Here is a 142,240-nt window from a genome sequence, read left to right on the forward strand (position 1 = left end):
GTGTCTCAGTTTACCTGCATTCCAGTTTACCTGTGTCTCAGTTTACCTGTGTCTCAGTTTACCTGCGTTTCAGTTTACCTGTGTCTCAGTATACCTGTGTTTCAGTATACCTGTGTCTCAGTATACCTGTGTCTCAGTTTGCCTGTGTCTCAGTTTACCTGTGTCTCAGTTTACCTGCGTTTCAGTTTACCTGTGTCTCAGTTTACCTGTGTCTCAGTATACCTGTGTTTCAGTATACCTGTGTCTCAGTATACCTGTGTCTCAGTTTACCTGTGTCTCAGTTTACCTGTGTCTCGGTTTACCTGTGATTCAGTATACTTGTGTCTCAGTTTACCTGTGTCTCAGTTTACCTGTGTTTCAGTATACCTGTGTCTCCTTTTACCTGTGTCTCAGTTTACCTGTGTCTCAGTATGCTTGTGTCTCAGTTTACCTGTGTCTCAGTATACCTGTGTCTCAGTATGCCTGCATCTCAGTATACCTGTGTCTCAGTTTACCTACGTTTCAGTATACCTGTGTCTCAGTTTGCCTGTGTCTCAGTTTACCTGCATACCAGTTTACCTGTGTCTCAGTTTACCTGTGTCTCAGTTTACCTGTGTTTCAGTTTACCTGTGTCTCAGTATACCTGTGTTTCAGTATACCTGTGTCTCAGTATACCTGTGTCTCAGTTTGCCTGTGTCTCAGTTTACCTGTGTCTCAGTTTACCTGCGTTTCAGTTTACCTGTGTCTCAGTTTACCTGTGTCTCAGTATACCTGTGTTTCAGTATACCTGTGTCTCAGTATACCTGTGTCTCAGTTTACCTGTGTCTCAGTTTACCTGTGTCTCAGTTTACCTGTGTCTCGGTTTACCTGTGATTCAGTATACTTGTGTCTCAGTTTACCTGTGTCTCAGTTTACCTGTGTCTCAGTTTACCTGTGTTTCAGTATACCTGTGTCTCCTTTTACCTGTGTCTCAGTTTACCTGTGTCTCAGTATGCTTGTGTCTCAGTTTACCTGTGTCTCAGTATACCTGTGTCTCAGTATGCCTGCATCTCAGTATACCTGTGTCTCAGTTTACCTACGTTTCAGTTTGCCTGTGTCTCAGTTTACCTGTGTCTCAGTTTACCTGTGTCTCAGTTTACCTGTGTTTCAGTATACCTGTGTCTCAGTTTACCTGTGTCTCAGTTTACCTGAGTCTCAGTATGCTTGTGTCTCAGTTTACCTGTATCTCAGTATACCTGTGTTTCAGTATGCCTGCATCTCTGTATACCTGTGTCTCAGTTTACCTGCGTTTCAGTTTGCCTGTGTCTCAGTTTACCTGCGTTTCCAGTTTACCTGTGTCTCAGTTTACCTGTGTCTCAGTTTACCTGCGTTTCAGTTTACCTGTGTCTCAGTATACCTGTGTTTCAGTATACCTGTGTCTCAGTATACCTGTGTCTCAGTTTGCCTGTGTCTCAGTTTACCTGTGTCTCAGTTTACCTGCGTTTCAGTTTACCTGTGTCTCAGTTTACCTGTGTCTCAGTATACCTGTGTCTCAGTTTGCCTGTGTCTCAGTTTACCTGCATTCCAGTTTACCTGTGTCTCAGTTTACCTGTGTCTCAGTTTACCTGCGTTTCAGTTTACCTGTGTCTCAGTATACCTGTGTTTCAGTATACCTGTGTCTCAGTATACCTGTGTCTCAGTTTGCCTGTGTCTCAGTTTACCTGTGTCTCAGTTTACCTGCGTTTCAGTTTACCTGTGTCTCAGTTTACCTGTGTCTCAGTATACCTGTGTTTCAGTATACCTGTGTCTCAGTATACCTGTGTCTCAGTTTACCTGTGTCTCAGTTTACCTGTGTCTCAGTTTACCTGTGTCTCGGTTTACCTGTGATTCAGTATACTTGTGTCTCAGTTTACCTGTGTCTCAGTTTACCTGTGTCTCAGTTTACCTGTGTTTCAGTATACCTGTGTCTCCTTTTACCTGTGTCTCAGTTTACCTGTGTCTCAGTATGCTTGTGTCTCAGTTTACCTGTGTCTCAGTATACCTGTGTCTCAGTATGCCTGCATCTCAGTATACCTGTGTCTCAGTTTACCTACGTTTCAGTATACCTGTGTCTCAGTTTGCCTGTGTCTCAGTTTACCTGCATTCCAGTTTACATGTGTCTCAGTTTACCTGTGTCTCAGTTTACCTGCGTTTCAGTTTACCTGTGTCTCAGTATACCTGTGTTTCAGTATACCTGTGTCTCAGTATACCTGTGTCTCAGTTTGCCTGTGTCTCAGTTTACCTGTGTCTCAGTTTACCTGTGTCTCAGTTTACCTGCGTTTCAGTTTACCTGTGTCTCAGTTTACCTGTGTCTCAGTATACCTGTGTCTCAGTTTACCTGTGTCTCAGTTTACCTGTGTCTCAGTTTACCTGCATACCAGTTTACCTGTGTCTCAGTTTACCTGTGTCTCAGTTTACCTGTGTTTCAGTTTACCTGTGTCTCAGTATACCTGTGTTTCAGTATACCTGTGTCTCAGTATACCTGTGTCTCAGTTTGCCTGTGTCTCAGTTTACCTGTGTCTCAGTTTACCTGCGTTTCAGTTTACCTGTGTCTCAGTTTACCTGTGTCTCAGTATACCTGTGTTTCAGTATACCTGTGTCTCAGTATACCTGTGTCTCAGTTTACCTGTGTCTCAGTTTACCTGTGTCTCAGTTTACCTGTGTCTCGGTTTACCTGTGATTCAGTATACTTGTGTCTCAGTTTACCTGTGTCTCAGTTTACCTGTGTCTCAGTTTACCTGTGTTTCAGTATACCTGTGTCTCCTTTTACCTGTGTCTCAGTTTACCTGTGTCTCAGTATGCTTGTGTCTCAGTTTACCTGTGTCTCAGTATACCTGTGTCTCAGTATGCCTGCATCTCAGTATACCTGTGTCTCAGTTTACCTACGTTTCAGTTTGCCTGTGTCTCAGTTTACCTGTGTCTCAGTTTACCTGTGTCTCAGTTTACCTGTGTTTCAGTATACCTGTGTCTCAGTTTACCTGTGTCTCAGTTTACCTGAGTCTCAGTATGCTTGTGTCTCAGTTTACCTGTATCTCAGTATACCTGTGTTTCAGTATGCCTGCATCTCTGTATACCTGTGTCTCAGTTTACCTGCGTTTCAGTTTGCCTGTGTCTCAGTTTACCTGCGTTTCAGTTTACCTGTGTCTCAGTTTACCTGTGTCTCAGTTTACCTGCGTTTCAGTTTACCTGTGTCTCAGTATACCTGTGTTTCAGTATACCTGTGTCTCAGTATACCTGTGTCTCAGTTTGCCTGTGTCTCAGTTTACCTGTGTCTCAGTTTACCTGCGTTTCAGTTTACCTGTGTCTCAGTTTACCTGTGTCTCAGTATACCTGTGTCTCAGTTTGCCTGTGTCTCAGTTTACCTGCATTCCAGTTTACCTGTGTCTCAGTTTACCTGTGTCTCAGTTTACCTGCGTTTCAGTTTACCTGTGTCTCAGTATACCTGTGTTTCAGTATACCTGTGTCTCAGTATACCTGTGTCTCAGTTTGCCTGTGTCTCAGTTTACCTGTGTCTCAGTTTACCTGCGTTTCAGTTTACCTGTGTCTCAGTTTACCTGTGTCTCAGTATACCTGTGTTTCAGTATACCTGTGTCTCAGTATACCTGTGTCTCAGTTTACCTGTGTCTCAGTTTACCTGTGTCTCAGTTTACCTGTGTCTCGGTTTACCTGTGATTCAGTATACTTGTGTCTCAGTTTACCTGTGTCTCAGTTTACCTGTGTCTCAGTTTACCTGTGTTTCAGTATACCTGTGTCTCCTTTTACCTGTGTCTCAGTTTACCTGTGTCTCAGTATGCTTGTGTCTCAGTTTACCTGTGTCTCAGTATACCTGTGTCTCAGTATGCCTGCATCTCAGTATACCTGTGTCTCAGTTTACCTACGTTTCAGTATACCTGTGTCTCAGTTTGCCTGTGTCTCAGTTTACCTGCATTCCAGTTTACATGTGTCTCAGTTTACCTGTGTCTCAGTTTACCTGCGTTTCAGTTTACCTGTGTCTCAGTATACCTGTGTTTCAGTATACCTGTGTCTCAGTATACCTGTGTCTCAGTTTGCCTGTGTCTCAGTTTACCTGTGTCTCAGTTTACCTGCGTTTCAGTTTACCTGTGTCTCAGTTTACCTGTGTCTCAGTATACCTGTGTCTCAGTTTACCTGTGTCTCAGTTTACCTGTGTTTCAGTATACCTGTGTCTCCTTTTACCTGTGTCTCAGTTTACCTGTGTCTCAGTATGCTTGTGTCTCAGTTTACCTGTGTCTCAGTATACCTGTGTCTCAGTATGCCTGCATCTCAGTATACCTGTGTCTCAGTTTACCTACGTTTCAGTTTGCCTGTGTCTCAGTTTACCTGTGTCTCAGTTTACCTGTGTTTCAGTATACCTGTGTCTCAGTTTACCTGTGTCTCAGTTTACCTGAGTCTCAGTATGCTTGTGTCTCAGTTTACCTGTATCTCAGTATACCTGTGTTTCAGTATGCCTGCATCTCTGTATACCTGTGTCTCAGTTTACCTGCGTTTCAGTTTGCCTGTGTCTCAGTTTACCTGCGTTTCAGTTTACCTGTGTCTCAGTTTACCTGTGTCTCAGTTTACCTGCGTTTCAGTTTACCTGTGTCTCAGTATACCTGTGTTTCAGTATACCTGTGTCTCAGTATACCTGTGTCTCAGTTTGCCTGTGTCTCAGTTTACCTGTGTGTCTCAGTTTACCTGCGTTTCAGTTTACCTGTGTCTCAGTTTACCTGTGTCTCAGTATACCTGTGTCTCAGTTTGCCTGTGTCTCAGTTTACCTGCATTCCAGTTTACCTGTGTCTCAGTTTACCTGTGTCTCAGTTTACCTGCGTTTCAGTTTACCTGTGTCTCAGTATACCTGTGTTTCAGTATACCTGTGTCTCAGTATACCTGTGTCTCAGTTTGCCTGTGTCTCAGTTTACCTGTGTCTCAGTTTACCTGCGTTTCAGTTAACCTGTGTCTCAGTTTACCTGTGTCTCAGTATACCTGTGTTTCAGTATACCTGTGTCTCAGTATACCTGTGTCTCAGTTTACCTGTGTCTCAGTTTACCTGTGTCTCAGTTTACCTGTGTCTCGGTTTACCTGTGATTCAGTATACTTGTGTCTCAGTTTACCTGTGTCTCAGTTTACCTGTGTCTCAGTTTACCTGTGTTTCAGTATACCTGTGTCTCCTTTTACCTGTGTCTCAGTTTACCTGTGTCTCAGTATGCTTGTGTCTCAGTTTACCTGTGTCTCAGTATACCTGTGTCTCAGTATGCCTGCATCTCAGTATACCTGTGTCTCAGTTTACCTACGTTTCAGTATACCTGTGTCTCAGTTTGCCTGTGTCTCAGTTTACCTGCATTCCAGTTTACCTGTGTCTCAGTTTACCTGTGTCTCAGTTTACCTGCGTTTCAGTTTACCTGTGTCTCAGTATACCTGTGTTTCAGTATACCTGTGTCTCAGTATACCTGTGTCTCAGTTTGCCTGTGTCTCAGTTTACCTGTGTCTCAGTTTACATGCGTTTCAGTTTACCTGTGTCTCAGTTTACCTGTGTCTCAGTATACCTGTGTTTCAGTATACCTGTGTCTCAGTATACCTGTGTCTCAGTTTACCTGTGTCTCAGTTTACCTGTGTCTCAGTTTACCTGTGTCTCGGTTTACCTGTGATTCAGTATACTTGTGTCTCAGTTTACCTGTGTCTCAGTTTACCTGTGTCTCAGTTTACCTGTGTTTCAGTATACCTGTGTCTCCTTTTACCTGTGTCTCAGTTTACCTGTGTCTCAGTATGCTTGTGTCTCAGTTTACCTGTGTCTCAGTATACCTGTGTCTCAGTATGCCTGCATCTCAGTATACCTGTGTCTCAGTTTACCTACGTTTCAGTTTGCCTGTGTCTCAGTTTACCTGTGTCTCAGTTTACCTGTGTCTCAGTTTACCTGTGTTTCAGTATACCTGTGTCTCAGTTTACCTGTGTCTCAGTTTACCTGAGTCTCAGTATGCTTGTGTCTCAGTTTACCTGTATCTCAGTATACCTGTGTTTCAGTATGCCTGCATCTCTGTATACCTGTGTCTCAGTTTACCTGCGTTTCAGTTTGCCTGTGTCTCAGTTTACCTGCGTTTCAGTTTACCTGTGTCTCAGTTTACCTGTGTCTCAGTTTACCTGTGTCTCAGTATGCTTGTGTCTCAGTTTACCTATGTCTCAGTATGCCTGTGTCTCAGTTTACCTGTGTCTCAGTTTACCTGTGTCTCAGTATGTCTTTGTCTCAGTTTGCCTGTGTCTCAGTTTGCCTGTGTCTCAGTATGCCTGTGTCTCAGTTTGCCTGCATCTCAGTTTGCCTGCGTCTCAGTATGCCTGTGTCTCAGTTTGCCTGCGTCTCAGTATGCCTGTGTCTCAGTTTACCTGTGTCTCAGTTTACCTGTGTCTCAGTTTACCTGTGTTTCAGTATACCTGTGTCTCCTTTTACCTGTGTCTCAGTTTACCTGTGTCTCAGTATGCTTGTGTCTCAGTTTACCTGTGTCTCAGTATGCCTGCATCTCAGTATACCTGTGTCTCAGTTTGCCTGCATCTCAGTTTGCCTGCATCTCAGTTTGCCTGAGTCTCAGTTTGCCTGCATCTCAGTTTGCCTGTGTCTCAGTATGCCTGTGTCTCAGTTTGCCTGTGTCTCAGTTTGCCTGTGTCTCAGTTTGCCTGCATCTCAGTTTGCCTGCGTCTCAGTATGCCTGTGTCTCAGTTTGCCTGTGTCTCAGTTTGCCTGCGTCTCAGTTTGCCTGTGTCTCAGTTTGCCTGTGTCTCAGTATGCCTGTGTCTCAGTTTGCCTGTGTCTCAGTATGCCTGTGTCTCAGTTTGCCTGTGTCTCAGTTTGCCTGTGTCTCAGTTTGCCTGTGTCCTAGTATGCCTGTGTCTCAGTTTGCCTGTCTCAGTTTGCCTGTGTCTCAGTATGCCTGTGTCTCAGTTTGCCTGTGTCTCAGTATGCCTGTGTCTCAGTTTGCCTGTGTCTCAGTTTGCCTGTGTCTCAGTTTGCCTGTGTCTCAGTTTGCCTGTGTCCTAGTATGCCTGTGTCTCAGTTTGCCTGTCTCAGTTTGCCTGTGTCTCAGTATGCCTGTGTCTCAGTATGCCTGTGTCTCAGTTTGCCGGCGTCTCAGTTTGCCTGTGTCTCAGTATGCTTGTGTCTCAGTATGCCCGCGTCTCAGTTTGCCTGTGTCTCAGTATGCCCGCGTCTCAGTTTGCCTGTGTCTCAGTATGCCCGCGTCTCAGTATGCCCGTGTCTCAGTATGCCCGCGTCTCAGTTTGCCTGTGTCTCAGTATGCCTGTGTCTCAGTATGCCTGTGTCTCAGTTTGCCTGTGTCTCAGTATGCCTGTGTCTCAGTTTGCCTGCGTCTCAGTTTGCCTGTGTCTCAGTTTGCCTGTGTCTCAGTATGCCTGTGTCTCAGTTTGCCTGTGTCTCAGTATGCCTGCATCTCAGTTTGCCTGTGTCTCAGTATGCCTGCATCTCAGTTTGCCTGTGTCTCAGTATGCCCGCGTGTCAGTATGTCTGTGTCTCAGTATGCCCGCGTCTCAGTATGCCCGCGTCTCAGTTTGCCCGTGTCTCAGTTTGCCCGTGTCTCAGTTTGCCTGTGTCTCAGTATGCCTGTGTCTCAGTTTGCCCGCGTCTCAGTTTGCCCGTGTCTCAGTTTGCCTGTGTCTCAGTATGCCTGTGTCTCAGTATGCCCGCGTCTCAGTATGCCCGCGTCTCAGTTTGCCTGTGTCTCAGTTTGCCTGTGTCTCAGTTTGCCTGTGTCTCAGTATGCCTGTGTCTCAGTATGCCCGCGTCTCAGTATGCCCGCGTCTCAGTTTGCATGTGTCTCAGTTTGCCCGCGTCTCAGTTTGCCTGTGTCTCAGTATGCCTGTGTCTCAGTATGCCCGCGTCTCAGTATGCCCGCGTCTCAGTTTGCATGTGTCTCAGTTTGCCTGCATCTCAGTTTGCATGTGTCTCAGTTTGCATGTGTCTCAGTATGCCCGCGTCTCAGTTTGCATGTGTCTCAGTTTGCCTGTGTCTCAGTTTGCCTGTGTCTCAGTATACCTGTGTCTCAGTTTGCCCGCGTCTCAGTTTGCCTGTGTCTCAGTATGCCTGTGTCTCAGTATGCCCGCGTCTCAGTTTGCCTGTGTCTCAGTTTGCCTGTGTCTCAGTATGCCTGTGTCTCAGTATGCCCGCATCTCAGTATGCCCGCGTCTCAGTATGCCCGCGTCTCAGTTTGCCCGCGTCTCAGTTTGCCTGTGTCTCATTATGCCTGTGTCTCAGTATGCCTGTGTCTCAGTATGCCCGCGTCTCAGTTTGCCCGCGTCTCAGTTTGCCTGTGTCTCAGTATGCCTGTGTCTCAGTATGCCTGTGTCTCAGTATGCCCGCGTCTCAGTTTGCCTGTGTCTCAGTATGCCTGTGTCTCAGTATGCCCGTGTCTCAGTATGCCCGCGTCTCAGTTTGCCTGTGTCTCCTGCATGTATTTTTATCTTGTGCTTGGCTTCAGGTGAAGCCTGTTTTCAGGGGCGTAACACCAGCGCTTTGAAAAGTTTGTTATTATACTTTCCTGTGGATATATTGTCTCACATGCCTACCTCCAAAAGCACCAACCACACGGACAACCAGTAAAGTAGGTTCAAATATCATTTTATTCAATATTCTGGCTTGTAGTGGTCATGAGAGGAAACTTTCCTGATTTAAACACTCATTTCTTCCCAACGTAGAATTCAATGCAATTCAAGTCAGGTTTCCAGGCAAGGATGGAAGTAAATGTAAGTAATTACAACTTCCTAACAAATCATGCAAAAGAAACGACAGTTAAGAGGAATATGTTAGTTAATGTAGAGATACGATTATACATATTTTTGGGTCATATGAAAATGGCTATTTAACCGGCTAGCTGACTAGCTAACATTAGCCAGCTATTTATCTTGCTATATGGCTGCCTGACCCCATTATGATTTGTAATTTGTGATGTTTAATGTTTTAGGGACTCCTGATCAAACCAGCAAATCCTGCTGTCATCATGTAAAACTTAGTGGGTGTAAATTTGTCAGGGCATGGAATCTACGAGGTGTCGAAAGCATTCCACAGGGATACTGGTCCATGTTGACTCCAATGCTTCCCACAGTTGTGTCAAGTTGGCTGGGTGTCCTTTGGGTGGTGGGCCATTCTTGTTACACACAGGAAACGGTTGAGCGTGAAAATCCCAGCAGCGTTGCAGTTCCTGACAGACTCAAACTGTTGTGCCTGGCACCTACTACTATACCTTTTCAAAGGCACTTAACTCTTTTGTCTTGCCCTTTCACCCTCTGAATGGCGCACACACACACAGTCCATGTCTCAATTGTCTCAAGGCTTAAAAATCCTTCTTTAACCTGTCCCCTCCCCTTCATCTACACTGATTGAAGTTGATTTAACAGGTGACATCAACAAGGGACGATAGCTTTCACCTGGATTCTTCTGGTCAGTTAATGTCATGGAAACAGGGGTCTATGTCATGCAATGTTTTGTACGCTCAGTAGCCTAGTGGTTAGAGCGTTGGACTAGTAACCGAAAGGTTGCAAGTTCAAATCCCCGAGCTGACAAGGTACAAATCTGTCGTTCAGTTAACCCACTGTTCCTAGGCCGTCATTGAAAATAAGAATTTGTTCTTAACTTACTTGCCTAGTAAAATAAAGGTAAAACAAATGTAAAAAAATATATGCATCTTCTGACAAGATACAAACATCTCATCTAGCCTGAACAAGTCCTCTTGGCTGAATGAATGACTGTATGATTGGTGGCTGTAACTCTCTTTGTGGAGTAAGGTTTGTTGCAGAGGAAGGTGTGAGACTGGATCCTCTCAAGGAATCTTTCTCCCTGTTGAGTTTTTCCACTGTGCTTCTTCTTCTGATCCTGGCTTCTGGTGATTCTGATCAACACCATCCATGGTGCTGATTATGTGTTACTAGTGCTATTTGGTTGGTTGTTCATCTTTACCATTCTTCACATGATAGTCACCACATGGGCTGCCACTTGTGTCAAATATAAGGCACAAGTGGCAGCCCAACCATGCAAGAATTTCAAAGATTTTACTGAGTTACAGTTCAGTTAAGAATCAGAAAGCCAGTCAGTATCTGGTGTGACCACTATTTGTCTCATGCAGTGCGACACATCTCCTTCACATAGAGTTCATCAGGCTGTTGATTGTGGCCTGTGGAATGTTGTCCCACTCCTCTTCAATGGCTGTGCGATGTTGCTGGATACTGCCGGGAACTGGAACACGCTGTCGTACACGTCAATTCAGAGTATCCCAAACGTGCTCAATGGGTGACATGCCTGGTGAGTATGCAGGCCATGGAAGAACTGGGACATTTTCAGCTTCCAGGAATTGTGTACAGATCCTTGTGACATGGGGCAGTGCATTATCATGCTGAAACATGAGGTGATGGAGGCGGATGACTGGTACGACAATGGGCCTCAGGATCTCGTCACGGTATCTCTGTGTATTCAAATTGCCATCGATAAAATGCAATTGTGTTCGTTGTCTGTCTTATGCCTTCCCATACCATAACCCCACCGCCACCATGGGGAGCTCTGTTGACATCAACGTTGACATCAGCAAATCGCTCGCCCACACTACGTCATACACGTGGTCTGCGGTTGTCAGGCCAGTTGGACGCACTGCCAAATTCTCTAAAATGACATTTGAGGCAGCTTATGGAAGAGAAATGAACATTCAATTCTCTGGCAAAGGCTCTGGTGGACAATCCTCCAGTCAACGGCTCTGGTGGACAATCCTCCAGTCAGCAGCTCTGGTGGACAATCCTCCAGTCAGCAGCTCTGGTGGACAATCCTCCAGTCAGCAGCTCTGGTGGACAATCCTCCAGTCAGCAGCTCTGGTGGACAATCCTCCAGTCAGCAGCTCTGGTGGACAATCCTCCAGTCAGCAGCTCTGGTGGACAATCCTCCAGTCAGCAGCTCTGGTGGACAATCCTCCAGTCAGCAGCTCTGGTGGACAATCCTCCAGTCAGCAGCTCTGGTGGACAATCCTCCAGTCAGCAGCTCTGGTGGACAATCCTCCAGTCAGCAGCTCTGGTGGACAATCCTCCAGTCAGCATGCCAATTGCACAATCTCTCAGAACTTGAGGCATCTGTGGCATTGTGTTGTGTGACAAAACTGCACATTTTTAGAGTGGTCTTTCATTGTAATGATCATGCTGTTTAATCAGATTCTTGATATGCCACACCTGTCAGGTGGATGGATTATCTTGGCGAAGGATAATGAGTGAAATAAGCTTTTTGTGTATGGAACATTTCAGGGATCTTTTATTTCAGCTCATGAAACATGGGACCAACAATTTACATGTTGCTTTTATATTTTTGTTCAGTGTTATTAGTGAAAATATATCTACGGAAAACCATAGCCTTTATAGCTGTAGTATGTTAGCTTGTCTTCAACCATGAAACATGCAGAGAACTCCACCTAGTGGAGGTCGTGCATCCTCACCACTGCCCAGGAGACAGATACAGTATATAATGCCATACATTGTCAGTCAGTCTAGTTGCACACAGGGGCGCAACTTTAGTTTTAGAAGTGTGGGGGACATAATTATTATTATTTTTAAAAATGTATACAGGCAGATGAACACTCCAAATAGACAACCCGACCGCTCGGAGGGGTCCGCATGGTCCTAAAGCACACCGTTGCCTTGTTTTGTATCACATTCCAATGATAAAACTAGGGGGGGCAAAAATGCTATTTCAGAATGTGGGGGGGGGGGACATGTCCCCTCTCCCGTCCCCAGTGAAAGTTGCAACCCTGGTTAAACACATAGATGAATTTACTCCTCACCCTGTTACAGTCATGTTTAGTCATTTATTGAGGCACTTACACAAGAAATCATACAATACTGTTCACGTGTCACATTCTGGTCTCTGTAAACACATTAAAGGTAGAGGGTCAAATACATTCTGTTAGTTAACTCACTGCACTGTCCATTAGGAAAGACACTATGGAAAAACATCACTTATCCCCTAAAGATAAAGACAAAGGCTACCCAACAGGGGTCTGTATGAATCAGTGATTTAGGCAAGTCAGTAAACCTTGTGTCCAAGTCACTTGATAGTGTTAAACGTTGCTGTTCAAACATTTTAAAGTTTATTTTCATTACAGTGTGGCACATTTGTAAGGCTATTAAATAGACAATACAGTTATCTAAAATGTATGTTGAATTATGCAGAAGAGAGAGATTGTCTGACAACAAAGTTACAACTGGTCAAGTTCAAGTCTGAGTCAACGCTGGTCAAGTTCAAGTCTGAGTCAACGCTGGTCAAGTTCAAGTCTGAGTCAACGCTGGTCAAGTCCAAGTCTGAGTCACCACTGGTCGAGTCCAAGTCTGAGTCACCACTGGTCGAGTCCAAGTCTGAGTCAACACTGGTCGAGTCCAAGTCTGAGTCAACACTGGTCGAGTCCAAGTCACCACTGGTCGAGTCCGAGTCTGAGTCACCACTGGTCAAGTCCGAGTCTGAGTCACCACTGGTCAAGTCCGAGTCTGAGTCACCACTGGTCGAGTCCAAGTCGAGTCACGAGCCATGAAAATCGTGACCTGTGTCCGAGTCAAGTCCGAGTCACCAATGGTCGAGTCCGAGTCAAGTCCGAGTCCAAGTCCCAAGTCACCACTGGTCGAGTCAAGTCCGAGTCCTGGACTAGAGTACTACAAAGCTACATAAAACAGCAGAGAAGCCTCACGCAAAACTCTACAGAGCAGCAGCATGGTGGAGACACACTGTAGACCTAACGTCAGAAAACTAAACAGAGTTTAACTCACTAGAATATATATATATAAATACGTACATTGCTGAGAGTTGATAGTGTTGTGCAAACTCCCAGTAGACTCATATAATCAAGAGCTGGGTTGATGTCAGTGGGCAACGTTCAGCTAGCTTTGACTATCTTCTGCTACTTCTGAATGTCCAGAGCATTGATGTATGAATTGAATGACCGTCACCTGGTAGGTGCGAGAGAGCGATCAGTTTGGTTAAATTAAGGATTACGGTAAGGATTCAGCTGTGTCCGTGTGTGTCCATCTCTGTGTGTGTTGTGCATTCGTGCGTGAATGTGTGTGTGTTTGTTACCCAGCCCCCTCATGAGGTGTCACACTCTCCCAGGGACAGATGATCTCCTTCACCTGCCCTCCTCCTCCCCTTCTCGACGCCCCCCCACTCTCCTCCTCATCCTCGGAGTCGATGGGGTAGATGCGACACTCTGGAGGGATGTCCACCTTGATCTGGAAAAAACTGAAGGAACGAGGAAAGAGGAATGAGGAGGGAATGAAGGGATGAGGATGCATAAAAGGTGTGTGAGCTTACTCTCTGTGACTCACTTGGCAATGCGTCTGGGCGGGGCTTGGCTGGGCTGCTCCGTGCTGATAGGCTGAACGCGGCTGCTGGTCCCGGCGGGGGCAGGACATTTGGGTGACAGGCTGGCGAATACCGTGGAGGAAGTACAGCCCCGCCTCAACAGACGGCCCAATGAGAGAGCCATACGGGAACGAGAAGAGACAGCTGTCCCCCAGCACTCAGGGCCCGCCTCTCCCCCCTCCAGCCCACCTCCTCTTCCTTCCTCCCACCTGCGTTCTGAGGCGGGGGTGCTGTCTATGTTTACGCTGATGGGTGAAGGGCAGGTGGGGGTGTGGGGGAGACGGAAGGGGAAAGGGGGTGAGGCAGGGGAGGAGGAGGGGGGGCCGGAGTAGACCGCGAGGTGGGGGACGGGTGCTGTAAAGCGACACAGCTGTAGGGGTTAAAGGTCAGAGGTCAGATATAGGGTCAGGGGTGGGAAAGATCACTGAGAGGTCATACTAATACATCGCACACAGGGATGGAGTGGTAAAAATAATGAGTAAACGCTGAACACTGGTAAACTGTAGATGAAGGGTAGCATGGATTGGTCTGGCCCTGTGACAGGAATGTTATCTGTGAGTTCTGTTATGGCATTATGGACAGTGATGGGCACAGTGACTGGATGACACAGTGAAGATGACATGACAGACAGATATGGCTGGTAATTGATGCTTTATTGTATAGATGGTGCAGACATGTAGGTTACAGTAATGACATACAACATATGTGCCATTCCACAAATAGACTGCCTTTAGGGGACTGGCTTTTCTTCTTCTTCATTTTATTCCACCAAATTTGAACATTCTATCATTAATAGCACACGTTCCAACTTCTCAATAAACGTGTTACATCTCAAGAGGTCAAATTAAGAAAGCATGGCTATAAAAGTGACTATTGACAGGGTTGACTGTAACAGGGTTGACTGTAACAGGGTTGACGATTTCATCTTAAATCAGCCATAACTCCCATTGTTACAGGGGGAATGGACGCTTGCTGTGTGCAACCGGGAGGAACAATCACAAAAAATAGAATATTTTTTAAACATTTCTAGCCTATCTACAATATATATATACAAAAGTATGTGGACACCCCTTCAAATTAGTGGATTTGGCTAATTCAGCCACACCTGTTGCCGAGAGGTGTATAAAATCGAGCATGCCATGCAATCTCCATAGACAAAGATTGGCCTTACTGAAGAGCTCAGTGACTTTCAACGTGGCACCGTCATAGGATGCCACCTTTCCAATAAGCCAGTTCATCAAATTTCTGCCCAACTAGAGCTGCCCTGGTCAACTGTAAGTGCTGTTATTGTGAACTGGGAAATGTCTAGGAGCAACAAGGGCTCAGCCGCGAAGTGGTAGGCCACACAAGCTCACAGAATGGGACCGCCGTGTATTGAAGCGCGTAACAATCGTCTGTCCTCGGTTGCAACACTCACTACTGAGTTCTAAACTGCCTCTGGAAGCAACGTCAGCACAAGAACTGTTCTTCAGGAGCTTCATGAAATGGGATTCCATGGTCAAACAGCCGCACACAAGCCTAAGACCACCATTCACAATGCCAAACTCCAGCTGGAGTGGTGTAAAGGTTGCCGCCATTGGACTCTGGAGCAGTGAAAACACGCTCTCTAGAGTGATGAATCACGCTTCACCATCTGGCAGTCCGACGGACTAATCTGGGTTTGGCAGATGCCAGAAGAATGCTTCCTGCTCGAATGCATAGTGCCAACTGTAAAGTTTGGTGGATGAGGAATAATGGTTAAGGCCCCTTAGTTCCAGTGAAGGGAAATCTTAACAATTACTGACTTCATTGTCCCAATGGAGACATTTTTGTTGCAGTGTCATGTACACGTTTAAAGTGGCGTTTAAATACAAAACAAAATTGACAATACAACTTTCATAACAGTTACATACCAATAAAACATATTTAAGACTATATATATAAAGACTAGCCTGCTGGCCTTACTGAGTCGATAGGAACATTAGCCCAAGCTATTTAGGAGGGATATCACACCTGGCACAAATGATTGTCTAGTTCTGTTTTTCCTGCTGAGGGGTGCCCTATACCTGCGCCCAGAGGGGAGTAGTTCAAAGTCCAGGTACAGGGGGTGGCTTGGGTCTAATTAAAAACATCAAAGAACGCCACCCAAACGCAAACCACACCAAACGTCACACACACTGCAGGATGCAACAGAGCTGCGTCCCCTGTCATCATAACACCACAGCATATAATGACATTCTAGAGAATTCTGTGGTTCCAACTTTGTGGCAACAGTTTGGGGCCCTTTCCTCTTTCAACATGACAATGCCCCCGTGCACAGAGCCGAGGTCCATACAGAAATGGTTTGTCGAGATCGGCGTGGAAGAACTTGACTGGCCTGCACCGAGCCCTGACTTCAACCCACAGCAATGTTCCAACATCTAGTGGAAAGCCTTCCCAGAAGAGTGGAGGCTGTTATAGCAGCAACGGGGGAACCAACTCCATATTAATGGCCATGACTTTGGAATGAGATGTTCAACGAGGTGTCCACATACTTTTTGTCATGTAGTGTATCTATGGGTAACAGGGTTGATGTTCTCAGTTTTCCACCACAAAACACCAGAAAATGGCCAGAAGAAGTAGAGCCATCTCAACTGCTATTAAATGTTCAATGTTTCTTCAAAAAGGGAATAGTGTTAACATATTAACACAAGAGTTGAGTTCACGTTACAGGGTTAACCCTGAGGGACAAATTAAGAGTTTATTTCCAAAATGCTATATATTTTATTTTATTGTACCTTTATTGTTTGAAGAACTTATGAATGAGATTAGTGGAAAAACACACCATCTAATCATGGCATGGGGTTGTTCAATGACAGACATGTCTTTTTTTTAAATCATCTGTCACTTGATGGTTTCATTTCAGAGACAAATAATCATGTTTTTTGCTAAACGCTATATATCCGCCTCACTCTCAGAGAATTCAGTAGTACTGCTAGGTTTAACACAGTAATAATATATATCCGCCTCACTCTCAGAGAAATCAGTAGTACTGCTAGGTTTTACACAGTAATAATATATATCCGCCTCACTCTCAGAGAAATCAGTAGTACTGCTAGGTTTAACACAGTAATAATATATATCTGCCTCACTCTCAGAGAAATCAGTAGTACTGCTAGGTTTTACACAGTAATAATATATATCTGCCTCACTCTCAGAGAAATCAGTAGTACTGCTAGGTTTAACACAGTAATAATATATATCTGCCTCACTCTCAGAGAAATCAGTAGTACTGCTAGGTTTTACACAGTAATAATATATATCTGCCTCACTCTCAGAGAAATCAGTAGTACTGCTAGGTTTAACACAGTAATAATATATATCTGCCTCACTCTCAGAGAAATCAGTAGTACTGCTAGGTTTAACACAGTAATAATATATATCTGCCTCACTCTCAGAGAAATCAGTAGTACTGCTAGGTTTAACACAGTAATAATATATATCTGCCTCACTCTCAGAGAAATCAGTAGTACTGCTAGGTTTTACACAGTAATAATATATATCTGCCTCACTCTCAGAGAAATCAGTAGTACTGCTAGGTTTTACACAGTAATAATATATATCTGCCTCACTCTCAGAGAAATCAGTAGTACTGCTAGGTTTTACACAGTAATAATATATAGCAGATGCTCTTATTTAGAGCAATTGACAGTTACTCAATTTATCTTAAGATATCTAGGTGAGACAACCACCTATCACAGTCAAATACAGAATACGAACATTTCATTCCAGCTAAATAATGGATTTATACCGTATGGCAAAACTTCTTTAAAAAAATATATATACTAATTAAACAACTTAGAACAGTAATATTGTACACACAGGAGGGCTCCCATAAGCAACCATTTCTGATTAAACAAAAACGCAAATTTGGAAAAATTGGTGGGTATAGCATTTTGGAAATAAACCCTTTAAATGTAAATTAAATTAATCACATTAAATAAGATCTTTCCCTAAGCAACAAAAGAACTCGGACTGATGGTGAAAACTTTGGGAAGATCTTGGGGTTAAAATCTTCCTAGAAGTTGGACAAACATGACTTGCGACATGCCAAAATGGGAATTTTCAGTTAAAACACAATTTATTTGAATGAGAAAGCACTGCTATTGGCATTGTTTACCGGGGTTTATGTACACACAATGTCTGAGGGACATAAGTGGCACTCTATTGGTGGAACAACGCAGATATGTCCCTATTGGTGGAACAACGCAGATATGTCCCTATTGGTGGAACAACGCAGATATGTCCCTATAGGTGGAACATGAAGCTGAATGACATTGAAAGAGAGGTGAGAGACGCAGGTACCGGTGAGACGCAGGTGAACATACCATCAAGACTAAAACACTATCATCTGTGACATTTACTATAATTTTCTACAATAATGTGAACAGAAAACACTTACTAACTTTACATGTAACGGTCTGTGGACAGTCAGACTACGGTTCTTCTAGTATACAGTTCATAGAAATTCAAAATTGCACATTTTAATTTCAAATCTTCACAAATCGTCAGCGCTGCTGTCCTCCAAACTATTTTTAAAGATAGCAACAACATTGATTAATTTTCATTGGGTGTGTAGCCTATGTGTGTGTAGTTGTGCTTCTAGAAGTGTGTGTATTTATGTCAATGCATGTTAGTATGTCTGTGGTCTATTTTTTGGGTGGGGGCACCTCCTTGCCCTTGTTGCTGAGTTTACTCATGACCTGTGTGATGTCCACAGGGCCACTGGTGGCCATCCTGGCTCTCTCCTCCTTCTCCTGCTGGCGGACGATGATGGGACTGATGCTGGGACGACGCTTCCTCGCATTGGCCTCCAACTGGGACACACTGGAGAAGGGAGGTGGCGGAGAAAGAGTTATTACTGTCCTTACAATTACAAAGTCTTTCCATCTCTGCATTGAGGGAGATGGGCACGACAGTCCAGACAATATGTCAACTGTACTGACACACGGCACTGACCTGAACCTGTGTTGATCAGGACCGATGGCCCTCTTCTGAGTGTCCTTAAACACTGGAGACTTCAGGTACCGCCCATAAGAGTCCTACAAAAACACACTTAGATACCTCCTGTATGTGTATTGACAGTTTTACTCCAAAATAAGTTAGTCAGGAATGTTACATCATGGCGGCCATTTTGTGTTTGATTTCTCCAGTTACAGCAGGCAGAGGGCCAGTAGTATTAATGCGGTGAAACTGACCTTCTTCATCAGCATGAAGATGTGTGTCTGAGCTGCATCCAATACGTATCTGTGAGGGTGTTTCAACCCTTTAACTGTCACCTCCATGGTCTTCCCGTCAATGTTGATCCACCGGGGGGCGCCACGCGTCAAGAAAGTCCTGACCAGAGACATGGTGAGTGAGAGTGTGTGAGTGAGTGTGTGAGTGAGTGAGTGAGACTGTATGTATGTCTTACTTGTAGACCTGCTGGGCCTTCTCGTTCATGGTAGCAGCCGTTCCCCACTTCAGATCCTCACATGCCTCCCAGAATGCCAGGTTCTCACCTGTCAATCAATCAGTCAACCAATCAAACTTGATAGAACAACCCCTAATAGAACAAGTAGATGCACCTTCAGAAGAGCCAGATGGCTGGGTGTCAAAGGGACTGGTACGTGACTGCCTAGAATTCAATATTAGGTGTTTATATAATATTTTTTTAATCGGGTTAGTCTCGTTGAGATGAAAATCTATTTTTTAAAAGAGAGACCTGGACCAACATATAATACCATTGTTGTAATGTTTTCCCAATGTGGTCATAACGTTGTATCGACATACCGCTGAACTCCTTCTTGAGGAAGAGTCTGAAGTCATCTCTGCCTCGAGGGTCAGAGAGCAGCTCCCCGAAACTGAACGTCCACCTCTCCACACGCATCTTAGTAGGAACATCCACACTGACAGACATACACACACACACACACACATACACATGAATGTCCACGTATTAATAAGTTAAACTGATACATTCTATAACAACAGGTAGGACAGAAATAGTAAGTTGAACAGTCGGGGATCAGACTCACTTGGCCATGTTGAGCAACCAGTAGGTGACATCATCGGTGACCCAGGGGTTGCTAGGGAGACAGGGGGCTAGGAAAGGGTCGTGCTTATTACAGGTGATAGAGTATTTCACCAGACTGGAGAAGAGAGAGAACACGCACACACAAACAACTACAACCATGTTGGAGAGAATGGAGAATGATGCTTTTTAGCACCTTGTCATACAAATGTTTTCATCATTTGTTACGACACAGTGCCTAGTATGTGAGTTCAGCTTTTAACCGTGGGTGTGTCAAACGTGATGAAATGTAAACTAGACGTACGCTCCGATAGAGACAGACGACTTGACCCTCGGCCTCATGATGGACTGCTGGGTAAAAATCATCTACAGGAAATAGGAAAAAGGAAGTGGTCATCAACACAGACAAAAGGAAGGAGGAACTGGTCATATGTAAATGGGCTAATTATGTTAGGATATAAAATGTGGTTACTAACAATTCTTCTGAAGAAGTCTGAAGTTTCTTTCTGGAAAATAAAACAATGATTTGGTTATATCAAAGCAAATCAAAATCAAATCAAAATCAAATCAAATGTATTTGTCACATACACATGGTTAGCAGATGTTAATGCGAGTGTAGCGAAATGCTTGTGCTTCTAGTTCCGACAATGCAGTAATAACCAACGAGTAATCTAACTAACAATTCCAAATCTACTACCTTATACACACAAGTGTAAAGGGATAAAGAATATGTACATAAAGATATATGAATGAGTGATGGTACAGAGCGGCATAGGCAAGATACAGTAGATGGTATTGAGTGCAGTATATACATATGAGATGAGTATGTAAACAAAGTGGCATAGTTTAAAGTGGCTAGTGATACATGTATTACATAAAGATGCAGTAGATGATATAGAGTACAGTATATACGTATACATATGAGATGAATAATGTAGGGTATGTAAACATTATATTAAGTAGCATTGTTTAAAGTGACTAGTGATATATTTGACATCAATTCCCATTAATTCCCATTATTAAAGTGGCTGGAGTTGAGTCAGTGTGTTGGCAGCAGCCACTCAATGTTAGTGGTGGCTGTTTAACAGTCTGATGGCCTTGAGATAGAAGCTGTTTTTCGGTCCCAGCTTTGATGCACCTGTACTGTAGCAGAATGGCCAGCTACGGTCAACTTTGTTCCGTTAGACATAAAGTAATAATGTGGTATTTACTGTATCACTACACTTAATGGTTTGTGTGTGTGTGTGCGTGTGAGTATGTGTGTGCAGACGGAAGTACTCTTCAAAGTTGAAACCGTAAAAGAGAAGAGAACCTGCAGAGAGAAAAGAGAAGGGGGATATCCTGTCAATTCAATCAAATAGAAATCAAATGAAGGGTGCAATATGCAATATCTTCAGTTGAAGTATGAGATTAGATTTGGCTAACAGAGTCTACAGGTGTGATTGCTTGACAGAGAGTCCAGATGTAATGTGGGGGGCAAGTAGAAAGGTGTGTACCTGTATCTAATGTCAGATTACCACAGTTGAAATCCTCTTATCAAATATAAGCAGCTTGAATAGAGCCGTGCTAGGTCACAATGACAAACCTGTAGTTACAATACACCCTCAGCATAAGCAGGCTAATCTACACACACACACACACACGACTGACCTGTTACCTCCTCTGCGTTGGGGTCTACCATGCGTTCTAGTCCGTAGTCCATTGCACTGACGGTCCCTGGCTACAGACAGACAGACAGACAGACAGACAACAAAGAAAGTGTCATGTGCACGGTATGATAATATGATTTGAGAGCATGGTGTGTTGTTCTGATGATTGGTATAAGACTGAGAAATTAGCTAGGCCCCCTACCCCTCTGCCCCTAATGAGAAAATCCAGCATGCATCATTCTCTACCCATGATTCCTCATTAGCAGCCTGTCTGTCTAGACAGAGGTAAAGGCCAAAACTCCTACCTGCAGAGACACACATCATCTCACCCAAAGATATATTCACCTGTCAGCAGAATAGTGTCTGATAATAGATCTGATCATATTTACTGTCTGATAAATTCAGTTTGAAGACAGGATTAACCATTTACTGCAGTGGGCTAAATCAGGGCCACACAGAGTGTTTCTTGGTAGTCTTAAACAAATCTACTTTGAGACAAAAGTATACACCTCACACACATGGTTATGGGTTTAAAGAAAGAAGACACCTGTGCCATGTCAGATAGAGTTGAAATGTATTACATTTTGAGTTTGCATCCCAATACTACACTATATATACACATAACAGAAGACTGAAACATAACAAAACCGTTAGAAACATAGAAACACTGGATTTGTTTCTTTTGAAATAATGTTAATTAATTATGAAATTATGAAAACTATTAACATTCCACCCATGAAGACACTAGGTCATTTGACTGCAGGAAAAGATTCCCATACAACAGTTTACTGGGTCTCTCATTGGCATCAGAGTATGATATAGGTACAGTGACACATTTTTTTTTAACATGACTTAAAAAACGTAAGCCTATGCATCATTAACCAATTAAAAACAGTTCTGTAGCGATGAGGTTTGTACAGTAAGCTATAGGCCCAATACATTAATACTGCATATTGGCTACGCTTGAATTGCCCTTCCATTGTTCTTCTCAGACCATTTTGAAATTATATTTCAAACTTTTAGGTATATGAAAGGAGAAAGGGGATACCTAGTAATTTGCACAACTGAATGCATTCAACCAATAGATCATTTGTTGCATTACTTGTGAGGCAAAGCTGACTGAACATAATAATTAGCTGCATCTGATGGTCAGTCTGAGGGGAGGGAGCAGTGGTGAGGCTGCCTCTCACCCGACTCCCCGTCCCACCTCTCTCCCTCCCTCTGCTGAGAACGGGGGACACAGTCTTCCAGCTGATAGTGAAACTTAAGTCGCACTGCATTATTTCTGCACCAATTCATGTTGTTACTCCTATGACCAGAGAAAGGTCAATCTTCCCTCAATATAAAAAGAAAAGACACAAGCCGCTAATAATGACAATGCAAGCTTATCGGAACACTTTGCTACACTCATTCATCACAGTGCTGGTTGTAGCGTGAGTGGAAGTAGGGAGAACGCACATTTTATGGCTTAAAAGTGTTTAACAAAGTGTTGACAGTGCTCAATAATAACTTACTGTGAAATTTCAAAACTTTTAAAAGCATGATTAGAGAGAGACTGAATGAATACGGCAAAAAGCTGCTGTTTTTATGAATAAGTTCCTGTTTAAGTTCTTATTCATTCAGTCTCACATGATCAACTTTGCTGTGCATTCAAAGTTTATTTTTACAGTCTATGAGGCGAGGAAACTGTGCAGACACGGTGATCTGAGCTATCTCACTGGTCAGCGATAGGTCTATAAGTGCACTTGATTTATTCTCGGGGCCTGCAGGTAGGCAGAGTTCTACCTTCAGACACATGCGTTAGGGCTGCAGAATCAAATGCACCTATCGCCAACAGTACTAGCGCTGCTGAATCAAGTGGGCTGCTGAATCAAGCACACCTATTGCCAATCAAAATAAATGCAAGGCTTTATCGTTGGGTTTTTTACAGAAATGTTTGGTGATCGACAAGGAATGCCTTGGAGTGTGTGTGTGTGTCTCACCGGAGGTCTGTGTACAACCCAGTAGGCTCTCTCCTGGCAGTCAAATACCGCACGATCAGGCTTCTTCCTCTCCTTCCCCGCCCTACACACACACACACACACAGCTGTGCGTTAGAGGCCTGATAAACAATCTATGTTCCCATGTAAACAGTCTGTGGATGAATGGATGTTAGTGTAGTCTGTTTCTGCCAGACTAACCTGTACTGTTCTTTAGCCTGCATCACAATGAAGTCCCATTTATGGTTCATCCACTTGTGAAGGCTGTTATACTGCTCCTGAAGAGAAAACACAGATGTGTGTTACCACTTAGACAGATGTGGGCCTGTGTGTGTGTGTGTGTGTATGTCTCTCACCTGTTCATGCATCTCTAGAACTCCTTTCTTGCGGATGTTTCTCTTGGCCAGGTAGATTGCTGAAAAATAAACATGATTTTATTAGTTGCTTTTTTTATAACTTAAACTTATTCATGTGTTGCACGTTGCGCCACAATGTTGTTTTGAAGGTTCCTTTTAGGACTGAGCATTCTACTCGATGCATTGTCATTGAGCGCTGATAAAGATTTATTCCAAAGTGCAGTACTTTGGCTTGAAAACACTATGGCATTTCTAAAGAAGGCGAATAATTTTGATGTCGCCAGATTGACTTTAGTTGCAGTATAACGTTAGCTAGCTAGCTAAGATTGAGGAGAGACTTCCAGATTTTAGCTAGCTAACGTTAGCAATGCTAGACATTTTTTATTAACTTTGCTAAAGTAAATTCGACAACATGATGATTGTTTCCTACTAAATATGTGCCTACTTTACCAACGTCATCGTATTCCCAAGCCCCTATAGTGTCATTTGGACTAAACAGTCATTAGCCCTGGTTTAGAGTCATTAGCTTCCGTTCTACTTTTGAGCATCAATATGGCTGCTCCATCTGTAGAACATTGATTAAAAATGGCAATGACGCGACCGGGTGATGAAGGTGCAACACACGAATATGTCCACAATGTAAGTGACCTAACAATAAAGAAAGCTTTAAAGCTGCAATATGTAACTTTTTGGCGGATCTGACCAAATTCACATAGGAAAAAAAAGTATAAGAAGCGGTTCTATGTTCTATGTGTGCTACTTCTATGCTTCAAATTTAGTTTTTTGCATATTTTATTTTGAGTTTTGTACACCAGCTTCAAACAGCTGAAAATACAATATTTTTTGTTATGGGAAATATATTTCACCGCGGTTTAGATGGTACAAAATGATTCTCTACACTATACTTACTGGTTTTGTCACATAAACTGAAATTAGGCAAAGTATTAGAATTTTGTCAACCAGGAAATTGCGGCGAGGTTTCTGCAAAGTGCACCTTTAACTATGTTTGTCTCGTTGTGTGTATCTCACCATAGTCTGTGTCCTCTACAGGCCACTGCTGGGCCGGCCAAAAGTATGGTGTCTAAGAGAAGACAAAAAGCACAGAGGTTTGGCATAGAGTTAGGCGTATGGGGTTGGTTAAGGTTTATATAAGGTGTTGTCGTGGCTACCTGAAAGCGGTAGAGGGCTGTGTCTGGTTTGATGACTAGTCGTTTATGATCCTGGAGGGGATAGATATACCCAAACGCCACCAACATGGTGCCCAGAGCCCACGCTTCTACACAGACAGAGAGAGAGAGAGAGGGGGGGAGAAGGAGCGAGAGACAGAGAGAGAGAGGGGTGGAGAGGGAGAATATGAGAGAGAACCGTAATTCAAGAACGTTCCGTGCATGTCTGAGAAGAAAGCTCTCTTACCTTCTGCCTCTATAGTGTAACGGTTGGCTAGCCATGTCACGACATCCTCACCTGGAAAAGGTTGCGACAAACATCACAACTACTATAGAGATATGACATCACATGTATGACATCAGATGGACACTTTCATTGATGGTACTCTGTAATATAAAGAGGGTGTGGAAAGTAGAGGAGAGAGAGCGAGAGCGAGAGAGAGAGAAAGGGAGAGGAGGATATTAGAGCGACAGAGAGATAGACACAGAAATAGAGAGAGAGAGAGAGAGAGAAAAAAGGGAGAGTAGAAAGAGAGACTCTGCCCACAGGACATTACATGTGGAGTCTGTAAATGCCAGAGGCCTCCCTCTGAGAGAAACTACTGCTGAGACAGTCAATATACTGAGAGGGGAGGATGAGACGGGAGGGGGGAGCTTCTATTTTGCAAACCAAATTTCCCTAAAGAATTTTGGGTGTTCTATTCTATTCCAGTCTGTTCTGTTCTATTATTTACCAATAATAGAATACCAGAAATGGACCAGGCTGAAGTGGCGTCATTAAAACTCAAGAGTATAGGTTCTTCATCAATCTCTCTCTCTCTCTCTTCTTTCTTCTCTCGCCCTCCTTCACACTATTCTCTCAACTTCATCATCTCTCTCTCTTTCACTCTCTCATTGTCTCTCCCTCCATCATCTCTCTCTCTCCATGCTTCTCTCTCTCCCTCCATCATCTCTTTTGCCTTCATTCTCTCCCTCCTACACTCTCTCCCTCCCTCTGTTTCCACTCTCTCTCCCTCTCAGTAAGAGGTTGTCATGGAGATAGAATATTGAGCTCAAGACATGGAAAAAAATAGGAGTTACCTAACCTATGGCAACCACTATCAATCCACTGAGTGTGTTTTCTGTGTGCTTCTTTGTGTGTGTGTGTGTGTGTGTGTGTGTGTGCGTGTGTGTTTACCTGTGATAGCGTGCGGTATAGTAGTGATAACCAGTTTCTGGGGTTGTGACTTGACTCCAGTCTTTGGATCCTGCATCTCCAGCATCACAGCCTCCACCTGGAAGACAACAAGAACACAGGTTGTAAAGACAACAGATCACTAACGGCATACACCACTACAGAGGCAGGTCACCAAGACAACGGGTTGTCAAAATAATAGGTTACCATGACAGTAAGACAGACAGTCAACAGGTTACTATGACGAGACAGGTCAGAGCCATATAATTACATAATTCTATTACTTTTAAGTAGTACTATTACTATTAAATAATAGGACGTCTGTGCTTTGTAGTTATGAGACAGGTTATTGGGAGGACTGTGAGGACGGAGACAGGGAACACAAACAAGCATATACACGCTATGTGCAGGAAGGACTCTGTTCCTCTTAATGTTTGGAAAACCAGTGTGTTTCAGCAAGTAGGGTTCTGTCTGTCTGCCTGCCTGCCTGTTTTGAACCCGGCTACCAGTGTGTCTCAGTCAGTCTTGCAGTGTAGAGCTATATCCCAGTCTGTTTTAAACCAGCCTGCTCTGGCCTGTCTCTGACTGATATGAAGGGGCTTTCTGACAGACCAGTGTCTGTCTGAGGCTTTGATGTCATGTGACAGTAACACCATCCAGTTAGGTTCAGCCAACCACAGCGGACTCTCAGCACCCCCTGGACACCAACTGTCTCTGGGCCAAACAGAGCTTGTAAATAGGCTAAACATCATAGTCTTGAGTTACACAGAGAACCCCGTTTTAGTACCCTGTTGGTAACAAAAGCAGGTACAACAAGCACAGTCCCAGCTGGAAAAGCACTAGGATCTGTCCTCTCCATACTGCTACTGTCTGGATTAGCTGGTTGATGGTGGTGCTGTTAATACTAATCAGACTAATGCTGACCACGCTCACTGACCGCATCAAGCAATACAATGCTAAAGAGAACAGCGTGTCAATCAAAGTCAAAATAAAGATACCAGTACGTGAAAGGCTGTTCACCAAAGTAATTTGTTTTAACACATTGAGAATAGGTGCTCTCGTTTGACTGCGTAGCTTTCGAGATCTTGCAGTCTTCTTAGCACCTGCGAAACAACTAAACATGACTGTCATAATTCCCAGACTTTCCTGTGAATTATGTTTTCTGATAACTGAGTTTTCAAATTGGCCATTGTAAGAGAAAATGGCATGTTAGGAAAACACATGTAGATGTATTATTATCATATAGGTGCATTGGGTTGACAGACATTGATCGAATAATCCCAGAAAAACAGAACTGCCCACCAACGTCTATTTAAAAAAAATTACATTTAGTGAAATTGTCGACTGACGTAAATTGAACGTGAAATCAACAAAAAACGTCCCCATGCCATTGGATTTAGGTTAAAAGTTGGATGAAAATAATGCGCAATTCCACTACGTGTGAGACTTTTTTGCGAATCCAATTAGTTTTCAACGTTGATGAACGTTATGACATGTTGGGGGTTGAAATTAAGTGGAAACAACGTTGATTCAACCAGTCTTTTCCCAGTGTATGAAGTACGAACAGACGATTTTATTTTAAGAACTAAATATAGCAAGATAGCCTAGATGTCTGCGGTGTGTAGCATAACCGTATCATAATTTCTGATAAAGCTAACCTACCTTTTTGAGACATGCCATCCTCGGTCGGAACCTCTGTCCATGATCCCGTACATTTCTGATGGTCATGTTGTTTGCTTTCCTCCTCTCTTATTCACTATGATAACGCCAATACTGAATTAATTTAGCCTAATATTTCTCCAGCCAAAGCGAAGACGCTGGATGCGAGTGAATAAGCAAGCAGTTTATCAATACAATGACCAGCAGCAAGCATCCATAGGGATGGAGAGGGATTGCGTATCAGCCAATCAGGGCACTGTTCTATATTACCGCCAGTGATTTTACCTGCCTGTCACTGCCTGGGTTTCCACTAGCTTCTATAGCTACCAAGTCAGATTCCACAGCCACGAAGTCAGATTCCACAGCCACAAAGTCAAAATTGGCCACAATGGCAGAATTTGTTGTAATTTGTTAACAGTGTGGTCAAGGTTATGTTTAAAATGCAATTTTAAGAAGATAAATTGTAGAAATGTGCGAGGTTTAGGACTTTGTGGCTATAAAAGCTAGTGATGACCCAAATACTGCGTTATAACAGTTACCGGTCACGCTCTGCGTTTACGTAACAGTGACCGCCAGGTGATGACATTGAGTTATAAATCTTAGTCTACATGCTTCATGATTAAAATATGATTGTAATTTGGCAGTGTTGAATTGTTCTGTTAAATGTTAAATTAAGCATTTAATGTGATGTGAATAATAAGGTATTTCAATGCTATAATTTTAGGCACAGCTATTTTCTTTCATTTGGTCAACTTTGGTAAAACATTTGGTTTAATTGAGGATTTAAAAACGTTTTATCAGGGCAAAACTGCATGTTTTATTGAAAATACAAAATCACATGGTTGAGTGATGATATAAGGTATTCATTTAGCATAGCAAGAAAGGCATTATATACAACATGTGTTTACTGTATACATTTACATTTACATTTAAGTCATTTAGCAGACGCTCTTATCCAGAGCGACTTACAAATTGGTGCTTTCACCTTATGACATCCAGTGGAACAGCCACTTTACAATAGATGGGCTTGGCCCTCTATGTGTGTTTATTTGTATCTCCATTAGCTTTTTCAGAAGCAGCAGCTACTCTTCCTGGGGTCCACAAAAAAACATGACAAGATAAAAACACTCATACACTGATAGTCACACAAATAATGTGCCTAGCGAAAGAGGTGTGTCACATGTAGTACACAGAACTGGAATAATTATATTTCTACAGTGTAGTCGCGTTTCCGCGCGCCTCACATGAACGAGCAAACTCTCTCCCGTGTATCGATGAAGCTGGTTGAAACATGGCGGACTTCCTGCCGACCCGAACCGTGCTAAACCAGTGCTTCCCAGTTTGCCTGCTTTCCAGCACCGAGGTTGAACAGCTGAGGAAATCTAAGGAGATTGACAAAAGTCTTTCCCGAGACAAAACCTACGCGGAACGACTAGTAAAGATACTTTTACTGGGCGCGGGCGAGAGCGGCAAATCCACTTTCCTCAAACAGATGAGGATCATCCACGGGCAGGACTTCGACCAGCAAGATCGTGAAGAGTTCCGGGCAACAATTTACAGCAATGTTATCAAAGGTAATTAGGGAGAACGTCTACGGGACTAAAAAGCTACGATTTAACATTCTGAACTCTTCTTTCGAGTCCTAGTGAAAGTTGAGTGTTAAAAAAAACCTTTTGGGCGAAGTTTACATTCTGTGTATGCGTAGAGCTGCTCGATGAAATTAGCAGGTAAATTAGTTAGCTAGGGATTTAACGTTAGCTTCAGAACTACAATTAAACATTCAGTTTAGTGGATGAACGCCAGTGTTGTTTATGACTAACGTTGTCGGCTAGTATGAGAGTGTCTCAGTTTTTAATGTAAAAGGGCCATTTTAATGTTATGACTAGTTAAATCCGATGCACACAGTGATGCAAAAAGGTCATTAAGGGTGCCTCTTTTAAAAAGTGTTAAGCTACTTCCTGCTGTCAACTCTTCAGTGGCGAAGCTGCATAAAGATGTCTGAATTCAGATGACATCATTGTTTTACCACTGTACTCCACTATGTGTCGGTATTCACGTCATAAGAAGAAATTCCCCTCGACCACGCCCACAAATTGGGGAAAACAGACTGTATTCCACATTGACCCCCATTGTAAAACATAAATAAAAAGCCTACTTAGTCATCCATATTTAATTCTACAGAAATAACAAAATATGCCGAAAAGCTGTCAAATTCCCAACCTACGTTTCGGAATGCTCCCACATAGGGAAATACAGCCTGCCAGAAGAGCCATGTGGCTTTGACACTATTTTTAAGTCCCTCCAGGATTTCGTGTTTTAAAAAAACATGTATTTATGTGGCCAAAAATGGTTGATTTTTGCAGCAGCATTTCTGAAATTCTGCCATACATTTTGCAATGTTTTTTTTCACGTTAATTTAATATAAAGTCATTTGTGCTCAGTTTTAAGAGGATTTTAAGCAGAATACATAACACAAAAACAATTAGAAACTTTTGAAGTGCTCAATTTTGTTTATTTTCCTGAACAGCAATTTTTCTGAACAAAAAATGTGTGGAAACTATCTCAGATTTCCAACATATAGACATTTAAAAAAATGCATGCCCCCTTAATCTGTAAATAGTATAAAAGATTAAACTAGGACAAAATAAACGCCTGGGGTCCAATCTGCAATTAAGACATTATCTCAAGTTCATCTTCCATGAAAACAATTGGAGACAAATTTCTCTTTTCGGGTGTTTCTTTTTTTGAATAAACGCAGCTCTTTTTCTGAACATAAGAGGTGGGGGGTGACCGAGGGCCTAGCTCATCTAGGCCTATATCTCAATGTAATCCTCCATTTCATCCTCTCTATCCTCCTCCATATCAATTGCTCCACTGCGGAGTCGTTGGTTGTGGTACAGTACGTTTTACAGAGATTTTAAAACGGAAAAGCTGACAAATTTCTCTGTGCTTTGAGCAGCGCTCTCCATGGACAGACTGGGGAAAGCAGAGTGCCGACCACCCTACTAAAGCCAAGGTCAGCGGAGTAAAAGTTTGAGTAATACGCCACTCACCTTGATTCTTTCAGCGCTTGTCACAGTTTTCCCTGCTACCACTTCAGGCATGGTGATCTGCCGCTGCTGTGCAAACTCTTCTGACATTCTCATGTGCTTTGCTGATTCCAAGTGACTGTTGATAGTCGACTTTCTCTTGTGTTCCAGCATAATGTTGCACGGAGTGCAAAACAATTTCTCCCCACTTTCATGTAAAACATTTGGAAATTGTTTTGCACGGTCTTTAGCTGTTATTTTTGTTGGCAAATGAGATTGACTTCTGTTCATTTGTGCTGCCTGTCAGCCATCTTTGCAAGTGAATACGTTGACAGGCCAGGGGGAAAAACTTTGTTGACGTGGTTGGATTGGGCCATTTTCCAGAGTAACGGTGCAGTAGTTGGTCAAAATTACTAACCCGCTTTTGATTAATGCGCTGAAAGTATGGGGATTCGTCAAAATTGCGAGGTCTCGCGTAATAATATGCACTGTTTTGTTGATTTTTGCATTGAATTATGCTATCGCGGAATCTTTTCTCCGTAATTAATATTACCTGATGGAACTAGTCATGCAAATGTAATTGACTAGAGAGTCGGGGCACCACAAAATAATATTTATAGAGCTGTTATCTTCCGAATAAACTCTTAAAGACCTAGTAATATTTTACATCAATAGCAATCAATATTAATCGTCACCTTAATTCAGTCTCATCTGAAAGTTGTACATTCTTGCTTATCTGCACGTCATAAAGGAAACTGTCCCTAGCGGGCGGAACAGATATGACAACTTGTTACACAAAAGAAAAGAGTCTGGGTTTGAGTGAAAGAGCGGGAAGACTGAGGGACAAAGGGAGAAGCTGTGCTATGGTAAATACAGTATCTTATGCATTCTAAATTACCTTTCATTTGGAAAAGGAAAATGCAATAAATATTTACTCTGAGCTGCGCTTCGGTAGGTTGGTGGTAGATGGAAGGCCGTGTTGCCAAACCGAGTCCTTTGTCCTTTGGTGGTAGATTTGTCCTCTGGTGGTCAATTGGATACGTTGTTGTAACGTCGTTGTGTGGTAGACGGGATACTCTGTCTGTTCTTTCCTAGCCCGCGTTTGCAGCTGCTGTTGCTAACTCAACGGCTAGGAGGTATCACTTCTGTAGTGAATGAGAGTTCAAAGTTCATACCATTCGCAACCAAAGCTCACGCTGAGGTTGGCTTAGTTCTGTAGTTGACATGTTAGTCCTTTTAACGCAGAAGCTGCAGACCTCACGTACTTGGAACAGGAGGTTACATTTTCGTCAAGGCTTTATATAGTGGAGCGAGAAGGGTGTGTCTGAAAAGTTTAATAACCCATGTCTCTTCACAGGGGCAGGCTACTGATTGAGCAGAGCCCTAACCCTATGAAAACCTAAATCATTCATTTGGAAGCTAAAATTACATTTCATCTCTTCACCAATAATTTTATATTCAAACATTTTAAATTGAACAACAATTCCATGTGACTCCGATAACTACAATGTGCAGACTTTCCACTGTAGAGTTTGTCATCCTGTCATTGATGAGAATGTCCCAGATGACAACCAAACTGACATCATATTCATTAAGTTCCACCGCATATGTTAAATTGGTCGGATTACCAGAATATAGTTAATTTCCCCCGGCCTTCTGATGTTCCCAGAATCTCTATGTTAACCAAGGGGGTTTCAAATGTCACATCAGTAGGGTAGAGAGAGGAAACAGTGGGGAAGAGGTATTAATGACTGTCATAAACCTACCCCCCCCCAGGCCAACATCATGACAGGGGCATACTTTGGATTTATGGAACGTATACATCAAACTGTATGTGTAGATGGCTTGACAGAAATGGTAGCAGAGAGTAAATGTAGGCAGATGGCGAACAAACCGCCGCTGTACCAAACCAAATGCTAGGCTGGAAAAGAGGTGAAATAATAGTGGGCGAGTTAAGATCAATACAACAGATGATTGGGTCAGCAACATTAACATGATATTCTGATAGAACTGTTAGCGGGCATAATAAGTGTGTTTCTGACGGCCAATACAGAACGGCTTGGAATGCTGCTCGTCCAATGAGGATCCAAACAATACGTTTTTTTTTTTTTTAAACAAAATTAATCATGTAACCAAATATTTAGGAAGAGGTCAATTCAAGGAGTCTGTGAAGGAAGAAACCACATGGGAAAGTTGGTACGCAAGTTACGTCCAAATAACTATTTTTCACAAAGTCAAAAGCATAATGATTTCTATAAACACAAATTCATTTATCTAAACCAAAGTAGATCGTTTTTTAAAGATTTGTTTTATTCATCAGTTGGGGGTCTCTATAAGCTACAATGACATTCCAAACCTAGCATGAATGTCTATCTTTGTAGCTGTGTGGGTTGATATGGTCAAACTGTTTGCCTTGGGGTAAGTTGTGCCACTGGCATTTCAACAGGTGTAGACTAGCAGTGAAATGCTTACTTACAGGTCCTTTTACAACAATGTAGAGAGAAAATAAATAGAAATAGTGACACAAGGAATAAATAGAGTGAATAACTACTAAAAAAACAACAACAGGGATTAACAGTACCAAGTCGATGGGCAGCGTTACGAGGGAAGTGAGGAAGCTATGTACATACAGGCAGGGTTAAAGTGACTCGGCAACAGGATAGATAATAGACCGTAGCAGAAGCGTATGTTGTGTGTGTCGTCAGTATGCGTGTGTGTTGGTGTACGTGTGCGAGTCCTGTGTGTGTGTGTGTGTGTGTGTGTGTGGATAGTCAATGCAGGAGAGTTGGTGCAAAAAAAGTGTGTTGTGGTGGCAAGGTATGTACTGTGTGTGTGGGTAGAGGTCAGTGTGTACATAGTCAGTGCAATAGTTTTTCTTTTCTTTTTTATGTATACATAGTATGTTTGCACTTTAATGCATATGTACATTTTTATTGTTACAGAGCATCGTTATGCCCTGTGTATACAAACGTAAAACAAGCAGGGGTCTATATCCCCCTTGAGGTTCTTGAAAGAGCAGCCAAGGAAGTGAGAGAAGGGAAGAAGTCCATTGGAGCAGCAGCAAGGGATGAACAAATAGACTGAATGACACTGAAGAGGTACAGAAAACAAACATGTACCTGTTGGAAAGAGAGGCTGTGATGAGTAGCAGAGGAACACCGGGTCTTATCTGATGACATGGAGTCTGAGCTGTATAAAGAGAGGCTGTGATGAGTAGCAGAGGAACACCAGGTCTTATCTGATGACATGGAGTCTGATCTGCATAAAGAGAGGCTGTGATGAGTAGCAGAGGAACGCCAGGTCTTATCTGATGACATGGAGTCTGATCTGCATAAAGAGAGGCTGTGATGAGTAGCAGAGGAACACCGGGTCTTATCTGATGACATGGAGTCTGAGCTGTATAAAGAGAGGCTGTGATGAGTAGCAGAGGAACACCAGGTCTTATCTGATAACATGGAGTCTGATCTGTATAAAGAGAGGCTGTGATGAGTAGCAGAGGAACACCAGGTCTTATCTGATGACATGGAGTCTGATCTGCATAAAGAGAGGCTGTGATGAGTAGCAGAGGAACGCCAGGTCTTATCAGATAAGATCTGATGACATGGAGTCTGATCTGTATAAAGAGAGGCTGTGATGAGTAGCAGAGGAACACCGGGTCTTATCTGATGACATGGAGTCTGAGCTGTATAAAGAGAGGCTGTGATGAGTAGCAGAGGAACACCAGCTCTTATCTGATAACATGGAGTCTGATCTGTATAAAGAGAGGCTGTGATGAGTAGCAGAGGAACACCAGGTCTTATCTGATGACATGGAGTCTGAGATTTATAAAGAGAGGCTGTGATGAGTAGCAGAGGAACACCAGGTCTTATCTGATGACATGGAGTCTGCGCTTGATAGAGGCGATGACAGAGTAGCAGAGGAAAACCAGGTTTTCAATCAAATTTTATTTGTCACGTGCCGAAAACAGGTGTAGTAGACTTTACAGTGAAATGCTTATACAAGCCCTTAACCAACAATGCTTTAAGAATTTTTAAGAAAATAAATAAATAAATGTAACAAATAATTAAACAGCAGTAGTGAAATAAGCGAGGCTCTATACAGGGGGTACCGGTACAGAGTCAATGTGCGGGGGCACCTGTTAGTTGAGGTAATATGTACATGTAGGTAGAGTCAAAGTGACTATGCATAGATGATAAACAGAGAGAGGCAGCAGTGTAAAAGAGGGGTCTGGGTAGCCCTTTGATTAGCTGTTCAGGGGTCTTATGGCTTGGAGGTAGAAGCTGTTAAGACTTTTGGACCTAGACTTGGTGCTCCGGTACCGCTTGCCGTGCGGTAGCAGAGAGAACAGTCTATGACTATGTTGACTGAAGTCTTTGACCATTTTTAGGGCCTTCCTCTGACACTGCATGGTGTAGAGGTCCTAGATGGCAGGAAGCTTGGCCCTAGTGAAGTACTGGGCCGTACGCACTACCCTCTGTAGTGCTTTGCAGTTGGAGGCCGAGCAGTTGTCATACCAGGCAGTGATGCAACCAGCTCTCGATGGTGCGGCTGTAGAACCTTTTGAGGATCTGAGGACCCATGCCAAATCTCTTCAGTCTCCTGAGGGGGAATAGGCTTTGTCATGTCCTCTTCACGACTGTCTTAGTGTGTTTGGACCATGATAGTTTGTTGGTGACGTGGACATCAAGGAACTTGAAGCTTTCAACCTGTTCCACTACAGCCCCGTCGATGAGAATGGGGGCGTGCTTGGTCTTCCTTTTCCTGTAGTCCACAATCATCTCATTTGTCTTGATCACGTTAAGGGAGAGGTTGTGGTCCTGGCACCACACGGCCAGGTCTCTGACCTCCCTATAGGCTGTCTCATCGTGGTTGGTGATCAGCTCTACCACTGTTGTCATCAGCAAACTCGATGATGGTGTTGGAGTCATGCCTGGCCATGCAGTCATGAGTGAACAGGGAGTAAAGGAGGGGACTGAGCATGCACCCCTGAGAGACCCCATGTTGAGGATTAGCGTGGCGGATGTGTTGTTCCCTACCCTTACCACCTGGGGGCAGCCCATCAGGAAGTTCAGGATCCAGTTGCAGAGGCATGGTGTTTAGTCCCAGGGTCCTTAGCTTAGTGATGAGCTTTCAGGGCACTATAGTGTTGAACGTTCAAATCAAATCAAATCTTGAGCTGTAGTCAGTGAATAGCATTCTCACATAGGTGTTCCTTTTGTCCAGGTGGGAAAGGGCAGTATGGATTGCAATAGAGTGCATCATCTGGGGATCTGTTGGGGTGGTATGCAAATTAGAGTGGGTCTAGGGTTTCTGGGATAATGGTGTTGATGTGAGCCATGACCAGCCTTTCAAAGCACTTCATGGCTACAGACGTGAGTCGGTAGTCATTTAGGCAGGTTACCTTAAGTGTTCTTGGGCACAGGGACTATGGTGGTCTGCTTGAAACATTAGTATTACAGACTCAGACAGGGAGAGGTTGAAAATGTCAGTGAAGACACTTGCCAGTTGGTCAGCGCATGCTCGGAATACAGCACATATACGTCCTGGTAATCCGTCTGGCCCTGCGGCCTTTTGAATGTTGACCTGTTTAAAGGTCTTACTCACATCGACTTCTGAGAGCGTGGTCACAGTCGTCCGGAACAGCTGGTGCTCTCATGCATGGTTCAGTGTTACTTGCCTCAAAGCGAGCATAGAAGTAATTTAGCTCATCTGGTAGGTTTGTGTCACTGGGCAGCTCGTAGCTGTGTTTCCCTTTGTAGTCTGTAATAGTTTCAAGCCCTGCCACATCCGACGAGCTTCAGAGCTGGTGTAGTATGATTCTATCTTAGTCCTGTATTGATGCTTTGCCTGTTTGATGGATCGTCGGAGGGTACAGCGGGATTTCTTATAAGCTTCCGGGTTAGAGCCCCGCTCCTTGAAAGCGGCAGCTCTACCCTTTAGCTCATTGTGGATGTTGCCTGTAAATCCATGGCTTCTGGTTGGGGTATGTACTTAATCACTGTGAGGACAACGTCATCGATGCACTTATTGATGAAGCCAGTGACTGATGTGGTGTACTCCTCAATGCCATCGGAAGAATCCCAGAACTTATTCCAGTCTGTGCTAGCAAAGCAGTCCTGTAACTTATCTGATAACATGGAGTCTGAACTTGATAAACATATCAAGAATTTTGCGGACCAGTTTAGTAGCCTCAAATGCAGAGAACTTGCCTTCGAATTGGCACGTAGAAACATCACTGTCCCAGACAGCTGATCAGGACTTATTCCACATTTTGTTGAGTTACAACCTGAATTTTCTCACTGATCTACACACAATGATGACAAAGTGAAATGACAAAGTGAAAACATGTTTTTTGGAAATGTTTGCAAATGTATTGAAATTTAATTACAGAAATATCTCATTTACATAAGTATTTACACCCCTGTGTCTGGGTAAGTCTCTAAGAGCTTTCCACACTTGGATTGTGCAACATTTGCCAATTTTTTATTTATTTTTTAATTCAAGCAAAAACCTAGCCATGAAGTCCGAGAACTCCGAGACAAAACTGTGTCGAGGCACAGATCTGGGGAAGGCTACCAAAAAATGTCTGCAGCATTGAAGGTCCCCAAGAACACAGTGCCTCCATCATTCCTAAATGGAATAAGTTTGGAACCACCAAGACTCTTCCTAGAGCTGGCTGCCTGGCCAAACTGAGCAATCGAGGGAGAAGGGCCTTGGTAAGGGAGGTGACCAAGAATACGGTCTGAATGCTAAGCATCACGTCTGGAAGAAACCTTAACCATCCCTATGTTGAAGCATGGTGGTGGCAGTATCATGCTGTGGGGTTGTTTTTCAGTGGCAGGGACTGGGAGACTAGTCAGGATCGAGGGGAAAGATGAACAGAGCGAAGTTCAGAGAGATCCTTGATAAATTTGCAAACATTTCTAAAGACCTAAAGTTTTTTGTTATTGTGTGTAGACTGAAGGGGGGGGGAATCTTTTTTATCCATTGTAGAAAAAGGCTGTAACATAACAAAATATTATCGACCCCCGTCAGAGAGTTTCTGTGTATGGTCGTTGTTGTTAACTATCAACTTTATCTGTCCTCTTCAGGTGTGCGTGTGTTGGTGGACGCACGGGAGAAGCTTCACATCCCTTGGGGTTCCCCTGACAACCAGGTGCACGGAGACAATGTGATGTCATTCGACACACGGTCTGTGATGATGGCGAACGGCCAGGTGGAGACGAGCGTGTTTCTCAAGTACCTGCCCTCCATCCAGGTCCTGTGGGCCGACAGCGGAATACAACAGGCCTACGACAGACGCAGGGAGTTCCAACTGGTTAGTACACACCCAATGTACACGCCCCCCAGGGTTTCCATTATCCCTCAATTGCCGGCTTATTCATTGCTGGAAATACCAGTCAATGGAAATATATTTGACTGTCATGCTTCTCAGGCTACAGGTTAATTTGCATTATTTAGTGGAATTAAATTGGCCTGTGTGTGTTTTCGTTAGTCATCATGTATCTTATTTATCCAACACAACTATCACAGCATACAGAGCCTATTTTGAGCGAGATTTTTCCAGCAGCTCCTCAGCTGATTGCCTTTGGTTCCGCAATAAATGTGTTTTACTCCATTCTAAATGCAATTGCGTGTTAAATCGTTTTGGTGCATGATGGGGGGGGGGGGGAGTTACTATGTTATTCTCAACTGGTAATTGAAGCGCGCCTCCCATTCACCATTCCAGTGCGGGCAATTGTCTATCAGCGTGTCCCATCACTTTACAAATGGAAGCTGGAGGCGTGTCTTACCTTTGCTTCAAAGTAGGCTATAGGCTAAATTCGATAATGGAAATGTGGAGCCATTTCTTTTTTAAAGACTTCATAGGCCACTCTGCATTAAAGAGCAAGATTAGGGGGTAAGGCCCTGTGATAGAGTAGCGTCCTGTACAGATGGTGTGCTTGTACATCAAGCTGCCTCACGCTACAGAAACAGAAGATAGGCGCAGGAGCCTATGAGGAATACATTTGTAATGTAGTGAAGCTGTCTCTAGAGCCTCTTTCATGATCATGTGAAATTTCAATTGCCATGGAAATGCTGGGATGTGTTATTTTTTTTCATGAACATGTTTAATTGAATCATTATGCAACTATGATGGTGATAAGATATGGATTACAATTATCATCCAGAATATTAAGGCTATACTCACTTCATGTATACTCACGATACACACACACTCAACCATGCAAATTGTCTGGGTTATTATTTATTTAGACATCACACATTATAGTCTTACTAATTATCCAGACCTTCTATAGAGTGGCAAGAAAAAGTATGTGAACCCTTTGGAAATACCTGGTTTCTGCATAAATTGGTCATAAAATGTGATCTGATCTTCATCTAGGTCACAACAATAGACAAACATGGTCTGCTTAAACTAATAACACACAAACAATTATATGTTTTCATGTCTTTATTGCACACATTGTGTAAACATTCACAGTGCAGGGTGGGGAAAGTATGTGAACCCTTGGATTTAATAACTGTTGACCCTCCTTTGGCAGCAATAACCTCAACCAAACGTTTTCTGTAGTTGCGGATCAGACCAGCTCAAAGGTCAGGAGGAATTTGGTGGACAGATAGCCTAACATTCTCCTGCAAGATGTCTTGATTAACTTGGGAATTCATTTTTCTGTCTGATAGCAAGCAGTCCAGGCCCTGAGGCAGCAAAGCAGCCCCAAACCATGATGCTCCCTAGAGAGAGATGCTGTAGAACATCCAGGTGCACTTTTGCAGCAATGTTGTTGTTTTTGGACAGCAGTGGTTTCTTCCATGGTGTCCTCCCATGAACACCATTCTTGTTTAGTGTTTTACGTATCGTAGACTCGTCAACAGAGATGTTAGCATGTTCCAGAGATTTCTGTCATCTTTAGCTGACACTCTAGGATTCTTCTTAACCTCATTGAGCATTCTGAGCTGTTATCTTGCAGTCATCTTTGCAGGACGGCCACTCCTAGGGAGAGTAGCAACAGTGCTGAACTTTCTCCATTTATAGACCATTTGTCTTACCAGGGACTGATGAACATCAAGGCTTTTCAAGATACTTTTGTAACCCTTTCCAGCTTTATGCAAGTCAACAATTCTTAATCCTAGGTTTTCTGACATCTATTTTTGTTCGAGGCATGGTACACATCAGGCAATGCTTCTTGTGAATAGCAAACTCAAATTCTGTGAGTTTTTTTTTAATAGGGCAAGGCATATATAGGGCATCTCCAATCATGTCTCATTGATTGTACTCCAGGTTAGCTGACTCCTGACTCCAATTAGCTTTTGGAGAAGTCATTAGCCTAGGTGTTAACATACTTTCCCCAACCTACACTGAATGTTTAAATGATTTGGACAAGACAAATACAATCATTTGTGTGTTACTAGTTTAAGCACTCTGTTTGTCTATTGTTGTGACTTAGATGAATATCAGATCAAATTTGATGACTAATTTATGCAGAAATCCAGGTAATTCCAAAGGGTTCACATACTTTTCCTTGCCACTGTACTCTCACTAAATCACATCCAATCTCACACACATCAACCTACTCAAATCTACTACACAAATACATCTTGACTCAATTGTCTAACATCTGTGGCATTGGAAAACAGGCAAGGGAATAAAATAAATATTGCTAAAACCTGTTTCTTGAATTCAAAACATCAGACATTTTGTAGCAGTCTGTAAATGTACCACAGGAGAACCAAGAAATAAAGAGCGACACCACGGCTGTCGTTTTGGCTTTAATGTCGATCTGCAATATTATTATGAAAAGACAGGACAGGAACACATCGGTCTCCAATGCACCATCTGACAAGTTGTTCTTTCTCTCTGTGTTTTCTCAGACTCACACAATCACACTCATAAATAAAGCCATAATGTATAAAATAATAACCCGTCCTTAATACAAAGAATGTATCATCTTAATTCTTAGACAATAGAACCACCATACCTGCAATAGTATTGTGAAAAGACAGGACAGGAACACATCAGTCTCCAATGCACCATGTGACAAGTTGTTCTATACCGGAGCATGAAGAAAGGTAAAACACACATCCTGTCTCACATCCCCAATACATTGCTAGGTGCTTTCAGTGTTGACAGTATTGAAATACAACAACTCATGTACAAAAACACTGTAATTACAAACAAGCAACAATGTGAAATCGCCTTTATCCCATTCAGACCTTAGAGGGCTAAAACTACATCTCCCATAATTTTTTTTATTTTACCTTTATTTAACCAGGCAAGTCAGTTAAAAACAAATTCTTATTTTCAATGACGGCCTAGGAACAGTGGGTTAACTGCCTGTTCAGGGGCAGAACGACAGATTTGTACCTTGTCAGCTCGGGGGTTTGAACTTGCAACCTTCCGGTTACGAGTCCAACGCTCTAACCACTAGGCTACCCTGCCGCCCCCCATAATGCAACGCTAGCATCAGTCGGCAGCTCAGCTAGCTAGCAACAGCAATACTTTTTAGCACTCTGTAAACTATATCAATAACAAAAATAAAACCCTGAAAGTTACATGTTTCAATAGTCTCTCACTCCCTTGTAACAATATCTACAGCATTAACCTTGGTGTTTTATTTCTTTCACATTATGGAATTCTACAAAGGAGTAATCTGCAACACATACCTTTCTGTGTTTTCTCTGAGCTACAGGTAGTACCAGGGTGTTAGTAGGTGGCGTAAGCACCCAGATGAAATAAAATACATTCAATGAAATAAAACCCGAAGATGTTAATATCATTCAGCTACTGTAGCTGCCTACTTAAATTTCCAATATTCCTGTCTATGTGGAAATTCTGTAAGAGTTATGTGAAGGCCAATTAGAGGATCCGATCACATTCTGTCTCCTATCAATACTTTAACCTTTGATGCAAGAGAGAAAGAGAAAAAGTAATCAAGACAACTAGCTTGATTAAGTCTCCATGTATATCTCACTAGGTCAGGGTTTTTTGGTCTCCAAATATCCATAATGTTTTAATGTGTCCATAATATTAGTGATTTCCTTAAGAGCACGGTGATGATAGTATGTAGAGTGATTACCTTTACGGTCCATTGAGGTACTTAACACCATGATGATTTGATCGTTTGCCTGTAAGTTCAATACATTGGTATGAATATTTTCGAAGTAGTATGGATCATCCTGATTTGGCCAATATTATAGATTAATGAGCCGAATCAGTTTTTTTTAAATCCCCTTTCATATTCAAAAGGATCCACTTTCCTAGCGAATCATTCCTGACTATTTGCACATTAGGATCAACATTTTTGTTAATATCACACCTTTCGGGTTCCTTTGTCCATGACAGAAAATTATTTCACCATCCCATTCCTTTTCCTACGCAATTTCATCTTAAGGATGTAGAGTGAGTTAGTTTCCTGTAAACAGTATATGTTATATTCCTTTTCTTTTAGCCATGTAAAGACGGATCTTTTCTTATCTGCTAAGCCGTTACAATTATAACTGGATATCCTTATTTCACCCCTTACCATAACTAGATACTAAATGGGTCTAAATATACCATAATTAGTGCTTGTAAAGTTACTGCCATAAGAGGCACTATGACAGTCAAAAATAGAGATTTCAAATTGCAGGAGAGTTAAAATGGCTATTTCATCAAACTTCAAATGATTAGAATAGTACACAACGCAGAACAGAACAACCAGGTTAAGGGTCAGTGGCCCAAGCCCACGAACAGGAATATTCCAAGTTCAGACAGAAGGGGGGAGTGAGATCGCTATGATCGCCAGGAACTTTACTTTTGTCGTCTATTTTTAATTGTTGTGCTACGAGTGCTGCCTGTTGATGTTCTTGGTGCACCTATCCCTTTAGTGGGATAATTGTCATCAACTTCTGCTGAATTGCAGAGCGACAAATTCAAATTAAATTACTAAAAATATTGAATTTTCATGAAATCACAAGTGCAAGGTTGTTTTTACAATATATAATCGATAATATGTCAACCGGAATGTAGCTTCTTCCATAGGCGAGAGAAAGAAAATGGTTGTTGCGCATGAAAATCTGCTGGCACCCAGCCATCCACTGACGCGATGGGTTCTTTCTCGCTCATTTTTCAAAATAAAAGCCTGAAACTATGTCTAAAGACTGTTCACAGCTTGAGGAAGCCATAGGAAAAGGAATCTGGTTGATATCCCTTTAAATGGAGTGAAGGCAGCCTATGGAAAATGGAGCTTTCAAAATAGAAGCCACTTCCTGGTTTGATTTTCCACAGGTTTTCGCCTGCAATATCAGTTCTGTCATACTCACAGACAATACTTTGACAGTTTTGGAAACTTTTGTGTTTTCTATCCTAATCTGCCAATTATATGCATATTCTAGATTCTGGGCATGAGAAATAGGCAGTTTCATTTTGGGTACGTTTTTCATCCAACAATCTAAATACTGCCCCCTAGTCTCAAGAGATTTGAACCTCTCTGGCATAGGTAGGACGGTAGCGTCCCACCTCACCAACAGCCAGTGAAATTGCATGGTGCCAAATTCAAAACAACAAATCCCATAATTAATTAGAATTCCTCAAACATACAAGTGTTTTACACCATTTTAAAAATAAACTTCTTGAAATCCAGCCACAGTGTCTGATTTCAAATAGGCTTAATGGCGAAAGCTCACCAAACGATTGTTAGGTCGGCACCTAGTCACAGAAAAACATACAGCCAAGGAGAGGACTCACAAATCAGAAATAGCGATTAAATTAATAACTAACCTTTGATCTTCATCAGATGGCACTCACAGGACTTCATGTTACACAATAAATGTGTGTTTTGCTCGATAAAGTTAATCTTTATGTCCAAAAACGTCATTTGAAATTGGTGTGTTATGATCAGAAATGCATTGTCTCAAACAAACATCCGGTGAAAGTGCAGAGAGCCACATTAAATTACAGAAATACTCATCATAAACATTGATAAAAGATACAAGTGTTATGCATGGAAATATAGATAAACTTCTCCTTAATGCAACCGCTGTGTCAGATTTCAAAAATACTTTACGGCGAAAGCACAGCTTGCGATGATGTTAGGTCAGCGCTAGTCACAGAGAACCATCCAGCCATTTTCCAAAGAAGGAGAGGTGTCAGAAATAGCGTTATAAATATTCACTTACCTTTGATGATCTTGATCGGAATGCTGTTCGATAAAGTCCATAATTTATGTCCCAATACCTCCTTTTTGTTCACGCGTTTAGCCCAGTAATCCAAATGCATAATGCGCGATCACTTGTTCAGACGAAATGTCAAAAAAGTTATATAACAGTTCATAGAAACATGTCAAACGATGTATAGAATCAATCTTTAGGATGTTATTATCACAAATCTGCAATAATGTTCCAACTGGAGAATTCCTTTGTCTTTAGAAATGCAATGGAATGCAGCTACCTCTCACGCGTGTGATCAGCTCATGCATGGCACTCTGCCAGACCTCTGGCTCAAACAGCTCTCATTCTCTCCTCCTTCACAGTAGAAGCCTGAAACAAGGTTCTAAAGACTGTTGACATCTAGTGGAAGCCTTAGGAAGTGCAATATGACCCCATAGACACTGTGTATTCGATAGGCAATGACTTGATAAACTACAAACCTCAGATTTCCCACTTCCTGGTTGGATTTTTTCTCTGGTTTTTGCCTGCCACATGAGTTGTGTTATACTCAGACATCATTCAAACAGTTTTAGAAACTTCAGTGTTTTCTATCCAAATCTTCAAATTATATTCATATTCTAGCTTTTGGGCCTGAGTAGCAGACAGTTTACTCTGGGCACCTTATTCATCCAAGCTACTCAATACTGCCCCTCAGTCCCAAAGAAGTTAATCAGTCTACTTCAGGACAATTTATTCTTAACTAAGACATCATTTATAACCTGAATTTTTCCAGTACAATATAGGTTCAGCAAATCCCCTTATTGTTTGGGCTACATTCAATGTACTTTCAGAGGTCACTCAATATTTATCAATAAGAAATGCAGTTTCTGCCTGAAGAGACAAGGCTAACAAGGGAAATACATGAACTAATAGTACAGGTAGATAGCAATAAAAACGGTACTACAGAGAGACAAAATAAGTTGGAGGGAAAAAAACTGGAGGAACTTATTCAAGAACGATCGAATGTAATCTATTACAAAAATAAAGCAAACTGGATGGAATATGCACCAAATTCTTCCTGAATCTCCAACACAGGAATGCTACCGAAAATAATTTGCAGAAACTCTTTCCTAAAGACCGTCATCTATGATACTCCAAATGTGACTCATCACCTGGATTCAGTCTTATGTAGCACAAGTTTTTAAAAAAAAATTTAAACAAAGTGTAAATTCACATGTCACATAACGTTACCTAACAAGCCAGCCAGCTAACGTTAGCTAAACAATGAACAGTGCAAACAATGCTACAGTGCTGGGAGCTAACCACCCACGTTCAATGTTAACTAACCAACATTGGGCTTTAACTATAACAGCAAACGGCTCTGGGAAACAAATAATATCAGCTAGAAAGCCAGCCAACTAACATTAGCCAGCTAGCTAACAGTACACTTTAGCTTGAAATGAAACCACTTTCTGTCAAAATTAGAAAACGTGTAATATCTGAAAATGTAACGTTAGTCTAGCATTAGCTAGCTATCTTACCTGTATACATCGTCATGAATGGACGCGTCTCCCTGTCAGGAATGCCATGCCACGGTTTCTCTTAGTTTGAAGATGTAATCCGGAGACAGGTGTTCCCTCCATCTCTTTAGCTATCATACTTTAATTCCACTGATTTCAAAACTTGATCCTCCAGAAAGTGGGGAGTCACACTTATGCAGCTCCATTACACAGTAAAAACAAAAATGAAAAACCGTGTTCGACAGGATTACCAACACAGAATGACGACATTCTATGGCAAACCAATCCAAACTCCTCTCTCGGCATGTCCAGCCCACTCATTATCTCAGCCAATCATGGCTAGTGGGAAGGTTAATTTTTTTTCTGTGGTTTAACCAACAGGGCTTGTAATTTTAACAATTGTATTCGTATTTACAGATGGCATACGAGTTTAAGGCACATGAAAATAAACATATTCAAGAAGGCATTTCTGCCCAAAAAAACGCATGTTGATAAAATATTTTTTTATGTTCAAACACTCTCCTGTGAAATCGTGACTTGCGACATATGCCTAGTTTCCTGAATCGTGTCACAAATGATTTTTTTTACCTCTTGAACCTATGGGGGCGCTATTTCATTATTGGATAAAAAAACGTGCCCGTTTTAAGCGCAATATTTTGTCACAAAAAGATGCTCGACTATGCATATAATTGACAGCTTTGGAAAGAAAACACTCTGACGTTTCCAAAACTGCAAAGATATTATCTGTGAGTGCCACAGAACTGATGCTACCGGGGAAACCAAGATGAAACTTCAAACAGGAAATGAGCAGAATTTTTTAGGCTCTGTTTTCCAATGTCTCCTTATATGGCTGTGAATGTGCCCTGAATGAGCCTACGCTTTCTGTCCAAGGTGTCTGCAGCATTGTGACGTATTTGTAGGCATATCATTGGAAGATTGGCCATAAGAGACTACATTTACCAGGTGTCCGCCCGGTGTCCTTTGTTGGTGCGTAATCTTCAGCTGCAGGCATTTTCCCATGGGATTCAGAGGAGAAAGCACACTTCCACGAACGATATATCATCGAAGAGATATGTGAAAAACACCTTGTGGATTGATTCTAAACAACGTTTGCCATGTTTCAGTCGATATTATGGAGTTAATTTGGGAAAAAGTTTGGCGTTTTGATGACTGAATTTTCGGGGTTTTTTGGTAGCCAAACGTGATGTACCAAACGGAGTGATTTCTCCTATACAAAGAATATTTTTGGACAAACTGAACATTTGCTATCTAACTGAGAGTCTCCTCATTGAAAACATCCGATGTTCTTCAAAGGTAAATGATTTTATTTGAATGCTTTTCTTGTTTTTGTGAAAATGTTGCCTGCTGAATGCTAACGCTAAATGCTACGCTAGCTATCAATACTGTTACACAAATGCTTGTTTTGCTATGGTTGAGAAGCATATTTTGAAAATCTGAGATGACAGTGTTGTTCACAAAAGGCTAAGCTTGAGAGCTAGCAGATTTATTTCATTTCATTTGCGATTTTCATGAATAGTTAACGTTGCGTTATGGTAATGGACTTGAGGCTGTAGTCACGATCCCGGATCCGGGATGGCTCGACGCAAAAAGTTAAGAGGAAGCTAAATATTTTAAGCAGATGTTATCTTTTCTGTCTTCTCACACACTGAATGACAATTACTGCAAGGAATTCTTTCCAAATAATAAAAAAATAGGAACATTTAACAAATGTACAAAAAGATCAGTTCAAAGGCCAAATTACAGAGGAATAACTTTGAGGCTATTAAATACTTTCAGTCTGGAAAAACCCCAGGGCTTAATGGCATACTGGAAGAGGTTTATAAAGCCCTTTTCTTTTATACACTCAAAGCTCCATTTATTAACTTGTTTTAACTACTCCTATTGAAATGGTAGTCTGTCAGGTACTCCGCAGGAAGGTCTGATTTCACTATTATTAAAACGAGTCCTTTTGCACTTCAATGTTGTGTAGAAAAAATACTAGCGAAATCATAGCACTCAGAATAAAACATTTTTAACAGGTATTGTTCATCCTGATCAGACAGTTTTTTTTTGATATGATAACTACTAGAAATAATAGAACATGAAACATTTAAGAAGCTAGGCCTGATATTTATAGCAGCTTTTTTAAAGGACTATGATAAAGACTGGATTTTATTTATAAATGCCTGGATTTTCTTTTTTTCTGTGAGTGTCTTATAAAATGGGTAAAAGTAATGTATAGCAACCCCAGGTGTAAAATAGTAAATAGCAGTGTCTTCTCAGAGTTTTGAGGTAAACAAGGGTGTCCGCTGTCACCATATCTATTCGTAATGGGAATCTAAATGCAAGCTATTATTATCAGATCACTCAACAAAATTAAAGGATTAGAAATCCAAGGCTTAAAAACAAAGGTCTCCATGTATGCCGATGACTCAAGTTCTTTATTAAGTCCGCAAACTAGATCCCTGCAGTATCTCTTTGAAGAACTTTTCTGGACTTTCTGGACTAAAACCTAATTATGGTAAGTGTACAAGATTACGTATTGGATCTTTAAAAAATACAACTTTCATTACCCTGTAGTGTACCTAGAAAATGGTCTGATGGTGAAGTAAACATACTTGGTATTCACATCACAAAATATATAAATGAGCTTGGCCATTCCGATTAATCGGTCAGCCTCTACTCTCTAGGGTAGGCCAACATCCAGTGAGATTGCAGAGCGCCAAATTCAAATACAGAAATACTCATTATAAAAATTCAGAAAAGATACAAGGTACATAGGTTTAAAGATTAACTTCTTGTGAATCCAACCACAGTGTCAGATTTCAAAAATGCTTTACGGTGAAAGCTTACCTTACGATTATTTGAGAACATCGCCCAGCAGACAAATCATTACAAACAGTAACCAGCCAAGTAGAAGAGTTACACAAGTCAGAAATAGAGATAAAATGAATCACTTATCTTTGATCTTCATATGGTTGCACTCAGAAGACATTCATTTAATCAATAAATGTTCCTTTTGTTCGATAGTCTCTCTTGTTATCCAAAAACCTCAGTTGTTTGCGTTTTCTTCAGTAATCCACAGGCTCAAACGCAGTCACAACAGGCAGACAAAAAATCCAAATTGTATCCGTAAAGAAACATGTCAAACGATGTTTATATTCAATCCTCAGGTTGTTTTTAGCCTAAATAATCAATAATATTTCAACCCGGACAATAACGTCGTCAATATAAAAGGTAAATAAGAAAGGCACTCTCGGTCGTGTGCATGAAAAAGCTCTGTGACACGGCAGGGTCCACTCATTCAGACTGCTCTTACTCCCTCATTTTTCAGAATACAAGCCTGAAACCATTTCTAAAGACTGTTGACATCTAGTGTAAGGCATAGGAACTGCAATTTGAGTCCTAAGTCAATTGATACTGTAATGGCATTGAATAGAAATCTACACACACAAAATATCTTACTTCCTGAATGGATTTTTCTCCGTTTTTCGCCTGCCAAATCAGTTCTGTTATACTCAGACACTATTTTAACAGTTTTGGAAACTTTAGTGTTTTCTATCCAAATCTACCAATTATATGCATATCCTATCTTCTGGGCCTGAGTAGAAGGCAGTTTAATTTGGGCATGCTTTTCATCCAAAATTCCAAATGCTGCCTACCCTAGAGAAGTTAAGAGACATTAATGTAGCTAAATGACTGGGATTAGTGGAACATTTACTACTGGTGACCTATATGCAGGGTTCACACAAGGTGCTTGAGGTGTTTAAAGTAATTGAATTTTGCACTCCGACACTCAAGTACTGGAATGCCTTAAATCAGACATTTTCTCAAGTTGGTAACTAAAAAGTACTTTCATTTAAATGAGGAGAACAGAAAATTATCTTTATATGAAAAATATTAGAAAAATGTATCCTTGCAAATTAATTTCCAGGCAGACTAGAGTTTTATTTCCTCATGTGTTTTGCGCTCTGGTTGACCCCCCCCCCCCACACACACACACACACACACTTCCACTCAGCCAGGCAGGTACAGAACTGACTGATTAGGCACCTCCAAACATCACATTGATAGCTAAAATGCCAGGCAAATGTAGACTCAATCTGGCTAGCAGGATATTGATGTTTATAAATGGGGTTTGCCAGACTCAACCAGGAATGTAGTGTCATTCTGAGCATCGTGGCCCTAATGGGTTATGCACCCAATGCATAGGAGTCTGGAAAATTTCTCAAATGGCTGGTAAATTCAAATCTTCAGATCACTTTGTCCGGATCAACATTTTCCTAACGGAAACCCTGACGAGCGGGCGCGCGCACACAGATTCAGACTGGCAGAGCTGATCTGAAGTAAAAGTGAAACTGAGTCAAGACTAGACTTCCTACTGCTTCCTCCCTTGTCTCTCAATCTCTTTCTGTGTGTGTGTGTGTGTGTGTGTGTGTGTGTGTGTGTGTGTGTGTGTGTGTGTGTGTGTGTGTCGCATGCTAAAGAATGCGCATCAGTCTGTTTCCTGTGCAGACCCCAGCTCTCTTGTCTTGACATCTGGGTTTTCCAAATACACTAGGGCTGGGAATTGCCAGGGACCTCAATACAATATTATCACAATACTTGGGTGCTGATTCAATTATTCTGTGCCCAATAGAAATGAATAGTAAGTAATGTATTGTCATTTTGGAATCACTTATTCTAAATAACAATAGAATGTTTCTAAACACTTCTACATTGTTGATGCTACCATCATTGTGCATAGTCCTGAATGAATTGTGAGTAATGAGTGATATTGTACCCCCAAGACATGCTAACCTTTCACCATTACAATAACAAGGGAAGATAGATTTTTTTTTGAGAGGAATGATATTTGTCTTATCTTTCTCACTCATCATTATTCAAAATAAATTAAGCATTAGGCTATCTATAATCATGGTAGCATCCACATTAATGTGGAAAGGTTTAGAAACATTCTATTGTTAGTTACAATAAAAGTGACAATAAATTATTTACCATTTCATTTCTATTGGGCACAACATAATGAGAAACGCAACAAATGCATCCAACAGGTTTGTTGTAATCATTGTATGCTATGACCTTGAGACCAAATACTTACATTCAGACTTTTTTAATACACATTTGAATTTGTCCCAATACTTTTGGTTCCCTAAATTGGAGGGGACTGTGTACAAAAAGTGCTGTAATTTCCAAACAGTTCACTGATTTATGGATGAAAAATACCCTCAAATGAAAGCTGACAGTCTGCACTTTAACCTTTATAGTCATTATATCATTTCAAATCTAAAGTGCTGGAGTACAGAGCCAAAACGACATTTCTTCCTGTCACAATACTTTTGGAGCTCACAGTATTTTTCTGATTCTTGACCACCTTTCTTCTCTGGCCTCCATTGATTTAGTCACCCTAATCTTTGTCATCCTACAAGGGTAAAAACTCCAATAAGTTTCTAAATGATTATGATATGTAAACATACGGTTTGGACCATTTGGTGATGTTAGAGGAGTATCTACACAATTAACACATTCTTTTTTGATTGGACACCTTAATAATAGGCCTAATTAATATCACAATGCTCAGTCTACTGTATCGATATTTACCCCCATCACTAACTGTTTGTTGGTGAGATTGAGTGTGATCTGGGCTGGAATGTTGATCTGCTTACAGACAGAACACACTCAGTCCACCCAGCATCTGCTGCCCCGCCTGCATTCAACACCAAATACTGGCACAGAAGTTTGGAAGATGGCGCCGGAGGGTAGCACTGCCGTCTTATCGGCTCTTAACCAACCATGCAATTTATATATATATATATATATATATAAAACTTGTTTTGTACATAATGTTGCTGCTACTGTCTCTTATGACCGAAAAGAGCTTCTGGGTAGCAGATCTGGGATTACTCACCTCAAATTGGATGAGGAGTTCATCAATGAGTCGGACGCAGGGAATATACTGAGGACACCCGACCAGGCCCAGATCCTGCGATTCGCTGGAAAAGGAAGCGTACGTTTCACGGAAAGAGATCAAGGATGCCTTGTGAGGATCAAAACGTGAAAGCACGTATATCCTACGAACATTAAAAACTGTAATATCTTATGGTTCACTGAGTCGTGGCTGAATGACAACATTAAGAACATAGCTGGCGGGTTAAACACTCTTTATCGGCAGGACAGAACAGCAGCCTCTGGTAAGACATGGGGCAGGGGTATGTGCATATTTGTAAACAATAGCTGGTGCACGATATCTAAGGAAGTCTCAAGGTTTTGCTGCCTGAGGTAGAGTATCTCAAGATAAACTCTAGGTAGATAGTGTGGTCTACATCTTATCTGTATTTTTCACAGCAGTATACATACCACTACAGGCAGAGGCTGGCATTAAAACCTCACTCAATGAGCTGTATTCTGCCATAAGCAAACAGGAAAACGTTCATCCAGAGGCGGCGCACCTAGTGGCCGGGGACTTTAATGCAGGGAAACTTAACTCAGTTTTTACCTAATTTCTACCAGCATGTTAAATGTGCAACCAGATGGAGAAAAAAACTCTAGACCACCTTTACTACACACAACGAGAGATGCGTACAAAGCTCTCCCTTGCCCTCCATTTGGCAAATTTGACCATAACTCTATCCTCCTGATTCCTGCTTACAAGCTAAAATTAAAGCAGGAATTAACAGTGATTCGGTCTATAAAAACGTGGTCAGATGAAGCAGGTGCTCAACAACAGGACTGAACATACATACGTACCCCAACCAGAAGCCATGGATTACAGGTAACTTTCGCACTGAGTTAAAGGGTAGAGCTGCCACTTTCAAGGAGCAGGACTCTAACCCAGAAGCTTATAAGAAATCCCGCTATGCCCTCCGATGAACCATCAAACAGGCAAAGCATCAATACAGGACTAAGATCGAATCCTACTACACCAGCTCTGAAGCTCGTCGGATGTGGCAGGGCTTGCAAACTATTAGACTACAAAGGGAAGCACAGCCGAGAGCTGCACAGTGACACGAGACTACCAGACGAGCGAAATAACTTCTATGTTCGCTTCAAGGCAAGTAACACTGAAACATGCATGAGAGCATCATCTGTTCCGGACGACTGTGTGATCACGCTCTCCACAGCCGATGTGAGTAAGACCATTAAACAGGTCAACATTCACAAGGCCGCTGGGCCAGACGGATTGGCAGGATGTGTACACCGAGTATGCGCTGACCAACTGGCAAGTGTCTTCACTGACATTTTCAACCTCCTCCTGTCTGAGTCTGTAATACCAACATGTTTCAAGTAGACCACTGTCGTCCAGGTAACCTTCCTAAATGACTACAGACTCGTAGCACTCACGTCTGTAGCCATGAAATGCTGGTCATGGTTCACATCAACACCATTATCGCAGAAACTCTAGACCCACTCCAATTTGCATACCGCCCCAACAGATCCACAGATGATGCAATCGCTATTGCACTCCACACTGCCCTTTCCCTCACCTGAACAAAAATGAACACCTACAATTGGAAGTCGGAAATGTATGTACACCTTAGCCGAATACATTTAAACTCAGTTTTTCACAATTCCTGACATTTAATCCTAGTTCAAATTCCCTGTCTTTCTCCACACATAGTGTTGTGTGTTCCTTCCAAACAACTCAACTGTATTTTGCCAGCAGCGCTGTAGAACATCCAGGTGCACTTTTGCAAACTTCAGATGTGCTGCAATGTTGTTTTTTTGGACAGCAGTGGTTTCTTCCATGTTGTCCTCCCATGAACACCATTCTTGTTTAGTGTTTTACGTATCGTAGACTCGTCAACAGAGATGTTAGCATGTTCCAGAGAATTCTGTAAGTCTTTAGCTAACACTCTAGGATTTTTCTTAACCTCATTGAGCATTCTGCGCTGTTATCTTGCAGTCGTCTTTGAAAACAATTTGTGTGTTATTAGTTTACGCACACTGTTTGTCTATTGTTGTGTCTTAGTTGAAGATCAGATCAAATTGTATGACCAATTTATGCAGAAATCCAGGTAATTCTAAAGGGTTCACATACTTTTCCTTGCCACTGTGTACACATTTACACACACACACACACACACACACAGGAAGATCCATAAATGCTCTACACACACACACACCCACTCACACACTCACGTGCAACAGTTTTAGGCTGATAGATTAGTATGATTATCCAGGAAGCTAAAACAAATGTCTCTTCTCTGTCTCTTAGGGTGAGTCTGTGAAGTATTTCTTGGACAATGTGGAGATGCTGGGGGAGCAGGTGTGTTTCCTCTTTATCCCTCTTTCACTCTACATCCCCCTCTCCTGTCCTCCACTTATCATTCTTTCCCTCTCCTCCAGAGCTACATCCCTTCCCAGCAGGACATCCTGCTAGCCCGCAAGCCCACTAAAGGCATCCATGAGTACGACTTTGAGATCAAGAGTGTTCCCTTCAAGATGGTGGACGTGGGAGGACAGCGCTCAGAGAGACGACGGTGGTTTGAGTGTTTTGACTCTGTCACCTCCATACTGTTCCTAGTGTCTTCTTCAGAGTATGACCAGGTACACACACAGTGGACACACACTCACCACTAGGGCTGGGCGATTAAATCAATATCAATAATTATCGAGGTAATTACCTCTCTCGATAACGATATTTATTCTATAATGACGATATAGAATAATTTCCCCTCTGACGCAGCAGGAACGTGCAGAGAAGTGACAATATGCACGTGGAGAGGTCCACTAAAATCCATGTAGCACCTCGAGTGATGGAGTAGCCACTATTAACCAGGGAAAATGAGTGATGGAGTAGCCACTATTAACCAGGAAAAATGAGTGATGGAGTAGCCACTATTAACCAGGAAAAATGAGTAATGTAGGTGAAAACAGTGATAGCCACGGAGAAGGAGCAGCTTCCAACTAAGAAATTATTGATAAAAAGGGTTCGACTGTTTCAGTAATTTGGAAGTGGTTTGGCTTTTTGAAGTCCGACAAAGAGCAGAACAATGTTCGGAGCAAATTGTGCCGTAGACGGGTGGCTACGAAGTCTGGTAATACGACATTTTTTTTTTTTTTTACCCCTTTTTCTCCCCAATTTCATGGTATCCAATTGTTGTAGTAGCTACTATCTTGTCTCATCGCTACAACTCCCGTACGGGCTCGGGAGAGACAAAGGTTGAAAGTCATGCGTCCTCCGATACACAACCCAACCAGCCGTACTGCTTCTTAACACAGCGCACATCCAACCCGGAAGCCAGCCGCACCAATGTGCCGGAGGAAACACTGTGTACCTGGCAACCTTGGTTAGCGCTCACTGCGCCCGGCCCGCCACAGGAGTCGCTGGTGCGCGATGAGACAAGGACATCCCTACCGACCAAGCCCTCCCTAACCCGGATGACGCTAGGCCAATTGTGCGTCGCCCCACGGACCTCCCGGTCGCGGCCGGTTACGACAGAGCCTGGGCGCGAACCCAGGGACTCTGATGGCACAGCTGGCGCTGCAGTACAGCGCCCTTAACCACTGCGCCACCCGGGAGGCCACCTTTTTCAACATCTGAAGCGAAATCACTCTTTGAAACATGCAGGAATTTTGAGTTTGCTGCACACGGAGTTGATAAACGCCCCTAAACACCAGCCAATCTAGGGATGTTGCCCGAAGCAGTCAATACTGACAGCGCTTTTTTTTTAACCTTTATTTAACTAGGCAAGTCAGTTAAGAACAACTTCTTATTTACAATGACAGGCTATCGGGGAACAGTGGGTTATAACTGCCTTATTCAGGGTAGAACGACAGATTTTTACCTTGTCAGCTCGGGGATTCGTTCTAGCAACCTTTCGGTTACTAGTCCAACGCTCTAACCACGGTTTGTTAAGGCATTCTTGAGTTTGAAGCAGATATGCACCTTTTAAACATAATTTGATTAATATCGTGATAATTATCGTTATCGGATGAAAAAATATATATCTCGTGATAATTTATTTGCCATATCGCCCAGCCCTACTCACCACACACTCCCTTTGTTTCTCTCACTCACACACTCCCTAATGTATTTATTTTTTCAAGGTCTTGATGGAGGACCGACAGACCAACCGTCTGAGAGAGTCATTGAACATCTTTGAAACGATAGTCAACAACCGAGTCTTCCTCGCTGTCTCCATCATCCTCTTCCTCAACAAGACTGACCTCCTGGAGGAGAAGGTCCGTAACATCACAATCACACCAAACACTCTAGGAAGCAGGGTTCACACAAGAAACTAGACTCTATTTGCTTTTCAGAGATAAATGTGTTGTTATTGAGGCCACACCAACCTTCAGATTCTACTAGGGCTGACCCCAATTAGTCAACTGGTTCATTGTTTGGTCGATAGGCTGTTGGTTGACTAAGATTTTCACTTATTCACGCTTGGCATTCTCTCAACCAGCTTCATGAGGTAGTCACCTGGAATGCATTTCAATTAACAGGTGTACCTTGTTAATTTGTGGAATTTCTTTCCTCAATGTGTTTGAGCCAATCAGTTGATATTGATTAAAGTGTACATACAAATGGCTTATAGTACAGGTTGTTCGCAAATTATATTATACATATGTTATATTTTGCTTTTCAATAAAACCTGACATGTTGGAATAAGAACATTGTTCTACTTTATTTTATTAGAACTTTACAGGCTAAATTCTATTCTGTTAAAATGAATTACAATCTAAATGTGATTTTGAGCACCATGGGTAAATGTCCAGTAAATGTAAATCTTGCCGGTTACGTTGTCCTGTGCCACATTTACCTAACGAAAACCCCACCTTACACATTGAATAAGGGACTGGCACTGACCTGTGTATACTTGCATTCTCATATTTCTTCAACTTATATCGTACTTCTTGCGTGTTTTTATTCTATTTTCTATTATCTATCTACATTATTATCAACCCTGCATTGTGGGAAAGAGCTCTCAGTAAAGAATTTCACTGTAATGTTTTACATCTGATGTATCCTGTGCACGTGGCGAATAAACTTTGTGTTGATCTGTTCCTGGCAGGTCTCGAACATTTCGCTGAAGAAATACTTTCCAGAGTACACGGGGCCGGACCACAGCCTGCCGGACGTCCAGAAGTTCCTAGTGGACTGTTTCCGGGGGAAGAGAAGAGATGCGACACAGAAGCCCCTCTACCACCACTTCACCACAGCCATCAACACAGAGAACATCCGCCTGGTGTTCCGAGATGTCAAGGATACCATCCTCCACGAAAACCTCAAACAGCTTATGCTCCAGTGACCTATGACCACTAGAGAGGACCTGAGAGGAACCAGCCTCCGAGAGAACCCCAGAGAGGACCTCTTCTCCCGCCTAAAAGAAGACCTGATTGAGGACTGCTCTCACCTTCAAAAGAGGACCGGATTGAGGACCCCAGTGCCTTGGGGAGGACCTTGATGTTCCACTTTTGTTGTTTCAATGGTTTTATTTGGTTTTTACTGCACTGTGTTGAGTGGATGGTCTATAGACTGCTCTGAGGTCAGTTTGACCTTTTAGGAGCCAGGGACATGATTGAACGCTGGATAATAAGCACTGTCCTTGGACCAGTTTTGAAGCCTGCCATGCTGTCATAGCCCCTCTCCTGTCCACTGATCTGAGACCTGTGAGACTGACAGAAACCACAATGCGTTAATACAACAACGTCTTAATAACCCTTAATCACTGTGTGTGTGTGTGTGTGTGTGTGTGTGCGTGCGCACCCTGCGCTATCTGTGTATACCTGTTTTGGCATTAGCTATCATGTAATCAATCATGTCTTTATAGTCAATACATTTTAACGTGTGTATACAGTTTACAAATTTCTACCTTTCTATTCCCAGGTAGTTCACATGTAATTCTGCTGTAAGGACACAACACACATACTTGGACAGTTATCTAGTATTGTTATCTCAGGGTTGGATGGAGGTACCGCTACAAAGGATGGCCTTATTGTGTTATTATTGTAATAAACAGTCTGTCCATAGGGCTGTAGTCTGTCTATACCCTCAAATTCAAATCTGGACCTCCACTGCTTTTAAATTTGTATTCTTCCCCCTCTAATCAGGGACTGATTTTAGACCTGCGACACCACATGGGTGCAATTAATGATCAGGTAGAACAGAACCAGCAGCACTCCGTACCTCGTAGGGTCAGAGTTGAAAACTCCTGGTCTATAGTGTATATCCCAGGTTGAAGCTTTCGATTCTTTTTGTTAAATGTCTTCCTGTGAGAACCTGTTCTGGGACGTATTCACTAAGCATGAAGCGGAAGAAAAAGGGCTGAAACAGGGATGTACTATCTGAACTTGTCCAATAAGAAACACTTGTTTTCTTTTTCCATTGCACAATGTTTTGAAACATTTTTCTACAGTGTGCCCTAACGGACCAGAAAAGCAGAGGGGGCATGTCTCAGACCCTGGGCTACAGTACATTAATTTGGGGCGCAAGGTTCCAGAACTTTCAGGCAGATTCGTATGCGTGTTCATTTCTGTCTGAACTTTCTATAATGTTTTTGCCCCCACGGAACGTGGCCCAGGTTACCACGACAAGTTAAAGGTACCGCCTCCTCCTTCCCTTCCCATTGGTGGCCTTGTAAAGGGACTTGTGTTATTAGTCAGTGAGGTTGTCTGTCTAATGGATGTGATCATGTTTATAGTTGTACAGACTGACTCAAATGTATCTTTTAGTTTCAAATATGACAGATTAGTTTGTTTGTTTTCATGTCCATACTGTAACCTGTTGTTGATGACAATAGTGTGTGTATAGGTATGCCAACACTGTAAGATACGCCACCTCATAGGGCTGAGAGACAGCTAGAGACTGACTCCAGATTAGCGTTTTGAACGTTTCTCTCCTACCACGTCACACTGCCTTTTATATGACTGTATAAAGATCGACTGTCCTAGTTTCTCTAGTTCCGGAGATTACGTGTCTGTCTTTCCACTGTGCCTCGCTCTGGCCTTGTACAGACTGACGCCTGGGCCTAGTTTCTCTAGTTCCGGAGATTACGTGTCTGTCTTTCCACTGTGCCTCGCTCTGGCCTTGTACAGACTGACGCCTGGGCCTAGTTTCTCTAGTTCCGGAGATTACGTGTCTGTCTTTCCACTGTACCTCGCTCTGGCCTTGTACAGACTGACGCCTGGGCCCAGTTTCTCTAGTTCCGGAGATTACGTGTCTGTCTTTCCACTGTGCCTCGCTCTGGCCTTGTACAGACTGACGCCTGGGCCCAGTTTCTCTAGTTCCGGAGATTACGTGTCTGTCTTTCCACTGTGCCTCGCTCTGGCCTTGTACAGACTGACGCCTGGGCCCAGTTTCACAAAACCTTTTAGAAGACATTTCTTAAGTGCCATTTTTTCCCCCTTAACTTTATACGTATTAAAATGTGCTGTTCCTCAATAAGGTTATTGCAAATGTCCTTAAGTTTCTTCCTAAGAAAATAGTTCAAAATAAATTTGATTCTTGAAAAGGAAGTTATTGGATTTCTTCTTGTAATTCCAAGATGGCTATAGTAAACACTTGTCTTAAACTCATGGAAGTGAGAAAATAAGCTAATGAAAGCAATTGAACATGTTTATTGACTCTACTGAAACTTTCAGTTGGATTTGTTTTAAATCCAATAAAACATTTTAGACCAGTAATCTCGGTAAGAAATATGCTAACATGATTGCCCTTGCTAGATAGCTCTGTTGCCTAGCGACAATCATTTTAGGAAGATATTTAAGAAGTCCATTTGAGTTCTTATGAGCTTATTTATTTTTCAAAAAGCTTAAGTTTTTGCATAACTTTTGTAAAACTGTGCCCTGATGCCTTAGTTGTAATCTAAAACTGTTTACTTCCATGTTTAAATGATTCAACAACAAAATCACTGTTTCACGGTTGGCCTTGTCAATGAACATATGTTTCTTTCTCTTAACAATCTGCATTTTTTTTATATGCCACTAATTTTTACAATAAAACACTTTTTCTAATAAATTGTGAATTGTCACTTCATTCAGCCCATAGACTATAAAGCAGCAGTTTGAGTCTGGACCAGAGACCACCCCAGTGTGCACATGTTTTTATTATCCCGCTCAACACAAGCACACATGATTCAACTACCCAAGGGCCTGACAATTACAGATAGTTCACAATCATTTCAGAAACCCTGGTATAAAGTGCTCCATCGGAGTACAAGGCAAAGTGCTTGGACCATAGCCTAAGGCTGGATTCCAAACACTTAAAAGACACACACTATCCCCTCAAATTAAGTGTACATTTCTGATGACGTCTGACGAGTACACACTTGCAGGGCAAGGGGCGAGGGAGGAAGGAATGATTTTTAAATGGACCGTCCTTGTCCGGAAATTCGTCACTCGATGATTGTGTTTTCAGTCACCGGTAGCTTGTGGGTGCTTTATATGCGCTACAGTCAATTATGATTGCATGTCTACTTGTATTAACTATTTAACTATTAATATACGCATACTATATGATAGCTAGAAAAATAATTAGCTAACTAATGTTAGCCTGCCTAGCTACTTCTGAAGGAAAATGTTTTATTTCTACAATTTCCAAAAGCTAACCAAACAAAAACATTACTTTTATGAGATGTTTGTGCATTAGTAGCACAATTTCTAACTTATTTACATTTGTTTTTACTTACACTTGTATGTTGACTCCATTTTGACGTTGAGGTTTTAAGTTTTGGCTGACTTTAAAAAATATATATTTATTTAACCGTTACCTAGGAAAGTCAGTTAAGAACAACTATGTATTTACAATGACGGCCTACCAAAAAGCAAAAGGCCTCCTGCGGGGGCTGGGTTTAAAAATAAAATAAAAATATACACTGCTCAAAAAAATAAAGGGAACACTAAAATAACACATCCTAGATCTATCTGAATGAAGGAAATGTTCTTATTAAATACTTTTTTCTTTACATAGTTGAATGTGCTGACAACAAAATCACACAAATGATCAATGGAAATCAAATGTATCAACACACGGAGGTCTGGATTTGGAGTCACACTCAAAATTAAAGTGGAAAACCACACTACAGGCTGATCCAACTTTGATGTAATGTCCTTAAAACAAGTCAAAATGAGGCTCAGTAGTGTGTGTGGCCTCCACGTGCCTGTATGACCTCCCTACAACGCCTGGGCATGCTCCTGATGAGGTGGCGGATGGTCTCCTGAGGGATCTCCTCCCAGACCTGGACTAAAGCATCCGCCAACCCCTGGGCAGTCTGTGGTACAACGTGGCGTTGGTGGATGGACCGAGACATGATGTCCCAGATGTGCTCAATTGGATTCAGGTCTGGGGAACGGGCGGGCCAGTCCATAGCATCAATGCCTTCCTCTTGCAGGAACTGCTGACACACTCCAGCCACATGAGGTCTAGCATTGTCTTGCATTAGGAGGAACCCAGGGCCAACCGCACCAGCATATGGTCTCACAAGGGGTCTGAGGATCTCATCTCGGTACCTAATGGCAGTCAGGCTACCTCTGGCGAGCACATGGAGGGCTGTGCGGCCCCCCAATGAAATGCCACCCCACACCATGATTGACCCACCGCCAAACCGGTCATGCTGGAGGATGTTGCAGGCAGCAGAACATTCTCCACGGCGTCTCCAGACTCTGTCACATGTGCTCAGTGTGAACCTGCTTTCATCTGTGAAGAGCACAGGGCGCCAGTGGCGAATTTGCCAATCTTGGTGTTCTCTGGTAAAATGCCAAACGTCCTGCACGGTGTTTGGCTGTAAGCACAACTCCCACCTGTGGACGTCGGGCCCTCATACCACCCTCATGGAGTCTGTTTCTGACCGTTTGAGCAGACACATGCACATTTGTGGCCTGCTGGAGGTCATTTTGCAGGGTTCTGGCAGTTCTCCTCCTGCTCCTCCTTGCACAAAGGCGGAGGTAGCGGTCCTGCTGCTGGGTTGTTGCCCTCCTACGGCCTCCTCCACGTCTCCTGATGTACTGGCCTGTCTCCTGGTAGCGCCTCCATGCTCTGGACACTACGCTGACAGACACAGCAAACCTTCTTGCCACAGCTCGCATTGATATGCCATCCTGGATCAGCTGCACTACCTGAGCCACTTGTGTGGGTTGTAGACTCCGTCTCATGCTACCACTAGAGTGAAAGCACCGCCAGCATTCAAAAGTGACCAAAACATCAGCCAGGAGGCATAGGAACTGAGAAGTGGTCTGTGGTCACCACCTGCAGAACCACTCCTTTATTGGGGGTGTCTTGCTAATTGCCTATAATTTCCACCTGTTATCTATTCCATTTGCACAACGGCATGTGAAATGTATTGTCAATCAGTGTTGCTTCCTAAGTGGAGTTTGATTTCAGAGAAGTGTGATTGACTTGGAGTTACATGGTGTTGTTTAAGTGTTCCCTTTATTTTTTTGAGCAGTGTATATTAATATAGGACAAAACACACATCACGACAAGAGAGACAACACAACGTTACATAAAGAGTGACCTAAGCAAGGCAGCAACACAACATGGTACAAACATTATTGGGCACAAACAAAAGGCAAGAAGATCAAGACATCATCACAAAGCAGCCACCTCTGTCAGTAAGAGTGTTCATGATTGAGTCTTTGAGATAAAACTGTCCAGTCTTAGCGGATGTATAATCATCGTGAATTGAATTATGAGGTGTTTCAGGCCCGACGTGAACACAATTGTATTTATGTTTATTTCACCAGGTAGGCTAGCTGAGAACAAGTTCTCAATTACAACTGCGACCTGGCCAAGATGACGCAAAGCAGTTCGACACATACAACAAACAAACAATAACACAGAGTTACACATGGAATTTTTATTTTTTTATTTTACCTTTATTTAACCAGGCAAGTCAGTTAAGAACACATTCTTATTTTCAATGACGGCCTGGGAACAGTGGGTTAACTGCCTGTTCAGGGGCAGAACGACAGCTCGGGGGTTTGAACTCGCAACCTTCCGGTTACTAGTCCAACGCTCTAACCACTAGGCTACCCTGCCGCCCGAATAAAGAAACATAGAGTCAATAATACAGTAGAAAAGTCTATATACAGTGTGTGCAATTGAGGTAAGATAAGGGAGGAAAGGCAATAAATAGGCCATGGTGGCGAATTACAATTTAGAAATGAAACACTGGAATGGTGGATGTGCAGAAGATGAATGTGCAAGTAGAGACACGGGTGCAAAGGAGCAAGATAAATACAGTATGGGGATGAGGTAGTTGGATGGGCTATTTACAGAAGGGCTATGTACAGGTGCAGTGATCTGTGAGCGGCTCTGACAGCTGATGCTTAAAGCTAGTGAGGGAGATATGAGTCTCCAGCTTCAGTGATTTTTGCAGTTCGTTCCAGTCATTGGCAGCAGAGAACTGGAAGGAAAGGCAGCCAAAGGAAGAATTGGCATTGGGGGTGACCAGTGAGATATACCTACTGGAGTGCGTGTTACAGGTGGGTGCTGCTATGGTGACCAGTGAGCTGAGGTAAGGTGGGGCTTTGACCAGCCCCAATGCTGCACCAATGACCAGCTCCGAAACCAGATTGCAAAGCGGAGAAGGTACGGTGGGATTCGAAACGGTCCGTAATCTGTTTGTTAACTTGGCTTTCGAAGACCTTAGATAGGAGTGTAGGATAGATATAGATCTATAGCAGTTTGGGCCTAGAGTGTCTCCCCCTTTGAAGAAGGGGATGACCTCGGCAGCTTTCCAATCTATGGGAATACAGACGATACAAAAGAGAGGTAGAACATGCTCGTAGTAGGGGTTGCAACAATTTCGGCAGATCATTTTAGAAAGAGAGGGTCCAGATTGTCTAGCCCGGCTGATTTGTAGGGGTCCAGATTTTGCAGCTCTTTCAGAACATCAGCTATCTGGATTTGGGTGAAGGACAAATGGGGGAGGCTTGGGCGAGTTGCTGTGAGGGGTGCAGGGCTGTTGATCGGGGTAGGGGTAGCCAGGTGGAAAGCATGGCCAGCTGTAGAAAAATGCTTATTGAAATTCTCAATTATAGTGGATTTATCAGTGGTGACAGTGTTTCCAAGCCTCAGTGCAGTGGGCAGCTGGGAGGAGGTGCTCTTATTCTCCATGGACTTTACAGTGTCTCAGAACTTTTTTGAGTTTGTGCTACAGGATGAAAATTTCTGCTTGAAAAAGCCAGCCTTAGGTTTCCTAACTGCCTGTGTATATTGGTTCCGAACTTCCTTTTTGCGGTTAAATTCCCATGTAGCGAATAAAAAATACAAATTGAATGGGTTTCCATCGCATTTTCAACTGGGGTTTTCTCACCAAAAAATTGTGCGTTATATACGTACACTGGTATTGACACCCACCCGTTGGCTTGCCAACAGTTTGCAGTTACAGGTATAATGACAATATTATAATAGCCAGAAGAGTAAGATCATTTGTATTTGGCAAAAGGCAGCCAAGCATCGACTCTCATGTCACCAGAATAAGAAGATCCTCGGTATTTATTGGAAAGCAGTTTCAAACTCATCAACTTGCACTTTCACTGCCCTGTAAAATTCATCATAATTTATTTAATATGTAGCCGAATAAACTGTATTCTTTCACGAGTTGTTGTGGGAGCACCATACAATGACATCACGTGACTCCAAATTTACTTCGATATGATAGTTATATTAATATTTGCGCATAAAAGCGTTCCCACCGATATTTCTACAATTCTCGCATAATTCATTTTACCGACACAAAAAGATCCCACCTTGTCTAACGTTTTTTCTTTTTCCCGATATATTGAACGTTTACCGACAAAATCTTCTGTTTCCATCAGGCCTGTTATGACATGTTTTATCCTACGTACTTTACTCGCATTAAACAGGTAATCCTTGGTTCCAGTCTCTCTGTTCAGGCTGGAGCTGTAGCAAAGATGTTTATAAGTAACCCAAGATAGACTACAGCCTCTCGTTTTCAATGGGAACAATGAGTCAGAGTTGGCAGAACAAGCAAGGACGTGGGCAGAGCCAAGCGTTCTAGCGTTATTTGCATATTTTCGTTAGGGAACGCCTACTCTGTATTTCGCGTGTGCAATATTTATTTTATTTTTAACCTTTATTTAACTAGGCAAGTCAGTTAAGAACAAATTATTATTTACAATGACGGTCTACCCCGGCCAAACCCTAAACCAGACAGCGCTGGGCCAATTGTTTACTCCATGTGTAACTCTGTGTTGTCTGTTCACACTGCTATGCTTTATCTTGGCCAGGTCGCAGTTGCAAATGAGAACTTGTTCTCAACTAGCCTACCTGGTTAAATAAAGGTGAAATAAAAATTAAAAATTAAAAAATTGTTCGTCGCACTATGGGACTCCCAATCACGGCCGGTTGTGATACATCCTGGAATCGAACCAGTGATGCCTCTAGCACTGAGATGCAGTGCCTTAGACCGTTGCCCACTCGGGAGCCCCTAACTCAATCCTTCCTTGCACTCATTCTAAACAACGCAATTTTTGGAAGCTTTGCCAAAGTGTAAAGTCTACAAAAATGTGATGCTAGTGTTTCGAACAGAAAACTGTATTGAGATCAAATGTTTCATAGATGAGAACATTTGCACAATATCCCTCAAAATCCATATAGTTTTTTCTTCTCCAGGCCAAATCAAACGAAACGCGAACGGGCATTGCTTCTCATACACGCGAGAAAAGTGGACTTGCTTTCTAATTTCAAGCGCCTGTTTTCTGTCATTCACTACCGTGCATAATAATTCCAGCGAGTACACGCTCTTTCTCGTTTCATTTGATTTGGCCTTCCCACTTCCGTCCACTGGGCTTCCGCTTACCACCATATTTGGTAGGGAGTGTAAACGCCAAGCGGATGTTTCACATTTATACATCCGGTGAAATTTCTGTCTCATTGTTCTATCTGTGGGTGTAGCTTCCACTAGGGGTCAGCAAAGATCTATTTTTCAACTACCACGCACACTTTCTCTAGACTACGAGATACATTGTTTCGTTTTTACCGTTACAAATCTAACCAATTGCTGTATCGGTAACGAGTGCAATAACAGTTCGTTTAGAGAAAGTACTATCAGACATTTCTAAAGCTTTATTTGTGCTGAAAATATTTTCGATGTGGAATTATCTAGTTAATTTCCTCAGGCGTTTACTTGTGCTACCCAAGGGGTCTTTTCCAAAAGTATTTAGCTGACAAAAATGTTATGGTTGAAACAACGTGTGCACCAAATGTTCCACGCGTACAGTAAAATGACACAAGTTTACATTTCGTCAAGAAGAAGATGATAAGCATTAGAAGATGTTGAAGTGCCGCTGGTTTCGTTCTAGCAACCAACAAACGGCAAGTAAAATTGATTCTACCACTCAAGACTCGTGTCATGCGGATTATGTAAACCAACATGGCATTTCCCATTGTCAGGAGCACGACTCTGGCTATGCAGACTATAAAAGCCTAATAATGGTCATCAAACTCATTAACCCATTTGATTGCGAGAAAAGTAATGCATGTATTACATATTAATGTATAGATTATGTAGAGTTTTTCTCTTAAGATATTAAAGCTAGAAAGTTATTGGTTGAAAATAATGTAATCCTTTGTGTCAAACTCTGTCAGACCATAATAACAACATAATATTTACATCATCTATAATCCTGTCTCTTTTCCAGCAGTGATGTCGTCCTCCAGTGAAACGTGCCCGTTCTGTGGGAAAAACTTCAAGAGACTGAACAGCCACCTTCCCAGATGCAAGATGGCTCCGGTCACCACAACCACACAAAGGTCACAGATCCCCCCTGGCCCAGCTGACCTCATCACAGACAAGAACAGCAAGAAGACATCTTTATCATCGTCTTCTTCATCACCATCAACAACTTCTACTAAGAGTAAGAAGGCATCATCTTCGTCTCCATCACCAGCGTTATCACCATTGGCAACTACCACCAAGAGTAAGAAATCATCATCATCATCATCATCGACAACTACTAAAAACAATAAGAAGACACCATCACCTTCCTCCTCCTCATCGTCATCAACAACAACGTCAAAGAAACGGCAGAAGCTCCTTGATGAGACTTTCATTCTCTCCAAGGACAGTCTGGCAAAAGATCCAGCCAATATCCACACAAAACTCAAAGCGATAGCCAAACTCAAAGCAGTCCCTGCCACAGCCCCAGTGAGCACTAAAGCAAAAGCTGCCTCTAAGAAGAAGGTTTCACTGAGGGAGCAGATTGAACTATCTGCTCAGACAGCCAGAGCTGCTGCCACACTATCCCAGGAGCCTTTACCAGGGGCACAGAGTGAAGCAAGACCCTTCTGGAAGGAGGAGGTGGGGAGCAGTAGGGAGGAGGTGGGAGGAGAAGAGAAGCTGCAGGGGTCAGGCAGTGGTCAGCCCAGACCCAGCATCCAGGACCACACCACCGTCAAACCTGACCGTCTGTACAGCAAGACAATCGCACTGGACCATAACCCAACCATAACCTCTGACCTCAATAAAGACGGTCTACGCAGCAAGACAAGCAACAGGGGACAACTCATGGTCAACCACGTTTCAACAGTACTGGACCGTGTTCAGACCACAACCGCTGATTGTAACAAAGACTATCTGTATAACAAGACCAGAAGACTGCTCACGGTTGAACTCGGTCAAACCTCCGTGAGGACAGAGTCAGCAACAGCCAATCAGAGTGTGACAAGGGAAAAAGCGCCATTCGACACCAGGAAGTATGGCACTGAGCAGAGGATCATGGGTCTGTAGTGTTTCTCTGGTCCTACTGTATTATGGCTGCCTAATCCATTGACATCTCTACTGGCTGTAGATGAGACCAGCACTGATTGACTGGCATGTTGTGTTGTAGGTAAACTGTCTCTAGGGGAGGTGAGGCTGAAGGAACTACCTTGCTGGATCGCTACCAGAGCTCCCCGCAACCCCAGAAATGGAGTACAGGCCCTGATCAGCGGTAGAAGACACCCTACACCAGAGATCATCAACTAGATTCAGCTATAGGACGATTGTTTTTCATTGAGCGGATGGTCAGGGGGCCGGAACATAGTTACAAATCATTTGTAGACTACAAATTGACCGCAAGAAGTCCAAACAGATATTTGACAAAAACATAATTTTAATCCTAGCTTACATTTGTTTACGATCACATACACTGAGTATACAAAACATTAAGAAGTTACCGGCTACTAAGTTGCTTTGAAAGTAGTGGAAACAACTTTTAATGTACACTGAGTGTACAAAGCATTAGGAACACCTGCTCTTTCCATGACATAGACTGACCAGATGAATCCAGGTGATATTGATGTTACTTATTACATCCACTTCAATCAGTGTAGATGAACGGGAGGAGACGGGTTAAAGATGGATGTTTAAGCCTTGAGACAATTGAGACATGGATTGTGTATGTGTGCCATTGAGGGTGAATGGGCAAGGCAAGATTTAAGCGCCTTTGAACGGCGTATGGTAGTAGGTTTTATCTTTTTAAATGTTTTTTTTTTCATCAGAAAACTTGGGGTTGCCAAATAAAACGCCAGTAGGGGAACCCAGCCCGACAAACATACACACACATACACATTCACACACAGTGAATCTATTTGGTTATCCCATGATATCTCTTTTAGGTCCATCTACCATCTCTTTCTTTCTCTAGGATGGCAGTGGTACTACAGGAGGTATATAGATGTGAGGAAAGGTGGAGTGGGAGGAGTGGCCATGCTGCTAGCAGGATACTGTGTGCTGGGCTACACCTGGCACTACCCACACATCAGTAAGTGTGTGTGTGTGACTTCAATCTTTCTTCAAAAAAATTGACTGACTTTCTTTATCTTTATATGTTTACTGACTTGTGTGTTTTCCCTCATTAGAGCATGACCGCTGGAGGAAGTACCACTGAGCCCTGCTGAGTGGTAGGGGTCAAACTAAGGGGAAACCTCTTCACTCTGGGAGCGCGCCCCTAGTGGTGTGGTGGAGAAACATTTTCCAACAGGAGACATATTTGACGAGCTGCAGCTATGGCGAAAACGCTTTGGCTTTATACACATATTCTTCTGTGTGAAAGGAGATGAAATGTATACAGAAGCAACAATGAGGTGCCCAGGGAAATAGTCTCATTTCAGTTTGAAGTTTAATTTCTTGTAAACCTTGTGGACAACTCTTTAAGTATTTATGTTGCATTTGCTGTTGTTTTGTTAACTGTTTATGAAAGGGAAGGATATCTCAATGTTACAGCACGTCTGCTTCTAGGACAAGTTAAAAATGAATTGTGTTCTCTCTAAACTAGTGAGAACAGCATCAAAAGCTAATTCAGCACTCCTAAAGGACTCCCAGCCAATCCAGCAAGTGTCACTGTTGGACTGTTTTTGTTTAAACTGACAATGTACTGTGTGTAGCATGCCCTCCCTATCAATGCCTCAAATGATTGAATGTAGTCATGACCAGCCATGAGACAAACTGGCCCAAGTATAGTAATACTATAATAACAAGTATTACAGTGTGTGTGCTTGCAGTATTTAACTGACTGTGAAGGTTTTACCAATACTACATGTTTGAGAAAGGTTAAGTTTCAAATGAATCAGGCTATGCCCATTTATGATTGTATTCAAAATGAATGTATTGTTGACTTTTCTCTTTCTGTTGTAGTGAACACAAACTAAAAATGAACAACACAGTATTTGTAACAATTTCTTTTGGAACACTTCATAGCCAACAGAATACAAAATGTTTTTACATTCTTTTTCTTTACAAAAAAGTATAAATATTGTTTCATTTTTATATATAGATATATATAAAAACTATACAAAGCATGTAGAGTGAGACCAAAGTAAACAGTGAAAATGGGGGTAATGAAGTAAAAATGTGTCACTCCTTGCCAGAAAGAGCCTAGTCTATCAACCTTAGGCACTCCTGTGTGAAACAACTGTTTCCCATTAAGTGCACTACTTTTGCTCCACGCCACATAAGCTTGTCAAAAGTAGTGCACTATCACAGGCATAGGGTGTCATTTGAGACATGGGGGTGGTCAGGACCAGGGCTGAAATACAGAGGGTTGACAAGACAACATGTAAAACAGACAGCTGTGTTCTCTCTCTAAAGCCTTCAGTCTGTTCATTCAGTCAATTTATGAGCATAGACACTCCCCTCTCCTGTTGATTGGGGTATAATTGTTGGGCGGGACAGGAGGATTGAGTGAAGTGATGGATAGAATAGAGGAGAGGAAAGTTAAGCAGGCGAAGTAATGAGTGACATTCGTCCAGCGTACGTACGCAGAGACATACAACCCATAACCTTCCAGGGTCATTAAATCTCACCATAGTTACAGTGGTTGCGTGTTAACTTCGCTGGTACACACATCCCTAACAACACAAATCGTGATTTATAAAAAATTGAAACCAAAAAAAGAAACACGGCGAAACATTTCTCCCTCAATCTGAGGAGTTAGTTCCCCCCAGCACCAATACACTCTAATGAGAGTGAATGTGTGTGAGTGCAGAGGGGCGTCACATACCTTTAAGGTACAAAAGAAAAATGCCAAATAAGAAAATGACAACTGACAGAAAACCAAAAGCTGCTTGTTTAGTCGTTATATAGACACAAGAGTGTGAGTGAGTCTCTCTGGCTTGACTTTACTGTGAAGACTGATGTAGAAAACACAAAAATAGCTATATTTGTTGTAGTTTTCCAATCCATCAATTACTACTGTATTTTATGTGTAGGTGTGTAATGTCAGGTGCAAAAAGGACATTTCTTACAAGGCTTTTTCATGTAAACATTTCAAGGACAACGTAGAATTTCTCAGGCACAGAATCATCATCTTCCTCCTCCCTGAACTTCAACATTGTGGGACGTAGCCTAACATTGAGTTTCAGGAATTTAGGAATGTTTGTATAGAGGTCAATGAGAAAGGGTGTCGAATTTGGCCAACAAAAAATGTAATTGCTAATTTGCTTCGTGAGGCTTATTTGATCAAATAGAAGTTTTGCAATGGTTAGGTTGTTACAAATGCACTGATATAAGTGGACACACGTGGCAGTAATATCTGAGTTGTACCTGTTGTCATAGAGATACTGTATATAGAGAACTCTTTGTGGATATAACTCGTTTTAAAGGATGGGAGGATGAGAGATGGAGGAATGGAAGGATAGAGTGATGGGCACGTCTGCCTGTCAGTCTCTAACATTCTAGAATGCTGTTGACGGCTGCCTCTAGAACCGAGTCTGTGTCGGGCGGGGTGGGAGGGAGTGGTAGGGGGACCTGGGGGTGAGAGGGCAGGTGAGACAGGTGCTGAGTCTGTTCCGTCCCTGTCGACACTGCCGCTGTGGCCGTAGCAGCCACGTTTCCAAGGTGATAGTTGCTGTTGTTGTTGCTACAAGCAGCTTTGTTTCCATAGTTGCTATGTTGAGTTCTCTTCAGGTCAATGATACTCTTATAAGAGTCTTTTCCTCCTCCCCCACTACCTCCCCCCGGGTCTCCATAGCCTGACTGGGGGTCTGTCCTGTGAGGGGAGTCTGTGTTCAACCCCCCCACTGACTGTCTATGGCCATGGTTGGACGAGGGGGAGGAGAGAGGGTCCAAGGGGAGGCAGGGGGGAGAGAGGAGAGACGGCTTCACCGCACAACAGAAATCTTCCAAGAAGCCATCTATGGAGGGAGGGAGAAAGAGAGAAAGAGACATGATGAAAAATAATGGTCCACCGCTTTTGAATGATCCACATTCCTGCCATTTCCCTCCTCCTCACCTGGGTCAACCAGTATCATACGTTTGTCCTGTGTCAGGTTCTGCCGTTCCTCTTGGTTAAAGGTCCTGTCAATCATCACCATCTCTGAGGAGGGACTGGAGCGCTGCAGGAAGAGAGGGACTTAGCAACATCCTTACAATTTTGAAGATAAACAAGTATTTGTGTGTATGTGCATATGTCCGTGTGTGTGTGTTCTCACCTCAGCCTCCACCATCAGCAGTCGTCTGTATTTGTTGATCATAACCTGGGTCCTCTTCAACACCTGAGTCGCCATCGTCTCAAACTCATCATCCACTGGTACAGACAGAACACAGTGTCACACACACACACACACGGTGTCTCACACACACACACACGGTGTAGGGGAGGTTTCTGACCTTGAGAAAACTCTTCCTTGTTGGGCGGAGCACCGTGGAACATGTGGTAGGGGAGGAGTCTGTGCAGTGCGTCGTCCAATGAGGTGAAGCGGGTGATGTCAGGTGACAGAACCCCTGAACGATCCATCGTCAACTGATGTAGCATCCTGCAGACATACACATTGTACACTTGTCGCATACAATCAGTATAAATGCATATGTGGATATACTCACATCTATAACGCTGGAGGCTGCTGAGGGGAGGACGGCTCATAGTAATGGCTGGAATGGAGTGAATGGAATGGCATCAAACGTATGGTTTTCATGTGTTTGATATCATTCCATTCTAGCCATTACATCAAACCGTCCTCCCCTCAGCAGCCTCCACTGATTTATACGCACAAACACACACTACTTACATTGCTCCTCTGGTGAGCTGCTGAGGGGCCTGCCTCTTCTGAGCGCTGACCTACAAGAGACACGTCATTTTCATCATCACGCACACAAACACAGACTAACACACAAACACACACGTGTGCAACATGTAGACTACCTGTGTGTTTAGCAGGGAGTCTTGGCTCACGGAGGTCATTGTTTTCACAGCTAGGAGACAAAAAAGGAAACAGAAATCAGGAGAGGGGTTTCTTTATGTCTGTAACTACACACAGAGACATAAACTCATATACAAACACAAACCTTTGTTTCCAAGGAGGTTGACAAGCTGTGTCTGAGCCTGTGACAGGAAGTGGAGAAGAAAACAACAAAATATTTATAGAAACGAATACAAAGAGGGTAATAATTGAGAGGGAGAGAAAGAGAGAGAGAGTGAGCGAGGGGTAGAGAGTTGTAGTTAATACCTGTGAGTATTCCTCATCCTGTGTGGCAGTACCAGAGAGAGACATGGGGGAGAGGGAGCTGCTGTTCTGAGTCACTGCGAGGCGCTGCACTGGGCTGCACGACACCTGACCCCGAACCCCTGCGGTCGCTGTGCCAACCAGCGTCAGACACCCCTGATTTGATGCCGCCTGGATGGAGGCAGGGCTAGTACCAGGAAAAGTCTGCCATTTTTGGGTCATGGCTCCTCCTACTCCCACCTGACTGCCTCCCACTTGGATCAGCTGACCACCCGCCGTCGCCGTGAAGTTCTGCCCGGTGACAAGCTGCACTGTGTTCTGATTGGCTACCATGGTTGATTGGGATGGGTCTGAGGAGCCATTGTGGTGGACCAGGTACTGCCCTGGGGCCAGATTGGCCTGGACTTGTTGTCCCTGGTTCTGCTGCCCCAGCGGAGAATGGACCAGGATGGAGCCGTTAGCTGTGTAGTGTCCCTGGGCCGCAGTGTTAACCATGGTGGTGGTTGTGGTCTGGAGTCCCAGGCTGTAGACTGTCTGAGCCCCAGCTTGAAGGGGTTTGGGCTGGATAGGTCTGACCAGGGCCTGGGTGCCCCCTGGTCCTCTCTGGATGATGATGTTCTGCAGGGGGATGTTTTTAAAGGGCAAGCCCACCTGGTTCACCTGGCCCACTTGGGAGGAGGCGGCAAACACCTGCCCCCCTGCTGCTACTCCCCCCATCACCCCCCCGATCTCCCCACCCTGCCGGAGGAGGATCTGTTGGACCCCTCCACCTCCGAAGGACCCCAACACCTGGATGTGCCCCCCTGCCTGGCCGTTGGGCAGCTGGGACACCTGGGATACGCCCTGGAGAAACTGACCACTGGGAAACGCTGCTGTCGCCGTGGTGACCCCGCCGCTGTACCCCCCCGAGACCAGCTGGGCGGGGAATGGGGAGGAGGCCGGAGGGGGAGGTGGTTGGGAGTCTAGCATGGCCTCCTGTTCCAGAGTCTGTTCAGTGATGTCTGCCTCCATGAGAGACTTCTGCAGGATGTCAAAGTGCTGGTCCTCTCCTCCTCCAAGATCCATTCCTCCTGGAGAGGCTCCTCCCCCCAACTCATCCTCGATGAACGATAGGCTGCTGGAAAGCTGGAGGCCAGCCCCCGCTGTATCCTCAAACTCGCCATCTTTGAGGCCGGAGTTAGAGCCAGCCTGAGAGAGAGAAAAAAATAACACTTTATAACTAGAATTGATACTCAAGGTACTCAAAGTGCTTTACATAGTAGTGGGAAGTTCACATTATCCACCATCAGTGTCTAGCACCCACCTGGGTGATGCACGCCGACCATTTTTGTGCCAGAACACTCAGCACACACCAGCTATCAGGTGGAGAGGTGAGGAGTGATATATGCAAATTAGGAGGATGATTAGATGGCCACGATGGAATGGGGCCAGGTTGGGAATTTATCCATAACACCAGGGTTAACACCCCTAATCTTATGATAAGTGCCATGGGATTTTTATGACCACAGAAAGTCAGGACACCTGTTTAATGTCCCATCAGAAAGACTGCACGATAGGCGGGGCAAAGTCCCCTTCACTGCCCTGGGATCTCCCTAGACCAGAGGGAACAGTATTGGCCCTCCAACACCACTCCAGCAGCATCTGGTCTTCCATCCAGGGACCGACCAGGACTGATGCTGCTTAGCTTTAGAGGCAAGCCAGCAGCGGGATGCAGGGTGGTATGCTGCTGGCAACTATGCAGGTTCCGTCAGTATATAAACCCACTGGCAGCAGGTAAGTAAAGGTTTACTAAGACTCACAGTGTTACTAGTGAAGAAGGTTCCAGCAGAGCCGTACGCTGCGTTCGTCACATCATCCTCCTCAATCTGAAGGAGAAAACACACAGTCACTTCACCTGTATCACAAAGCAGCCTGCTAACTTTATTAAATATTATGTTAGTTTAAATAGGCATGGATGAACTAGTAGACCAGAGGGGGGGAAACACTCACAGACTTGTTGGTGGAGCCGTGGAGGTAGTCATTCAATGCCTGCACATCTCTGAAGGAGAGGGAGGGAGCTCGAGTCAGACAATCAGATTTTTTAAAAAAATGCAATTTAGTTAACATTTGTAGCCCCTGGACAACAAACTTATCTGTTCCACCTGCCATTATGAATGCCTTAGTGTTAGATATGTTATAGACTATGTTTGTGATTTAATTGTCAGACAGATTTACCCTATAATATCCAGAAGACGGCGATCGTCCTCATCATCCATGACACCTGGGAGAGGTGAAAGCAGAGAGGGACGAAGTGAGTGGAGGTTTGGATGAGTGAAGGATGATGTGAGAAAAATTATGTGTAATGGAATGAAGGATAAGTGGAAAATATTATATTAAGGCTTTTAACTGTATACATTCTGTAACTATGCTAAAAATGCTCAAATGCAATATGAGCTTTTATTCAAACCCCTGTCACTACTCTGGATAGAGGCAACAATTCCTATGAATGCTTATGAGCACTAAAGAGCAATGCAGAAACATTGAGAGTGGGCCAATAAAGAGGAAGTGGTGTGTGGTGACAGTTGGTGATGACGCAATAAAACACTCACAGCTTTCTGACAGCGGGCATGGAATCATTAATTAACCACCCTTTATTTTCTGTGCTGGAGTAGAAGGGAGCAGGGTGAGAGACAGATGGGAGAGAGCGAGGTTAAGAGAACAGTACGTACAGTATTGCCCCTATCCCTCCACCTAGTATCCAGATTCCCTGAGAGTAATAATATAGGATATTTTAGCAGACGCTCTTATCCAAAGCGATTTACAGTCGTGTGCAAACCCATTATTCTGGCGTTGCAAGCACCATGCTCTCTACAGCAGACCGCGAGTGACGCTCCCGAACCCTACCGTTCTCCTGCATATTGGTCGTCTCTCCTGTCACCTCCCATAGAATGAAGATGGCCATCGGTGTAAATAACTCCACCCTGTTCAATTTCAAGGTTGTCTGGGAGTTGAACGTTTAGAAAACATTTTATAGCCAACATTCCACAGAACTAACTCCTATGATGTTGACCTTCGTCTCGTGGCGGAAGGGGCCATAGAACAGTGAATAGCAATAGTATCATACTATTCTCAAGGGCAAACCTGTTATTTGGTTAATTCATAGAGCCGCAATGGCAGAGTTAAACAAGGTGGGGCTTTGAAAAATGGATTGCCAGTGTAGGGGGCCTAATATACTGCAATGTGTCCCAATTATAGACTTATTTTTTAAACGTATTTGTATCATTCATTCGATGTCATGTCGAATTACAAATCTGATACATTGTGTCCAGTCAGTGATGTAGCCTCGTACTCCCGTCAGTCTGGAAAAATGTAGCAAGTCTGAAACAAAATGGCGACTCCGCCACCATCTTTATTTGAGAAAGAAAAGCCTGATGACGAGCCTCAAAACAATGCGACAGTCTCAGCTACAATTGAGTAGTTCAATGTAAAGGGAATTACACGACTATGGTTAATCAGATTTAACAGGCCGTTTTGAAATGACGAAACTAGTTGCATTTTCTATAGTTGGGCTGCTAGTTTGTATGTTTGTCCTTAACAAAACATGTGGCATACGCAGATAAGCGTGGCACTTTATTATATGCAGTTTTCCACCCCCCAAAAAAGGAAACAAAACAATAAATTTTACTTCACAAATTAAACCGATATAGGCGCTCTTGGATGGTCCCTTCAAGTATTGTTAGTTAACGAAAGATTAGTTTAAAATAATCTGATGGCGTCGTAGTATGTCGGCTACGCGTCTAGCTAACCGTAGCTAGCTTTATAATGTCCCTCTGCCCATTTCATTGGCATTATTTTATGCCATAGCGGCGAGCTAGCACCACTAAACATTGCATTTATATGTGTCAAATAACGTTTAACTGTCCGAATTCACACGCAGTGTAAAAAAAAAACTGTCAGTTGGCTTGGGAATATCAAAGATTTGACTAGATAAATTTGGCCGAATGTGGGAAAACGAGCAGCTAGCTTGAACTCAGTCAGCTAGCTGGCCAATAAATGCAAAAAATAAACACACAATATAGCATTTCCTCTCCCCCCTACAACTCGCCCAGTGGTCGGAGTAGGCGTATAAGAAGAGATAGCTAAACCAGCTCATCCGAAGAATAGTCGAAACATTTTTGCTCCAATTGAATTTCGACATGGCAATAACACCCTCCCAAATCTTAGCATTGTGCTGAGTCGAACCGCTAGCTAACGACAGTCGTGGCACGACGCTCAATCTTCGGCGTCGTTAACAAAGCCAGTTAATGTATAGCTTGCTATTTTTTTTATGTCCCCAAAAAAATAGACAATCGACAGACAATGAATCGTATTGGAGCACAACAACAAAAAAAGCCTGTCCTTCCAGCCTCTAGCTGACGTGCTCCTTCTCTGTTGGGGTAAAAGCTACCACTTGTCTTCTACAGTATTTAGCTCATCTGCCAGCATGCAAAACGTCACATTTCTCTCGATTTGCTGAACAGACGTATTTCAAATCGTGGAATTTACTAGAGCGTGGAGATTTCCATCAAGCAGCTCTTGGGGCTACTTATTTGACCGAGGATTTTTTTTTTTAACTGGTAAACATCGGCCTGTTCTTGGTTAGCTCCGTTGTCGCCTATTTAGAAACGTCGGATAGAATTCGTTGACACGGTTAAACGGACTAAACAGCGTCGAGACATAAATATTTATTTCGATTAGCATAACATAAAGACGACTGAAAGAAGGCAAACCCTTACTCCTGTCTCACTCTTCTTGAAACCCAATATCTCCATTTGGCAACTTTTAATTTGCTCCCCCCTCCTCCTCCCTCCCTCCTTCCTTTCCCACTCATATATTTTTCTCACTGTCCCTGTTCTGTCTCAGATATATTTCTCTCCACTCTCACTCTATTCCCCCCCAGAAGGAAGGGAGGAAGGAGGTTGTGTGTGTTTTTTCCTTGAAATTTTATCACAAAATTATAATACACTCAAAGGGAAACTCACCGTCATGAAAAAGCAGTGCCTTGTCAACGGGGTTTCCTCGCCATCACAGCACGGGTAGTCGGGGTAGTGCCGCTCCAGCAGAAGGCAGCAACATCAGAGCATTCTACAGATAGCGTTGCAATATTCCATAGTACTCACATAGGACAACCAAATAGTTACTAAACTATAAATACTGAAAAGCTATGTTCTACCATTCATTATTATTTTATTTTTTTACTTAACAGATACTTAAATTCTCCCATATGAATAGGAAATTGTTTTACTGTACACTTGGCTATTATGAACGGTAGGGGGCCACTAATAGATGCCACACCTTGATGTGGCTGCTTAAGTAATTGAGGAGGAATGACTACAAAGAGATCATCAAAACGAGGGCGTTATATTCCACTCATATACCCTCCAAGGGCATATAGGAGGGCGGTAAACAGCTTTAATAAGTAATCTTATTCATAGTGCTGCTCTGTACACCATGTTTCAATAACAGATTGGGGTCAACTATGTATACCGCAATTCAATCTATTGTGGTGTGAATTCATGTAGGCCTATTTTATTCCATATAATATAGACCCATTTCATAGTTTTGCAAACAGTTACAGCTGTCTCCTTTGGACGAGTGAAGTTATTCCTTCCTGCAGAATAATACAATGTTACTGCATATGAAAGTGAGGTGTGTGTGACATTGAGGAATAAATACACTCTTCTACTGTGAAGGTGGCCCCTGATATACTCTTTAACTATACTGAGATTCATTTTATATTTGCCTCGATTTAAAACCCAGGAATCCTTCCATTTGTTTTCGCAGTAGGGCACGATAGAACATGGGAAACATTATATATGGATATTTGTTATGGGTTGCAGAAACAATCGTGTATGAACCTGTGGTTTGGCTGACACCAGCTCTCGTGGGCACTGTGGACTTTAGGTGAGAGTGGGGAAAACGTAAGAAACGCCGTTCCATAACCCACCAATTAAGTGACAGTATAGCCACACGAGGGGAGGGATTTATCCAATGAGAATGCCGTTTGTTACCAAGCGACATTATCGCTTCCGCATGTGCCGATACAACAACATAAACGAGAATATGGATGTGGAGAGTGGTATTTGTCAGGGAAACGGGGACTCTGGGCCTAGTGAGTTAGGCGTGAAGATCCCAGAGGGGATGCTGAAACGGGAACAGGATAGGCTCGAGGACGTGGAGAGAAAGAAAGAGGTGAAAAATAGTCAGTCTGTCACGGAGGAGAAGAGCGGGTTCTTCACCGCGACGTTCGGCAGCGAAAGGGCGGCTATCGAGAAGTTACTGGCTGGTTGCTCGGGGGCTACTGACCGTGTCCTGGCCACCAAAACCTTGGAGGAGGTGACTACTAAAACACAACAGCTCCAGAAGTTTCTAAACGACAGCATTGTGTTTTTACCGCAGTACGAGCTGAGACAGGCACAGGTGGCGCTCCAGAAACTACAGAACTCTCTGACCGAGAAGAGAGATGAGATTCTCCCCAAGAAGAAGTTCGCCTTTAGGTCGCGTGCAGCAAATACACCCAAAGTAGATCCACCTGTCGCGGACCCAGCGTCACCTGTAACACCTAAGGATTCTGGCCGAATTAAAGTGGATGGAGCCATAAGCCCCCCAGAACAGTGTGGCTTCTCCCACTTTGAATCCCAGGTAAAAGTCCCTAACATAACACGATTCATTAAATAATTTATTATGAGAATGCTTGTCTCTAGTCAACTGTGCTGTAGATTCTACTCTTTGAAGGTATGTAGTTTAAATGTCTGATGACCACTGTTTGTCTTTGGCAGGTGCTGACCAAGACAGCGGAGGAGATCAAACAACAGGATGTTCTCCTGACCCACCTGACCAATTGCAAGGTCAGACTCCTGGGATCCCCAAGCACCGTCCACATCAAACACGTCCAGAACTGTGAGATCTTCTCTGGGCCGGTCTCCAGCTCTGTATTCGTCGACCACTGCACCGGCAGCACCCTCTCCTTCCCCTGCCAGCAGCTACGGACTCACCACACTACTGACACACAGGTCTATCTGCATGTCACCAGCCGCGCCATCATAGAAGACTGTCAAAGGGTGTGCTTCGCCCCCTTTGCCTGGTCCTACCCGGGTCTGGACCTGGACTTTAAGGTGTCTGGTCTGGACCGGGAGAGGAACAACTGGAACCAGGTGGATGATTTTAACTGGCTGGCCATAGGGACCCAATCACCTAACTGGTGTGTCATCCCAGAAGCTGAGAGAAGAACTGAATGGGACTCCTAGAGACATAAATAAAGAGCCTGTCAATCAAACAAATGAAGTATTTTCTTATTTTCTAGAATTTATGTCATTGACTTCAACAATCATTCAGTCCTGATGGTGACAAAGCCTTATGCGACTAATGCTGATGGGTTGTTTCATAATGTCCTGACGGGGTTTTATATATGTATATGTGTGTTTACGCATTGCTGCTTTCTCACTACCCTACTCTTGAGCAGTACAATTAGAATGTTAACCACAGGTAATGTCACTAACACAGCTTGTTACACATTCATTTATTCAGAAAGGACCACCTTAGTCTGTTAAAAAAAAATATATATATATATATAATAGCCACACCTTAATGTTTACAACATGTATTTCTTTCACTGTTCTCTCATCTGTGGAAGTGGTCTTGGTGAGTGTTAGTGAAGATGTAAATAAAGGGTTTGGTTGACAAACCAATAAATCTGTCAGTTTGTCTTTAATGGTACATGAAACAGTTTGGGGTGGTTTTCCTGGATGCATATTAAGCCTAGTTCTGGACTAAAAAGCAAGTTCAATAGGGAATCTCCATTGAATGTGTTGTCTAGTCTAGGACCGGGCCTAATCTGTGTATAGGAAACTGTCTCTAACTGTTTCTTCCCTTTTCCACATCCTGTCCCCACTTTTCCCAGAGAAATCTGACATGTAGTAGAGGTTATAATCATACTGTGACAGTGCTGATCTCTGCCCTCAGCTACTCTAACACCAGTATGCTCCTCTGGTTTCTCTCATAAGTTCTGCCAACTTCTGAAGATGTCATATCAGGTCTGCTGGCCTGTTGTGTGTAACTGTGCAGCTCACATGTGCACCTGCCATCATGTAGTTGATTGAATGCACTGACACTCACATAACCACACACATCTCCCTTCTCTTATATAGTTTACACATCACAATCCTAGCTTTGCTGTGCAATGAAGAGGCCCCCTTTAGAAGTTAGTTGTTGGTCCACCAAACTGCCAGAAGCATTACACAGTTCATTCGGTCCAGACACAAACACCTTCATAGTTAAATCTGCCTGCTTCCTTAATACAGCGGGGTATATTACAATGCAGGATCGATGAGTTAGCCAGCGAACTTGCCTTATCATTCTGAAATAACTTAATTTTTTTTTTAAATATAAGCTAGAAATGGGCATGGTTTAATTGTCTTAACAGCCCAGAAAACATCTCAGTTTAGCTTTCTTAATGAACCAGAAAATCAATAGTTCTTTCTGGTTGTTGATCAAATTGATCTGATCCTGCTTTGTGGTAGACCCCTCTGATGAGAGACTGCCAGGTTGTTTATGTTGGCTGCTGAATGTAGGTGTAGCTAAGTGGGTCATGGGGAGACTGTTGTAGGAGCTACTCTAAGGATTTCTTCCAGAGCCTGTCTGTCTGTGAGGGGCTTACAGGTTTTTTTGGTTGTTTTTATTGAATCGTCTCACTGACTCTACACTGCAAACATCCTGCCTCGTCTGAACCAAGGGACCCATGTCAACATCGCAGCACGTCTTAGTTCCACCTACCGGCTCTCTGTTAACCACTAACCATTAACTGTCCTCGTTTCCGGCCCCCGGTGCGTTCGATCGGGGCGACCGTGGACCATGTGAGCATTCAAACCAATTATGTATCCTGGCAGCAGTTTACGGCCTGGCTCATCTTCTGGAGAGGGATTTCTGTAAATGGGATCAGACTGCTTACAGGGAATTATCATGACGCACCTCCCCTCTGGCTGGAATCTGGAGGATCTTCCTCAATCCTCCTCCAGCCAGTGAAAGGGACATCACAATTAGCCTCACCTGTTGATTTTGACATTTTTGGAGGGAAAGTTTGGAACAGAGGCAAGGGGGAAAAGTGTGACCCTGTGTTCTGTCATCCGTCTGGGTGAGTTTTCTATTTAGGGTCCTGCCATTATGGGAGAGGAAAGGGCCCTGAAGTAATAACAGAACTCCTCTTTCCTTACCTCTCCTCTTCTCTCTGGGATGGATTACAGATCTTTGGCTGAGCTGACACTCCTGCCCTGCTGAAACTCTGCTGCCTGGGACATCCAAAAGAAGGACCAGACCTTCAGACATTAGAGCTATATCTCATCTCAGTAGTGTATTTTCATTTTAGGAATCTCCCTAAATTGCCACCATGGCACTAATGAAGGTCAAGTTTGACCTGAAGAAGCGGGTGAAACTGGCCCAGTTCGTATGGCTGATGTACTGGTTCTCAGTGATGGCAGGCGTGCTGGTCTTCAGCATGGGGCTGTTCTTTAAGATCGAGCTGCGTAAGCGCTCAGAGATGATGGACAACAGCGAGAGCCATTTCGTTCCTAACCTACTAATCGGCGTGGGGCTGCTGGCCTGTGGGATCAATGCCATGGGAGGCAAGATCTGCTATGACTCCCTGGATCCCAGCAAGTTCTCCAGGTGGAAGCCTATGCTCAAACCCTTCCTCGTCTCCTGTGTGGTTTTCAATTGTCTCCTGGTGCTGACGGCTCTGCTCTGCTTCCTTATGAGGATCCCTCTCCAGTTCACGCTGGCCGAGGGCCTGAAGAACGCCCTGAAGTTCTACAAGGACACAGACACGCCGGGACGCTGCTACATGAAGAGAACCCTGGACCAGATGCAGATGGAGTTCCGTTGCTGCGGCAACAACAACTTCAGGGACTGGTTCGAGATCCAGTGGGTCAGCAATCGCTACCTGGACTTCAGTGCCAAGGAAGTAAAAGAGTGAGTCGTGATATTAGCAACAGATCTAGGATCAGTTCTAAAGATCCATAACCATTAGGAGGTTATAATGCAAAACTGACCTTAGATCAGTGTTAAACATAGTGATGTACATTTTATTTTAAATAAGATGACTCTATAATAGGCCCACACCAACAAATGGTATGAATGGAGATTGTAGAGTTAGTTTATGGGGGAGGGGTGGTGTCCACTGTTGTTCAGTATGAAGGGATTGCAGGTGCGAGGAGGGGGGGGCTAAGTAATATCAAAGGGCCACTTTTTGTTATAAGGTTAAGGAGGGATTACAGGGTTAGAGGTGGTGATGGTGGTGTGTGCATGTGGGTTTGTTTAAAGGATTACTGAACAGTGTCTGGCTTACGGGAGGTGGGGGAAGGAGATTCAGTCTGTGAGAGTTGAAGGGGAATGATTCCGGGGTCTGTTTTGCAGTGTGTCTGGTGTAAGGTGTGTATGGATTCAGGTGTTTCAAGTTTTGGTTTTCAGTGTAAGTGATATCAAGTGTGTAGTTGTGGTTGTCTAAAGGTGAAGTAAGTGGTATAAGGCGTACATGCACCCGTGTGTGTGTGTGTGTTGTGTGTGTGTTGTGTGTGTGTGTGTGTGTGTGTGTGTGTGTGTGTGTGTGTGTGTGTGTGTGTGTGTGTGTGTGTGTGTGTGTGTGTGTGTGTGTGTGTGTGTGTGTATGTGTTGTGAGCCTGTGAGTTCTTTGTGGCTCCAACCCTACTTTAATACAACTCATTCAGAAAATCGGACCTGTCTAGAGTGTCAGCGTTATCAAGCATTTTCAGTATTCCCAACAGAGTGTTATTCTATGTCCTTGTTGTTGGGAATGACTGGAAATTATTCATATCCCTGTCACTCTCTCATCTCTGATCCCATCAGACTACTCTTTGCATGACTCTAATTTAGAACTGCCCTACAACTGTCAATCACAGTTGAAACCCTACCGCCAGACCACCCAAAGGCCAAATGCACACTCCCTGCTACAAAATCAGAGAGATTACTGCTGTCACGGTCAGTCCAGTCAGTCTCACCTTATGGGGATCATCCACATCTACTCAGACGATCAACAAACTGCTTGATTGGTTACCTGTCAACTATAACTATGTTGACAAGCCACAACTAGGTTAACTAGCTACTACTGTATATCCAGCCATCGATTAGTTAGTATGCAGACTAATTCCATTTAGGCAATTCATCATCATTCGAAGTAATGGCTCAACCATCAATTTATGAATTGAATTTCAATACATCCTCTGAAATGCCTTCTCAGTGTAGTGGAGGAAAGTCATTCTGAGAGAGATCCTTTGTAAGTGGTGTGCATCATTATCCTCCATAATCCTTTGTTGTAATTTCTGAGTCCGTGGCAGATAGATGTCTTACCAATGAGGATGTGTGTTCAATGAGAGTTGCTGAATGTTTTTCTCATCTTCAGTGTGCTCATCTGTTTGTGTTGGAGACCGAGATGTAGTGAAAGTATCATAGTTCCTTCCCATTGTAAGCAGAGTTCATTCTTCATTCTCCTTTGGCTCATGCACCTTTTTTTGGAAAGCAAGTGACAGTATTCGTTTGCACTGTTTCTTCCCAAATCCAATGTGAGGAGAGCAGAGTGTTCACAATAGAGAGGGGCAAACGGGGTTAATCCCATTCAAACAGCATGTGACTGATAGAGCTTCGTGATCCTCTCTTTACCAGGTACAATGTGAACAGATTTCAGTTCTGTCAGAAACAATGCAAGCACTGCAAACCCTTTTTCATGGAAAGAGCACGTAAAAGCAGTGTTAGGTTGTGTCAGGGTTGTGTCAGGGTTGTGTTAGGTTGTGTCAGGGTTGTGTCAGGGTTGTGTCAGGGTTGTGTCAGGGTTGTGTTAGGTTGTGTCAGGGTTGTGTCAGGGTTGTGTTAGGTTGTGTCAGGGTTGTGTCAGGGTTGTGTTAGGTTGTGTCAGGGTTGTGTCAGGGTTGTGTTAGGTTGTGTCAGGGTTGTGTCAGGGTTGTGTCAGGGTTGTGTCAGGGTTGTGTTAGGTTGTGTCAGGGTTGTGTCAGGGTTGTGTTAGGTTGTGTCAGGGTTGTGTCAGGGTTGTGTCAGGGTTGTGTCAGGTCTTTCAGCCTAATACTACCTTTCTAAATACTGGTAGTTCACTAGGACTTCATCACACTTACAATACGTTATGATGGATGGATTGGGTAGGGCTTTTTATATATTACCCTGACCATGAAATCTGCCCTTTGCCCTCTGACCCCCAGTCATTTAAGCACTAATGAGTATGGGAAGTACTTGATGGAGGCTACCTTTTCACTCCCCTAACCCCATAAGACCTTGACCCTAACACACAATACACTGACCCTAAGCCATAAAACCTTAACCTCTGCTCTTTGCCCTTTCATGCCACAGTCGTATCGGCAGCAACGTGGATGGGAAGTACCTGATGGATGCTGTTCCATTCAGCTGCTGTAACCCCGGCTCCCCGCGGCCCTGCATCCAGTACCAGGTGACCAACAACACGGCCCACTACTCCTACGACCACCACACTGAGGACCTGAACATCTGGAAACGGGGCTGCCGCGACGCTCTGATTTCCTACTACGGAGGCATGATGAACAGCATAGGAGCCCTGGTGCTGCTGGTCACTATTCTGGAGGTAAGAAAAGATAGTCTGTAGAGCATCTACAGATGGACAATCCAAATAGAGTTTTACCAAATACTCTCTTTCACTCGCTTGTTAAAAGGCATGGGGTGTTTTTTGTGATGAAGTTTTAACTGAGAGTTGACAAAGATGCACCAGATGCCTGGCTAGATCCAGAATTCCTGGCATGGTGTCCTCCTGTACTCTCAATGTACATTTCCACACCTCCCTCCACATCCCTCCATCTCCTCCACCACCTACCACCTCCCTCCATCTCCTCCACCACCTACCACCTCCCTCCACTTCCCTCATCTCCCCCCACCATCTCCACCCACTTTCCTCCCCTCCCTACACCTCCCCCCCACGAACTCCACCAGCTCCCTCCACCTCCACCTCCTCCACCCCAACCTCCTGCATTAGTCATAATACCTGCTTCTACGCCTCCTGCTCTCTGCTGTAGGGACGCCATCACCTGCCAGGTTTACAGAGGTACACACAGACACACACCTGCCAGGTTTACAGCGGTACACACAGACACACACCTGCCAGGTTTACAGAGGTACACACAGACACACACCTGCCAGGTTTACAGAGGTACACACAGACACATACCTGCCAGGTTTACAGAGGTACACACAGACACATACCTGCCAGGTTTACAACGGTACACACAGACACATACCTGCCAGGTTTACAGAGGTACACACAGACACACACCTGCCAGGTTTACAGAGGTACACACAGACACATACCTGCCAGGTTTGCAACAGTACACACAGACACACACCTGCCAGGTTTACAACGGTACACATAGACACACACCTGCCAGGTTTACAGAGGTACACACAGACACACACCTGCCAGGTTTACAACGGTACACACAGACACACACCTGCCAGGTTTACAACGGTACACACAGATACACACCTGCCAGGTTTACAGAGGTACACACAAACACACACCTGCCAGGTTTACAACGGTACACACAGACACACACCTGCCAGGTTTACAACGGTACACACAGATACACACCTGCCAGGTTTACAGAGGTACACACAGATACACACCTGCCAGGTTTACAATGATAAGTGTAACGGATGTGAAATGGCTATCTAGTTAGCGGTGGTGCGCGCTAATAGTGTTTCAATCGGTGACGTCACTTGCTCTGAGACCTTGAAGTAGTGGATCCCCTTGGTTACCCTCTGCAAGGGCCGCGGCTTTTGTGGAGCGATGGGTAACGATGCTTCGTGGGTATCAGTTGTTGATGTGTGCAGAGGGTCTCTGGTTCGAGCCCAGGTTGGGCGAGGGGATGGACCAAAGTTATACTGTTACATAAACATAGACACACACCTGCCAGGTTTACAATGGTAAACATAGACACACACCTGCCAGGTTTACAATGGTAAACACAGACACACACCTGCCAGGTTTACAATGGTAAACATAGACACACACCTGCCAGGTTTACAATGGTAAACATAGACACACACCTGCCAGGTTTACAATGGTAAACACAGACACACACCTGCCAGGTTTACAATGGTAAACACAGACACACACCTGCCAGGTTTACAATGGTAAACATAGACACACACCTGCCAGGTTTACAATGGTAACACAGACACACACCTGCCAGGTTTACAATGGTAAACACAGACACACACGTAGAGGCAGGCTTACAGTGGTAGTGCACATGGCTGGTAACTCTTTAGTGGTCTTCTTGTGGGCCATATGGATGCAGGCTTTCACTCCAACCAAACCAATAAAATACCTGAACTTGATTCAGCTTTGGTTTCAATTCTCCTCATTAGGAAGTGCAACTGAGAGCGAGATTTGGGTCTTGGAGGCTTTGATGTGGGTGTCTGGGGTGTGTGTGTTCGAACGTGGGAAGCGTTTGTACTTTCACTCGGCCAAAACCGTGCACAGTCACTCACCTTTCCAGATAACTTGAAACAATCTGACCAGAGGGGTATACTATGATTTAAGCTAGATCTACTTATAATTTTCTAATGCTAGCCAGCTTCAGTTAGCTTCACAGTCCAGCTAATGCTTCATTCGTACTCCGACGTGGATATTGCTTGTCCGCCGGCCGCTAACTCTAGCAGGCTTATGTCGTATGTGGCTAGTCGAACACCGAACTCTTCATTGAGACAATGCTGAAACACCAATGTAATGGCGAGTCAGTGCCACATTTTCAATTGTGCCTAAATCAAATTGAAAGAAAAGTTATCTTGCATATTCAGCAGGCAATGGCGTGAAATAGGCTTGTTGAAGTGACGTCTTTATTGATCGTTAATGCCATCTTTGGCCTGCTTGTCAATGCACAAGCACTTTTTCCCCCACACCTATCAATAAAAGCAAACGTTTCTGTGCAAAGTTTAAAATGCATTCTGTCATTACTAAATGTGTAATGTGATAGGTATTTTAATGTAACTTTTTTTGAACAAATATTTTTTTATTAATAAAATATTGAATCAGTCATGTACCTCAAATGAAAGGGATGATGCAATCTTTGCGAGAGGGAGGGAATCTAATTTCATTGGTCCTCAACTCGCAGCTCAGACACTTCATTCAGGATATATTTGAGCAGGTTAGTTCTGAATGATTTGTAGCCACAGGAATTTACCTGCCTGAAAGGTGAGCAACTTTAGAGGTACCAGTTATCCCGAGTTGAACTCAGAGTTGACCAAAGTTACCTCCCTAACTCCTCAAACTATGTATAGGCCTCAGGTCTGGAATTGTCAAAGTTAGTTTGACGTTGGATAGCCTATCTCTGGGGCTAGTTAGGGACGTCAAATAATTACACTATGTAAATGGGATAATATTTTCATGTTTGCACATCTTCGAGTTGTTTCGTTAAATGCTTTCAATATTTGTATATGCATTTCTACAATTTATATTTGGTTTGAGGTTTTTAAGTCATTGACATTTGGAGCTATTGACATTTAAAGTATTGTCCCATGTACATTGTGTAATTTACTGATGGTTCCTAACGAGTCTCATATGGATATCAAATATCAAACATATCAAATTGACCATGGTCATTAGGATAGGGCCATCTGCAGATGCAATCTGAATTGATAAATACTTGGGTGCTTCCAGCTGTAGGCAGGGTTGAAATAAATCCAACCCAAGGAAAGCTGTTACGGTACCCTTCATTCTGTGACATACCATTTTTTCCTAATTATCTTGCAAATCTCAGTTTTGGACAAGACTGACTCAATGACCAAATTGATGCTATTACACTTTGTTGTAGTCAATTTTGACACAAGAATAAATGTTTCTGACTAATATAGATGCCACATAAACCGTTTTCTACCAGAGAAGTTGTTTATTGCCTTCAGTTGCTCCCTTAACTTGTCCTGAAAACCTGGACTTGGACTCAATCTGCTGAAGCTTATCAGGGATAAAAACAACCCGAGAGATCTCCTACCTGGAATATCCATGGTTACGCAACTGTCTCCATGGTATTACCTTATCTATAGCTTTGTCAGAGGGGTCATACTAGAAAGGATCCAGCTTTTGTCAAATTAACATCATATTTGACTTTTCGTACTAGGTTTGGAGAATTAATGTAGCAGGTTAGGGGAATGTTAAAGTTTGGAAAAGGCTTAGCTTAAGTGTAAAAAAATGTATTAATCTACTTTTGACAAAAGCTGGAGCAATTGAATTTGAAAATTCCTGGTGGGGCCTCCCGGGTGGTGTGGTGGTTAAGGGCGCTGTACTGCAGCGCTAGCTGTGCCACCAGAGACTCTGGGTTCGCGCCTGGCTCTGTCGTAACCGGCCGCGACCGGGAGGTCCGTGGGGCGACGCACAGGGAGGGCTTGGCTGGTAGGGATATCCTTGTCTCATCACGCACCAGCGACTCCTGTGGTGGGCCAGGTGCAGTGCACGCTAACCAAGGTGCACAGTGTTTCCTCCGACACATTGGTGCGGCTGGCTTCCGGGTTGGATGCGCGCTGTGTTAAGAAGCAGTGCGGCTTGGTTGGGTTGTGTTTCGGAGGACGCATGGCTTTCGACCTTCGTCTCTCCCGAGCCCGTACCGGAGTTGCAGTGATGAGACAAGATAGTAGCTACTAACAATTGGATACCACGAAATTGGGGAGAAAAAGGGGTAAAATTCCACAAAAAAACAAATATTTTTTAAATCCTGGTGTTTGTGATGCCTGCCGTTTGGTGCGATGCAGACCAGGAGGGGAGCGTGGTGAAGCAGAGGAGTCATCGCAGTCCTTTTGAGTCAAAGTCTCTACTTAACAAAGTCATGTTGGGGTGGCAGGTAGCCTAGTGGTTAGAGCATTGGGCCAGTAATTGAAAGGTTGCTGGATTGAATCCCTGAGCTGACAATGTAAAAGTCTGTCGTTAAGCTCCTGAACCTAAGCAGTTGTCGTAAGCTGAGGCAGTGAAGAAAGTAGAGGAGGATGGGTCAATGGTGAGGGACCCTGAGAGGATCCCAGTGAGTAATAGATTTGTGTCAGAGGAATTTTTGAGTGTTTTCGGTAGTCTGTCATTGTAAATAATAATTGGTTCTTTACTGACTTGCCTAGTTAAATAAATGTTTTTTTTATCTTGGCAGCTTTTGTGCCGAACCCATTGCACTGTTTCATGTGCAACTTTTATGTTCATGTCGCAGCCGTGTGTAGGGGGGAGATTCCAAGATGTGGGAAGTGTGCAGGAGGGCATGGGACAGAGGATTGTGTCATTTTGGTGGATAAAGTTGCGTGTGTCAACTGTAAGGGTGCCTATGTTGTTGGGTACGGAAGTGTTCGGTGCGAGAGAGGCAGGTTGAAGTGGCCTGAGTCAGAGTAGTGCAGAAGCTGTCGTATGCTGAGGCAGTGAAGAAAGTAGAGGAGGATGGGTCAACGGTAGAGGAGGATGGGTCAATGGAGTAATAGATTTGTTTCAGAGGGTGTTTTGAGCTTCATTAAGGCTGGCTTCATAGCGTTCATAGAAATGCTTATCAACTGTACCGCAGAGATGGAACGTAAAATCACAGAAAATAGATGTTGTGGTGGCAGCAGCAGAGAACTATTTGGGCATACGAGATTTGACTTCAGAAGAGTTACAGGGTGTTGAGTGGTGTTGTCCAGTCCTCCCAGGCCGTTGGCATGGTGCAGGAGCAGATAGTGTCAAAGTAGTGAAATGGGGTATGTCTTTTATTCGGTTCTGTAGGGCTACACAGATGCTACTACATTAGCCTATACCCGTGAGGCAAACTTATGATTGCTGGTGCCTGTTGTTGCTTACCCTGTCAGTGTGAATCTCTGTTTTTAGCTAACTCTTTGTTTCAGACGGGTTTGATGTGTTGACTTGGAACATAAGCAAAGCTATATTTCAGTTGCTGAATGCTGATTGGTGTCTTCTGTTAGACATGTCATCCTGCGCTAACAGCTATAGCTATCTCTCTCAGCCCCTGTAGGTTGGTTAATGTGGGGTTAGGTTAAGTTATGGGTTTTCACTTCCAGTACATGAGCAAGTCGCTGAAGCTAGTGTTTACCTTAGGCCAGGTGTAGCTCTTCACCCAGGCTAGCTGTAAGTCTTAGCCCAGGCTAGATGTAACTAATATGTCTATCTCTATCCCCTGTAGGTTATTGTGATGATCGGCCTCCAGTACGTGAATACCTCCCTGTCTAACCTGGCCAACCCAGAGGACCCAGAGTGTGAGAGCGAAGGCTGGATCCTGGAGAAGACAGTGAAGGAGACGTTTACTGACATCATGGACAAGATGAAAGCCATGAGTAAGGGCAATGCAGTGGACGAGGCCGGAGTGGATGGTGTTGCCACGGGCAGCTGAACAAGACACGTTGACACAAACTGAGACCATTCCCACCGAAGGGAAGAAAGGCAGATTGAACAACTCCTTTGTATTTATTACACAAAATACACACATAATACACACATACATGCCCGACACACACAATACTGTCCATCTGAAGGGAAAACTGAAATGGACACAAATGGACTCTTGAGTACATGTCAGCACTTACGATATGTTGAATGTACAAATGCATGAATGTATGTATAAGTCACATTATAACCAATTTCCAATATGCCCTCCCCCACTCCAATACACACAGACTAACACACAATACACACTTTTTCTAACACTCATACCTTTTCCACACACACACACACACACACACACACACACACACACACACACACACACACACACACACACACACACACACACACACACACACACACACACACACACACACATACACCTCTCCTCCAACCCCAGCTTTGCTACTCTGCTTCAGTTTTCTTACATTCTGTATAATTCTGCTCTGTTTCATATTTTATTTTTAGCCCATTTTCTATAAAACGAGGGAAAAACTAAACACTACCCAGTGTCATGGAAATGCATAATGTCAGATGTTTTGCATTGCACTGTGAAAATGCATTTTTAAGAGTAAGGTCAGGAAACCAGGTATGTTGTGTTTTATGGATAATGTGGGGCTGGTGGTTGCGATGCAACCCGCTCCCCTTCCCAGAGAGGACGTTAAAGTGGAAAGGTTAAATGTTAATTCATAGCCCAAGGAATATATGTTTTGGATCCACCTGTAGTGCAGTTTTTTCTATTAGATAATTCATAGAAAATTCCAAAGAAAAGGACTGAAACACCCCAGATATCAACGCTTAATTTCTAACTGTTAATTTGAGAGATGGAGGAGGGCTGGAGACTCCTGGGCTGGAAGAGGTGGATCCATTTCACCCTAACCCGATGTTGTTGAAGTTTGGGGAGGAGGACTGGAGACTCCTGGGCTGGAAGAGGTGGAACCATTTTATGCTAACCAATATTGTTGAAGTTTGGGGTTGAGGGGCTAAAGGAGACGTGGCGGGGGTGAACCAGGGGTGACCCCAAAGTTGAGGACATTTGAGACTGGCAGCTAAACCACTGGCCTCTGACCCCTGAACTCTGACCCCAGCCGTCTGCTCTGTGAGGTCACTCAGCAGGTCCAATCAGCATTCTCTTATTGGATTATCAAGAGCTACTGTACATACCCACACACTCACAGGCTACTGTTGTCTTTGTAAATAGTCTAGTATTGATACATAACTTTTTTTTAACCGTGTAATTCATTTAAATTATTTTATTTACTGTAAAGAAAATGTTTTGCCATGAGAAATCCTTCTGTTTTTCTTTCTGTATGTTGTGTAGAAGGATGATGAGGCCATTGTGTAAATGAAAATGTTAATAAAGAAGCTAGCCCTGTGAAGTAGAGTTGGACATATTGGTGTTGTGTTGTTTCTACTTAAGACTGATCAAAGATCAAACAGCAATGCCTTCTGCGAACTCAGCGGGGTGCTTTATTTAGCCAATTGGATCAAGGTAATCATCAGATTATCGCATTCACATGGACACAGGACAACCCTGCACATGGAGACTGAAGGACGAGGGTGTGTGCGTATGTGCGTGTGTGTGTGTGCGTGTGCATGTTTGTTCTGTGACTTTAGATGTAAAAAAAAATCTAAACTTCAGATTCTAGGTGTTTTTAGTTGTTAAGCGACCAAAGGATCCGCCATTAACTACGTTACCAAAGGATCCGCCATTAACTACTTTACCAAAGGATCTGCCATTAACTACATTACCAAAGGAGCTGCCATTAACTACATTACCAAAGGATCCGCCATTAACTACATTACCAAAGGATCTGCCATTAACTACATTACCAAATGATCTGCCATTAACTACATTACCAAATGATCTGCCTACGTTACCAAAGGATCTGCCATTAACTACATTACCAAAATATCTGCCATTAACTACGTTACCAAAGGATCCGCCATTAACTACGTTACCAAAGGATCTGCCATTAACTACGTTACCAAAGGATCTGCCATTAACTACATTACCAAAGGATCCGCCATTAACTACATTACCAAAGGATCCGCCATTAACTACGTTACCAAAGGATCTGCCATTAACTACATTACCAATTCCAATGTCGTCATTAAAGCACCTTTGCAAGACTTCCTTGATAAATATACTAATTTAATTGTGACATTTGATGTCTAATTGTCTATGACATTATGTGATTGTCTGTGTCCAGTGGTAAACAGTAAATCCTATAATCTATAAACTGAGGAGACAACCAGACAAGCCAGAGCCCAGTCATTCATCTTACCATTCAATGTCCAACAGAGATACAAAAACGTTGTATCTATAGGCGATCATCACATATTTTGTCAAGTCGCCAACCAGTTCCATGCAGCTGCTAGATTCTGTTTCACTTGGGCTGCGTTTACACAGGCAGCCCAATTTTGGTCTTTTTTCCACTAATTGGTCTTTGACCAATCACATCAAATCTCTTTCACAGTGAGGAGGAAAAGATCTGAATTGGGCTGCCTGTCTAAATGCATCCTTGGCCGTAATATTTATATTTATAATCAGCATTACATCCCATTGATGGCTGAAATGTTTGAGGTAGTGAGGAGGTATTTGGAAAGGCACAATCCTGTACCACAAATCAAGGTTCTGATTCCAGGTCAAGTCAGAGGGGAGACCTATAGAGAGCAGAACAGCAGTAGGTGTTATTATAGTACTGTAAAGGACCAAGTTGGGGCTTGGGGGGTAGTTAGTGGGTGTGTGGAGTATCTAGCTAGTGTGTGGGGGCTTGAGGGGTAGTTAGCGGGTGTGTGGGGTAGTTAGCTAGTGTGTGGGGGACTGAGAGGCAGTTAGCGGTGTGTGGTGCATATGGCTAGTGAGTGGGTCATGAGGGGTAGTTAGTAGGTGTGTGGGGTAGTTAGCTAGTGCGTGGGGGCCTGAGGGGTAGTTAATGGGTGTGTGGGGTAGCTAGCTAGTAAGTGGGGGCTTGAGGGGTAGTTAGTGGGTGTGTGGGGTAGCTAACTTGTGAGTTAGGGGCTTGAGGGGTAGTTAGTGGGTGTTTGGAATAGCTAGCTAGTGCGTGGGGGCCTGAGGGGTAGTTAGCCAGTGAGTAAGGTCTTGAGGGGTAGTTAGTAGGTGTGTGGGGTAGCTAACTTGTGAGTTGGGGGCTTGAGGGGTAGTTAGCGGGTGTGTAGGGTAGTTGGCTAGTAAGTGGGGGCCAGAGGGATAGTTAGTGGGTGTTTGGTGTAGCTGCAGGCAGCGGTAAAGGGGCCAACAGTAGGTGGTATTTTGGTATTGTGGTTAACCAGCAGGTCTGAGCAGATAAGAGGCCAAAGGAGGCTTTAGATTAGCATCGTTAGACAGCCTTGAGAACAACTATACAGTCCTGGAATTACGTCACTAAGGGGGGGTATGAGCTGAATCAGGGGAAAGCGGTACCCACTAAGCAAGCATCGTGACGTCCATTACAATACCTTCTGTTTCCCACAGAGAGCGTTAGATTATATCTGTTCTCTTCTACCTTTCCTAGCTGGAAAAGCACCAGGAAACACAGTGGCTAGGAAAAACTCCCTAGAAAGGCCAAAACCTAGGAAGAAACCTAGAGAGGAACTAGGCTATGTGGGGTGGCCAGTCCTCTTCTGGCTGTGCCAGGTGGAGATTATAACAGAACATGGCCAAGATGTTCAAATGTTCATAAATGACCAGCATGGTCCAATAATAATAAGGCAGAACAGTTGAAACTGGAGCAGCAGCACAGCCAGGTGGACTGGGGACAGCAAGGAGTCATCATGTCAGGTAGTCCTGAGGCATGGTCCTAGGGCTCAGGTCCTCCGAGAGAGAGAAAGAAAGAGAGAAAGAGAGAATTAGACAGAGTACACTTAAATTCACACAGGACACCGAATAGGACAGGAGAAGTACTCCAGATATAACAAACTGACCCTAGCCCCCCGACACGTAAACTACTGCAGCATAAATACTAGAGGCTGAGACAGGAGGGGTCAGGAGACACTGTGGCCCCATCCGAGGACACCCCCGGACAGGGCCAAACAGGAAGGATATAACCCCACCCACTTTGCCAAAGCACAGCCCCCACACCACTAGAGGGATATCTTCAACCACCAACTTACCATCCTGAGACAAGGCCGAGTATAGCCCACAAAGATCTCCGCCACAGCACAACCCAAGGGGGGGAGGGGGGGGGGGGGGCGCCAGGAAGATCACATTAGTGACTCAACCCACTCAAATGACGCACCCCTCCCAGGGACGATATGAAAGAGCCCCAGTAAGCCAGTGACTCAGCCCCTGTAATAGGGTTAGAGGCAGAGAATCCCAGTGGAAAGAGGGGAACCGGCCAGGCAGAGACAGCAAGGGCGGTTCGTTGCTCCAGAGCCTTTCCGTTCACCTTCCACTCCTGGGCCAGACTACACTCAATCATATGACCCACTGAAGAGATGAGTCTTCAGTAAAGACTTAAAGGTTGAGAACCGAGTTTGCGTCTCTTACATGGGTAGGCAGACCATTCCATAAAAATGGAGCTCTATAGGAGAAAGCCCTGCCTCCAGCTGTTTGCTTAGAAATTCTAGGGACAATTAGGAGGCCTGCGTCTTGTGACCGTAGCGTACGTGTAGGTATGTACGGCAGGACCAAATCAGAGAGATAGGTAGGAGCAAGCCCATGTAATGCTTTGTAGGTTAGCAGTAAAACCTTGAAATCAGCCCTTGCCTTGACAGGAAGCCAGTGTAGGGAGGCTAGCACTGGAGTAATATGATCAAATTTTTAGGTTCTAGTCAGGATTCTAGCAGCCGTATTTAGCACTAACTGAAGTTTATTTAGTGCTTTATCCGGGTAGCCGGAAAGTAGAGCATTGCAGTAGTCTAACCTAGAAGTGACAAAAGTATGGATTAATTTTTCTGCATCATTTTTGGACAGAACATTTCTGATTTTTGCAATGTTACGTAGATGGAAAAAAGCTGTCCTTGAAATGGTCTTGATATGTTCTTCAAAAGAGGGATCAGGGTCCAGAGTAACGCCGAGGTCCTTCACAGTTTTATTTGAGACGACTGTACAACCATTAAGATTAATTGTCAGATTAAACAGAAGATCTCTTTGTTTATTGGGACCTAGAACAAGCATCTCTGTTTTGACCGAGTTTAAAAGTAGAAAGTTTGCAGCCATCCACTTCCTTATGGACTGCATCCTATGTGGCAGGCCGCTCCTACCAGGTGATGTGGAGAGGATCTGTGTCTGCCCCATGCACTCTCACTACTGGTGTCCCCCAGGGGTCGGTTTAGGGTAGGCCCTCTCCTCTTCTCTCTATACACCATTGGCGCCGTCCACTCGCTCCTGCAGTGACTCGCTCCTCTACAACCCTCAAACACAACTCTAGACCTCAAAGCCAGTTTCATTGCTTTTCTCCATTGTTCCCCTCTATTCAGGGAGAGATTTAGACCTGGGACACCAGGTGGATGCAATTTATTATCAGGTAGAACAGAAAACAGGCAGGCCACCTCTGGTCTCTTGGCCCTTGCACCCCTACGGGAGGGCAGCTCCGGTCAGCCCAGTCCAAGCTCTTCTCTGTCCTGGCACACCAATGGTGTAACCAATTTCCCCCTGAAGCTAGGACAGCAGAGTCCCTGGCCATCTTCTGAAAACATCTGAAACCCTACTTCCTTAAAGAGTATCTTAATAATCTCATAGCATTCCCCCTTTCGCACCCCCTCCTCACCACTTTCCCCCTTTATTGAGTAAACATCTATGTGTGGTTGTCCCACTTAGCTATTTTAAGATTAATGCACTAACTGTAAACCTTTCTGGATAAGAGCGTCTGCTAAATTACTAAAATGTAAATGAATTCAATTGAAATTGAATGTAAAAACTGTATGCAATATTCCTAAGATTCAGTTTAAAATCATGAAATACTTTTTTGAAATACAATTTTAGCGTTAGGGTAAGGGGAAATGATCTCCTAACCTGCCATGAGAAGTCACTTCTGGCCTTAACTGTATCAAAGTGGCATGTTTGCAGGGAGTCCCATTATGATGTAACTCAAAGAAGCTGTCCTCTGCTGCAGTCTACTGGTGCAGATAGGTACTGCTCTGCTCCCTCATACTGTCATTCTACAGCAGATATCACTATCCCAATGTCTCCTTTGGTATTCCCCTGGACTTTTGTCCTTTGTTTAGTGATGTCATAGTTTGACCTCTAACCCAGAGCTCTGGGGTCAAACACGTAACCATCAAAGACACAGATAAACATTTTCTGAACTATGTTCATCTAGAGAGAGAGAGCCCTCTGCTGTGAGTATGTTTTAGTAGCTAGTCAGTGTCTTGTGTCTTAATGAGAGGGGGTATTGTTTGGGCCCTGCCCTGAATACCCATCACACCGTACCAGGCTGATACAACGACATCACCCAATAACAAACACACACACACACACACACACACACACACACACACACACACACACACACACACACACACACATTGGGTTGGAGTCATTAAAACTCCACAAATTTCTTGCAAACAAACTATAGTTTTGGCAGGTCAGTTAGGACATCTACTTTGTGCATGACATAAGTCATTTTTCCAACAATTGTTTAGACATTTTATTTCACTTATAATTCACTGTATCACAATTCCAGTAGGTCAGAAGTTTACATACACTAAATTGACTGTGCCTTTAAACAGCTTGGAAAATTCCAGAAAATGATGTAATGTCTTTAGAAGCTTCTGATAGGCTAATTGACATAATTTGAGTCAATTGGAGGTGTACCTGTGGATGTATTTCAAGGCCTACCTTCAAACTCAGTGCCTCTTTGCTTGACATCATTGTAAAATCAAAAGAAATCAGTCAAGAACTCTGGTGCATCCTTGGGAGCAATTTCCAAACGCCTGAAGGTACCACATTCACCTGTACAAACAATAGTACGCAAGTATAAACACCATGGGACCACGAAGTTGTCATACCGCTCAGGAAGGATACGCGTTCTGTATCCTAGAGATGAACATACATTGGTGCGAAAAGTGCAAATCAATCCCAGAACAACAGCAAAGGACCTTGTGAAGATGCTGGAGGAAACGGGTAGAAAAGTATCTATATCCACAGTAAAACGAGTCCTATATCGACATAACCTGAAAGGCCGCTCAGCAAGGAAGAAGCCACTGCTCCAAAATGTCCATAAAAAAGCCAGACGACGGTTTGCACATGTGGACGAAGATCGTACTTTTTGGAGAAATGTCCTGTGGTCCGATGAAACAAAAATAGAACTATTTGGCCATAATGACCATCGTTATGTTTGGAGGAAAAACGGGAGGCTTGCAAGCTGAAGAACACCATCCCAACCGTGAAGCACGGGGGTGGCAGCATCATGTTGTGGGGGTGCTTTGCTGCAAGAGGGACTGGTGCCCTTCACAAAGATGATGGCATCATGATGAGGGAAAATGATGTGGATATATTGAAGCAACATCTCAAGACATCAGTCAGGAAGATAAAGCGTGTTCGCAAATGGGTCTTCCAAATGGACAATCATACTTCCAAAGTTGTGGCAAAATGGCTTCAGGACAACAAAGTCAAGGTATTGGAGTGGCCATCACAAAGCCCTGACATCAATCCTATAGAAGATTTGTGGGAAGATCTGAAAAAGTGTGTGCGAACAAGGAGGCCTACAAACCGGACTCATTTACACCAGCTATGTCAGGACGAATGGGCCAAAATTCACCCAATTTATTGTGGGAAGCTTGTGGAAGGCTCCCCGAAACGTTTGACCCAAGTTAAACAGTTTAAAGGCAAAGCTACCAAATACTAATTGAGTGTATGTAAACTTCTGACCCACTGGGAATGTGATGAAACAAATAAAAGCTTAAATAAATAATTCACTCTACTATTATTCTGACATTTCACATTCTTAAAATAAAGTGGTGATCCTAACTGGAATTTTTACTAGGATTAAATGTCAGGAATTGTGAAAAACTGAGTTTAAATGTATTTGGCTAAGGTGTATGTAAACTTCCGACTTCAACTGTACATACACACATATACAGTACACACATATATACACACAGGCGCACAAACGCATGCACCCCCACACACACACACACACACACACACACACACACACACACACACACACACACACACACATTGTCCCCTACCCCATCAGACGTATAAGACCATCGTTGTTTTGAAGGTTAAATACACACATCTGATTGTTTGGAGGAATGAGATGTGGTGCTTTGTGGGTGGAGATGGGGGGGGGGGGCAAGAAGAGGGGAGAGAGACGTGGTGGGGGGAGATGGGAGCTGAATCTGAGATGAATATTCTGTCTGTGTAGTGTGTGTTTGTGTCAGATGAATATTCTCTCAGCTCCATTTTTTGTTGGTGGATTGAACAGTGGGACAACAGTGTGAGACAGCTGTGGCTGACAAAGACTGGAGTCAGAACAGCTAGTCCACAGAGTCAGAACACACACACACATACAGCCTTGCCAATAACAAGGCATTATTATTCAAACTATACATTAATTTAGCATTTTTTTTCAAAGAAAAGTGTGTGTGAGAGAGAGAGAGATAGAGAGAGAGAGAGAGAGAAGAGAGAGACCACTTGAATGCCACACACACATCCAGAGATCCCCCAGAGTGACAGAGAGTGAGGTAAAACAGGTGTGCAAACCTCTGAAGGAACATTGACAAACAGCATTGTTGACATTGTTACTGCTATCAGCCAATCCAATCACATTGAACAACAGATTCACTACATGGAACAACAGATAGTCCCCAAACAAATCTAAAGGAAATTTGTTCACAGCTCGTCCTCTAAGTCTGTGTGTATGTGTGTGTTTGTGTGTGTATGTGTGTGTGTGTGTGTGTGTGTGTGTGTACAACTAGAATTCAGTGAAGTGAGGACATTTTGCCGGTCCTCACTTGTAAAAAATACATTTTAGTCTTAAGGGTTAGGTTTAGGGTTAGAATTAGGGTTAGGGGTTAGTGGTTAGGTTTGGAGGTTAAGGTTAGGGTTAAGGTTAGGGTTAATTAAGGGTTAGGGAAAATAGGATTTTGAATGGTAATCAATTGTCCCCAAAAAGTCCTCACAAGTATAGTAAGACATACAGTGCCTTCAAAAAGTATTCATACCCCTTGACTTATTCCACATTTTGTTGTGTTACATTCTGAATTCAAAATTAATTTAATATTTTTTTGTCATCCATCTACCCACAGTACCTCATAATGACATAGCAAAAACAGTTGAGTCAATAGTTTGTAGAAACACTTCTGGAAGTGATTACAGCTGTGACTCTTTCTGGGTAAGTCTCTAAGAGCTTTCCACACCTGGATTGTGTAACATTTGCCATTCATATTTTCAAAATTCTTCAAGCTCTGTCAAATTGGTTGTTGATCTTTGCTATACAACCATTTTCAGGTCAAGCAGATTTAAGTCAAAACTGTAACTCGGCCAATCAGGAACATTCAACTGACTTAGGAAGGACTTTAATAAATGGATCACTAGACACTTTAATAATGCCACTTTAATCATGTTCACATATCTTTCATTACTCATCTCATATGTGTATACTATATTTTATACCATCTATTGCATCTTGCCTGTGCCGCTCGGTCATCGCTCATCTATATATTTATATGTATATATTCTTATTCCATCCCTTTTCTTAGATTTGTGTGTATTAGGTAGTTGCTGTGGAATTGTTAGATTGCTGTTAGATATTACTGCACTGTCAGAACTAGAAGCACAAGCATTTCGCAACCCTCGCAATAACATCTGCTAACCATGTGTGTGACCAATAAAATTTGATTTGATTTGATTCACTGTCTTCTTGGTAAGCAACTCCAGTGTAGATTTGGCCTTGTGTTTTAAGTTATTGTCCTGCTGAAAGATGAATTAATCTCCCAGTGTCTGGTGGAAAGCAGACTGAACCAGGTTTTCCTCTAGGATTTTGCCTGTGCTTAGTTCCAATCCGTTTCTTTTTTATCCTGAAAATCTCCCCAGTCCTTAACGACTACAAGCATTCCCGTAACATGATGTAGCCACCACTATGTTTGAAAGTAATCTGTTGTATTGGATTTGTCCCAAACATAACACTTTGTATTCAGGACAAAAAGTGAATTGCTTTGCCAAGTTATTTGCAGTGTTACTTTAGTGCCTTGTTGAGTAACAGCTTGTACTGGCTTCCTTCTTTTCATTCTGTCATTTAGGTTAGTATTGTGGAGTAACTACAATATTGTTTATCCATCCTCAGTTTTCTTCTATCACAGCCATTAAACTCTGTAACTGTTTTTAAATCACCATTGGCCTCATAGTGAAATCCCTGAGTTGTTTCCTTCCTCTCTGGCAACTGAGTTAGGAAGGATGCCTGTATCTTTGTATTGACTGGGTGTATTGATACACCATCCAAAGTGTAATTAATATATTCACTGGGCTCAAAGGGCTATTCAATGTCTACTTTTTTTTACCCATCTACCAATGGGTGCCCTTCTTTGTGAGGCATTGGAAAACCTCCATGGTCTTTGGTTGAATCTGTGTTTGAAATTCACTGCTCGACTGAGTGACCATACAGATAAGTGTATGTGTGGGGTACAGATATGAGATAGTCATTTAGCATGTTAAACACTATTATTGCACACAGAGTGTGCATTTATTATGTGACTTGTTTAGCAAAATGTTACTGCAGAACTTATTTAAGCTTGCTATAACAAAGGGTGTGAATACTTATCGATTCAAGACATTTCAGCTTGAAATGTTTTATATATATATGTAAAAATTTCAAAAAAACAACACTACTGGGTATTGTGTGTAGGCCATTGACATAACATCTCAATTGAATCCGTTTTATATTCAGGCTGTAACACAACATGTGGAAAAAGTAAAGTGGTGCGAATACTTTCTGAAGGCACTATCGCTATGTGTGTGTGTGTGAGAGAGAGAGATGTGGGGGAGGAGAGACAGAGACAGACGCGAGATGACAAACACGCTGTCTCTCCTCCATAGATTTTCTAAATCTGAATCCAATCTTCGGGGACGCGCAGCTCTCTCTGGTACCACCCCCTTCCCCATTTCGGTCTCTCTCTCCTTATTTCTCCTTCTCTTGCAGTGTGATGTGTGGTCATATGACAGGGTCTGAATACCAACACACTCGACATGAGCGAGGAGGCGTAAACCGGAGAAAACAAGTGGCTAAGTGTGTGTCGCGGACACTGAGAGAGCGTGAGCTGTTACTGGGGAACGCCTATCTGACTGAAACTGCGGAGAAGAAAATTAGTTTAAAGCAACGGGGGACACTAACTAACTAACTTTAACTATAGTTTAGGCATATCCAATCCAGCGAAGTTAAAAAATATATATATTTACAAATCGCATCGTGTTATTGCTTTCCCCTTTTCTGAGCGGTGTGTGCCCAAATCTCAGAATCGGAGGAGGCTGGGGCTTGAGGAAGCAGTTTGGACATACTTTTATTTTAAAGTTATCTTTTTTTTTTTGTTAAGCGTCATTCTAGAGCGTCAGCCCTGATTTCGGCTGGTAAACTTGAGTTGTTAGTTTGACAATGGTCGGTGAGTTGAATGAGCAGGTCCGGGAAAGACCCAGACCAAGGCCCAGCCCGGACTACCTGATGCAGTTGATGACAGACCGGAAGGTGATGAGCTCGCTGCCCAACTTCACTGGCATCTTCACTCACCTGGAGCGGCTCTTAGACGAAGGTAAGTGCTTAGCCTACAATGCATATACATTTTTAAAGATTTACAAAAAATATGATAGGTCTATAATTAGCAGTGGTAGAAAAAGTAGCAAATTGTCATTCTTGAGTAAAAGTAAAGATACCTTAATAGAAAATGACTCAAGTGAAAGTCACCCAGTAAAATACTTATTGAGTAAATGTCAGAAATGATTTGGTTTTAAATATACTTAAGTATCAAAAGTACATTTTAGCAATTACATTTATTTAAGTATCAAAAGTAAAAGTACAAGTATAATTAATTTCTAGTTCCTTATATTAAGCAAAGTAGATGGCCATATTTTCTAGTTTAAAAAATTTATATACAGATAGCAAGGGGCATGCCACAACTCAGAAATAATTTACAAACGAAGCATGTGTTTAGTGAGTCCACCAGATCAGAGGCAGTAGGGATGACCAGGGATGTTCTCTTGATAAGTTTGTGAATTAGATCATTTTATTGTCCTGCTAAGCATTGAAAATGTAATGGAGTATGTATGGAGTAAAAATTACATCATTTTCTTTAGGAATGTAGTGAAGTAAAAGTTGTCCAAAATATGAATAGTAAAGTACGGATACCCCAAAAACAACTTAGTACTTTAAAGTATTTCTACTTAAGTACTTTACTCCACTGATAATTAGTTGGTTGATATTTCAACTATGTTGTTTGGTGAGATACTGTGACACACATTAATAAACAGACACACCATAGACATTAAGAGAGACACACCAGGCAGTTGGTGATGTGAACAAACGGACAGTTGTTAGTCTGGGTCGGTGACCTATTGTGCAAGGCGGTGTGAATGTGGCGGCCCATCCCCGGTTAGTCACGAGGCTCAGTACTCGGTCAACGGGATGTCAACCTGAAAATACTTGACTTTGGAGAGCGTGCTTAGACTTTATGTATGTGAATAGAGAGCCAGTAAACTCTGTGTGTGTGTGTGTACAGTATGGCTGATTGATTGATTGATTGTAGTCTTTGAAGAGGACCCCCATCACAATAACCAAAAACACTCCAAGCAGGTCAAACAACATAGTAACAAACAATGAGATGTCCTGTGGAATTAATAATCAGATTATATTGATTTTGACAAAGGACAAGGAGAGGGGGAGAAATAACGTAGAAATGACTGAGAGGAAGACAACGGGAGAAAGACAAGAGGGGGAGAGGCCGGGGAGGTATTTGTGCTTGGCTTTATCTCTACACTTCAACCTGCCATTACACTATCTAGAGTTCTCTCTGTATATATATATATATATATATAGACTGCACATACTCACTCACACTCATGCACCAGCTCTCTTTCCATTCTGCAGCCACATTATTCTTATTGTGCCAATTTTAACTACTGTGGCCGTCTCATCCAAGACACATTTCCCGTGTGTGTGTGTGTGTGTGTGTGTGTGATATGTACGCAGGGCTCTAAATTATTTATTTTTATTGGGAGCACAATTTAGGAGCACCAGAAAATACGATTTTTATTTTATTTTATTGATGTACAGCCTATATGAAATCTAGCTACTTTTAAAACACATGTTGTACCCCAGAAACGAATATGCAACACTGTAAAGACAGTTTGTTATAAAAGCTAAGATGTTGCTACGAATACCTGTCATTGAAATGACAAAGTCATTAGTGGAATATTAGGTTTCAACGTTGTGTAAAAGCGCTATTTTACGATTTTACATTACTGTTGTAATGTTTTATTTCACTTTTCTTTTTTGTTGACAAACAAAAACACAATAAACCCACTTAACATTGACATACATTTCCACCATCATTATGTTGTTTCTGTCTGTAGCCAGATTTCTAAACAAATATTTAAATGATAAAAGCATTTGATTCTACTAATATTTACATACATGCATTTCCACCAACATTAATGACGTCACACTTGCTCAGACCTACGTTCCAATCGTACCCGCATCCAAATGTTGTTTCTAATGCTTGTAACACTCTGACTTCAAATTGTGTTATGACGTTTCTGTCTGTAGCCAGTTTCAAAAAGAAAAAGAAAGCATTTGATTGGTCCAGTATTTAAGTAATAGCTTTTTCAATATAAGCGCAAAAATTATATTGTCCAACCCATTGAGTATCTCACGGCACCCTGTCTTGAAATGTGCAGATAGATGGATTAAAAGTAAATGTATATTGTAAAACTTCTGACAGCCACTTTCTAACTCTGCCTAAAACTTTTGGACTTTATAGTACTCCCAGAAGGCATGTGTCATTGAGTCACTGTTAGTTTTACACTTAAGACATGACTCTGAAGTTTTGCTGTAGAATTTGTATAATACATTTTATACATTAGTTTATACTGGATTAAGCGTACATTTGAGGTAACTGTGTCATTTTCTATGTCTTGGTTCCAATAGTTTATATTTTTTTCGAAGAGATTGTCAGTTGGACATTACCTATCATCTTAGTATATTTTTCTGTCTCAAATAGGATTGCTCTGATGTCCAAAAGCTTTCAGGTCAAAATGTTGTAATATAAAACTTAAGTTGCAAATATTTGAAAATGTCTACGTTGGTCAGTCCAAAATGGCTTTTTAATCCTGTCATGGAATTAATTGTATTTCCTAATTATCAAGTCATTTCTGGTTTCTATGCATTTAGTTTTCAATGTGGGCCAATTTATTGGTGAATTCTGAAAAGCTATTCAAGGATTGTTCCAAAGGGATGTGCTTTTAGGGAGTGATTTTGGTCCTTGTAGGATCCGTTTCACTTTCTTCCATGTCATAATGTTAACTATGAAGTTGTTATAGTGTTCTTAACTATGAAGTTGTTATAGTGTTCTTAACTATGAAGTTGTTATAGTGTTCTTAACTATGAAGTTGTTATAGTGTTCTTAACTATGAAGTTGTTATAGTGTTCTTAACTATGAAGTTGTTATAGTGTTCTTAACTATGAAGTTGTTATAGTGTTCTTAACTATGAAGTTGTTATAGTGTTCTTAACTATGAAGTTGTTATAGTGTTCTTAACTATGAAGTTGTTATAGTGTTCTTAACTATGAAGTTGTTATAGTGTTCTTAACTATGAAGTTGTTATAGTGATCTTAACTATGAAGTTGTTATAGTGTTCTTAACTATGAAGTTGTTATAGTGTTCTTAACTATGAAGTTGTTATAGTGTTCTTAACTATGAAGTTGTTATTGTGTTCTTAACTATGAAGTTGTTATAATGTTCTTAACTATGAAGTTGTTATAGTGTTCTTAACTATGAAGTTGTTATAGTGTTCTTAACTATGAAGTTGTTATAGTGTTCTTAACTATGAAGTTGTTATAGTGTTCTTAACTATGAAGTTGTCATTGTGTTCTTAACTATGAAGTTGTTATAGTGTTCTTAACTATGAAGTTGTTATAGTGTTCTTAACTATGAAGTTGTTATAGTGTTCTTAACTATGAAGTTGTTATTGTGTTTTTAACTATGAAGTTGTTATAGTGTTCTTAACTATGAAGTTGTTATTGTGTTCTTAACTATGAAGTTGTTATAGTGTTCTTAACTATGAAGTTGTTATAGTGTTCTTAACTATGAAGTTGTTATAGTGTTCTTAACTATGAAGTTGTTATAGTGTTCTTAACTATGAAGTTGTTAATGTGCTTCGCTCCATCCTTTGAAAACAGACACGTGAGAAGATTCTGGGGAAAAGCATGCACCTCTTCAATATGTACCCATTCTTCCTCTCTAGTGCATTAAACTATACGTTGTAAGTAAAAGCCTTGGGTTGTGAGTTAATATAACTCCAAATCTGGGAGGTTAAAACCACCCTCAGATTTAGGGACATGTATACTTTTTTAAAGAATGTCTTCGGTGGGGTAATTGGTATTACTGAAAATAAATATAGAAACCTTCGGAGCTATGTCATTCTAAAGATGTTTATTCTACCTGTAAGATTTACGAGGAGATTTTTCAATTTAATTAGATCTGCCTTAACTTTATTTCATTACTCAACAACATTATCTTTATATATTTGTTGTTTGTTGTCACTTATTAAGCTTCCAAAGTATTTCATACTTTTTTGTTGTCCACTTAAAGGATTGCTGTAAATCAAGAGTTATTTTTCATATTGCCCTTATTAAAAGAATTCCACGTTCATTTTATATCCTGAGATTTTAGAGTATTCCGAAAATATTTTTAACAAGGGGGACATTGAGTTTTCAATATTAGTGAGTCATATCAGGAGATTTTTAGCAAATAAGTTACGTTTGTATTCCTGTTTGCCAATACTGGTACCTGTTACATTTTGGGGCCTGTTTAATTCTATCTGCAAGCAGTTCAATTGCCAGTGCAAACATGAGGGGGGAGAAAGGACATCCCTGTCTCAAGTCAAATCCAACTTTATTTGTCACGTGCCAAATACAACAAGTGTAGACCTTACCCTGAAATGCTTACTTACAAGTCCTTAATCAACAGTGCAGTTCAAGAAGAGTTAAGAAAATATTTACCAAATAAACAAAAATAAAAATTAACACAATAACGAGGCTATATAAAGGGGGTACCAGAACTGAGTCAGTGTGCGGGGGTACAGGGGCTGGGAGACTAGTCAGGATCGAGGGAAAGATGAACGGCGCAGAGTAAAAAGAGATCCTTGATGAAAACCTGCTCCAGAGTGGACTAAGACCCTAAGCAAACAGCCAAGACAACGCAGGAGTGTGAATACCTACTGTATTGTATATAAAACGTGTGAACATGTAAGCTGGGCAAACATTTAACAGAGAACACACAGAAAACATAAAGCAAGTACTTATTTGTACTTTTTAGGGATTTTAAGCTCCTACTCCACTAATGTACAGTCGTGGCCAAAAGTTTTGAGAATGACACAAATATTAATTTTCACAAAGTCTGCTGCCTCAGTTTGTATGATGGCAATTTGCATATACTCCAGAATTTTATGAAGAGTAATCGGATGAATTAAAATGAATTACGAAGTCCCTCTTTGCCATGCAAATGAACTGAATCCCCCAAAAACATTTCCACTGCATTTCAGCCCTGCCACAAAAGGACCAGCTGACATCATGTTAGTGATTATCTCGTTAACACAGGTTCATGAGTGTTGACGAAGACAAGGCTGAACATCACTCTGTCATGCTGATTGAGTTTGAATAACAGACGGGAAGCTTCAAAAGGAGGGTGGTGCTTGGAATCATTGTTCTTCCTCTGTCAATCATGGTTACCTGCAAGGAAACACATGTCGCCATCATTGCTTTGCACAAAAAGGGCTTCACAGGCAAGGATTTTGCTGCCAGTAAGATTGCACCTAAATCAACCATTTATCGAATAATCAAGAACTTCAAGGAGAGCGGTTCAATTGTTGTGAAGAAGGCTTCAGGGCGCCCAAGAAAGTCCCGCAAGCACCAGAACTGTCTCCTAAAGTTGATTCAGCTGCGGGATTGGAGCACCACCAGTACAGAGCTTGCTCAGGAATGGCAGCAGGCAGGTGTGAGTGCATCTGCATGCACAGTGAGGCGAAGACTTTTGGAGGATGGCCTGGTGTCAAGAAGGGCAGCAAACGGCAGCACTTCTCTCCAGGAAAAACATCAGGGACACACTGATATTCTGCAAAAGGTACAGAGATTGGACTGCTGAGGACTGGGGTAAAGTAATTTTCTCTGATGAATCCCCTTTCCGCTTGTTTGGGGCATCCGGGAAAAAAGCTTGTCCGGAGAAGACAAGGTGAACGCTACCATCAGTCCTGTGTCATGCCAACAGTAAAGCATCCTGAGACCATTCATGTGTGGGGTTGCTTCTCAGCCAAGGAAGCCAATTTTGCCTAAGAACACAGCCATGAATAAAGAATGGTACCAACACATCCTCCGAGAGCAACTTCTCCCAACCATCCAGGAAAAGTTTGATGACGAACAATGCCTTTTACAGCATGATGGAGCACCTTGCCTTAAGGAAAAAGTGATAACTAAGTGGCTCGGGGAACAAAACATCGATATTTTGGGTCCATGGCCAAGAAACTTCCCAGACTTTAATCCCATTGAGAACTTTTGGTCAATCCTCAAGAGGCGGGTGGACAAACAAAAACCCACAAATTCTGACAAACTCCAAGCATTGATTATGCAAGAATGGGCTGCCGTCAGTCAGGATGTGGCCCAGAAGTTAATTGACAGCATGCCAGTGCGGATTGCAGAGGTCTTGAAAAAGAAGGGTCAACACTGCAAATATTGACTCTTTGCATCAACTCCATGTAATTGTCAATAAAAGCCTTTGACACTTATGAAATGCTTGTAGTTATACTTCAGTATTCCATAGTAACATCTGACAAAAATATCTAAAGACACTGAAGCAGCAAACTCCGTGGAAATTAATATTTGTGTCATTCTCAAAACTTTTGGCCACGACTGTACTGTACCAAAAATCTGTGGATTATGTCATTGTAAATACATTGGAGAAAGACTGCCACTTAAATACTGTCGTCAGTTTGCAATACCTTTGAATTAAAGTATAGTGCGTGGTGGGTCTCTATTGGGTGCACTGAGAGACCTAAGTGAGATGGGTGGAGGCACCACACATACTTCAGGGAAGTGTCTGATGCCCCCCAGCTCCCCCATCCCGATCCACTCTCGCCAATAACCACTGTTGGATCTTAACTATGTTTACAAGGAATAATACAAATTCAGAAAGTATTCAGGCCCCTCGACTTTTTCCACATTTTGTTACGTTACAGCTTTATTTTTATTTATTTATTTGATTTTTTATAGAATTTTTACCCCCTTTTCTCCCCAATTTCGTGGTATCCAATTTTTAGTAGTTACTATCTTGTCTCATTGCTACTACTCCCGTACGGACTCAGGAGAAATGAAGGTCGAAAGCCATGTGTCCTCCGAAACACAACCCAACCTTAACACAGCGCGCATCCAACCCGGAAGCCAGCCGCACCAATGTGTCGGAGGAAACAGTGCACCTGGCGACCTGGTTGGCGCGCACTGCGCCCGGCCCTCCACAGGAGTCGCTAGTGCACGATGAGACAAGGATATCCCTATCGGCCAAACCCTCCCTAACCAGGACGCCATTTGTGTGTCACCCCATGGACCTCCCGGTCGCGGCCGGCTGCGACAGAGCCTGGGCTCGAACCCAGGGTCTCTGGTGGCACAGCTAGCGCTGTGATGCAGTGCCCTAGGCCACTGTTTCACCCTTTACAGCGTTATTCTAAAATGGATTAAATAGTTTTCCCCCCTCATCAATCTACACACAATACCCCACAATGACAAGGCAAAAACAGGTTTTTAGAATTTCTTTGCAAATGTATTACAAATAAAAAACAGAAATATCACATTTTAGGTAGATATTCAGACCCTTTACTCAGTACTTTGTCAATCTACTTTTTTTTAACAACAGATTGTAGCAGTTTGTTAGTTTTGGTGGGCACGGTGAACTTTAGTATTGTTTTCCCGGAGAGCATTTAACTGTTCATTACTCTCGTTTACATTCCCAAGTTGCCCTTTGTCCTTTCCTTTGACGGAGGCCATGATCTGTTGGGTTCGTGTTGCTGCACTGTTTCCAAACTGATTGGTTCACTGTTGTACAAAATTGATTGCTCACCCTCTCCCAGTTGCTTGGGAATATGTTGATTTATCAAGTTGAGGCTTGATTGTTTCTACATATAACCACAGTTTTGTCGGTATGCACCTCACTATTTTCCTATTGAGATGCATTGCATTGCATTGAACATATTACACTCTCTTTGAGAATGTCAGGTTTGTGATGACGAAATGCAAAAGATCTGCTGTTCATTGATTGCTATGATCATTGACACAGATTATATTGACCAGACGCTCTAGTGGCTGCTCTAACATTGAAAATAAATGTCTTCAAAAATGGAAGGCAGTCGGGAGGAGGCAAGATCAGGTGGGACTAGGGCTGTGTCAGCTGGTGATTGTCAAGCAAATAATTGCCGGTCTCATGGTAATTTACCATTAATTAACATAAATACGTTTAGCATCTCCCGGCTTCCTCGCGTAGACTACAAGCCACTGATGCAGACCAGTGGAACATCTACATTTTAATAAATACATTTAATATAGCCAACACCATCACAATAAATCCATTATTTATTTTAAAACGGTCTAAAGAAACACGATATGAAGTAAATCTAGTCTATTTCAGAAGAACAGAATATCATACTCTGACTTGTCCCTCTGGCTATGCCATATGCTTGTGTGCTACACTAGTTCATTTAGCAGACAATTTGCTTAGAATTCCTTGAAATTATTTTATATTTATTTCTGAGGGAATGTGTTCACAAAAGGAGTGCGTTAACAAAGAAACAGGTTCTCCTATATGCTTAATTAAGAGTTATTTATGCAACTTTAGTTGTGATTGAAACGCTAGGCTATATGTTTTGATTTTAAAAACATTCTAAGGCTGATGATGATGCGACTTTAATTATGATTTGTAAAGAGTCACATGAAAGGCATGAACTCTGCTTTGATTTTGAGCAGGCTGCACACACTTCATCAGTCTCTCATTCACAATTTGACAAGCACTTGATAATATTCTCACCCATCCTCGAATTTCCTGGCGGCATCCCACTTGTGTGGCTGTAATGCTCCCTAAAAAAATCCATGCCTTTTGCGGCCAAAGTGGCACTTTGTGCCCTTGGGCTGAATATTATAATTCCCATCTCCTGACTGCCAATCGCCGTGCTCCGAAGCACCTCTCACTCACATGGCTCTCTCAGATATCTCAATTCTTATTAGCCAATGCCTGTCACATGATCGGATCCTTCTCACAGGTATCTCAGCTCTAAAGTAGGCTACAAGTGAAAACAGACACATCAGAGACGCAACTGCGTGTGTCCTTCTAATCGAATTCCGAGGCACATATTGAAGATGTTAAAAGAACTGTCCACATTTACTTTTCATCAGCCAACAAGATGAGTAAGCCTAACGAACAGAAAAAACACTAGCCTATGTAAATCTACTATCCCCCATAGTACAAAAGTTGACCTATGCTACTTGTCCTTCTGTGCGAGAAAGAAATATTTGGAATATACTCCGGGACAACTGTCTGTTCCCAGTCCACCTGGTCATGCTGCTGCCCCAGTTTCAACTGTTCTGCCTGCGGCTAGGGAACCCTGACCTTTTCACCGGACGTGTTACCTTGTCCTGGACCTGCTGTTTTCAACTCTCTCTCTCTCTACCGCACCTGCTGTCTCGACCTCTGAAAAGCCAACTGACATTTACTCCTGAGGTGCTGACCTGTTGCACCCTCTACAACCACAGATTATTATTTGACCCTGCTGGTCATCTATGAACATTTGAACAGCCTGAACAATCTGGCCTGAAATGGACATGTGCTCTTATAATCTCCACCCGGCACAGCCAGAAGAGGACTGGCCACCCCTCAGAGCCTGGTTCCTTTCTAGGTTCCTGCCTAGCTAGGTTTTTTTTCTTAACCACCGTGCTTCTACATCTGCATTGCTTGCTGTTTGGGGTTTTAGGCTGTGTTTCTGTATAACACTTTGTGACATATGCTGATGTAAAAAGGGCTTTATAAATACATTTGATTGATTGATTGGAACGCGATAGATTCCAAATTAATACAACCACTCGCATCAAACAATCTTTTAAAAGCAATGAGGTTGATGCAACAGATCAGAACGTTTAGCTTAAAATGCTGGTAAACTATTAGGCCATTTCTTCATATTATAAGCGCAGCAATGCGCACACGGCATTAAGAGCAAATGTTCTAAAATGCAATCAATTAGCGGGAAAAGACCATTCTCAAAATGACCGCAAATGTGATTATGCATGTAAATGCATTATTATAAAGGTGCATTTTTATGGTGAAAATTGTCTTCCCCAAACTTAACTTAATTTTTAGAAGTTATTTGGCCACTTTAGTTGTGATGCAAACCTTATCAACATATAGGCCTGTGGGCTAGGCTACATGAGGTGTGTGACTATAATTTATAAGTCACAAAAAATAGGCATGCACAGTTTCCTGCCTTAATGCACACACTGGGCATCATTCACAAGTGATAATACATCATTCACAAGCGATGATGCATCATTCACAAGCGATAATGCATCATTCACAAGCGATAATGCACCATTCACAAGCGATAATAAAATACATGTAATTTATGCACTTAAATAGAGAATGGAGGATGCTTTTCCCGTGGTTCATTTGCATGCCAGGCAGGTAAGCTATACCCCTGTTGTAAAGCGAAGGAATGTGCTTAATAGTAGTAAAGTTGATAAGTAAATATAGTAGGCCTAGTGTATAGAGGGATCCTCCTCTTTTTAATAGAGGCCATCAAACTCTGTTTTATGGTGGTCATGACTCATGACTGCCGCTGTGGCGCTAATATGGTCACCGTAACACCCCTAGGTGGGACCACTCTAGCCAATGAGAGGGCAGATAAGCTTGTGAACAACGGTTTCCAATAGTTACCACAAACACAGTCTAAATTGGCTATATCGTAAAAATGCATGTTTTTTCTGTTGCTTTTTGGTCTTAATTTAAGTTTAGGGCTAGGCATAAGGTTAGCAGTGTGGTTAAGGTTAGCTTTAAAATCCAATTTTAAGAAGAGAAATTGTGGAAATAGGTGGGGTTTATAACTTTGTGGCTGAGGTAACTAGTGACGACCAGGCACATGTGTTTTTTCACAGTTTCCAGTATGTCACATCTCTTACTTATATCAGTACACTCGTAAAACCCTAATCATTACGAAACTTCTATTCAATCAACTAAGCCACACGTAGCAAATAAGCCAATCATTTTTTTGTTAACCAAATTTTACACTCTCCCTGACCTCCATACAAAAACTCCTCTCTTGGTCTGTGGTGAAAAACGCCATCTGCTGGAGAAGACAGAGTTTGGGCCCAGTTATCCCTCTCGCTTCGCCTCTTTCGCTCTGTCGTTGATCTCCCGAAGAAGCTATCGCTTACTTTTTTTCTGTTCCCCAAAATGGTTGGATATAAACTTGCCAGGTTGTTAGCTAGCCAATAAGGTAACATAACTGAACAAAGTGTAAACAAATGGTTAACGACACACGAGCAGTTTTACATTTTTATCAAGAACCGACTTACAGTAGTGAGTGCATACATTTTTAAAATACTTTTTCGTACTGGTCCCCCATGGGAGTTGAACCCACAACCCTGGCGCTGCACCGCCATGCTCTACCAACTGAGCTACACTAGAACTGCCCACGACCTGGTTTATGAATCTAAAATGAGGTCCCGGCGAGGAAGATAAAAATGTTGCACTGGTATGTTATTTTTGTACCTGGTTGGGTCACAAGCAAGCCGTTTCCACTGTAGTAATGGTGCAACCATGACACTATCAAATCTGCACTCTTTTCTCTAGGGCACTCGGAAACAACAGCGCGGCACAGCCTAATCATTAAAACAATTATTATCTGGAATATATTTTCCCTAGTTGCACTGTGCCCCCAACAACAACTGCTCCCCTGGCGCCGATAATGTTTACGTCGATTAAGGCAGCCCCTCGCACCTCTCTGATTCAGAGGCGTTGGGTAAAATGTGGAAGACACCTTTCGGTTGAATGCAGTTCAGTTGTGTAACTGACTAAGCATCCCCTTTCCCTCTCCCAAATTGGTCGCACTTTAGAGCCCTGTGTGTGTGTGTGTGTAACCAGGTGTACGTGTGAGGTCAGGTGTGTTATTAGTGGCGTATAGCTGTTATGAATATAGCTTTAGATAATTATAGTTTCAGTTATTATAACTATGTTCACACTTAGTTATCACTCAGCTTCCGTCAGGCCATAGTTATTTCACAGGGGTATGTGTGTGGTGTGTGTGTGTGCGTCTAGCCTAGCAGGTTATTATAGTGGTTGGCATGCTGTTAGTAATGCATCATGCAACAATATTGAAAGTCTGAGTCAGACAGCTTTAAACAAACACACACTGTCTCCATCTTTATTTTGTAGTGCTTGACTTTATTAATTTATTTTCTGTTTCTCTCCCTCCCTCTTGCTCTACCTCCTTGCCTCTCTTTCTTTCTCTCTCTCTCTCTTCCCTTCTCTCAATCTATTTCTCTCTCTCCCAATCTCTCTTCGCCATCTTTCTCCCTCCATCAGAGATAGGTAGAGTGCGCAAGGACATGTATAACGACTCAATGAATGGCGGTGTGGCTGCCGAGGGGCGGGACTCCGAGGAGCTGCCTGATGGGATTGGTCCAGTGGCTCAGCTGCAGGAGAAGCTCTACGTGCCCGTTAAAGAGTACCCCGACGTGAGTAGACAAACCTTTTTTCAACCGTTATAGATGTCTTTATGTCAGTGTCTAAATGAATAACAGAATATCTATCGCTTTCCATAACAGAAACGTCCAGCCCATTGGAGGGTAAGGTAAAGCCGATATGAATAGAATGGGCTTGGAACCTTTAACCCTTGCAATTTCACTGGTAAACTCATGAGTACACTCACAATGGCTGCCTGGTATTGTGATGCAATAATTTCCATGGTAAGGTATCATTTTTGTTCAAATGATGCTAACTGATGTGGCTCATGCAATGAATACATTTTCTGTAATGTCAGTTGTGTTGATTCAACAAATCTCCACACAGATTGATGGGTACACTTCCTGATTTTACTTCCTGCTTTGCTCCTAGGTTGAAGATGTCAAAGATGTTAAGACAACCGCATTCTAATATCCCATAACTCTTTGCAACAATGGGATGGTAGTTAGTAACAGCTCTGGTCCCAGATTTTTGACAATGTTGTCTTGAGCTGTATATTTTTTCAACCTAACTTTGCTCCTTACCAGCTGCTCCAATTGTTGAAAAGAATTGTCTTAGCCATCGACATCTTCAATGTAGCTCTGCTCCTATGGGTATACTTGCAAGGGCCACCAGTCCAACCATTATGCCATCATTGACCTCTATTTCTATGGTAGAGCCATCACCATGTTGCTTACTCATGTCTGGTCCATCCAGATTGGTTAACATAGATGGGGGTAGCAGTAAAGGGTAAAGGGCTGCTTTCTAAGCTCCCAGCCCTTATAAAAGTGGGTTAGAATGTATGGCTGAGGACATCAGATAGGGGTGACGACCAACAAGCTCTCACAGTCTCACTGCAGAATTAGACGTTTATCCACGTTACTCCAATGTTAAAAGTCAAAGTTGCTCCAAACGTCAAATTTCAGAGGGGTTTTGACACCCTGGGTTGACCAGTTCTGCTCAGTATCATTCTTTTTCTCCAAAGTCAAAATTCTAATTTGCTACAAACTTCAATGACAGAAGCTTCTCTTCCTTCACATGATAAAATGACAATATAACCGCGGTTAGTGCTATCCGGGATCATTGGGAAGTTCCGACCTTAACTTTTACAATGACCATTTTAAATTTCAACTTCAATGGGGTAACGTCTGAGATGGGACGTCCAAGGATCCCAAATAGCATGGACAGTGTAACCACTGGTAACACACACAGACACATGCAAACACACAGGACACACAAACCGATGGAACAGATGAGATCAGGGCTAAAAATACATTAGAATATCCCCTGTGTGTGTGTGTGTGCGCTCGCTTTAAATGGGTTATTTTGGGAAGGAAGAGAATGCATTCACATCCGTATAAAAGTGTGGGGGTCAGAGAAACAAATAAAGACAGACACAACGGGTGTGAAAGAGGAGAGCGAGAAGAGAGGCAGCTGTCTTGTTAATCTCTCAGCTCCAGTGACAGATAAGGTTAAGAGAGTCTGGCCTCACCACCACCTGCCAAAACAAACAATGACCTATTCCTGACTCACGCGCTCTAAAGTGCGACAAAATATTTTAATGCGCCAACGGGAGTTTTATTTTGGGAGCACTGCAACTATGAAAAATATCTCCCAGATAATTGTTGTAATGATAAGGCTTCACTGTACACTTTTGTTCCGTGTGCCTTAGAGGAAAAAAAGAGAATGCGGTCTCATTAGCGTCATAGTTGCGCCATTACTATAGTGGAAACTGCGCAGCGGATACAAACTTAATTGTAAGGATAATATATTGTAAACAGTTGTCATTTTTACGTTCGCTATGTAGCCCTTGTGAATTATTGTTTGTTACTTTTGACTCCCTTATATGTTCTACTGGAGCCACCTTACCTGCCTGTGCTAAACAGTTATGTTAGCTTACGAACGCGAAGACAGTTGTAGCTAATACACCCGCAGTGTTGCCAACTCCTCAGTAAGGAAAGTAGCTATTGGCTGTCCTAAAACGCGCTAGAAGTCGCTAAATGACGTCATCGCCTAATTTGCATAATTGGCCATGTGCATGTAATTTGTGATGGACGCTGTAGGAGAGAGGAATAACTCCGTGGGAGAGACAAAAAGGGAGTAAAAAACACCCTAAATATGTTTAGAACTACAAATGAACTTTCTTCTGTCGATTCATGTTTTTTTTTATGTCACAATTCCAACCCTCCTCCTTTATCCGGGCTTGGGACCGGCAAAAGTGACCCAAAAGAGACACTCTGGCAGAGTTACTTAGTTTTTTATTTAATTTGTTTGTGTTTTTTTGTGAGTTTTTTTACATTTACATCCCGCCCTGAATGTAAGCCAATTGATCTGATTATTTTATAAGCATTGCTCCTCGGAGACACAATAAAAATAGACTTGCTTTCTAATTTGACACGCTATGACGCATCTGTTTTCTCTCGTTCACTTTTCGTACTTTTTACTCCATACATTTTCCCTGACACCTAAAAGTACTCGTTACATTTTGAATGCTTAGCCGGACAGGAAAATTGTCAAGTTCACACACTTATAAAGAGAACATCCCTACTGCCTCTGATCTGGTGGACTCATTAAACACAAATGCTTTGTTTGTAAATGAGGTCTGAGTGTTGGCGTGTGCCCCTGGCTATCCGTTTAAAAAAAATACAAATAATGGTGCTGTCTAGTTTGCCTAATATAAGGAATTTTAAATAATTTTAAATAATTTGTTACTTTTGAACCTTAAGTATATTTTAGCAATTACATTTACTTTTGATGCTTAAGTATATTTAAAAACCAAATACTTTGACTTTTACTCAAGCAGTATTTTACTGGATAACTTTTACTTGAGTAATTTTCTATTATAGTATGACAATTAGGTACTTTTTCCACAAATAGTGATTTTACACAATATAGAAAACTAATATTACACAAATGACTCGTCAATACTATGTATTCGAAGTAACATTTGAGCTTTGGTAATATACTAATGTGTTTGCAGTTTTACATATTCGTTTTTAGAGCACAACATGTGCTGCAAAATAGTTTGAATATAGGCCCAATAAAGGATATATCTCAATAACGGTAAATCATATTTTCTGCACCCAACTTAAAGTTATGAGCACCAGTGCTACCAATTAAAAATGTCATGGAATATTTCATGCCCAGGCCAACCGAGACCAAGTTACCAACCAGGTCCAGGACTATTTCATGGCCAGGCCAACCGAGACCAAGTTACCAACCAGGTCCAGGACTATTTCATGGCCAGGCCAACCGAGACCAAGTTACCAACCAGGTCCAGGAGTATTTCATGGCCAGGCCAACTGAGACCAAGTTACCAACCAGGTCCAGGAGTATTTCATGGCCAGGCCAACCGAGACCAAGTTACCAACCAGGTCCAGGACTATTTCATGGCCAGGCCAACCGAGACCAAGTTACCAACCAGGTCCAGGAGTATTTCATGGCCAGGCCAACTGAGACCAAGTTACCAACCAGGTCCAGGAGTATTTCATGGCCAGGCCAACTGAGACCAAGTTACCAACCAGGTCCAGGAGTATTTCATGGCCAGGCCAACTGAGACCAAGTTACCAACCAGGTCCAGGAGTATTTCATGGCCAGGCCAACTGAGACCAAGTTACCAACCAGGTCCAGGAGTATTTCATGGCCAGCCCAACTGAGACCAAGTTACCAACCAGGTCCAGGAGTATTTCATGGCCAGGCCAACTTAGACCAAGTTACCAACGAGCCAAATAAAATACAATTTTATTGGTCACATACACATGGTTAGCAGACGTTAATGCGAGTGTAGAGAAATGCTTGTGCTTCTTGTTCCGACCGTGCTGTAATATCTAACACGTAATCTAACAATTTCACAACAACTACATTATTTTATTTTTATTTATTTGATCTAACCTTTATTTAACCAGGAAGGGCTCATTGAGATTAAAATCTATTTTTCAGCCTCCCAGGTGGTGCAGTGGTTAAGGGTGCTGTACTGCAGCGCCAGCTGTGCCATCAGAGACTCTGGGTTCACGCCCAGGCTCTGTCGCGACCGGGAGGTCCGTGGGGCGACGCACAATTGGCCTAGCGTTGTCCGGGTTAGGGAGGGTTTGGCCGGTAGGGATATATCTTGTCTCATCACGCACCAGTGACTCCTGTGGCGGGCTGGGCACAGTGCGCGCTAACCAATGTTGCCAGGTGCACGGTGTTTCCTCCGACACATTGGTGCGGCTGGCTTCCGGGTTGGATGCGCTGTGTTAAGAAGCAGTGTCTCTTGGTTGGGTTGTGTATCGGAGGAAGCATGACTTTCAACCTTCGTCTCTCCCGAGTCCGTACGGGAGTTGTAGCGATGAGACAAGATAGTAGCTACTAAAACAATTTTGGATACCATGAAATTGGGGAGAAAAAGGGGTAAAATAAAAATAAAAAAATCTATTTTTTAAAAGTACTCGTTACATTTTGAATGCTTAGCCGGACAGGAAAATTGTCAAGTTCACACACTTATAAAGAGAACATCCCTACTGCCTCTGATCTGGTGGACTCATTAAACACAAATGCTTTGTTTGTAAATGAGGTCTGAGTGTTGGCGTGTGCCCCTGGCTATCCGTGTGCCCCTGGCCAAGATAGGCAGCACCAAGTCATTACAAAAGAATTACAGACAGACAACATGAAAAACTACAAGTAATCTAGTAAAACCATTGAATTCACAAGAGTATAAAACAGCAAATTAAAATCAGTGATTTAAAAACACCTAAAACAAGTTCTTCCAGTTTAAAAGTATTTTATAAGGTGTTCCAAGACGATGGCGCAGAGTACATTTTACCAAATTCAGTTCGGACATTTGGAACAGTTAGCAGGATAAAGTCCAGCGAACGAAGAGAGTACCCACCACATTTCTGAACAATAAAAATGCACAAATAAAAAGGTAGTAAACCCAAAATGGCTTTGTAAATAAAAGTATACCAGTGACTGAGCCTAAAGAAGGCCAGCCTAAAGAAGGCCAGCAGTTTAAAATAAATCTCAAAGTGCCATGGTAAAGAGTGTCAATTGATCTCAAACACTGAGCGGAAGCATTCATATATAAAATATCCCCATAGTCTAGTAAAGGCATAAATGTAGCTGATACTAGCCTCCTTCTGGCCTTATTCCTAAAATAAAATCCCAATTTCAGCTTAAATTTTTTTGTAAGTTCTTGAATATGCAATTTAAAATAGAGGCCGTCATCATTAAAATTCCAAGATATTTATATGAGGTTACAACCTCAATCTCCTTGCCCTGGCAGGTAGTAATGGGTGAAAGGTTTAGAGGTCTATTTCTTGCATTAGAAAACACCATTATTTTAGTTTTGTCAGTATTAAGGATAAGCTTCAATTGACACAAGGTATGTTGAACAGTATAAAAAGCAGTTTGCATGTTCAGGAAAGATTTTGTAAGAGACGAGGCACAACAGTAAATAACAGTATCATCAGCATAAAAATGTATACACACAAGTGTATAGGAATGAATAAGAATATGTACATATAAATATATGGATGAGCGATGTCCGTCATAGGCTCAGGAGTATTTCATGGCCAGGCCAATTTAGACCCAAGTTACCAACCAGGTCCAGGAGTGTTTCATGGAAAGACCAACTTAGACCAACTCCTGGCCCTTCTTCTTCTTCTTCTTAAAATGTATCTCTCTCTGTGTGTGTGTGTGTGTGTGTGTGTGTGTGTGTGGTGTGTGTGTGTTTAGTTTAACTTTGTAGGTAGGATACTGGGTCCAAGGGGCCTAACAGCCAAACAGCTGGAGGCAGAAATGGGCTGTAAGATCATGGTACGAGGAAAAGGATCCATGAGAGACAAGAAGAAGGTATGTGTACACACACACGCTCACACACAGATGCAAGCCCGAACACACAAACAAAAGCATGCACGCACACACACAGCATGTGTATTTCTTTTTGGTAGTAGAGTCTAACGGGTGGAGTAGAGGTGAATAGAGCTGGGTCCGTATGTTTCTCTGCTGGTTTAGGTTCTCTGGTCAGCCTTACAATGGAGAAGCTAAAGGCAGGTGGAGCGCAGGCAGCATTCCATCCACCTCTCATGAGAATACACCCATTCCATACCTCAGAGAAACAAAGAGGGAGGGATGGAGAGATGTGGAAATTAGTTGAAAGAGTGGGTAGACATTAGAGATGAAACGGTATGGAAATTATATATCACGATTATAGTGACCAAAATGATCACAGTTATCAGTCTTATCAGTATAATCAATATTATCAGTATTATCGCGGTATTGTTAATGTGCTGGAAATGTTCAAAAAGTACTGATACAGACTGAAATCATTTCACCAAGTTCTATATTGAAAACCAACAAATAACAATAACATTAGCAGCACTATGCATTTTGTGCGCATAAACAAAGTAATAACATTAAAGATGGCACCATGTGGCCAGGAGAGGTACAAGTTTCCCTAGTGCAGGTTTAAATGAACACAACCTTCAGTAAGCAAATCAAATGTGCATATAATAGCAACACAAGTAAAGCAATGTGCATGTAAGAGCAATACAACCATATGTAAACACATCCAATGTGCATGTAAGAGCAATACAACCATATGTAAACACATCCAATGTGCAGGTGTTGACATTAAAATAACAACACACAATATGTAAACAAATCAAATGAACAGCGCTGATTGTATGTCTGTTCTCTCCTTCATGAAGAAGCAAGGTGCTGCTGGCCTAACATCCTGTATGTATGCACCTTTGTTCACATGAGATTGAAATGTAAAAATGGCATTATATTTACTTTGTCCGGTTTAAGTAGTGATCTGCGAGGGGAGGCAATGTGCCCGCTAGCACTGAACACTCTGATGGCACGCTGGTTGCTGGGATGCACAAAAGCTTCCTGGCAACCCTGGCAAGGTGAGGCTGCTCTGATGCATGGCCCCTCCACCACACCAGTGGATCCTCTTCTGCTGGAATGGGAGGCAGAGACAGGTAGACCTGGATCTCTTCTTTCACTCTGTCTTCTGGGGTGGTCGGAATCTGATCCTCTTCTGCTGGAATGGGAGGCAGAGACAGGTAGATCTTGATCTCTTCTTTCACTCTGTCTTCTGGGGTGGTCGGAATCTGATCCTCTTCTGCTGGAATGGGAGGCAGAGACAGGTAGACCTGGATCTCTTCTTTCACTCTGTCTTCTGGGGTGGTCGGAATCTGATCCTCTTCTGCTGGAATGGGAGGCAGAGACAGGTAGACCTGGATCTCTTCTTTCACTCTGTCTTCTGGGGTGGTCGGAATCTGATCCTCTTCTGCTGGAATGGGAGGCAGAGACAGGTAGATCTTGATCTCTTCTTTCACTCTGTCTTCTGGGGTGGTCGGAATCTGATCCTCTTTACCTCAACAAGGCAGCAGAGAGTTGATCTTCCTCAACAACCCAGCCAGGCCTTTCCCCTCTACTGCCTTGTTGAGGTGATCTTCCTCAACAACCCAGCCAGGCCTTTCCCCTCTACTGCCTTGTTGAGGTGATCTTCCTCAACAACCCAGCCAGGCCTTTCCCCTCTACTGCCTTGTTGAGGTGATCTTCCTCAACAACCCAGCCAGGCCTTTCCCCTCTACTGCCTTGTTGAGGTGATCTTCCTCAACAACCCAGCCAGGCCTTTCCCCTCTACTGCCTTGTTGAGGTGATCTTCCTGAACAACCCAGCCAGGCCTTTCCCCTCTACTGCCTTGTTGAGGTGATCTTCCTCAACAACCCAGCCAGGCCTTTCCCCTCTACTGCCTTGTTGAGGTGATCTTCCTCAACAACCCAGCCAGGCCTTTCCCCTCTACTGCCTTGTTGAGGTGATCTTCCTCAGTAACCCAGCCAGGCCTTTCCCCTCCGATGCCGCTGTGGGGGTGCTGGTGGTGGAGGTGCTGCTGGTGCTTTGTGGTTCTTCCCTGACTTGTGCAGCTGTCAGCTTCAAGGCCTCCTGGACACAGCTGTCAGCTTCAAGGCCTCCTGGACACAGCTGTCAGCTTCAAGGCCTCCTGGACACAGCTGTCAGCTTCAAGGCCTCCTGGACACAGCTGTCAGTGTCAAGGCCTCCTGGACACAGCTGTCAGCTTCAAGGCCTCCTGGACACAGCTATCAACTTCAAGGCCTCCTGGACACAGCTGTCAGCTTCAAGGCCTCCTGGACACAGCTGTCAGTGTCAACTTGTGCAGCCTCAGGCTCATCTACAAAGCTCCTTTTTTGAAGCGGGGGTCAATGAAACAAGCCATGTGCAAGAATCTCTTTGCATCTGTTGTTAAGGTCTTCTCTCATCTCCTTGTTCAGGGATGGCTCCATATCATCTCCTTGGTCAGGGATGGCTCCATATCATCTCCCTGGTTAGGGATGGCTCCATATCATCTCCCTGGTCAGGGATGGCTCCATATCATCTCCCTGGTCAGGGATGGCTCCATATCATCTCCCTGGTTAGGGATGGCTCCGTATCATCTCCCTGGTTAGGGATGGCTCCATATCATCTCCCTGGTCAGGGATGGCTCCGTATCATCTCCCTGGTTAGGGATGGCTCCGTATCATCTCCCTGGTCAGGGATGGCTCCATATCATCTCCCTGGTCAGGGATGGCTCCATATCATCTCCCTGGTTAGGGATGGCTCCATATCATCTCCCTGGTTAGGGATGGCTCCGTATCATCTCCCTGGTTAGGGATGGCTTCATATCCTTTTCATCTCCTTGGTCAGGGATGGCTCCTTATCATCTCCTTGGTCAGGGATGGCTCCTTATCATCTCCTTGGTCAGGGATGCCTCCGTATCATCTCCTTGGTCAGGGATGGCTCTGTATCCTTTTCATCTCCTTGGTCAGGGATGGCTCCTTATCATCTCCTTGGTCAGGGATGGCTCCGTATCCTTTTCATCTCCTTGGTCAGGGATGGCTCCGTATCATCTCCTTGGTCAGGGATGGCTCCATATCCTTTTCATCTCCTTGGTCAGGGATGGCTCCATATCCTTTTCATCTCCCTGGTCAGGGATGGCTCCATATCCTTTTCATCTCCCTGGTCAGGGATGGCTCCATATCCTTTTCATCTCCCTGGTCAGGGATGGCTCCATATCCTTTTCATCTCCCTGGTCAGGGATGGCTCCATATCCTTTTCATCTCCTTGGTCAGGGATGGCTCCATATCCTTTTCATCTCCTTGGTCAGGGATGGCTCCATATCCTTTTCATCTCCTTGGTCAGGGATGGCTCCGTATCCTTTTCATCTCCTTGGTCAGGGATGGCTCCGTATCATCTCCTTGGTCAGGGATGGCTCCGTATCCTTTTCATCTCCCTGGTCAGGGATGGCTCCATATCCTTTTCATCTCCTTGGTCAGGGATAGCTCCGTATCCTTTTCATCTCCTTGCTCAGGGATGGCTCCATATCCTTTTCATCTCCCTGGTCAGGGATGGCTCCATATCCTTTTCATCTCCTTGGTCAGGGATGGCTCCATATCCTTTTCATCTCCTTGGTCAGGGATGGCTCCATATCCTTTTCATCTCCTTGGTCAGGGATGGCTCCATATCCTTTTCATCTCCTTGGTCAGGGATGGCTCCATATCCTTTTCATCTCCTTGCTCAGGGATGGCTCCATATCCTTTTCATCTCCCTGGTCAGGGATGGCTCTGTATCCTTTTGATCTCCTTGGTCAGGGTTGGCTCTGTATCCTTTTCCACCAGAACATCACAGGTGATGTGGTCCAGGACAGGCTTGATGGCTGGCAGTGTCACTCATGTCTCTGAGGCAAGTGCATCTGTAAACTGGCTCAGAGGTTCAAGTAGCTGGCACAGTTGCTCCATGACACTTATGTTGGCATCCTTGGGCATCAGATGCCATGTTCCTCTTTCTCCAGCCAGTGTCGCACAGACCGCCTGCTGTTGGCTGAGGAAACGCTCAAGCATCTTGTGTGTAGATCCCCATTGGGTTACCACATCATGGATCAGAGCTTTCTGTGGCATGTTTCTCCTTCTCTTCCAGCTCCGTGAGAAGCCTTGGACCAGATGACGCAGGCCTTGACTGCTGTGTCAACTCTCTGAATTGTCAGAGTCTTTGAGATGGCCAGGTTCAAATGATGGCCAAAGCACCCAAGCCACAGATCTGGGAACTCTTCAAAAGCCTTGATCATGTTTGTTGCGTTGTCTGTGGTAACGCAGACCAGGTCTTTCTTGTTGATCCCCCCCACTCTTCCAGCATATTCTCAAAAACTCTCTGATGTTGTGAGCTGAGTGATCTTCTGGGAAGAACTGTGTTCCCAGACATTTTGATTCCTGTTCCAGTCTGGGGTGAGGTAATGGATAGTGAAGCTGATGTAGGGTTGAACCACCCCCACTTTCACTGGTCCAGAGGTCAGTAGTTGCAGCAAACCATGTGCCTTGAGCCAAACTTTTTCCAACATCAGTTTTAACCTGGTTGTACAGGTTTGGGATTTCAGTCATGGAAAATAATGTTTTTGATGACACTTTGTAGTGAGGCACGGCAACCTTCATCAGCCTCAGAAAGCCAGGCCCCTCAACAATGTGAAATGGCATCATGTCCTTTGCAATGTAATATGAAAGGGCTGCAGTGAGGTCTTGTGTATTTTTTGACGTGGGTGCCTAAGCAGCCTGCCTTTTAAATGCTTGCTGGAGTGTCTGTGTCACAGCTGTAGATGAGGAGGGACCAGTAGCATCACTGGGTTTGTCTGCTGCTCACCCACTCTGTAAAGAAGGGAACAGCTGTAGATGAGGAGGGACCAGTAGCATCACTGGGTTTGCCTGCTGCTCACCCACTCTGTAAAGAAGGGAACAACTGTAGATGAGGAGGGACCAGTAGCATCACTGGGTTTGCCTGCTGCTCACCCACTCTGTAAAGAAGGGAACAGCTGTAGATGAGGAGGGACCAGTAGCATCACTGGGTTTGTCTGCTGCTCACCCACTCTGTAAAGAAGGGAACAGCTGTAGATGAGGAGGGACCAGTAGCATCACTGGGTTTGCCTGCTGCTCACCCATCTCTGTAAAGAAGGGAACAGCAAATGTATTATTATTATTATTATTATTATTATTACATTATAATTATTATTATTCACACACACACACACACAGTCTATCTTCTGTGTTGCATTTGAGCATGTGCAATGACCCCATGCACAATTTACATAAATACAAATTAGTCTTAAGACAGTGATAGTAATTGCAATGAGCCCAACAATTGACATAAATACAGGAGTTTTGTATAGGAGTCTTGTATAGGAGTCTTGTATAGGAGTCTGGTAGAGGAGTCTGGTAGAGGAGTCTGGTAGAGGAGTCTGGTAGAGGAGTCTGGTAGAGGAGTCTGGTAGAGGAGTGTGGTAGAGGAGTCTGGTAGAGGAGTCTGGTAGAGGAGTCTGGTAGAGGAGTCTGGTAGAGGAGTCTGGTAGAGGAGTCTGGTAGAGGAGTCTGGTAGAGGAGTGTGGTAGAGGAGTCTGGTAGAGGAGTCTGGTAGATGAGTGTGGTAGAGGTGTCTGGTAGAGGAGTCTGGTAGAGGAGTCTGGTAGAGGAGTGTGGTAGAGGAGTCTGGTAGAGGAGTGTGGTAGAGGAGTGTGGTAGAGGAGTGTGGTAGAGGAGTCTGGTAGAGGAGTCTGGTAGAGGAGTCTGGTAGAGGTGTCTGGTAGAGGAGTGTGGTAGAGGAGTCTGGTAGAGGAGTGTGGTAGAGGAGTCTGGTAGAGGAGTGTGGTAGAGGAGTCTGGTAGAGGAGTGTGGTAGAGGAGTCTGGTAGAGGAGTCTGGTAGAGGAGTGTGGTAGAGGAGTCTGGTAGAGGAGTCTGGTAGAGGAGTCTGGTAGAGGAGTCTGGTAGAGGAATCTATAGTGTTTCTCCTGTTGAAACACTTTTACAACCAAGTTGACGACTGCCTGATTTTAAATGAACAAAATGTGTTGGTTGGGTGACTAAACTACAGAACCTTGTTATCGTGTTTAATGGACAAATAGTCTGCAGACACACAACGCATACAGCAGCAGAACAACGTGTCGTGTTCACACAAAACAAAACCCAGGCTGCGCCTGCGTCGGTCTGTTGCTAACTTTGGTTGAGGCTGGACAGAGTTTTTCAAACCGTGGTAATCAAACACAGTTTTAATGATGGGTGCGTAATACCGTGGTTTATCGTGAAACCGACTAAACGTTTCATCCCTGGTAGACATTCTGACCTTCATGAGGGGGATTATTCAATGAAATGGCTACACTGTAAAACCAAGTGTTTAGGATCTGAACACATAACTAAACACTCTTCTGTAACACGTTTTAAACACCTCAAGGCATTTAGAATGCCAATGAAACTGCATCACAGTGTTTATATTGTAAACACCAGAACGTGTTTGATCCTTGTAACACGTTTTAAACACATGAACACATTTATTCAGCACAAGACGTTCAGGTTTTAAATGCTAAACACTGGGTGTGAAGCCGTAATTTTCTATTTCCCAGCATGCCTTTCGAGGGAATGTGAGAGATACCCACTAATGACTGTGCTTGTTAGTGACAGAGACATGGTTCTTGTGTTCAATTACATCTATTCTTGAAGCCTTCACTAAGTGATTGCTTAAGTGAATGTGTTTGAATTAAAACTAAACCCTTTATGACCTCATATTATACATTTCATAAGGCCTTTAGTTATGGCCTCGTTATCCTTGACATTTTGGACTGAAAATAATGGGCCACATCAGACCTGCAATTAACAGTACGCTGGTTTGTGAAGTGATTAATAATTCCTATCGGAATCCAGCCAGAGGGAAGATATCCAAGAATTTGAATATTTGATCACAAACAAGAAAGAAATCAACCTGAAACAATGGACGCTGGGAAATATGATAATGAGGCCACTACCGCGTCTGTTTCACTCTGAGAGACTTCAAGGAAAGGAACTCTACACAGTCGAGTAACAAGAGCACTCGACGATTTGAAAATAATGATTGAATCAAATGTCCCGTTCAGTTATAGATAGGTAAGGTGACAGACATTCTTAACACTGATCTGAATAAAAGGCATAAATTTTTGTTAGGACCACAGGACAGTAGGAAAGTAAACGCTATTGTTTAAAATCTGAACACTTAGGAGATATAGGTGTTCTCCTGGTTGGAACCCGACAGGAAAAAGACGACTATCACGTTTAATCTAGCCTCAATGGCAAATCTAAATACCTAATGGTTGAGTTTTAAACACTGACATTTAGTTTATGGGTGTGTCACATGTTTCTGGTCTTACAGTGTACCGTGTCATTACAGAACTGAAGCCAATGTGGACAGTCTTCTGGGAAGCGTAAACATGTTTTATGGATGAAGGAAGATGCTCACATACACACTCAAACACAAATACACACACACACACACCGTAATATTATTGTTTTGTGTGTGTATCAGGAAGAGCTGAACAGAGGGAAACCTAACTGGGAACACCTAAGTGAGGAACTTCATGTTCTCATCACAGTGGAAGACTCACACAACAGAGCTCAGATCAAACTACAAAGAGCTACCGCAGAGGTCAAGAAACTGCTCGTACCAGCTGTGAGTACCAAGAGTTTCATGATATAATTGTGTGTGTGTCTGTGTGTGTGTCTCTGTGTGTGTGTGTCTCTGTGTGTGTGTGTGTCTGTGTGTCTGTGTGTGTGTGTCTGTGTGTGTTGGGGAGTTGGGTAATTCGCCAGGCAGCATGTATAAAGGCGTAACCATGGTAATGCATGTGAAATTAGGGGATGAATGGAGACACTGTTCACACTTTCTCTTCACTCTATCACTCCTTTCACTCCTCACACTTAATGAATTCCCTCTTCCTCTCTCTCTCTCTCTCTCTCTCTCTCTCTATTTTCTCACATCAACTCTTTCCATGTGTCCTCAACATTTCTCCCATTCTCTTAGCCTCCTACCCTCTCCCCACACCTCACACAGACACATTATTGCTAACAATGTTACTCTACTGAAATTCAACTTTGAATAGAGTAGCTATGAACCCTCAAACGAACTCTCAGATCACACTGCATTGATTTACAGTAATATAACTAATGCCCCCTGTGAACTTATTCTGTCCCGCCCCTGTCTCTTAAATTGTCCAATCAGGGTGCAGTATCAACACCAGAGAGGTTATAATGATACATGTTAAAGGTCCATTGCAGCCGTTTATATCTCAATATCAAATTATTTCTGGGTAACAATTAAGTACCTTAATGTGATTGTTTTAAATTTAGAATTGTAAAACATTTACAAAAATAGCTTCTTGGGAAAAAGCCATTTCTCCAACAAGAGTTTTGCAGTTCACAAAATAGATGGCATCATGATGATGGGAAATTATGTGGATATATTGAAGCAACATCTCAAGACATCAGTCAGGAAGTTGAAGCTTGGTCGCAAATGGGTCTTCCAAATGGACAATGACCCCAAACATACTTCCAAAGTTGTGGCAAAATGGCTTAAGGACAACAAGGTCAAGGTATTGGAGTGGCCATCACAAAGCCCTGACCTCAATCCCATCAAAAATTTGTGGGCAGAACTGAAAAAGCGTGTGTGAGCGAGGAGGCCTAAAAACCTGACTCAGTTACACCAGCATGTGCCAAAATTCACCCAACTTATTGTGGGAAGCTTATGGAAGGCTCCCCAAAACGTTTGACTCAAGTTAAACAATTTAAAGACAATGCTAGTAAATACTAATTGAGTGTATGTAAACTTCTGACCCACTGGGAATGTGATGAAAGAAATAAAAGCTGAAATAAATAATTCTCTCTACTGCTATTCTGACATTTCACATTATTAAAATAAAGTGGTGATCCTAACTGACCTAAGACTGGGAATTTCTACTAGGATTAAATGTCAGGAATTGAAAAACTGAGTTTAAATGTATTTGGCTAAGGTGTATGTAAACTTCCGACTTCAACTGTATCTGTTAGTTTAACCTGACCTAGCTGTACATCCCTCACAATCTGTTGGCCAGAGCGTAGCATAATCCAACCTTCAACCAACTGTGTCTGTGTGTGTGTGTGTGTGTGTGTGTGTGTGTGTGTGTGTGTGTGTGTGTGTGTGTGTGTGTGTGTGTGTGTGTGTGTGTGTAGGCTGATGGAGAGGACAGTCTAAAAAAGATGCAGCTAATGGAGCTCGCCATTCTCAACGGAACCTACAGAGACGCCAACATCAAGCAACGTAAGGATGACATCATCATGAAGCGCCTGTCCTGAAACTGACTTTTTGAGGGAGGTGTTTTTTTCATCTAGTAATGGATTGTCTATTTGTTCTTTCTCTCGGTCTCTCTCTCTCTCTCTATGTTTCTGTGGGTGTGTGTCTGTGTGTGTGTGTGGGTGCATGATGTGTGTAGCCACTATGGCCTTCTCCCTAGCCTCCTCTCAGCAGCCTCGGCTCATCTCCAGCCCCTCCCCTGTCATGCAGCAGGCTATGCGGAGCCCCGCCCCTGGTCAACAGCCCAACCTCATGCCTCACCTGATTCGTCAGATCCAGAGTCAGCAGGCCCTCATGCAAGGAGCCAATCAGCACGCAGCACTGATGCAGCAATCACCTGAATCAGGAGGGTTCTTCTACGCTCCCTACGAATATTCCCCCTACACCCTAACTCCATCTATACTAGAATACCCCATGGACACTACTGGTGTACTAGGTAAGCACAGATACACTGATACAGACAGACAATTATATCATGAAACTCTTGGTACTCACAGCTGGTACGAGCAGTTTCTTGACCTCTGCGGTAGCTCTTTGTAGTTTGATCTGAGCTCTGTTGTGTGAGTCTTCCACTGTGATGAGAACATGAAGTTCCTCACTTAGGTGTTCCCAGTTAGGTTTCCCTCTGTTCAGCTCACACACACACACACACACACACACACACACACACACACACACACACACACACACACACACACACACACACACACACACAGATCAAGTTGATTTGGGCATGAGGGTTGTGTTGTTGTGTTGTGACCTGGTTCTATTTCTCTCTCTGTCTCCAGGTATGGCTTTCCAAACCAAAGGCTGAGAGATGAACTCTCTCCTACACATGGACCTCTCACACACGCACACATACACACATACACACACATACAAACACACACACACACACACACACACATACAAACACACACACACACACACACACACACACACACACACACACACACACACACTGGACAGGCTTATCTGAAATGGGCCTCTTGTCTTCTTAATGATTCTGTCACTGTTTGATGATGTCACTGTTTGATGATGTCACTGTTTGATGGTGTCACTGTTAACCTCCTGTGTTTTGGTGATGTGGTTGCGCGGTGAGCAGGAGCGATGACGGCTCAGGTGCAACGCCACAATATGAGAGCCCATCCTTACCAAAGAGTAGTGAACACCGACAGAGGTCAGTTAGATCACCAGACTGTGTGAGTGGGAATACGCATTCGTGAGTGGTTTTCATTGTGTTTGCTCCACAGTGTGTGTGTGTCCGTCAGTTGACCTATGTGTGCCGCCTGCTAAGAGAGGAATGAGACCAGAATGTGAGAGGAAAGTCAAACAGTGGGGCTGTGTGTAAATGTCTAACAACAGTCTGTTGTCCCCTGCTTTTAGAATGGACCTTTCCTCCATCTGACTGTGACCTTGTGATTCTCAGAGTTCTGAGAGCTCTCTTTACATACTATGTTTCTCACTCTCTTTCTCACTGTCTCTCCTCTCCCCTCTCCCCTCTCTCTCTGTCCTTCTCTCTCTGTCCTCTCCTCTCTCTGTCCTCTCCTCTCTGTCCTCTCCTCTCTCTGTCCTCTCCTCTCTCTGTCCTCTACTCTCTCTCCCCTCTCACTCTCCCTCTCTCCCCCCTCCTATATATATATATATATATATATATACACACACACACACAGTTCAAGACGGAAGTTTACATACACCTTAGCCAAATATATTTAAACTCAGTTTTTCACAATTCCTGACATTTAATCCTAGACAAAAATCCCTGTTTTAGGTCAGTTAGGATCACCACTTTATTTTAAGAATGTGAAATGTCAGAATAATAGTAGAGAGAATGATTTATTTCAGCTTTTATTTCTTTCATCACATTCCCTGTTTACATACACTCAATTAATATTTAGTAGCATTGCCTTTACATTGTTTTACTTGGGTGAATTTGAACCCATTCCTCCTGACAGAGCTGGAGTAACTGAGTCAGGTTTGTAGGCCTCCTTGCTCGCACACGCTTTTTCAGTTCTGCCCACAAATGTTCTATAGTATTGATGTCAGGGCTTTGTGATGGCCACTCCAATACCTGGACTTTGTTGTCCTGAAGCCATTTTGCCACAACTTTGGAAATATGCTTGGGGTCATTGTCCATTTGGAAGACCCATTTGCGACCAAGCTTCAACTTCCTGACTGATGTCTTGAGATGTTGCTTCAATATATCCACATAATTTCCCATCATCATGATGCCATCTATTTTGTGAAGTGCACCAGTCCCTCCTGCAGCAAAGCACCCCCACAACATGATGTTGCCACCCCAGTGCTTCACGGTTGGGATGATATTCTTCGGCTTGCAAGCCTCCCCCTTTTTCCTCCAAATATAACGATGGTCATTATGGCCAAACAGTTCTATTTTTGTTTCATCAGACCAGAGGACATTTCTCCAAAAAGTACGATCTTTGTCCCCATGTGCAGTTGCAAACCGAAAGTCTGGCTTTTTTATGGTGGTTGTGGAGCAGTTGCTTCTTCCTTGCTGAGCGGCCTTTCAGGTTATGTCGATATAGGACTTACTTTACTGTGGATATAAATACTTTGGTACCTGTTTCCTCCAGCATCTTCACAAGGTCCTTTGCTGTTGTTCTGGGATTGATTTGCACTTTTTCGCACCAAGGTGCGTTCATCTCTAGGAGACAGAACGTGTCTTCTTCCTCCTTCCTACTATTCTTTTGTACAGATGAACGTGGTACCTTCAGGCGTTTGGAAATTGCTCCCAAAGATGAACCAGACTTGTGGAGGTCTACAATTTTTTTTGCTGAGGTCTTGGCTGATTTATTGTGGTTTTCCTAAGCAAATAGGCACTGAGTTTGAAGGTAGGCCTCCAATGTACACCTCCAATTGACTCAAATTATGTCAATTAGCCTATCAGAAGCTTCTAAAGCCATGACATAATTTTCTGGAATTTTCCAAGCTGTTAATATGCACAGTCAACTTAGTGTATGTAAAATTCTGACCCACTGGAATTGTGATACAGTGTGATATAAGTGAAATAATCTGTCTGTAATTGTTGGAAAAATTACTTGTTTCATGCACAAAGTAGATGTCCTAACCGACTTGCCAAAACTATAGTTTGTTAACAAGACATTTGTGAAGTGGTTGAAAAACAAGTTTTAATGACTCTAACCTAAGTGTATGTAAACTTGCAACTTCAACTGTATATACATACATACATACAGAACCAGTCAAAAGTTTGGACACACCTACTCATTCAAGGGTTTTTCTTTATTTGTACTATTTTCTACATTGTAGAATAATAGTGAAGACATCAAAACTATGAAATAACACATGGAATCATGTAGTTAGAAAAAATTGTTAAACAAATAAAAAATATATTTGAGATTTCTCAAAATAGACACCCTTTGCCTTGATGACAGCTTTGCACACTCTTGGCATTCCCTCAACCTGCTTCATGAGGAATGCTTTTCCAACAGTCTTGAAGGAGTTCCCACATATGCTGAGTACTTGTTGGCTGCTTTTCCCTCACTCTGTCCAACTCATACCAATCCATCTCAGTTGGGTTAGGACCATCACTCTTCTTCTTGGTCAAATAACCCTTACACAGAATGGAGGTGTGTTTTGGGTCATTGTCCTGTTGAAAAACAAATGATAGTCCCACTAAACTCAAACCAGATGAGATGGTGAATGCTGTGGTAGCCATACTGGTTTAAGTGTGCATTGAATTCTAAATAAATAACAGACAGTGTCACCAGCAAAGCACCAACACACCGCCTCCTCCTCCATGCTTCATGGTGGGAACCACACATGCAGAGATCATCCATTCACTTACTCTGCATCTCACAAAGACAGTGGTTGGAACCAAAAATCTTAAATTTGGATTCATCAGACCAAAGGACAGATTTCCACCAGTTAATGTACATTGCTCGTGTTTTGTGGCTCAAGCAAGTCTCTTCGTCTTATTGGTGTCCTTTAGTAGTGGTTTCTTTGCAGAAATTTGACCGTGAAGGCCTGATTCACGCAGTCTCCTCTGAACAGTTGAGGTTGGGATGTGTCTATTACTTGAACTCTGTGAAGCATTTATTTGGGCTGCAATCTGAAGTGCAGTTAACTCTAATGAACGTATCCTTTGCAGCAGAGGTAACTCTGGGTCTTCCTTTCCTTTGGCGGTCCTCATAAGAGCCAGTTTCATCATAGCTCTGGATGATTTTGGCTACTGCACTTGAGGAAACGTTCAAAGTTCTTGAAATGTTCCAGATTGACTGACCTTCATGTCTTAAAGTCATGATGGACTGTCATTTCTCTTTGCTTATATGGACTTGGTCTTGGTCTTGGTCAAACGCATTAAGAAGGAAAGAAATTCCACAAATGTACTTTTAACAAGGCACACCTGTTAATTTAAATGCATTCCAGGTGACTACTTCATGAAGCTGGTTGAGAGAATGCCAAGAGTGTGCAAAGCTGTCATCAAGGCAAATGGTGGCTACTTTGAAGAATCTAAAATATAACACATATTTTAATTTGTTGAACACTTTTTTAGCTACTACATGATTCCATATGTGTTATTTCAAAGTGTTGATGTCTCCACTATTATTATGCAATGTAGAAAATAGTACAAATAAAGAAAAACCCTTGAATGAGAAGGTGTGTCCCTTGCTTTCTCTCTCTCTCTCTCTTTCTTTCCTGGTTATTTCACTACTGTTCAACCTTAGATACAAGTAGTCATTTCGTTTTATATTGTCTTAAATTACACCATTCCTTTCATTTGATTTTGTCTTTTATTTATTGATGTGGTTTTATAATGATTGTTTTGTGGATCTAATGGATCAGAGACATACAGTACTTGAAGCTGAAACAGCCACCTCATAGCCGTACTCCATATGATCCTATACTGTGTAGTATATGACCCTATATTTCAAAACGACTACTGAAATCTCTATTAGGAGATTTCCGTAGTGTGTGTGTGTGTAAAGTAAGCAATACTGGACCTTCGGGGTAGGGATGGGTTTACATGAGAGAGAATTTAGATAGACATTCCGTTGTCATCTCATTGTGCGTAGCCTGTTCTTTTTTAGATAATTGTCGTTTTTGCTCATGTGCTTTCCAAAAATAAATGGATGTTTTCTATAGAGTTTAGACTGTAGACTTGAAGCTCTAATTCATATTTATGAAGCAAATGGTTCAAGGGTTGTTTCGGGTATGACTTTGTGTTTTAAAGTGATGTTGGTGTATTCTTGGTGTCACTTTGGCAACAGTAGGACTTGCCTTGCTGTGTGTCAGCTATAGTTCAACTGGTGTACATAGAGAACCAAAGATGGAGATTTAAAAAAAAATAAAAAATCTGAAAACCAATGTAAATTATTATAATTAGAAAATATCTGTTAAAAATATCTGTTATTAATTCCTTCTAAAAAAAGCACATCTCTTAGCATGTCTTGGCTCTCTGTTAACCGTAGGCCTCGTTTCTTCTCTAACAGCAGTCTGGAAATCATCGCCAGATCATTTTTAATCAATTAATTGGTCATCATTGCATTTGGTCTTTTCTGTGAAGACACCATAACGTTACACCGTGACTACTGCTAACCACTGCTTAGACGTCAGTGACACTGTCACACCCTCACAGGAAACCATACCCTCTGCTCTCTCCATGGTTTCTCAGTCTGTAATGCAGCTAGCCTCACTGTAACAGTGTTCAACCCTTCTACAAAGGCTCTTTTACGATGCCTTCATTAGCAGTATACAATCATTCATAAGTACCTATGTCAGCAGTCACTGGTTGGCATCTCACATCGTGTCACTTCATGCTGATGCCAGACCTTATGTCAACCTGCGGCTACTGACTTGTAACTGTCAATGTAGTGAAGGTTTTGTGTGTTTGTGTGACTGGAGTAGATCTTTCATGTGGTCATCTTGACACCACTAGCTGACACTAATCTCTTTCTATCTTTTTCTGTGTGTCTTTTTTATGTTCTCATTTCTTTGTGTATGTCCGTCTGTCTCCTAACCCCCCCCCCCCCCCAGCTGCCACGGCAACTAATCCCTGACCTCTGCCCACTGATGACCCACCCGTCTCCGCCCGTGCCTCGCTCGTTGCCATGCTCTGGACAGCAGCCACGCCCCTCCCCCAGAGTCACCTCTGCCTAACCAACCAGAGACCAGCGGCCATGGTAACGAACCTTCAGGACCCAATCAGGACCCAGTCACCAGCCACACCCACCCAAACACTACACTATCAAGCCATGTGCCCCTTTTAAAGGAAACCCCACAGCCAAACCACCCAACCACAACCCCCTTTAACCAAATCTCCCCAATCTGCACTGGTCAGATAACCTGGCTCTATTCCTTGCCCTGCACTGAGTCGATGTGGAGCTATAATATTATAATAATTCAATAATCCAAATAATAACAGTCATATGTGTGATCATAATTATACTTGTCGAGCACACTGACCCTCCACGGCCACTAGTCTGACTGTCCCTGTTCTCAAAACGTCACGGTCACACAAAACGTTACTTAGATCGGGTTTACCAGGTCACACCAGTTTCACACGATGTCCTCTCTAAGACTAGAGTCTCGACTGTTGCACCATGCCTGCCTTTCGACAGTGAGCTGAGCCTATCTAATGTGTAAGATCTAAGCTCTCCAGGTATAGTCTCAACCACAACGTCACAGTATTATAGATATGCGGAGAACCAAGTGCCTTTTAGTTATTTAAATAGATCTGTTACAGACCAGCCTTCTTATGAAGGCTTTCTAACCTCCATGAAAGAGGAATAACCTGACGCCATCTTTTCTATCTCTCAACACAGTGAAAGAGATGTGTATTTTGCAGAAACCATCTCAATGTTGTGATTTAACATAAACCCACATGTCTTCTGGGTTTAGAGTGAAGTGCCAAAGGGTTTGTTCCTTCCGTCTGTGCAGTAGGACCTTCTCAGAACAGTATTAATGTTGTGTGTTTATTTTATTTTGGGGAGTGGTGTTTATGTATTTGTGTGTGTGTGTGTGTGTCTGCCTTTGAGAACACACTCTATCGTATAGTGTTGTGTTATTAGATGTGTGTGTGTGTGTGTGTGTTACATATTTGAGCCCCTAACTAGCCTCTTGCCAAGCGGTTGTTTTTACTCCACACAAACCGTCTCCTTCAAGACAAAACATGGACAATACTGTACAACATCTGTAACATCTGTTTTATAATGCAATTTTATATTATATTTTTTATGTGAGAAATAACATTAAATTATGTTTTCAGATAAGAACAGTATACCTTACTATGAATATATTTTTTCATTCAGTTTAAGAGCTAATATTGCCTCCAACCAATGTGCCATTCACAAAGTGTCCAGAGTGTTTTTAAAGTCCTGATATACTGAAAACCTTCAAATGTTCTGGAAGATTCTCGTTTTTCAAGTTAATCTCAGTGTTGCTTACCTTCTGTAACGTCTGTGTGTAAAGGAGGATTAACTCTGTAGTACTGAATATTAATCTACTCTTTGTACTAACTGACCCGTCCTGTACTGTTAACCTCTTTACTCATATCTGTCTCTGCTTTGGTTTCTTTTCAAATATAAACTGTGTGAATCAGATCATTAAAAAGTGTTGTTAATGTTTAACGTTTTAAAAGCTGGTCAAAATAATAATAATAACTCTTTGTACTGGAAAACGATAACATATTATTAAACTGGTAGTTTAAAAAAAAACTAACAAACTTTGTCACTTTTTCTCTGTAGCATCTAAAGTTTCCTCAGAGCTTCCTTTCTGCGTACTAATCTTAGACACACTGCAGATACTATTGGAATACACTTATATACTTTAGAAAGAAAGTAGGCCAAGCATACTTGTTCCCCCTTCCCCCTCATCTCTCTGGCTCTCTCCCACTCAAACAGCTAGACAGATTTTAAAAAGGAGATTCCAAGGTGATGGACAATCTGAAGCAAATCGATTGTGCAACCTAACCTCACTCACTCACTCACTCACTCACTCACCACACACACCTACCTACCTACCCACACACACATGCAAACACATCTGCTGAGTGAACTATACTGGAACACTGTGGCTCTCCCTAACGTATAGTATCTCTCTCATTCCACGGTTAATTACAGCCATGTGTCATATTTTAACTGCTGTACATTCTCTGTCTCGAAGACTGCACCCAAGCACACATACAGTATATAGACCTATAAAATATTTCTTTGACAGGGCTGTCAGTGGGTTGTTCTCTCCCTGCCCTTCCTGCACCCTCTCTGGATGTAATTGAGGTAATTGAGCCCCAGGCTTGGCTCTGGGCCTGTGTTCCGGATACTGCCCCTGCAGCTGTTGGGGGAAAAGGAGTATGATCTGGCAACCCGCTGGACTAGAGTGTGGGAGCTAGAACATCAAAATGACATTCCTATGGAAGGAGAGTGGGCTAAAAGAGAACGATTGAGAATGAATGCGAGGGAGAAGAAGAAATGCCAAGGAAGAGAAGATAAAAGGTTTGCCTTTCCCCATGTGCTCCCTTTTCCTACTGCGTCATTCTCCCATTTGGGGTTTGAGGCAGATGCACCTGTCAGAAACATCTAGAACAGTGTGTGTGTGTGTGTGCTCTCGATTTTGGCTGTTCCTATTTTGTCTAGTTTTATGATGTTCAGTCCAGGATCCAGTGGTGGAAAAAGTACCTTAATAGAAAATTACTCAAGTGAAAGTAACCCAGTAAAATACTACTTGAGTAAAAGTCAAAAGTATTTTGTTTTAAATATACTTAAGTATCAAAAGTAAATGTAGAAATCGATTCAAATTCCTTATATTAAGCAAACCTGGATAGCCAGGGGCACACCTACACTCAGACGTCATTACATATAGCCAGGGGCACACCTACACTCAGACATCATTACATATAGCCAGGGGCACACCTACACTCAGACATCATTACATATAGCCAGGGGCACACCTACACTCAGACATCATTACATATAGCCAGGGGCACACCTACACTCAGACATCATTACAGATAGCCAGGGGCACACCTACACTCAGACATCATTACAGATAGCCAGGGGCACACCTACACTCAGACATCATTACATATAGCCAGGGGCACACCTACACTCAGACATCATTACATATAGCCAGGGGCACACCTACACTCAGACATCATTACATATAGCCAGGGGCACACCTACACTCAGACATCATTACATATAGCCAGGGGCACACCTACACTCAGACATCATTACATATAGCCAGGGGCACACCTACACTCAGACATCATTACATATAGCCAGGGGCACACCTACACTCAGACATCATGTACATTTAAGACATTTACATTTAAGTCATTTAGCAGACGCTCTTATCCAGAGCGACTTACAAATTGGTGCTTTCACCTTATGACATCCAGTGGAACAGCCACTTTACAATAGTGCATCTAGGTCTTTTAAGGGGGGTGAGAAGGATTACTTTATCCTATCCTAGGTATTCCTTAAAGAGGTGGGGTTTCAGGTGTCTCCGGAAGGTGGTGATTGACTCCGCTGTCCTGGCGTCGTGAGGGAGTTTGTTCCACCATTGGGGGGCCAGAGCAGCGAACAGTTTTGACTGGGCTGAGCGGGAACTGTACTTCCTCAGTGGTAGGGAGGCGAGCAGGCCAGAGGTGGATGAACGCAGTGCCCTTGTTTGGGTGTAGGGCCTGATCAGAGCCTGGAGGTACTGAGGTGCCGTTCCCCTCACAGCTCCGTAGGCAAGCACCATGGTCTTGTAGCGGATGCGAGCTTCAACTGGAAGCCAGTGGAGAGAGCGGAGGAGCGGGGTGACGTGAGAGAACTTGGGAAGGTTGAACACCAGACGGGCTGCGGCGTTCTGGATGAGTTGTAGGGGTTTAATGGCACAGGCAGGGAGCCCAGCCAACAGCGAGTTGCAGTAATCCAGACGGGAGATGACAAGTGCCTGGATTAGGACCTGCGCCGCTTCCTGTGTGAGGCAGGGTCGTACTCTGCGGATGTTGTAGAGCATGAACCTACAGGAACGGGCCACCGCCTTGATGTTAGTTGAGAACGACAGGGTGTTGTCCAGGATCACGCCAAGGTTCTTAGCGCTCTGGGAGGAGAACACGATGGAGTTGTCAACCGTGATGGCGAGATCATGGAACGGGCAGTCCTTCCCCGGGAGGAAGAGCAGCTCCGTCTTGCCGAGGTTCAGCTTGAGGTGGTGATCCGTCATCCACACTGATATGTCTGCCAGACATGCAGAGATGCGATTCGCCACCTGGTCATCAGAGGGGGGAAAGGAGAAGATTAATTGTGTGTCGTCTGCATAGCAATGATAGGAGAGACCATGTGAGGTTATGACAGAGCCAAGTGACTTGGTGTATAGCGAGAATAGGAGAGGGCCTAGAACAGAGCCCTGGGGGACACCAGTGGTGAGAGCGCGTGGTGAGGAGACAGATTCTCGCCACGCCACCTGGTAGGAGCGACCTGTCAGGTAGGACGCAATCCAAGCATGGGCCGCGCCGGAGATGCCCAACTCGGAGAGGGTGGAGAGGAGGATCTGATGGTTCACAGTATCGAAGGCAGCCGATAGGTCTAGAAGGATGAGAGCAGAGGAGAGAGAGTTAGCTTTAGCAGTGCGGAGTGCCTCCGTGATACAGAGAAGAGCAGTCTCAGTTGAATGACTAGTCTTGAAACCTGACTGATTTGGATCAAGAAGGTCATTCTGAGAGAGATAGCGGGAGAGCTGGCCAAGGACGGCACGTTCAAGAGTTTTGGAGAGAAAAGAAAGAAGGGATACTGGTCTGTAGTTGTTGACATCGGAGGGATCGAGTGTAGGTTTTTTCAGAAGGGGTGCAACTCTCGCTCTCTTGAAGACGGGAGGGACGTAGCCAGCGGTCAGGGATGAGTTGATGAGCGAGGTGAGGTAAGGGAGAAGGTCACCGGAGATGGTCTGGAGAAGAGAGGAGGGGATAGGGTCAAGCGGGCAGGTTGTTGGGCGGCCGGCCGTCACAAGACGCGAGATGTCATCTGGAGAGAGAGGGGAGAAAGAGGTCAGAGCACAGGGTAGGGCAGTGTGAGCAGAACCAGCGGTGTCGTTTGACTTAGCAAACGAGGATCGGATGTCGTCGACTTTCTTTTCAAAATGGTTGACGAAGTCATCTGCAGAGAGGGAGGAGGGGGAGGGGGAGGAGGATTCAAGAGGGAGGAGAAGGTGGCAAAGAGCTTCCTAGGGTTAGAGGCAGATGCTTGGAATTTAGAGTGGTAGAAAGTGGCTTTAGCAGCAGAGACAGAGGAGGAAAATGTAGAGAGGAGGGAGTGAAAGGATGCCAGGTCCGCAGGGAGGCGAGTTTTCCTCCATTTCCGCTCGGCTGCCCGGAGCCCTGTTCTGTGAGCTCGCAATGAGTCGTCGAGCCACGGAGCGGGAGGGGAGGACCGAGCCGGCCTGGAGGATAGGGGACATAGAGAGTCAAAGGATGCAGAAAGGGAGGAGAGGAGGGTTGAGGAGGCAGAATCAGGAGATAGGTTGGAGAAGGTTTGAGCAGAGGGAAGAGATGATAGGATGGAAGAGGAGAGAGTAGCGGGGAGAGAGAGCGAAGGTTGGGACGGCGCGATACCATCCGAGTAGGGGCAGTGTGGGAAGTGTTGGATGAGAGCGAGAGGGAAAAGGATACAAGGTAGTGGTCGGAGACTTGGAGGGGAGTTGCAATGAGGTTAGTGGAAGAACAGCATCTAGTAAAGATGAGGTCGAGCGTATTGCCTGCCTTGTGAGTAGGGGGGGGAAGGTGAGAGGGTGAGGTCAAAAGAGGAGAGGAGTGGAAAGAAGGAGGCAGAGAGGAATGAGTCAAAGGTAGACGTGGGGAGGTTAAAGTCGCCCAGAACTGTGAGAGGTGAGCCGTCCTCAGGAAAGGAGCTTATCAAGGCATCAAGCTCATTGATGAACTCTCCGAGGGAACCTGGAGGGCGATAAATGATGAGGATGTTAAGCTTGAAAGGGCTGGTAACTGTGACAGCATGGAATTCAAAGGAGGCGATAGACAGATGGGTAAGGGGAGAAAGAGAGAATGGCCAGGGGCACACCTACACTCAGACATCATTACATATAGCCAGGGGCACACCTACACTCAGACATCATTACATATAGCCAGGGGCACACCTACACTCAGACATCATTACATATAGCCAGGGGCACACCTACACTCAGACATCATTACATATAGCCAGGGGCACACCTACACTCAGACATCATTACATATAGCCAGGGGCACACCTACACTCAGACGTCATTACAGATAGCCAGGGGCACACTTACACTCAGACATCATTACAGATAGCCAGGGGCACACCTACACTCAGACATCATTACAGATAGCCAGGGGCACACCTACACTCAGACATCATTACATATAGCCAGGGGCACACCTACACTCAGACATCATTACATATAGCCAGGGGCACACCTACACTCAGACATCATTACATATAGCCAGGGGCACACCTACACTCAGACATCATTACATATAGCCAGGGGCACACCTACACTCAGACATCATTACATATAGCCAGGGGCACACCTACACTCAGACATCATTACATATAGCCAGGGGCACACCTACACTCAGACATCATTACAGATAGCCAGGGGCACACCTACACTCAGACATCATTACATATAGCCAGGGGCACACCTACACTCAGACATCATTACAGATAGCCAGGGGTACACCTACACTCAGACATCATTACAGATAGCCAGGGGCACACCTACACTCAGACGTCATTACATATAGCCAGGGGCACACCTACACTCAGACGTCATTA

At 43.1% G+C, this 142,240-nt stretch overlaps 7 protein-coding genes across 14 annotated transcripts; 5 read left to right on the forward strand and 2 right to left on the reverse strand.

Moving 5' to 3' along the window:
• Window positions 1-14,003: 14,003 nt before the first annotated feature.
• Window positions 14,004-27,671, reverse strand: LOC115106328 (regulator of G-protein signaling 9). The gene is made up of 17 exons (XM_029628933.2): window positions 27,387-27,671; window positions 25,728-25,824; window positions 24,798-24,848; window positions 24,554-24,660; window positions 24,414-24,465; window positions 23,385-23,443; window positions 23,230-23,306; window positions 23,032-23,113; window positions 21,058-21,120; window positions 19,877-19,906; window positions 19,705-19,766; window positions 19,405-19,518; window positions 19,160-19,275; window positions 18,801-18,888; window positions 18,586-18,724; window positions 18,347-18,429; window positions 14,004-18,214 (listed from the first exon to the last, which is right to left on the reverse strand). Exons 1-17 carry the CDS (start codon window positions 27,450-27,452, stop codon window positions 18,037-18,039), a joined length of 1,464 nt encoding a protein of 487 aa, XP_029484793.1. The 5' UTR covers window positions 27,453-27,671; the 3' UTR covers window positions 14,004-18,036.
• Window positions 27,672-28,616: 945 nt separating this feature from the next.
• On the forward strand, window positions 28,617-59,023 carry LOC115106329 (guanine nucleotide-binding protein subunit alpha-13-like). Its single transcript, XM_029628935.2, has 6 exons — window positions 28,617-28,957; window positions 37,504-37,730; window positions 53,276-53,326; window positions 53,407-53,607; window positions 55,111-55,245; window positions 56,079-59,023. The coding sequence occupies exons 1-6, from the start codon at window positions 28,675-28,677 to the stop codon at window positions 56,313-56,315; spliced, it is 1,134 nt and encodes a 377-aa protein (XP_029484795.1). The 5' UTR covers window positions 28,617-28,674; the 3' UTR covers window positions 56,316-59,023.
• Window positions 59,024-64,969: 5,946 nt separating this feature from the next.
• si:dkey-21c1.4 (vitellogenin-1) lies at window positions 64,970-68,676 on the forward strand. Of its 2 annotated transcripts, none has more exons than XM_029628941.2 (5): window positions 64,970-65,344; window positions 65,671-66,750; window positions 66,859-66,960; window positions 67,657-67,773; window positions 67,871-68,676. In XM_029628941.2, the coding sequence occupies exons 2-5, from the start codon at window positions 65,676-65,678 to the stop codon at window positions 67,897-67,899; spliced, it is 1,323 nt and encodes a 440-aa protein (XP_029484801.2). In that variant the 5' UTR covers window positions 64,970-65,344; window positions 65,671-65,675; the 3' UTR covers window positions 67,900-68,676. The 2 variants fall into 2 exon arrangements, with proteins under 2 accessions (XP_029484801.2, XP_029484802.2); XM_029628942.2 differs by having other exon boundaries at window positions 65,674-66,750.
• Window positions 68,592-77,031, reverse strand: LOC115106330 (BRD4-interacting chromatin-remodeling complex-associated protein-like). 4 transcript variants are annotated; one of them, XM_029628937.2, is made up of 13 exons: window positions 76,951-77,031; window positions 74,539-74,592; window positions 74,165-74,210; window positions 73,940-73,988; window positions 73,750-73,815; window positions 71,954-73,138; window positions 71,793-71,829; window positions 71,650-71,699; window positions 71,516-71,565; window positions 71,118-71,263; window positions 70,940-71,034; window positions 70,741-70,843; window positions 68,592-70,642 (listed from the first exon to the last, which is right to left on the reverse strand). In XM_029628937.2, the coding sequence occupies exons 2-13, from the start codon at window positions 74,564-74,566 to the stop codon at window positions 70,176-70,178; spliced, it is 2,322 nt and encodes a 773-aa protein (XP_029484797.2). In that variant the 5' UTR covers window positions 74,567-74,592; window positions 76,951-77,031; the 3' UTR covers window positions 68,592-70,175. The 4 variants fall into 4 exon arrangements, with proteins under 4 accessions (XP_029484797.2, XP_029484798.2, XP_029484799.2 ...); XM_029628938.2 differs by having other exon boundaries at window positions 74,539-74,587; window positions 76,951-77,022; XM_029628939.2 differs by lacking the exon at window positions 76,951-77,031 and adding an exon at window positions 76,705-76,776.
• An 88-nt stretch (window positions 77,032-77,119) lies between these two features.
• LOC115106332 (tubulin-specific chaperone C-like) lies at window positions 77,120-79,664 on the forward strand. Its single transcript, XM_029628943.2, has 2 exons — window positions 77,120-78,610; window positions 78,748-79,664. Exons 1-2 carry the CDS (start codon window positions 77,960-77,962, stop codon window positions 79,213-79,215), a joined length of 1,119 nt encoding a protein of 372 aa, XP_029484803.2. The 5' UTR covers window positions 77,120-77,959; the 3' UTR covers window positions 79,216-79,664.
• Window positions 79,665-80,960: 1,296 nt separating this feature from the next.
• On the forward strand, window positions 80,961-91,797 carry prph2a (peripherin 2a (retinal degeneration, slow)). 2 transcript variants are annotated; one of them, XM_029628944.2, is made up of 4 exons: window positions 80,961-81,098; window positions 81,208-81,931; window positions 84,335-84,581; window positions 90,151-91,797. In XM_029628944.2, exons 2-4 carry the CDS (start codon window positions 81,351-81,353, stop codon window positions 90,355-90,357), a joined length of 1,035 nt encoding a protein of 344 aa, XP_029484804.1. In that variant the 5' UTR covers window positions 80,961-81,098; window positions 81,208-81,350; the 3' UTR covers window positions 90,358-91,797. The 2 variants fall into 2 exon arrangements, with proteins under 2 accessions (XP_029484804.1, XP_064863949.1); XM_065007877.1 differs by having other exon boundaries at window positions 80,961-81,931.
• A 9,652-nt stretch (window positions 91,798-101,449) lies between these two features.
• Window positions 101,450-136,719, forward strand: LOC115107176 (protein quaking-B-like). Of its 3 annotated transcripts, none has more exons than XM_065007878.1 (8): window positions 101,450-102,101; window positions 114,170-114,321; window positions 120,020-120,136; window positions 127,662-127,805; window positions 129,341-129,428; window positions 129,601-129,897; window positions 130,567-130,663; window positions 135,477-136,719. In XM_065007878.1, the coding sequence occupies exons 1-8, from the start codon at window positions 101,948-101,950 to the stop codon at window positions 135,490-135,492; spliced, it is 1,065 nt and encodes a 354-aa protein (XP_064863950.1). In that variant the 5' UTR covers window positions 101,450-101,947; the 3' UTR covers window positions 135,493-136,719. The 3 variants fall into 3 exon arrangements, with proteins under 3 accessions (XP_064863950.1, XP_064863952.1, XP_064863951.1); XM_065007879.1 differs by having other exon boundaries at window positions 101,455-102,101; window positions 130,567-130,641; XM_065007880.1 differs by lacking the exons at window positions 130,567-130,663; window positions 135,477-136,719 and adding an exon at window positions 130,250-130,562 and having other exon boundaries at window positions 101,453-102,101.
• Window positions 136,720-142,240: the final 5,521 nt, after the last annotated feature.

Source organism: Oncorhynchus nerka, linkage group LG23, assembly GCF_034236695.1.
Source record: "Oncorhynchus nerka isolate Pitt River linkage group LG23, Oner_Uvic_2.0, whole genome shotgun sequence".
NCBI classification, from domain to species: domain Eukaryota; kingdom Metazoa; phylum Chordata; class Actinopteri; order Salmoniformes; family Salmonidae; genus Oncorhynchus; species Oncorhynchus nerka.

What these genes read in the sequence shown, in the direction of transcription:
- LOC115106328 (XM_029628933.2), bottom strand. Translation starts at nt 27,452, where the DNA reads ATGACCATCAGAAATGTACGGGATCATGGACAGAGGTTCCGACCGAGG. An exon ending in TCGTCTGTCTCTATCGGAGC is followed by an intron (nt 19,519 to 19,704) that starts GTACGTCTAGTT and finishes TCTCTTCTCCAG; the next exon opens with TCTGGTGAAATACTCTATCA. An exon ending in AAGGCCCAGCAGGTCTACAA is followed by an intron (nt 18,725 to 18,800) that starts GTAAGACATACA and finishes GTCTCTGGTCAG; the next exon opens with GACTTTCTTGACGCGTGGCG.
- LOC115106329 (XM_029628935.2), top strand. Translation starts at nt 28,675, where the DNA reads ATGGCGGACTTCCTGCCGACCCGAACCGTGCTAAACCAGTGCTTCCCA. An exon ending in GACGCAGGGAGTTCCAACTG is followed by an intron (nt 37,731 to 53,275) that starts GTTAGTACACAC and finishes TCTGTCTCTTAG; the next exon opens with GGTGAGTCTGTGAAGTATTT. An exon ending in TGGAGATGCTGGGGGAGCAG is followed by an intron (nt 53,327 to 53,406) that starts GTGTGTTTCCTC and finishes CCTCTCCTCCAG; the next exon opens with AGCTACATCCCTTCCCAGCA.
- si:dkey-21c1.4 (XM_029628941.2), top strand. Translation starts at nt 65,676, where the DNA reads ATGTCGTCCTCCAGTGAAACGTGCCCGTTCTGTGGGAAAAACTTCAAG. An exon ending in CACTGAGCAGAGGATCATGG is followed by an intron (nt 66,751 to 66,858) that starts GTCTGTAGTGTT and finishes GTTGTGTTGTAG; the next exon opens with GTAAACTGTCTCTAGGGGAG. An exon ending in AGTACAGGCCCTGATCAGCG is followed by an intron (nt 66,961 to 67,656) that starts GTAGAAGACACC and finishes TTCTTTCTCTAG; the next exon opens with GATGGCAGTGGTACTACAGG.
- LOC115106330 (XM_029628937.2), bottom strand. Translation starts at nt 74,566, where the DNA reads ATGATTCCATGCCCGCTGTCAGAAAGCT. An exon ending in ACGGCTCCACCAACAAGTCT is followed by an intron (nt 73,816 to 73,939) that starts GTGAGTGTTTCC and finishes TTTCTCCTTCAG; the next exon opens with ATTGAGGAGGATGATGTGAC. An exon ending in TATGATACTGGTTGACCCAG is followed by an intron (nt 70,643 to 70,740) that starts GTGAGGAGGAGG and finishes CTCCCTCCATAG; the next exon opens with ATGGCTTCTTGGAAGATTTC.
- LOC115106332 (XM_029628943.2), top strand. Translation starts at nt 77,960, where the DNA reads ATGAGAATGCCGTTTGTTACCAAGCGACATTATCGCTTCCGCATGTGC. An exon ending in TCTCCCACTTTGAATCCCAG is followed by an intron (nt 78,611 to 78,747) that starts GTAAAAGTCCCT and finishes TGTCTTTGGCAG; the next exon opens with GTGCTGACCAAGACAGCGGA.
- prph2a (XM_065007877.1), top strand. Translation starts at nt 81,351, where the DNA reads ATGGCACTAATGAAGGTCAAGTTTGACCTGAAGAAGCGGGTGAAACTG. An exon ending in AGTGCCAAGGAAGTAAAAGA is followed by an intron (nt 81,932 to 84,334) that starts GTGAGTCGTGAT and finishes TTCATGCCACAG; the next exon opens with TCGTATCGGCAGCAACGTGG. An exon ending in TGCTGGTCACTATTCTGGAG is followed by an intron (nt 84,582 to 90,150) that starts GTAAGAAAAGAT and finishes TATCCCCTGTAG; the next exon opens with GTTATTGTGATGATCGGCCT.
- LOC115107176 (XM_065007878.1), top strand. Translation starts at nt 101,948, where the DNA reads ATGGTCGGTGAGTTGAATGAGCAGGTCCGGGAAAGACCCAGACCAAGG. An exon ending in AGAAACTGCTCGTACCAGCT is followed by an intron (nt 127,806 to 129,340) that starts GTGAGTACCAAG and finishes GTGTGTGTGTAG; the next exon opens with GCTGATGGAGAGGACAGTCT. An exon ending in GGACACTACTGGTGTACTAG is followed by an intron (nt 129,898 to 130,566) that starts GTAAGCACAGAT and finishes CGCGGTGAGCAG; the next exon opens with GAGCGATGACGGCTCAGGTG.